Consider the following 144,179-nt stretch of genomic DNA (forward strand, 5'->3'; position numbering starts at 1 on the left):
TTTGTGAAAGAACCAAGGGTCATGATTCAAGAGAAACCTACAATCTTTTAAGGATTGAAAGGAGATCAAGAAAAAACCATGGTCTAACAAATCCACTGAAGGAGCTACCAAATACTCCAAGATTTTCAACACTGGGCCAATAAATCCTCCAATGAAGGGCGCTTCCCTAAATTAAAAAAAATGAGAGATTTGGAACCCACATCTTCTGATATTTCATTAATAGCTCTGTTAGAAATGTGTAGATATAAAGGGCCATATGCCATTGTAACCACACTATCTCCAATGGAAAAGGCACAAGAAGAAACTTGTCCTAAAATCAAAGTTGGTGGTTTGGGGGAAAGTGAGGTATTTGTCACATTCATAGTTGAGGAGAAAACCCAGATGTAGAGGAAACCCAACCCAACAATCCTTTAAAATAGGGTCATAGAGCAACATGTTCTTTTTGCAATATTCGTTGCATTGATGAAATGAGTTTGTAGAATTACAACAAGCTTTGGAAACCCCAGGTTCAAGGGAAACCACATATGAGGGCAAAGAAAAATCAAGAACTTGATACTTTGCATTCTTTTAGGATAGGGAATAGTGCATGAAAGCCTTCCCAAGTGGGTTGAAGGCTAAACCTCCATGCTCTAAAGCCTACTAACCCTTTACCTTGGCATCCAAACCACTTGCATTAGGCTGCAAAGAAAACCTTCTTGTCACACACCTAGCCTCCACGAAACCTACATAATATCTTCCAAATGGTCATTGCTTATGTGAATGTGAGACACTGGTCTAGTTTTTTGAGTGTGGAGGCTTGTATGCCTCCTACTCTATGCAAACAACAAGCCTCCCAGTGATGCCAAAACTCTCTGCCCTCACATTCTCCAATCCCTAGCCTACTCACCCTCCATCATTGCTAATAAAAACAAACTTTCATGATTATGCAATGTTGGTAAAATAAATGTAGGAACATTTCATTTGGGCTTAAAATAAACTTAAATTTTTATTTTTTATGTGTTTGGGTAGCCTTGTCCTATGTTGGGCAGCCTTGTGTTACCCAAAATTGGCCCAAGATTGCCCAATATTGGTTTTACTCTTTTTGGGTAGCCTTGTAATCAATGGGGTGACCCATACCTTATTTTGGTGACCCTATAACATATTGGGGAGGCCTTTTTGTAACTAGCAAAAGTTGAGTTATGGACACTTTGAATAGGTGACTTCATTAAAAAACAAGCAACCTTGCCTTGTGTTGGGGTGGTGATGTTCCCCATACAAAAACTAGAGAGTAAATCCTTCATATCTAAGGTAGTTGGGGGTATTTATACTTCATTGCTATGGCTAAATGATTTTTATACCTCTTAGTTTTCCCATAACCCCTATTTTTGTCATCTAATTGAGTAGTATTAGCTTAGACATGTTTCGTTGGTGTTAGTTTCTTATTGCAAGGTGTGTTTTGGGTGTGGATTGGAGGTTGATGATTTCATCATCCCATCCTTGTGTGGTCTTGTGAGACAACACAATCATTATTTTGTAATCTATTGTCTTTTGGATGTAGTTCCTCCTCTCTCATTGATTTGTCATGGTTGTTTTGTCCAACAATTGTTAATCTTTTGTTGTTGTTGTTGCCTTGCGTATGCAATTGTGAGGTTGATCTCATTACCTTGTCATCCATGTCATAATATTTCTTGCAATACTTATGTGCTCATTGTGGTGTGATAGCAACAGGTTGTTCTTGTATCTTCAATATTGTTGTCCATGGAACTTCAAAATAAAGAAGTTCCATTAGTTTTTGCCTTGGTCCTTCACAAGAGACATTACATCTTCCATAATCATTTACATGCATATCAAATGTTCTTAAGTACCATCGCACAATGCCATAAAATATTTGCTACGTTAAACAACCTCATAATAGTTATTGTCAATAAAAAATTATAAAAAGTTTGAATTTAGATGTAAAATCTTAAAATTCATTGAATATTTAGACATTTCTCAAAATTAACTAAGATCAATCTTGAATAATATAGAAATGATTCATAAAATTAAATTATGATCTTAAAATATCTCGTTAATTGGCTTTCTCAAGTAGATCTAGAATAGAAGTTGGGGAAAGGGGAAATAAGGGTAGGAGTTGTGTGACAAAAGCCAGAGAAAGGTTGGGTTACGGTGAACTTCGACGGGGTGTCAAGGGGTAAACTAGGGCCTTTTGGGGCTAGATTTGTTGCTCTGGATTGGAAAGGTGATATCCTGGCTATTGGGGCTAGGAGATTGGTGGATGACATGAACAAGGAAGCAGAGGTGTAGGTAGCATTGTGGGGGGTGAGGATGGCACAATGTCTATCAATTCCTTATTGCATTTGGAGGGTGACTCACAAATAATTGTCAATGCAATTATGAAAGGTGAGACAACTTCATTGAAAATCAACAAATACATCCAATTAATTAAAATAGAATTAGAAACCTTCCATTCCTGTCAAATCTATCATGTATTAAGAGAAGGCAATGATCTGGCTGATGCACTTTCCAAATCGGCTACATTATTGCATGAGGTGGGCAGGGAAGGCGTTTGGGAGGATTATTGAGGAGTGGAGTTGGGCGATGTGTGATTTGTATGCCACTGAGGGAGAAAGACTTAATGATCATTAAATGTGGATTTGATAAGGGGTGATGTGGTGCATTTTAAATGCAAGGGTGGGATACTGTTTTGTATTTCCCAGTTTGAGGTGTGCAGAGGAAGCAATTGAGATTGTGATGTGGGGGGGGGGTGACTAGGAGAGCAACAGTTAGCGATCATGGAGGCAATTTTTTTGCTTCATTCCATTAAACAACAATTTGCCTTTTTCGGCAAGATTTTTGAGAAAAGGCTCAAGGGTATGTTTAATTTTGATGACCCCATTTTCTTGCAGATTCTGGAGTTGTTGCTAGGTGAGGAGTACTTGAGGTTGGAGTTTCATTACAAAATGAATGCCGATATTATCTCCACAGTAGTTGTGTGGGGGCTAGTTTTTGGTTCAAAGGAGGAAGTGGTGTGGGTGGCACAAGCATGTGTCCTTGATCATTCTCTGTGTGGGATGACCTCTATCATGGTGAGAGCATGGGGGCTTTACTAACAAGGCAATATTATATCACGTGCATTCATATTGGGGGGTTTAATATCCAAAAAATGAGGGTACAATATATTGCGTATCGGTAAAAATAGGGTTTTAAAAAAATTTGGGCAATGAAAAAATACAATATTTGGCGAAAATAGGGGGGCTTTTAATTCAGGTTGTGTATTGGGAGGGGGTGACAAAAAAAGAGTTTAGGGCAATATTATTTGAAAATAGGGGGATTCTTTAGTATGCCATGAACGCATGTGCTATAACCCAGGTTCATGAAGTGAAGCCCCTGTGGGTGAGAGTGGAAGTGGGTAAAGGTCTGCGATGAAAGTTTGGAGAAGGCATAATACAAGATGGAAATGATGTGATGTTCAGGCCCTTCATCCTTTGGAATGATGGAGCTAATCGTGAGGCTCAGAAGGAGGAGACATATGTGGGTTGGGAGACTTTGAAGGACTTTGTCTGTGAGAAGGAAGTATAGCTACGGTTGGTGCGGGAGGCAAAGCGGAACGATGTAGAGAAGAAAACAAAATTTGCTCCAAACGATTTTTGGGTCAATGGACTAGGTAAAAAGAAGAAAAGATTGTAACTTTGTTTCAGTTTCCATTTTGTACTATGGTGGAAGGTCGTTGAGCCTATTTTTTGTTTAAATTTTGTACAATGTAATTGTGGCAGTAAAGCTACATTTTGGTGGTGGTTGGATAATGGTCTGTAGGTGGGCAAGGCATTAATTTCATGTGTAGGGTTATGGCTAGCGGTAAGGCGTATTGATTTGAGTGATATAGATGTTAGTAGTTTTTTCTTGATTAGAAATTGATACAAGAATTAATCCTTGATTTTGATATCTTTTATGTATTAAATTACTTTTATATTAATAAAAAATATTCACAATTACCGATAAAAAAATATAATCTCAAAATAGAAAATGAATATTTAAAAATAAATACAAATAAAATAAATAACTACAAATAAAAACTGAATTGTAAACCAAATTCAATTAAAAAATAATTTATTTACCAATATAATAATATATTAAGACGTTCTCAACATACAACACAAAACTAAACAGTAAATGGCACGGTGCTAATTCGACCATGACAAAATCATCACAAATAGGGACTCCGGTATTCATTACCAGGTTGCTATAAAGCTTTCGGAAATAAAATCATCTGTCGGATGCATTAGAAGCGGTGTTACGAAGAAATTTTGCTCCGAATTTGGTAACTTAGGTATTGAAATTTTGACGAAGAAGAACTTCAAACATGAATTTTCATTTTGTACCAATCGATCCGTAACTGCTTATTCAACAATGGAAACAAGCGGGGGACTGAGCTTAAGGGTGCTGACTAGGCCTTCGTCTTCATCCACACCCGTCGATTCCTCGCCTTCAATTCCTTCCACGCCACCACAATCGTCATTTTCATCACTACAATCCCCTCCACCTGTAAATGGTGTCGTTGTAGTGGGTGTGGTGGGAAGAAGCCAGGATGATGTTACCCACTTGCTCAACAGGCTTCTGGATGCCCACATATTCGGCTCTGGAAATAGAGACCGGGATCTGTTTGACCTTGATCAAGAAGCCGCGCCAGAAGAGGACGAGGATGAAAATGAAAAAGAAAATGGTATTAAGGATAAAAAATTCAGGTTTAAGGCTTCAGCCAGAAGGATCAGAGCAGCTTGGAGTAATAAGAAGAGAATCAGTTATTATTTGGATGAGGAGAAGGGGGTTGTTTATGTTCAATACGCATGGGGCACTCCTCATTTGGATTTGTTGATGGAGGATTTCAGTTCACAGGATTACCCATCTATTTTGGATAGGCACGAAGCAGATGATCTATGTGGACTTCTGGTCATGTTTTCTGTAAGTCTTTTAGTCTCTAGTTTGTCTCCGTTTTGGATACTTTATTTTTTGGTTCCCTTGGTAAAGTTGTCTTAACCTTATTTTTGAATGCTCATTGTTTACTTTGGGATTAAATTGTTTAATATTTCGAGCCTGGTAAAGTTTTCATGGAGATAGTGTTTTTACACTGTTAAATTGTGTGATGCTTAATCAGGATTCAACTGCATAGTTTTGACTCAATCTGTATAGTAGGCGGTGTGTTTGCTTGGTAAAGTTTTTTATATTTCAAGGTAGAGCTGCTCTTATGCTTATTAATGATGGGTAAAGCATGAGTTCTCCTTTTATGCTGTGTCTGGTAGGCTTGGATCAAGTCTTCTACGATATGATTGTTCGAACAAAACCTTGCCTTGTGTCTGCTATAATAATTGGATACCTTATTTTGGTGAAGACGATTTTAACCCCGGTCACACTCTTGGTGGTGCTTAATATCACTGCAGCACAATCCCTTGAGCAACTGTTAAGTCTGTCGCAAATTTCTTTGTAAACTGGGAAAACACTTACACCCACGTTGATACACTTTGAAGCTTTGAATGATGTTGATCTGGAATTAAATTCTGTTGCCAATTAGGTGAATGTTTTCATGGGTATTCTAATTAGATTTTAAAATTTTCGTAGAATTTGACACTTGTAATTAATGTTAGTAATAATCATAAGGCGAGGGGATCCAGTTAACACACATGCAACTTGAGCCTTTGTTAGGAGTGGGATGGGAGGAGGGGAATGGAGCATTTGTTAGCAGCTGGGAGGAAAAAAACATTTATTAGTAAGGGGGAGAAGCAGTGAACATATCTGCCAATTTGAGCTTTTCATCCTTTGCCACTTGCCTCATTGGTTGAGCTTTTGGAGCATGCAATGCCTTATATGTCACCTTTATCTAACAATTCTTGGCAAGTTGGGATTAGCCAATTACAATCCACTCATATGTTTATGTCAAGCTCTAATGGCAGAGTCGGCGAGTACTTGCTACTTTTTTTATGTAGTCAGTACTTGCCCTTTTTCTTGCAAGTTTTTGTCAAAAACTCCACGAGTCCATGGTAAAACTCATTGGATATGACAGGGATGTGGGACATGCCTGGGATGTGAAAAAATACTGAAAGTCTCTGGTTTTTTTGCTTATAATACCCAACACACTTCTCTCACTTCCTCACACAGCATTCCTGCATATATTTGAGCTAATTGCAAGGGTAGGTCAGTGAATTTTTTTTTTTTTTAAAAGAATTTAGGCTCATTTTAGCTGCTAAAATCTAGCATGTAGATTGTAAACAATTTATAATTTCATACTATACAATTTAACTTCCAAAATTTTTGATTTATGAGCATTTTATTGTTCATTTATACTGATTTTTTGAATGAAATAATTTTTTTGCTATATAGGAATTATTTTGCCGTTCTTTTTTTGAGAATAAAATCATTAGGTTATAGTGAATTTATGCTGATTTATGGTAATATACGTTGATTTTTTTAATTTAAAAATTAAATACGTTGTACTTTGTACTTTGTACTTGTATCTTAGATACAATTTTCAGATAGAGAACCCTTGGCCTTTGGATCAAGCTCCCACTCCCCTTGGATTAAGCTCAGCCCAGTCGATACCAGTTAATGGAACTTGTCCTCATGGAGCTATATTGGACATATGCTGTATAGGTCCCAACACATGGGACAATCATTTGCATAAGATGGTAGAACCTATATCATGGAGGCATCAGTTGCCTCGAACACCATCTTGCAAGGATTACTTATTGTGATGCCAAGCCTTGTGACAAAACCATGAAGAGATAAAATGAGAGATGAAAGCACACCTTGCATTGATGGAAAAGAAAAAACTATAGAGGGAGAAGACAAGAGCAGCCATAGCAACATCGATAGTTAGTGCTCACAGTTCTCAACTGCAAGCAGAAGTGGATGAGAATATAACATTCAAAGGCATGCTTTATTCTTGGTCCATGCATACGAAGCATATCGACATCTGCTTCATTTAGGACACCACATAGCTCTTTTGTATCTAGAAACATACTTGGAGCACAATTGTCATTGGAAGGTACAATTTGTAACAAGGATGGGTATTCAGAAGCCAATAAAACATGCACCAGTTTTTGGTATTTTGACATCGTTCCCTTCAATGTGGCGAACAACTCGTACTAGGAGAATTTGATATTTGCTTTGACATTTGTAGGAAAAGACAAGAAGGCACCCTCTTGAAAAGACTTAAGTGGGAAGTTGCTTATGGATGCAGTTGGAGATGCAAAGTTGGTTGTCGAAGAGCAAAGGAAGCAATGGCGTATGTATGGCTGCACTATTCTTGTAGATGGGTGGACAGATGGAAAGAATTGCACCCTTATCAATATTTTGAAGTTAGTTGATGCCTTTGACAAAGTAAAAAATGTAGAAACTTTGAGTCTCATGTTGATGGAAGTTGTCTTAGAGGTGGGCTTAGAGAATATAGTGCAAATTAGAATTGATAATATAGTAGCATATGTGGTAGCTGAGAGTTTGCTCCAAGATAGGCATCAGCCACTCTTTTGGATCCCTTGCACAACACATTGCCTTTGCTTTTTTTGGAGGACATAGGCAAAATTGACTGGATGAGATCAGTTGTAGAAGATGCAAGAAACATGACAAAATTTATCTATAATCACCCTTGGGTTCTTAGTTGGATGAGAGATCACACCAAAGGCAAAGAGCTGGTGCATTTAGGTGTCACAAGGTTTGCAATAATCTTCCTAATATTGCAAAGCATTATTGTTTTTTGACTTATTTGAAACAATTTTTGGCGAGTCAACCATGGGTAGACTCATCATATTCAAAGAAGCTTGAAGGAGAGAGGATCCCATGGGTAGTCTTTGATAATCTTTTTGCACAAAGAGAACCTCAAAATTTCAATTTAACATTTAAATTGAATCTTTGATGCTAAATTTTAAAAGTATTTACTTATATTATATGTTTATTATTGTAATTTGTTTGCATTTGAAGGTGTTAGGGCTCTTGGTTAGAGTTTAGCACTTGTTAGGATGGGATTAAAATCCAGTGGGGTACACGTTTATGAGGCCATGGATAAAGCCAAAGAGTCCATCCAAAAGTATTATAGGGGAGACAACTTAAATTCGATTTCATTTGGGATCATTGATTGGAGGTGGAACAATCAACTCCCATTTATGTAGCTAAGTACTTCTTCAACCTTGGTTTTTTCTGTTTGGGTAGCTTTGCAAATCCTAACGGAGGGTTTGTGGAGGTCGTCATGACATGCAGTGAGAGAATGACACGTATTGAGGAGAGAGACATCATTGTTTAGGAATTGTAGAATTACAAGAGTGGTAGGGGAGAAGCTCTTTTCTTCGACACTAGCTGTACAAGGAAGAACCACTTATTCACAAGATAACAAAAATTGGAGTCTTTACATGCATCTTACAAGTTATAAATTTCAAATTTACTATTGATAATATATGATTTGCTTACTAACTCATGAATATTTTATTTTGTAGGTTTTTGGTTGAGAGAATGGGGTTTAAATATTTTAAATCTTCAAAGATTAGCCCTCCGCATTTTGTTTTGACCTTGTAGTGCTTGTTCTTGTGAGTGTAACTGAAACTGATTTGAGGCTATTCACATGAAGAATTAGATTAAATTAACTTAAAAATGCTTTAATGACCTTGTCTTTTTACAATGCAATCTTTGACTTCACACAAGAAAGACATAGTACAAATCAAAGGCTATCATTGATTTGGATGACATGGATCATCATAGCCATTAAATAGGGCTAGTTGAGGAGACCTCCTTTTTTATTGTAGATGAGATTTTTTCTTTTGAGAGGCAGGCAATGAAGGATGTGGCTGCATTAGGAGGAGTTGTCGGCTTGTCATGGGATGACATTGATGAGCCATTGGAGGAGTCATTGCAATTTACCAGCAAGATGGAAATTGAGCTGAAGCCAAAAACACAACCTTCTATGTTGAGTGAGGAGCTGCATTAGAGTGCAAGGATTATAACTTCTCCCCAAGTCTTCATTAGATTAGGGAAGAGGAAGATGCATAGTGTTTTAATATGCAATTAATGAATAATGATGATTACAAATGGAATCATCATAGAGTCATAATAGTTGCCAGTTAATTATTGTATCAGGATTTTGCATGATGATGCAATTTTGCATTCAAATGAATCAAATTTAATAGAAACACTTTTGTACTCATTTACAAACTCATTGGTAACATTGTCATTGAATTTGCAAAAGATTTTTTTTTTTTTTTTTAAAGAAACTTAAGCAGTTTTTTAAATCGCTGAGCTTTTTGCCGAGTAGCGAATTTTGGGCGAATATTGGAGCCGTTGAAGTTTTGCCAAGTTAAGAGTTTGTCAACTATGATGTCAAATAGGTTAAGGCATTCATGTTATTCTAATTTTTGTGGTTTTTGGTTATCTCCAAGATGATCTCAATGATTAGTCATTACACTAATTACACACTTCTTCATTTATGTTGGTAATTATTAGTTCCTGCCATAGGTAGGAATGCCATCTAACTTTTTAATTAGTTCAAACAATCATTATATAGAATTAAAAATTTTGAGCAACAATTCTATAGTCTATAATTACTGTTTTCATTTAATAATTTAAAAAATGTCACTTATCTTTTTCTCTATTGGTTCATGTTGGGAATAGTCATTTCAAAAATCAAATTTTTTATATTATTAAAATTTTGTCAATTCAATTTAATGACTTGAATGACATATAAAATATATTATACATCATCATAAAAGTACAATGTTGACTTTAACATTATGTTGTCTCCTTGAATGACATTTGTGATGTCATTCATATCTATCCAATTAAATATACATTTAAAAAAAAATCTTAAACACTATGTAATTTATAAAATACCTGGCTATTTTAAGTATTGTCTATGCAACGGTTATCTTTTTACAATTGATCATATTTAATGTTTTGATTGTTTTTTAATACTTTGTTATTTTTCATGTATCTATTATTTGTCTAATATACAATACATTATTATTGTATAAAAATAAATAGATACAAATATTTTAAATATATGTATAATAACTCTAATTAATGACAACTTTTTTTTTTTGGATAGATAATGGGCCATTGGCCGAATAATTTTATTAATTAAAAGAAGAGTTACATAATTTACAACCTGATTTAGTGTGGGCATTGGGAGGAAAGAATCGAGTGAAGAAAACCTCCGATCTTGCCCAAGGAAATTTATTCTTGGATTTATACAAAACAATTACAAAAAGTGGCAAATTGCCAATAAGGAGCTATACATTTGAGAAATCGCTTTAATTACATCGTTTCTGCTTAGAGCAGGGTATAGAAGACTTTGCCAAGTCGGAGCCATAACATCCTAAGCCCGATTTAATCCAACTACTTGCAAATACGGATTTGCCTTCCAAACTATTGTTCTCATCACACGGTTAGCAAACCACTCCATAATAAATCAATTTCCAGTTCAATCCAAACTTAAGAGAATCTAAAGAACATGTCGGAAATATAGATCCATAACAAACATGTGAGTGCCTATCAAGAAATACCAAACCCTACCACTCGTCTGAGCCGGGCTTGTGATTTCCTATCTACCCGAGCATTGAAAACAGAACAAAAGAGTTCCTTGCCAACTTCATCATAGTCAATATCTACCATGAGTAGAAGAAAATGGAAAGAGACGCCCAAAATATAGCTAAACAAATCTAAGATTATATAGATCTCCTAACAACGATACAATTAGCATTGCAGGGCCGAGAAGAAAGAGAGGAAAAGTGGAATAGTTTCGTTAATCTACAGAGTAAAGACTGCTAGTTACGTAAATGCCGGAGATCAATATACCTTAACATGCAGCTTGAACGAAAGAAAATAGAAATGCTAATCTGTAGTAGAGGAAAGATATACATATCATTGAAAAAGGAAAGAACTACAAGCAGTATTAAAAGAGGCAATGGATAAACTAGATATGTATATGTGAATATTTTGGAAAACAGAGAATATAAAATATATATATATATCAATATATATATATTCAATAGGAACTAAATATATATATATTTATATACATATAAATGCATGAATATATATAAGATACATATAAAACAGAAGACAAAAGCTAGAAAAGTAAACAAAGCAAATATTCCCAAGAGAATATCTAATCCACCACTCCGTCAGGCAATATTTCTTTGCTTACCTACTCCAAAGGCTATTCTGCAGGAAACTAGGTCAGATTAGTATAACTATATCATATATATCATCCATTAAAATAGTAACATATCTTGTCCTAATCACAGAACAAAAGACACTATAATAGGTTTTAGCTTCAGTAGTCCGTCTGCTTAAGGGCTAATAAAACAAGTCTGTCCTATATATACCATCCTTTAAACACCAAAAAACGAAGAAAATTTGGCCCATTAGTTCAAATGTAGTTTCCTACATACATCAAACCTCCATATCTAGCCTCTAATCAAGAGGAAACACAAAAGACCTAACTCATGCCTTAGAATTCTGTGGAAGTGAGCTTCCCCTTCTTCCGAAGCTTGCCCTCCTCACTTTCTACATAAACGGAGGGTTCACCTTGGCTTAACGTGGAGGCATTTGGGATCTCCTCTTCCCCTAACTCAACTTCAATTCCTTCCTCCTTCAAGTAGATGGCGAACCATTTCTTGCAAACCGGCCGCTGAATGTCTAGAAGCCACATCAGAAAGTTGAGATTGCGTTGCATGACCGGCCTCCTTGTTGCAAATTCGCCCTCATCTTCAACCTCCAGGATTGGAAATCTCGGCAGTGGTTTGTTTTTCCACATAAACCTATCATAATGCTTTGGTTTTGGCACGGTAAGATCATTTGCCACATTAACTACACCCTATCCAATTCTCCCAAAAGGTCCTTCTTGAACACTTTACGACATACTTTTTTCACCACCTCTTTGTCATGCTTGAAATGCATAGTAACCGCTAGAAACATGGTTGCTATATCCAAGTTAGCCCTAGTCCTATCCTCATTATTGATATACTCTTCCCCTAGAGTTTCCCTAACTGCCCTAATAACCAGATCATGAGGAAAAACAAGGATGCCTTTCAGCCTATCGTCCTTAATTTCTCCTGAGAATGCCATTTGTCTTTTCAAACCTCTCAACCTCAATGGTGTATCCATACTGCAATTTTCTATGACAAACTCTTAACCAAGACTCAACTAAGGCTCAAGGAATTCACATTCCGCTAGAACTAAAGTATTTCTTACTCTTAAATAGAACAATTTGAGAAAAATTTGCTGCCTCTACAATCGTGCGAACTAAATTCGCAATAAAAAATCCTACCACTTCACAATAAAAGCCTGCGAAGTAAGCGTCCTTTCCCATCTAGTTTAATGCGAAGTGTCAAATGAATAGATGTGCGAGACAGATATACTTAGGTTAATAATGACGATATCTTCCTCCAAAATCATTCCTAGGTAAGCCGACGGCTCAAATTGTCACCAACTAAGCTCTACTAACCCCGGTACTAAAGGCAATCATTGAGAGGCTGCTAGAGAGGTGCACGTTTAACAATAACCGAGATCAATCAAAGCTTATTAAAGTTCATGGACATATATAAATATATTAAAACATTTATCCTAAGTAGAGTGAGCGAGTATAACTAACCGAAGGCAAAAACTTCATATCTTATCGAGCTGCTCGAAAAATTCATTAAGATAACAGCATAGGCTTAATGATATCACAAAATCATAGGCAAATGACTAATGTAACTAGGAAGAAAGGGCGGACAAAAACTAATGTATATAAGTATTTTAAGAGCTAGAGTAGGTTTTAAATAAGGATATATATAAAAGATACAAAAGAAGGATAAATATATATACTTATATAAATATACATTAAAAAGACAAATAAAAAAAGAACAAAGATGGGTAAATATACATATATGTATGTTTACCGATATATATACAAATACATATATATATACATATATACATATATATGTATATATCGATATATATACAAATACATATATATATACATACATATATATGTATATACATACATATATATGTATATACATACATATATACATATACATATATACATATATACATATACATGTACATATATACATATATATATATATATACATATACACATACACATGTATATATATATATATATATATATATATATATATATATATATACACATGTATACTCAAAAAAAAGGCAGGCATAAATGTTAGCTTCTGTTCTACCTCAAGATGAAATTTAATGGTGAAACCAAAATAGGGTAAAGCCTAAAAACTTAGATAGAAAGCTGTATAGGTATATATTATATCTTGAAAACACAAAATAAGAAGCAGCAAGCTAAAGAAAGAAGGAAGGGAAAGCTAGAACTAAGGACTAATATCTATACATGTATAAATAAGAATATACATATACATATACATATACATATACATATACATATACATATGAGAATCCATTATTTGAAAGATCGCTAAAAGAGAAGGGTGAGAAAAGAAATCTAACAATGCTACGCATGAATAAATTGACCTCAAGGACATTACATTTGAACCACTGTAGAAGATCCCTACAAACTAACAGACAGATTAACCAACACCTACTCTTTCCTCCCAAATAACATCAACTCCTTGATTAGCCAAGGAATCTGCTGTCAGATTGCCTTCCCTATAGATGTGGTTAACTATGGAATACTTAAAATGTTTTAAAAGCTCCGTGGCTCTTAAAACCAAGTTGTTCAATCTCCAATTTGGTGTCTTGCCTGATCTTAAAGCATTGATAGTTAATGTCGAGTCCCCTTCAATTTCCAATCTCTCGATACCTAAGTCTTTGCAGAGTAAAAGACCTTCGGTAAGTGACTCTAATTCTGCCTCATTATTCGTGGAGATCCCTATAGGTTTAGAAAATCTTGCTACAACCGATCCATCCCATAAATGAATCATACCCCCTATCCTTGCAATACTTGGGTTGCCTCTCGAGGCCCCATCAAAGTTGAGTTTAAACCACCCTTTGGCCGGAGGAGATCACTTGCAAATTTTCCTAAGATATGCAGTTTTGTTTCCACCAGAACCATGAAAGGGGGGGATGATGAGACCTAGCCAATTTTTCCTACTTTTCTCATCCCTTGGAGTAAATGGAAAGTTATTGAAGTTCCCACTATTTAATTTGCAATTAGCGACTTCGATTATAGAAGCCTCAACTTTGTTCCAAAGTTCTTCTGGTGGCATAGACATATCTTTAAAGATTCTCCTATTCCTCTCCTTCCGTATGTCCCATAAGAGGATCGATGGGGAGATGATCCATAGTAAACCATAAAGACTCGACCTAAGGTAGGTTGGCCAACCTAACAAGAGTTCTATCAGATGATTGGGGAGAGCTGTGAACCAATTTAGTTTGTTGATTAACCTCATCCAACATACATTAGTGAAATTGCAATTGAGTAACAAATGATCAACTGATTCTTCAGCACTGAGGCATAGGGGACACCTGCTAGGACCAGCATAGCCTAACTTCTAAAACCAATCCGTAGTCAAAATTCTTTTCTGCATTGCTGCCCATAAGAAAAGCCTCGCTTTTAGAAGGCATAGTTTGTCCCAGCATAAGGAAATAGGTAACTCTGTTTTGTTAGGGTAGAGTCTGTTACAAAGGAAATTATACCCATCCTTGACCTTGTATTCTCCAGAAGGGGACTTGGACCAAATGAGGGTATCATCTTTATTACCGAGCGTTATCTTTCTTTGGTCTAAAATTTCCTTGAGTTTATTATTTCCCTCTTTTTGTAATGCCAAATCAACTAGAGATTTCCACCTCCAACCTAGCATTGGATCCTCCGGATGACTGACAATGTAGTTAGCCACATATCTACCAACCTTTGTCTCCAATGTATCTTTTAAGTTCTGATCATTCAAAACCTTATGTATTGGTGGATAACCACCCCACGAATCTTCCCAAAATAAAGCTTGGTCACCTTTCCCAACCTTCCATGAAAGTTCTAGGGTAAAAACATCCCTGCAGCCGACTAGGAAATTCCAAATTCTCGAGCCTTTAGGCGAGTTTAGAGTTCTGAAAATGCTAGTAGGATCCTTGGAGTCCAGATATTTGCTTGACAAAATTCTCACCCATCTCCTATGGGGTTCCTTATACATTTTCCAAATTAATTTAGCCCCTAAAGCCTTATTTTGGAAAGCCTGATTTCTGAGCCCTAATCCCCCTTTCTCCTTAGGTCGACATAGCTTATCCCATGCTATTAACGTAAATTTCTTCTTATCAATCAACCCCTGCCAAAAAAAGGTTTTGAGTTTTTGATCAAGCTGTTTTTAACACCCGCCAAAAAAGGAAAACAAGTCATCTGATATTGGGGAAGGGCTCAGAGAACAGATCGTAACATGATAACTTACCTACCGTTGACAACCATTTACCTTTCCAATTTTGGAGTTTTTGATCTAGCTTGGATAAGATGTGTCCCCAAAGGTTGGTAGACTTTTGTCCCTTATCCATTGGAAGACCTAAATATTTGCAAGGTAAAGATCCTATTTGAAAACCTAACACTTTGGCAATGGCTTTCTCTGTTCTAGCAATTGTGTTAAAAGAGAGCAGGTTTGATTTCTCCTTATTGACCACTTGTCCGGATGCTCTAGAGAACCAATCTAGAATAAGCTTGAAGTTCTTGGCTTCTACCAGACTGCTTTCCCCAAATAGTAGGGTATTGTCAGCGAATTGCTGATGGGTAACATGAGGGAGATTGCTGGTGACTTTTATCCCCAAGATGTTACCCAACTCCTGAGCTTTTTGAATGGTCCTTCCTAAGGCCTCCGCCATGATGATAAAGAGGAAGGGAGATAATGGATCCCCTTGCCTCAGACCCCTCGAAATTTCAAAGAAACCTCAGGAGCTCCATTAACTAAAACTAAGATCTTCGGACTTGAGATACTATAAAAAATTAAATTGATCCAAGCTCTGCTAAAACCAAAAGCCTCTAAGCATTTACATAGGAATCTCCAGTTTACCATGTCATATGCTTTCCTAATATCTAATTTCTTGAGCATACAGGCCTGATGGTTGTGTTGGATGGAATGGATAGCCTCCTGAGCTATGATGACTCCATCAAAAATGGATCTACTCGGAACAAAACCAGTTTGCTCCTCCGATATGATAATTGAAAGCAAAGGTTTAAGTAGGTTGGCCAGTAGCTTAGAGAAGACCTTATAGATAGTGTTGCAGAGTGATATGGGTCTAAGATCACTCATACTGTCCACATTCTCCTTTTTGGGAATGAGAACTAAGAAGGTGTTATTTATTTCTTTAAGGAATCTGCTTGAGCATCTTGCCCCCTCTAAAGCTTCTACCAACTCATCACCTATGAAGTGCCAACAAGCTTGAAAGAAGCATGTAGGAAATCCATCTGTACCAAGGGCCTTATCCGGATGGAGCTGGAATAAGGCCTCTTCTATTTCCTGTTTGGTGAATTTCCGGTTTAAAAGGTTGTTTTGGTTGTCTTTAATAATTTTGGGGTTGTTATTAAGCAGGCTGGATTGAGCTGTCAGATCAGAGAACATCGCTTTACTAAGTAATCTTTGAAAGAAGGATACCGCTTCTGCTGCAATATCCCCTGGGTCATTTAGGATAACCCCGGATTCGCCCCTAATATGGGTGAGTTTGTTAATCCTATTTCTGAACTTTGCAGTAGCATCAATTTTTTTTGTATTTTGATCTCCTTCAGAAATCCATGTTGCTTTGGATTTCTGCCTCCAAAAGATTCCCTCCTTAGTCAAGATATCTTCATATTAATGGAGTAACTCCTTTTCTTTTAAGAAGCTATCTTGATCCATTCCTTAATGATTTTATCGTTCAGAAGGGCCAAGGTAGATTCTATATCCTTCTTAGAGGAAAAGATATCACCAAACTTGTCCTTGTTCCAATGAAGAAGTTTCCTCTTAATGTATTTAATTTTGGTTACAAAACAATAGAGTTTTGATCCCAAAATATCCACCTCTTTCCACCATTTTTCGACATTCTCCAAAAATGATTCGTTTTTCATCCACATTTTCTCAAATTTGAAAGGGCACCTCTTAGGTTTTAAGTCCTCTATAATGGTTAATTGCACCGGAAAATGGTCTGAGCCTGAAATGGGGAGGATGGAGGCCTTAAGAAGATAATGAAATTCCAGGATATTACCTTTGAAGAGGAACCTATCTAACCTTTCTGTAATATTGCTGAACCCTTCTATTATTCCAGGTGAAGGAGCCATTATCAGTATTGATGTCTATCATATTATGAAAATTTATCCAATTCCTAAAATCTATTAGAGCTTGGGGTTCTCTTTTTAGTGCCCCCGATTTTTCTGAGAGGTCAGCTATGGCATTGAAGTCCCCCCCTAAAAAACAATTCCACTCCGAATATGATGTTAACAACTGACCTATTTCATTCCATACTATTAACTTCTCATGTGTAGGTATAGGGCCATAAATATTGAAGAGGATAAAGTTCAGATTACAACTAAGATGTTTGACAAGGAAACACATCCAGAACTTATTGCTTGAGATATTATTAATAGAAATCCTTCTTGGATCCCAGATGATACCCAGACCCCCTGAGGCTCCCTCTGTAGGTATCTCTTCCCACTCTAGATAGCCTAACCTTCTTTGGAAATTTTCAATCTCAGTTTGATTAAGCGTGGTCTCCTGGACTAAAGTTAATTCTGCTTTTGAGGTGAGGATACAACGCATTAGAATGCGTTGCTTGTTAGGGGCATTCAAGCCCCTAACATTCCACGTAATGATCTTTATGGCTGAGTGGGAAGGTACTTCCCCTTCTCTGCATTCAGAATCGAGGTTATTTTAGCCTGTCCTACTGCTTCTCCATCCAGATTTCTAAGTTCAATTATAGATTTCCTTCCTCTCTTCTTCAAGGGCGAACCACAATCTGGTTTAGTCTTGCTTCCTAAACAATTACCTAACCCCAACTTACTTCCACCTATGGCTCCATCATCACCATCTAAAGGTTGATCTCCTTCTAGATCTGCCTCTCCAACATCCTCTTCCAAAGCCGTGATTTGTTCAAAGAGGCACTCAGCCCCTAAACCAAAATCCCCAATCTCATCCAGAACTGGGCAATTAACTACTTTCAGTTCTAGGGCTATATGTTGATCCAATAACTCCAGCTGCTCCTGCACATCCTCTTTGAATTCCTCCGCTCCTAACAACAGTTTTTGCAATTCTGATTTGCTGTTAGAGACCACTGGCCTCTTATCCTTGTTCTTAGAGGAGCTAATACTGCGGCTCGTGCTACAAAACCCCACAATGCTATTTACATGGCATTGATTTTCACCTACTGTGGGAGAAGTCACAATTGGTGATGAAATGGGATTGTCATTTGGGCGCATTGAGGAAGTCTTATTATTCTGGGGGCACATTGGACCCTTACTCTTCAGTTGAGACTTGCTACGACTCCGGATTGCCCTGTCTGCCATTGTGGGAGCCCTAGAGGACAACTGACATCCAATAGAATTCAAATTCGTTTTTCCCCTACTATCTGAACTAGAGGCAGAGTTGTTATTATCAGAGATTTGCTCACTACCATGGAGGTTACAAAGGAAGATATCAGAGGTGTTGACTTCACCCTCATAAAGTGAGGGAGATATACACCAACTACCCTTCTCAGTAATTAACTCAATAGGGTTCAAATTTGGGGATTCAAAATCAAATTGTATAAGGAGCTTTATATCTTTTGCCAAATCATTATACAAACCTTCTACTCCTAAAAAAACTCCTAATTGCGAACCTATAAAATCCATAATTTTAGGGCAATGGAATTCTATCGGCAAAGGACCTATATTTATCCATTTCACAACTTTCTTAGGTTGGAAAGTTTTGGGATTAAAATTCGGCATCCAATCAAAACATTGAAAGACATATTCTTCCATCAATTTTACTTTCCACTCCAGAATTTCCTTTTTAATGTTCAAATTAGCACAGGTAATGAGAAAACAGTTAAAACCTAGGTTAGTAATACTTACCTGGTTGGAGAATTCCTCCTTCCACCATTCTTTCATTTCATCAAAGATTTGATGTTGCCCGTTCTAGAAGGCAATAATACCCTTATTGTAAAAGAAATCACAGTAATCATGCAGGAGATTCGAATGTAAGTTAATGACCACCTTGTGTAGCTGTTGATCATATATTACAACTTGGCCAGAAATGGCTACCACCGGAGGCGAAGCTATTTTATCTTCTTTAAATGATTGATTAGGGAGAAAATTCCTGTGAGGGTTGTGCCTGCCAGTGAGATTTTGGCTGTGGTGGCGGAAAACCATATTGCAATGAATTTAACCATCTACCATTCAGAATCTTTCTATAATCACAAACTTTCCTCACTGAGCAATAGGCAATGCCGGATGAGTTGGGGAGAGATGACGGGAAACAAGCATATTTGGTGCCGCTCAAAAGAGGACCACCCTTATTATCTAAAATTGCAATATTTGCAGCCGAAGAGAGCATTTGAGATTTTCAGCACCTCTTGGCTTTCTTCCCCAGAACCACCTGCCACTCTCCTTCCTCATCGCTCTGCGTGGGAGCAGTTTTGATCACAGGGAATTTCGAAATTTGCATTTTCGCAGGATAATTTTTAGCTTTATTTTTTTTATTTAAAGATATTAATAACAACTTTTTAATAATTATACTTAATTTACTTTAATAATTATTTTTAATTTGAAGATGTTTCATATATGGAATGAACGATCTATTTATTGAGATACATGGTTGTGAATTGTAAAGAAGGATGCAAGATGCTACAAATAATCTTGACCACCTATACTTTTTAATTTTAATGTGACTACTTGCACGCAATTTTGAACCTAGTAAGCCATGTGACTAATATAAAGCATCAAAAAAGAGCAATTAGCTAGACTAATCTAACTACAATAATCAACTACTCTACCTAACAATGACTACTATAACACTTATAGGCAGGAACTTGATGCAATGCGTCTCTTGTTTTAAGGCCAGACTTAGCACACAAGTTTTTCTAAGTATTTTTTAGTTGGGAACGAATGATGAATATATTTATGGCTTTGGGCTTTTCACCCTATAGCCTCTTTCTCCATTGGCAAAGCTTTTGAAGCATATAATGACTTATATGTGACCCTTGTTCTTACAAATGGGGGATTGACTTTCTCTTTGTTTTCATCACAAAAGTCCACCTAGGAGTTGTAGGATAGCAAACAATTTTTACATTTTTGTACTTGAAATAAGTAGCTTAGTTAAGGGTCTGCAATCTTACTCTCCCTTGAGCCACCTCTATGAAATTTTGGTATGATTGATAGGGATGATTGTGGTGTATAAGCAGGCATATGAGTAATTGACGTAACTTGGGTGGGTATGTAAAGCACATGATTTCCCAATTTGTCCTATTAATCTTGCATGTACCAGAGGAATGCAGTGATCATTTTTGCAGCACATTAATCAATGGTTTAAGCCTCAAGGTGTCAATCAGGATGCATCTTTTGATATAAATGAATTCAATACTTGTTGAATGAATATTCTTACGTGTTTTGGGCAGTTGGCTAGCCAATTGGCTGTCCAGTGGTGGTCCAGATTCAGGAGTTTGAAGTCCTCGAACTAGAATGTTCTAGGTTTGCTGTGTTTGATATACTTTTTATAGATTTCAAGTTTCTTCTTCAAAAAGTTTGACAGGTAGATACACCTCAAATAGCAGAATGGTGACAATTACACATTTCTTGTCTGTAAAGTTCATAAACAATTGCTGTTATTTAGTGAGTTGTTGAAAATGTGCTCTTTGTTTTTGCATGCATAGCTTTTTTTGTCAATAGAAGAAAGTATTCCTTCGGGAGGAATAAGAAAACAGAGTTTGTATTTCTTGTTGTCTGGAATTTAGTGAATTGTGTCTAGCGATGAAACACATTTCTTGTCTTTGAAGTTCATAAACAGCTGCTGTTACTTATTGAGTTGTTGAAAATTGTGTTTTTTGTTTTGATGTGCATAAGTATTGTGGTCAATAGAAGAAAATATTCCCTTGAGAGGAATAAGAAAACAGAGTTTGTATTTCACATTGCTTGGAATTTAGTGAAACTGTGTCTTAGTGATTAGATGTGTTCTATGAAATTTTACATTTTAAGAACAGTATAGGACATTACCCCAAGAGGAAATTTGGTGCAACATCTTCATTTATCAGGTCATTTGTTAAAATTTTGTGGTTCTATGTTTGAGTTCCATTGACCTATTTTGGTCAACCATGGGCAGTATTTTAATTTCTCTCTTTATTTTTTTTTTCTGTTATTCAATTGATATTCATTATTTACCACCTGTATGAAGAGGTGCAGGTCTGCCATATCATTGTTTTCATTCATGAAGGAGTACATTTTGATACCCAGATATTAAAAACATTTCGTACGCTTCAAGCTGCAAAGCATGCTTTAGCTCCATTTGTAAAGATTCATGTCTTACCAGGATTGCTTCCTCCACCATCATCAGCCAGAACTCCAACCTCAAGAACGATTTCTACTTCAACCAGTAATTCTCCAGGAAGAGGTGGGATAATAGGACGACATACATCTACCATTAGTCTTATGTCAGGTTCATCCCCTACCTTACTTCCAGGGCAGTGTACTCCTGTCATGCTCTTTGTTTTCCTTGATGATTTCTTAGATGGATCAGCGAGTGGATCTCATGGGACTTCACACCAGGAGGACACTTTAGAGGCAACTACTTTGGGTCATTCTCAGGGAACTTCTGGTTTACAGTCATCTGGGATAGTCCATATTCCAAGATCAAATTTGCAGTCAAAAACTTCAAATCCTGTTGTTATGTTGGCACGCACAACAAACAAGTTGGAAGGCGGATTTCGTAAGAAATTACAGTCATCACTTGAAGCACAAATACGATTTTTGATAAAGAAATGCCGTACAATTGCTGGAGGTGGTGATGGGGGGCCTACAACAGGCTCTGGGATGGGTCCAAGAGGTCCAGGCAGTGTCAGTTCCATATCAGGAGCTGGAATTGGTGGAACCCTCTTTGCTCTTGATGCATCTAGGGCTGTGGCGCTTTTAGACAGATCAGCAAATCAGAAGGGTGAACCCTTAGATGCAGCTACTAGAATTCTTGAAGAGATTTTAAATGGCAAGGAAGCTTCAGAGAATTTGCTTTTGGAAAATCATAGTAATGGTGGCATTAGTGAAGATGTTCAATCCATAAAGGACTTCCTTTATCGACAGGCTGAACTTCTAAGAGGCAGGGGAGGGATAGCATCAAATTCTGCTGGTGGTTCACTTGGTGTTGGTATGGTTGCTGCTGCAGCTGCAGCTGCTGCGGCATCTGCTGCAGCTGGAGGCTCTGGAGGATCAGTCAAACCTCTCTCCAGTCCACCTGAACTTCCAAGTCTAGCAAACTGGTTGTTAGCATGCCTTCTACTTTTTGAAGCATTGTTTGACTGTAAGTCTAGGGATATACTTGACAAGGGAGCAACCCCTAGGTGCCTTGAAAAGTCCACAAGTTTTCAAAAGAAAGAATTTCAAGAAACTGCAAGTATGGGGAAGGTGGGAAGTCAGACGGGCCAAAGCACTTTAGAAACAGTGATTGCGTGTTTGGAGAGTGGAAAAGGATTGGATATGAAGTTTTCAGCAACATGGTGCAAAAGAGCACTTCCAGCTGCCAAGGAGGTGTATATGAAAGGTTTGCCACCTTGTTACCCAACAGCTGTTCACAAGGCACATTTAGAAAAGGCATTAAATGCTTTTCAAATGATGGTAAGAGGGCCAGCAGTGCATTATTTTCCACAGAAGCTGAAAGAGGATTGTGAGGCAATCTGGAAGTGTGGGAGACAACTTTGTGATGCTGTTAGCTTGACTGGAAAGCCATGTGTACACCAAAAACATGATGTGACCGAGACTTGCTCAAGTTCCTCCGAGTTAGAATCTGAGAAATCTCCAGTCAATTCACACTCAAGTGGTTTTGTTTTTCTTCATGCCTGTACATGTGGCCGATCAAGAAGATTGCGTGATGACCCTTTTGATTTTGAAAGTGCGAATGTGACATTTTTTCACTTTCCCAACTGCGAGGACCTTCTTCCATCATTTGCCATACCAAATTGTGAAAGTGGAAATCCTGTTGGGGGTTCAGCATGGAGCTTAGTTCGACTAGGAGGGGAAAAATACTATGATATATCTGCAGGTTTATTGCAAAGTGGATTTTGTACCAATGAAAACTTTCTGTTTGCATGGAAAATTCCATTCATGCAAGATACAGTGGAAAGTGTAGCAAAAGAAATTCAGCAGAAAGACTGTGTACATTCTAATCCAGTCATTCAGGATTTGAAAGTGCAAACAGTTAATGTTGAGGAACAGAAAAAGATATCTTCAATAACTGCTGATGCTACTCCTGAAATACGCACAGCAAGTAAAGGGCAGCAAAGGAAGTTTGGAGAGAAAATCCTGGGCGAGGATTTGAAATTGAACTCTGGCAGAGGATTTCCTGTGACAGAAATGAAAAAAGCATTTGCAGAGGTTGTTGCTAAGTCAAATTACAGTACAGATTCAGCTTTTCCTCCACTTCAATTGAAGCGGCAGACACCAGCAGGTCCAGAGAAGAGCGTGAAGCAAAAGGGTGCAAAGGAAAGAAAAGAACAGGTGATTCATGGCGTGAATGGAGATCTGGAGTCGATGGTCTTAAAATCTGACATGGCTTCAGAAAAGAATCTTAAAATTGCCGACTCTGGTGATCAAAGAGAAGATACATCTGTTTTGTTTGTGGGGGACAATGTGGTACCAACACCAATGAATAAAATTGAAAGACCCCAACTAAGCATTAGAAAAAAGTATGTTGTTGTCTATGTTGGATTTGAGCACGAGTGTCCCCATGGTCACCGGTTTCTTCTATCGCTTGACCATCTTGAAAAACTTGGTTCTCCATATACTGATTCCATGAGCTCCACTGGTCCCAAGAAGGTGACTGATCAGCATACATTAAAGCAAACGAAGCAAGTTCATAAGCATTTGCGCACACCAGATACGCAGAATGTCACTGAAAGCCTTAGAAAACAGGTCACTGGTACACGGGAGATGATGATCTTTAGTCATCAAGGTCAATCCGCTAGTCCTCCAAATTTTGCAAACACAGAATTGAAATGTGAAGGGGACCTCTTGTGCACAGTTCTTAATGAAGGGGAAGGTCCAGGATTTTCTCTTCTCAATATGAACTTGCCAATCTATATGAACTGTCCTCATTGCAAGACATCTTCTAGAAGTAAGAAGCAGCAGAGTCTGAAATTTGCAAGCACTATATCCCAACTTCAAAGAATTTTCCTGGTATTTTCATGGACCATTTATTAATCCTGTCTCTTGTTGAATAAGGGTTTCAAAATAACAAGTTTTTCTATTCTGAACTGTTAATTTATTTCTTACAAAATCCACTTCTGCTTGAATGCTTATTTTAAGGCAAACGATCTTCTCTCTTTGTATTCCATATTTTCTCTTTTCATGGAGTGCTGTAGTATCTTTGTATCATGTTCTTCCACATCCACTGTTTGTTTTTAGAACTGTTGAAAACTAATCTCGGCTCCTTCATCTTTTCTATGCATTTGGCTTATATAGATGTAATATACCAGACAAAATACTTGCAGAGTATAGACTATAAATCAAGTTATAACCTTATTTCCAAAGGAATTCCAATACAGGTTTCGGAGGACAGCACTTCATTTAGACTTATAGAAATTACAGTATATCACACAGTAGGCTCACTTGGGTCCTGTTAACCGAAATAAATGTTACAGTAGTCTATCTTTGTTCAAATTGATATATAACCTGACATACTGATTTTACAAATGACAATCTTGACAAAAGAAAGCTTAACAATCTGCCTTTATGCACCACGTCTCTACTGTCTATCCCTCAACGGTTATGGCAGTCTCAGTGCCGATTGCTGAATTGCTTTACTGAAGCCTTAATTGCTTTGCTGGTGTTGACTTAGATACACAACAAAGGAAGTAAACCCATTGTTAGAAGTCCACCCAGCTCTCTTGCTTGCATTGCTGCTCAGACCTGGGATGTAATGCGATTCAAATGGAGGGCTTAGGTGCAGTAAATGACGATGTGAAAACCGAGCAGAGAGAGTGGCAGGGATTTCGTCCTACCAATGATTGAGTCCCTCAGGTTTGCGTCTGAGTTCCTCCAGCATTCATTTAATGCAAGTAATATTAAAATTCTTGGATGCCTTAGCCTCAATCAGCACTTGTATATATATGCTAGTCCCTTCCAAAGTTGGCCTTAGAAGAGAAAAATACCACCACAAATAAGAGTCGGCCTAGGGGAAATAACCGCCACAAATTAAACAAGGTCGTCTCAAAGGGCCATTATAACAATTATTTAATAATTTCATTTATTAATAATTTATTTATTTTTTTAATTAAAATTCAAGCAGATAGGCTGGCTGACCCAGCTTCTAGAACATTACAGTCCGCCCATTCCAGATGTTGCTTGTCCGTCCACAAGCAACTTCAGAGTTGGATTCACACCTTCCCATGTTTCATCGTCTGTGTCCTCATCAGAGACTACCTCTTTATAGTGTATTTGTCCCTTTCTCAAAAACCTATGCCCTGGATGCATGGTTCTATGCATGTGAAGCATAGCTTTTTCCTTCACAGTTCGTATAAATTACCCCCTTAAGACTTAGCTGAATTGTTATTCTAGGGCTTGAAAAAGCTAGATTCCAAAAGGCGACATTACAATGTCTTTCCTCACATTCCTTGTCTTCATCTGATAACATTCTATGAATGTCATGTCTCTGTGTATGGCAACACTTGGGGCATTGTAGTCATCATGAAGCCTTATCATCTCATCTTCCTGGTTAGGTTGCTCTTCCTCACTGCTTGCTACTCCCTGGTTTCCAAAATTTTTGGCACTAAAAGTTTTCATATTTGCTGAAGCCTTCTCACCACCCAAGCTGATTCCTTCTACTACATTCTGTATAGGTCTTCCAGTATTTAGTTGCTGGTTGATTCTTCTTAAAAGTTGCATCATCTCCATCATGGTATCCCTCATACTGGTCTGGAACTCTTTGGTCTCTCTAATGAATTCTTGAGGATTTGCCTCTTCTCTATCGCCCATGGCAACCTCCTCCTTTCTTGCTGCTTGTATCTCTGATCCTTGTCACTCGTTAATCCACAGGCTGGCAGAATGCCAGGCTTTGATGCCACTATAATATGCCAGACAAAATACTTGCGGAGTCTAGACAATAAATCAAGTTATAACAGCATTTCCAAAGTAATTCCAAAATACGTTCCAGAAGACAGCACTTCAATCAGACTTATAGAAATCACAGTATATCACACAGTAGGCTCACTTTGGTCCCGATAACTGAAATAATTGTTACAGTAGTCTATCTTTGTTCAAATTAAAATATAACCAGACATACCGATTTTCAAATGACAATCTTGACAGCAGAAAGCTTAAGATTCTGCCTTGATGCACCATGTGTCTGTTGTTTATGCCTCCATGATTATGGTAGTCTCAGTACTGAGTGCCGATTGCTCCACTGAAGCCTTAACTGCTTTGTTGGGGTCGACTTAGACACATAGCAAAGGAAGTAAAGCCGTGGCCAGAAGTCCACCCAGCTTTCTTGCCTGCATCCATCTCTCAGACCTAGAATGTAATGCGATTTGAATGGAGGGCTTTGCTGCTGTAAATGAGAATATGAAAATTGAGTGGAGAGATTGGCAGAGATTTCGTTCTACCAATGATTGAGTGCCTCAGGTTTGTGTTTGAGTTCCTCCAGCATTCATTTAATGCAAGTAATAGTAAAATTCTTCGATTTCTTAGCTTCAATCAGCATGTGTATATATATTAGTCCCTTCCAAAATCAGCCTTACAAGGAAAAAAAAACTGCCACAAACAAGAGTATTGCCCAGTGGAAATAACTGCTGCAAATAAAATGAGGTTGGCTCAAAGTTGTTGCACATTTGAGTTTATGTTGTCATGGATGTCAAACTTGTTGGTGGTCCGGATGTTGGTCCAGAAATGATCTGGTTGAGTTTTGATACAGTGGTTGGATATGTATGAACTTACTAGGATATACATTTGAAGTTGATGATGGTTTCGGAGTTTTGGTAATTATTTCTAAAGTCCGGATGATCCAGATTTGGTGTAGGTGCATGAATGTCTTGCAGATTATATGCAGTATGCTAGTAAATATCTATGATGATGAAATAAGGTGTTTTCAGGAATATGTGGATATTCTGTCTTTGTCTGGAATGTGGAAGGTGTACGTCTTGTGGATATATTGGCTTGTGAAGCTACAAGGAGATGTCAGAAAGTTCTTTGATAACTATAGAGTTGTGTACAGATGGTGTAAATATGTGCAGATATTGAGCGGATGTATGGAAACTATTTGAAGGTGCTTTGGATGGCAAATATTGATAGTATGTTGTGTTTCCAAAAGATTGGTGACTTTCTGCTTGGTCTGGAAATTGTATAACTTCTTCAAGTGACTATTCCGGTGAACAATATATTTGCCTGATGGTGTTTGCTTGTACTGGACGTGTATCAGATAGATGTGTGGATTAGAGAGGAATGGTTATGAAGATCGATCTCTTCATATTCTAATTTTTAGATGGATAGATGTTCTACTGTAAGAAGTTATTTGTGTCTATGTTCAGGGATAATGCAGTTACAGGATTTTGTGGAGGAATGCATTGCATTCCTTGACTTGCTTGTACTAAAAAGGTGTTGTGGATTGTTGATCTTTGTTCCTTGGCACTATATGTTTCTTCTGTGATGGTCTACAAGTCTTATTTTTGGTTCGGATTAAAAGCTTGACTAAAATAGATTGGTATGAGTAAAATGATTTATCTTGTAAAGCTGACTTATGTGTTTTGGTCCGAGCGGTCATGTGTGGTGTGTAGACCCTTTTTGGAGATATTTGTGCCGACATGGTTTGAATCTTCACGTCTCTTTTGCCTTCCGCATGTGATGTATAGATCATTTTGGGACCAATAGTGCATATACACGTTACATCTTGTATAGGATATTGAAGATCTGGCTGATATATAAAGGACAAAATAATTGAGTAAAAAAAAGATGATGTGAGTTTAAGGCTATGTGTGATATGCGAAGCGAATGTGAAGTAATACAAAGGTCTGAATGTGGTACAATGCAGTAATGAAGGCTGGTTTAGATGAGTATTAAACTGTGAATAGTTATCCACATATTGGTAGATACTATTATCTTGCAATTCAATCTATTAACTTTATTGTATTCAGACAAATGTTTTGTATCTTGCCCAGAAGAAGTGATTTTTAGCTGTTCAAGTCTTTTGTATCTTGCCCTAAGGTTGTGCGTCTTATACTGCAAGTCCAAAGCAGTGAGCTTCCTGCCCTATGGCCTAAAACTTTGTAAGCAATTTTATACATATATTGTGAGTGTTATTCTCACCGTGGTTTTTCTCAGTTTGGGTTTTCTATGTAAATATCTTGGTGTTTTTGTGTGATTGTACTTGCTGTTTTAATTACTTTCATGTATGTGTAATGAATGATCACTGAAGACTTAATGGAATGTATGATTTAATTTGATGAAGTTTTATTATATGCTGATTCACCCCCCTCTCGGCATTTGGTAGTGTTCAACAATAAATGTTGGAAACTTGGAGAATGTTGTCATTGATGTCAAACTTGTATTGGGAGAATGTTTGGAGAATGTTGTCAGTTGTGTTGTCATTGATGTCAAAGTTGTTTCGGATGGAGTCTAGTCCGGATATGGTCTTGTACTGATGTAGGTTTCCCTGTCTAGTATCGCTGATGAGTTTGATGCAGGTTTCTCTGTTTGGTGTCACTATTGAGTTTTGATGCAAGTTTCTCTATTTGGTGTTGTTTTTGATGTCCTGCTATTGATTTTGATAATATGAATTGGTGATCAGAAGTGTACATTCAAATGTTTATATAGTGCTTGGTGAATATGTATGTAGTGTCTCAGGAAGGTTATAGGTGTGGCAAGTTCAATATGAAGGAAAGAGTACTTAATGCCCCAATGGTAGAATGCTTGGAATTCCTCCAGATTGTGAAGAGTATGATGTGCAGATTTGGATATAATGCTAATGTTTTGTGAGTGGTGGACTATCAAGTTTATAGGTCCTCTGTTTGCTCATATGATGGGATTAGTTGTTGTTGTCTTTTGACAGTAAGAGTGTCTGTCAGACTAGTTTGGAATTTGTTCGGTGGCCTCGGGATATGTGAATCAAGTGTTGTAGTTTTGAGGACATGTTTATTTGGTTCATACAGTTTTCTAGTTCAATTCTTTGGTGGTATTTTTGTTCTGCAAGTGAGTTATGTTGGTCCATGCTTGGTATACTTAGTTGTGTTTTGTTTTCAGTGTGTTCGGTTGGATTATCTTGTTTGGATCATACTTTTTGGTTCGGATATGCATTGGAGGTTGAGTTAGAATATTGTTATGGGTCTCACTGTGGTGTGTGGAGATCCATGTTAAGCAATTTGCAATTGGAAGATGTTTGGGCCAACTGGTTGCTAAGTTTTATTGTTTATCTACACATTACGTTTAGTGCCGACTTTGGATGATGTGTTAGCATGTGTGATTTTCTGGAATTGACTTAGAAGGATGTGTTGTGATGGATTTGGGTCTCTTCTATCTCTTGGAGTGGACTGCTTTGGGTGTTTTTGGTATGGGTGGCTTATTTTGTGTAATATTGTATACTTTGTCTTTGGCCGACCCTCAACTAGGTTTTTGATGATCTAAATTGTATTTAAGGAGTGCGGATGTATGAGTTGTGAATTGATGTGCAAGCAGATGTCCGAAAGTCAGTTTGTAAAGTGTTTTGATGATGATATATTTAATGACAATGCTCTAAGACAGTGGTTGATGTCAGATGTGTTTGCCATGATATTTTTCACTTGACACAGTGGTTCAAGGACAATTTCATGATCAAAAGATTCTTTTCATTTCAGTTCTCCTATTCTTTCAATTATTGGAAGATAGCGAGTCTCTTGGTAGCTCTTTGTATCTTGCCCTGAAGCAGTGAGATTCAACTATGCAAGTCATTGTATCTTGGCCTAAGGTTGTGCACCTTAGCCTTGCAAGTTCTTCAGGTACATATTGCTCCTTGGTAGTGAGCCTAAAACATTGTAATCAATTTTATTTATATTGTGAGTATGACTCTCATCGTGGTTTTTCCTCGATTGGGTTTTCCATGTAAATTTGGTATTCATGTGTTTGCTGTGTTTCATACATTCATGATTTGTTATTGCTGTGATTATATGTTTGTGATCTGAAGTTTGAAGATCAAAATTTATGCAATTGAATATCTGGACTGATTCACCCCCCACTCTCAGTCCTGCCGTGGGTTCAACACCATTATAACAATTGTTTAATAATTTATTTATTTATTTAAAATTCAAGCAGATAGGCTGGCTAACCCAGCTTCTAATCGTTAACATTGCAATAGATTCTATGCCCTTTCATTTTACAATGTTCTAATCAATTTGAAAGACAAGTTTGCATGTAAAGTTCTACATAAATCTTTTTCGCTAAAAATATTTTATTTGTAGATATAAAACAAAAAAGGATTATGTAATATCCTCTTTTGTAAATGCCCTAGTTTTTGCCCTAAAATCACAATTCCAAGTAAAGCAAGAATGGAAATAGAGTTAGAGATATCATTTACCCCTTAAATTGTTGAACAAGATAGATCCTGATTGAGACCTTACAATAATGTTAGATAATCATTGAAAGCATAATCTATAAAACAGATCTTTCCTACAAGGGTTAGGGACATTATCTTAATCATATTATATATCTAATTCATTAATAGAGTTCAACCATAAAGGGCTAGGATGATAGGGTGCCTAAAGTGATCCTCTACCCTTGGCCCAAGTTTGGATATACCATCTCTCTTGGCCTCATGTGGCCTTCCACCATCCATATGAAGTGGTGTACCTAGTGAGGTGTCTTGCAGCCATTCCCTCTTATCATACCACCTTTATTCACCTTCCTATGATCGGGACTCCTTAACCCAATAATCAACCATGTGGTGGCTTGTGGGGAAACTACAATAGGGTGTCCGGAACATCCTTCCCTTTTAAGCCCTTGGGCGGGGCACCTCTTGCACCCCCTTGGCCTCATGGGACTACCAGTCTTCCACCATGAGGCGGTATGCCTAGAAGAGGACCTCATAACTGTTTCCCCTCCTTGTATTCCCTCACTTCCCCTATTATGGTTGTTCGCAGAATTTAAACAAATAGATGGGGAATCCACATCATTGTCTATGTCCATATAAAAGAGTAATAAAAATTGTCATTATGTTGCATAAATATTAATGCTGATATCAATAAGTGAAGTATCATACATCAATTCTCAATTATTCTGCATAAAATATGCATACATATCAAACATATATGAGTAATTATATATAAAATCACTTCATGCAACATACCACAATAATTATTATTTCTGCTATATATATTGAATCTTAGACTTGATTGAAGTATAGGTTGGAGATGCTTGTCCTGATCTGTGTTGGCATTATTGTCACTGATGTCAACCAAGTGCTGTAGGGATGCCAAAATGATGTCAACAAGTGTTGCAGAGTGGATGCCAGAGAGGTTGCAAATTGGAGAGTGCAGAGAAACATGTGTTGCAAGTTGCAGATTGGAGAGTACAGAGAAACATGTGTTGCAGGTTGCAGAGTTATCATGCAGACTATCAAGTGTTGTGCAAGTGAAATATCATATCGGGATAGCAATACCGATCAAGTGTTGTGCAAGTTAATGGTATCCGGATAGCAATACTAATCACAATGTAAGAGCCACTTATCGGGTTAGCTGACAAAGGCAACATAATGAGTTTGTGTTATGCCGATAGTGTTAACTACTCCAACAATCACTGTGTCGGAATAGCTATGCTGACCAGGAGACCAAGTATACCTATCGGAGTAGCTTTTCAAGGCGAAATGACACTTTCTTACTATGCCGATAGTGTTAACTATTCCGACAGAAGAAAAAGTAGAGGTCTCCTTGGTAAGTTCATCGGAATAACATATGTCGATATGGAGGTCGTCTTTGGAGTTTGGTGTCAGAGTAACTATGTCGATGCTGGTTCATGTTGGGTCATCGGAATAGGGTTGTTTAACGGGATAGTGTCTATGTGCTAAGCCGATAGTGTTGGTTGTTCCGATGGAGGTTCTCATTGGAGTAACCTGTGTCGATGAAGTCTGTCACTGCGGATTTTGAGTAGCGGGATGTCCATGTGTTAAGCTGATAGTGTTGGCTGTTCTGATGGAGGTTCTCATCGGAGTAACCTGTGCCGATGAAGTCTGTCACTGCGGAATTTGAGTAGCGGGATGTCCATGTGCTAAGCTGATAGTGTTGGCTGTTCCGATGGAGGTTCTCATCGGAGTAACCTGTGCCGATGAAGTCTGTCACTGTAGAGTTTGAGTATCGGGATACCTATGCTGATAAAGGTGAGTTGATAGTATGATTATCGGAATGACCTATACTGTCGATCTAACATGATTTTCCTATACTGATAGTTATTCCTATTCCAATATGTGGTCGTTTGGCTTGGAGGTTCCCTGTTCGGGATAGCCTATGGCGACAAGTGAAATCAGAGGTGAATTTTTCATCGGAATAACTCATGACGATGAGAGGGATCAAAGACATCACATGGTTGTCGGGATAAATTTTGAAGGCGGAATAGAGGCTAGATGTTAACCCGATAGTTATAACTATAACGTTGGAGCTTTGAGAAGCTGACTTCGGGATTGCTATAGCTATGAACATGTTTGCAGACCGCATAACATGAAGGTTAGTCACAACATGGAAACTGACCGATCTGTGCAGCCCGATAGTCCATATGGATCTTGACCGACCTTGACCATCAAAACTGGACGAAGAATATGAGGACATTTGGCTCCTTGGTGGATAGATTAAATCAGATGTGCTATAGTTGATGACGGTGGATCTCATATAGTCGTCAAACCTGTCTGGGTAGATCGATAAGATGACAGTAATCTCATTAATGGCGACTGAGTTGCAGATGCTTGATGGGCTCGAGATGATTGATAGAGGTAGGATCAGATTTGCAGTACATATCAAGTTTGCTAAAAATAGCAACCCTGTGACAGAAAGAGAATCGAACATAACCCTAAAGGGCAGAAAACAAGGCAGTGTCATTCAATGCAGATGGACGATCAAAAGAGGGAAATCCAATCTACTGCAGACCGTATTCAAGAAGGGCAGATTCAGATTACTAAGTTTAGTATTCTTTGTACTGATCGACCTGAAGATAGATGAAACATATTTAATGTAGCCAGTCTGAAATCATTTTGTAGACAAAGAATAAGATCTTGTTGAAAAAGAGAGCTGACAGTAGGCAGAGAAATCTGATATGATTTGATGGGAGTAGATGAGAAAGAGATTTTTGTGAAACAAAAGATATCTCTTGAAGTTGATTGTGTGAGAGATGTTATGTGCAGAAGTGAAGTGCACTGTTGAATAGCATAAACATAAAGAGTTAGAGTGTAAGTAGTTGCAGAAATAGAGTAGTGAGGGTTGTTGTAGCAACAAAAGATTGAGGACAAAGAGTAGTTTGAGATAGGTAAAGCTGAGGCAAAGTAAAGAAGACAAAAGAGTATAGAACAGAGAAGAAGAACAAAGAACTGTTTGTAGAGAACTGATAGAGTGTAATCCTCAGAAACAGAGAGAGTCATTCTCAAGATATGAGATTTCTGTAGTGTTATAAAATTTATTTGTAACCTGGCTTTATCATTGTAAACCTGAATCTTATTGTATTTTCTTTGAGTGGGTGCTCAGAGCAAGAGTAGGCACTCCTTTGAGTAGGTGCTCCTTGAGTTGGTGCTTAGAATATCAGGGGTTGGTGCTCCTTGGGTTGGTGCCTTGAAACATATTGTAATCAGTGATTCCTTGTGAGGTTGGATTGGAGTAGTAGACTCCAACAACTATTCTCATCGAGGTTTTTCCCACATTGGGTTTTCCTCGTACATCTGGTGTTATGTGATGTGTGTTTATGTTTGCATTATATCCTTAGAATCTACACACTGAACTTAAAGTTTTAAAATACACTGATTCACCCCCTCTCAGTGTCCATTTGTGTTTTTCAGATCTGCTCTACTTAGATGAACTCCTCTGGTCTGATTCCCTTTCTGCTGTTCTTCCATGTTCTGTCCTTTTATATCTCCCTCTTATATCTCCTTGCCTCCAAGAAGAGAGGCATCCCTTTGTAAGGGTGATGTCCTTCCAAATAGATTTGATTCTTCTTAAGTAGTCATTTCTGACTCTTCAAACTAGATCCCTGCTTTATACTCATTAATAGCTGCCTTATATTATTTTCTGCTTCTTATCCTTTTTTCCCTCTGCAATCTGAATTTTTCCTCCTTCCTTTTATAACCCATTGTACCTCTTCAATAGCATCCCTTTCCCTTGGGAAGGGTTACACCTTTCCAAGGCTGAGCGCTGCCTTTACCAATTCTCAGTCAGCCTTAAAGGAATCCTTATCATTTGAATCTTGCTTATTTCTCTAACCTAGTCAGCCACTTAAAACTGTTGACATTTTTTTTTTCTTCCTAGCTGGGTTAGCCCTTTTTGAACAATCCACCAATAATTATTTGTTTTCCTGGGCCTAGTTGGCCCTAGTTGCTAATGCTCAGGTTTAGCTGTTATTTAATGCTTCTATTTGGGTTAACCCTAGGCAGGGCATGACAAATAATAAGGTAGGCTTTGTGGACAATTGACATCAATCTCAAGTCAAAACTGTTTAGATGTTGAAATCTTTTGTAAATGCTCTTTGTTCCTTACAAACTACAAAAAATTGTAACTGCATCTGTGGCTAGCTCTGTATGGTTATTTTCTTGCCATCCAATACGATTAAGTTTGTACAGAAATGAACTTCCTATATATATTCACTCACATGTGGACACGAGTGAACTAATACTTGCACAAGCATTTGGTAAAAGTTCAATACAGATTACCATAAACCACATTAACAAGTATCAGTACTCTCCCATGTTATGGTGATGTTGCTAATTTTGTGATTAATCATTGGTTTTGATTATTTGTAGTTTTTTCTATGTCAAAAGCCCTCTTGAAGGCTATAGAGGGTACTTCTTGCACACTAGAGGAACTAACTGGCGACTATGCCTCCTCCAGCCCTGGCCTTTTCTGCTGAGGTTCTTCCGACTGGGCTTCCTTTCTCTTCTTTGTTCGTGCCTTCTTAGGAACATTCTTCTCTTTACTTTGCTCGGCTCCTTCCTGTGGAATTTCTCTTTCTTCAGTTTAAGCTTGTGATGACCCCTCTATAGCTTCACTATGGGAATCCAAGATTCCCATCAATTGGTAACTCAGGTGAACATTTCCTGCCGTTAGCCTTGCGATGTGTTGATCAACCCAATGTCTAGTATATTTTAGGACTGGTCTAGTCAAAACATCTAGATCATCAATTTCTGGTTCCAACCAATTCGGAGCTTGAATCGACCTATCCTTCAAATTTTAAAATTCTGGTTGAACTAGATTCCCATCCTCCTTGACCTGATCCAACACCTAAATTATTTCACAAAATTTGATCATATCAAGGGACAACCTGGAGAACATCATCATTTTGAATTCAAGATCATCCCTGGTGTTAGCCCAGTAGTCCTCCAGGTGGAATTTGTGCTTGAACTTCAATCCGACAACCATCCTTATCTTGTTGTACGAATCAAAGTAGGATCTAGCCATATGGGACGTCAGGTGATAAAATGCCAATTCATCTACGAAATTCTCAGCTGTTGCCAATGATGGACACATTTCTATATAATCACCTACGACAATAGGAAATTCGATTGATAGCTTCTTCTTCTTTTGGATTTTGTCGTAGGTGGCCAACTGTCTGGTGAGCTCCAACAACACCATTTTGTCCGTCGGGTAACTCGGTAGCTTATGTGTCAAAAAAGAGAATCCTTGGACCCCAATATAGGTAAACTTTGGAAATTGAATATACCAGGCTCCGTACTTTTGTATCAGCGCTTTGGCTGCCCGCGACAACCTTGTATGCAGTTCACCTTGTAATAATCTGGTTAAATGCATGGTGAAGGTGTCGTTGACTAACTTGAACAATGTAGTGCTGTATAGATGTAATTGTGGATAGCATTCATGAATCTCCAATAGACCTGGTCCACGTGAGCTCGAACAACACCATTTTGTCCGTCGGGTAACTCGGTAACTTATGTGTCAGAAAAGAGAATCCTTGGACCCCAATATAGGTAAACTTTGGAAATTGAATATACCAGGCTCCGTACTTTTGTATCAACGCTTTGGCTGCCCGCGACAACCTTGTATGCAGTTCACCTTGTAATAATCTGGTTAAATGCATGGTGAAGGTGTCGCTGACTAACTTGAACAATGTAGTGCTGTATAGATGTAATTGTGGATAGCATTCATGAATCTCCAATAGACCTGGTCCACATCCCATGGGTCCCTTTCTTGGCAAGCCATCAAATTTTCTCTTTCTTGCTAGTGAATAGATAACATATGAACTCATGTAAAAAGATTGGGTACACTTCTCCTTCAAATTCGTTAGCTACTCATGCACATAATGGCCGATCAATCTTGCCCAATTTACTATTCCATTGCCTTCCATTACCTCGTTGATGAAGAAAAACATCCATGTTTTGAACATGAAGGCATGTGGACATCCCATAATCCTACTTAACATCATCACGAGGTCAGCATACTCCTGCTTGAAGTCAAAACTGGTGATTTGTTTGGGTATCTTGGAAATATGTGGCCTTGACTTCTGCATCTAGACTTTGTTAATTATATCTGCACATCTTTCAATGCCAACATCATATATCATCGCAACTCTATCCATGGTTCTGTAAGTCATGGATTGGTATGTTGGGATCCCAGATGTCTCTCCAATAGCTTTAGCCATTATGTTAGCCAAAAGCTTGCCATCTCATGTCAAAATCGCTATTCTTTCAAGATTATAATGCTTTGCGCACTCCAAAATCAGCTTTGGGCATTGAATGTTTGGAGGGAAATCGGTAGCTAAGACAATTTTGCTTTTTACAAATTTGATGGAAAGGGTTGATGGAGCACATCCCACAATTCCAAAAGTCCTATTTCGGAATGCTCCCAGTTGGAAAGTTCCTAAGTTGGTGTCACTGATTTCCTTCCACTTTGAAATAATCTTGGACTCTAGAAGGAATCCTTTTATCTTGTTCTTAATCTGTGCCTGCCGGGAAGTAGCCGCAGGATTCCGCCATTCCTACAAAACAAAACAAATTAACATTAAAATCAACATAAGGAATTTAATAAATTGATGGAGGAATTCCAGGATGTAAATTCCCAATTTCAAATAAAATAGAACCTTCGAACAAGAACTTCTTAGAAATAAATAAATTCTTTGTTTCTGACTTTTCTCTACCTCTCTCTAACTTCAAGTTTCTCCAAAAACCTACATGAGAAATGAATTCCAATCCATCGTTTAAATAGAATTTCCTTACCAAGTTGCTAAGTTGGTGAGAGGTTAAACTTAGCAATTGCATTGAAAATGCGTCACGGTTCCCTTGACAACTGGCTATGCAAACAAGTCCCGCTATCAAAGTTGAGTTCAAAATGGAAATTTCCATAAATTCGTAAGTTGTGTCATAAATATGGGATATTCCTTTGCATGTTGCCAACTCACTGATTGTGAAAATCTTTCCATTTCGGATTCAAAAAGGATATTTTGAAAGATTTTCCTTTTCTGAAGGAATTTTGTCGATTTTGTCCACTTGGAAAGAAATCCCGTCCATTTGGATTTTTGGAGAGAGAAAATTCTTGGAGGGAGAATTTTTTATCCTAGAAGTTTTTTTTTTAATGTTTTTGAGTTATTGTTTTTTGGAGATTTTTGATCAATCAATCACTTTTCCTATTTTTTAGGATTTTTTTCATTTCTGAGCTTTGAAAATCAGGAGAGAAAATTCTCTCACATGATCAATTTTTCTTGTGCCTTGGAACTTTTTCATCTTTGGCGAATTTCTTCTTCCTGAGGAAGGAATTTTGAAATCTTTAGTTTTTTTTTTTCCTTGCTTTGAATTCTTTTCAATTTCATCCTTGGGAAGAAATTTTTGAAACCTTGGAATTTTCTGGCGCCCATGCCTGGCCTTAGGGTGGAAATTTCATGTTGTGAAGGATTCTTGCTTAAGGAGAAATATTCCTCTTGAAGCTCATTTTGGCGCCCTATCCTTGATTTAGAGTGCATTTCCCCTGATGTGAAGGATTTTAACTTTGTCTTGGAAATTCCTCCTTCATACTTGTTTGGTGCCCATCCTCTGACTGGAGCGCATTTCTCACTAGGTGGAGGAATTCCAACCTTGGAGGAAAATTCCTCCATACCTCTCATCTGGTGCTCTACTTTCTTACTTGGGCACTGAATCCATGTGTTGCAAGAAAAGTATGTTTGGGATTAAATTCCTCCATCACCCCATTCTAGCGCTTTTCCTCAGGTCTTGAGCGCTATTTTGATGTTGTGCAGGACTCTTGGACTTGGAGGAAAATTCCTCCATCACTATGCTTTGGCACTCTCTCCATGGTCTTGGGCGCTAAAACCACCCCATGCAGGAAGTTTAACTTGGAAGGGCAATTCCTCCCTTGGGCCATTTTGGCGCCATGATTCCAACTTGGGCAGAATTCATACCAGGTGGAGGATTTTTGCATGGAGGAGAGAATTCCTCCACACCCTTGCACATGTTTGGGTGGGATTTTGCAGTCATGGAGAAAATTACGCTCAAGGAGGAAATTCCTCCTTGAGGTCTGTTTGGCGCCCCCCTTCTATACTTGAGCCCTTCTATACTTGAGTGCCATTTTTGGATGGTGAAGGATTCTTTAGATTTTCTTCAAAATTTTTCAATGCTTTCTCCACTTTAGAAAATAATTTCACTGTTAGCCATTTCTCTGATCAATTGTCTGCTTTTTCAACTTTCCGAATTTAGATAGATTAGTAGGAATGTTCTGTCTTTAGTGTCGAGACCACTACCTGTGATGGACCTGCCAAAAATAGACTTACTAAAAATAGTAAGTACTTCAAAATGTCAAAATTAGGGCAAACTGCGATAGGATGAAACCAAAAATAGAAACTTACTAAAAAAAGAAACTGCTAAAAATAGTAAGTTTGATTTTTGGCCAAATAAAGACAATTTGGGATGCAGTGAAACTTACTAAAAATAGTAAGTGCTTATAATTCGCTCAAATTTCATTGGTAGCTTCCTTGAAGGGCTTTGACTTCATTGCAACGTTCAAATTTTTCAAAACCCTAAGGAAAAGACCTCAAACCTAAGTCCGAAGGGCAAAACCCTAAAATAGGCAAAACAAGTTCTTGACTTAGCCAAATTCGCTCAAATGACTTGCATAATTGATCAAATTTCACAAAACACTTACAGATCGGGGAGACCGAAAGGATTGCTTTGAAAAGACCTAGAGAACCACAACCGAAAGACGAAGAGGACCAAAAGAATAGGGGGTCCCCATTTGCAATGGGGCGATGTGTGAAAACGTCACAACATCTGGCACCAATCCAAATAAACGTCCTTGAACATTTCAAAGATAAAAAACCCAATTCAAGCCCAAAATCATTGGAAAATTCCATCCAATCTATCAAATGACTAGAAAATATACATGAAAAGGAAGAAGAATCTTAGATTGGATCAAGTCACTCAATCTCGGATTACCCAAGTGTGTGCAACCCAAGTGTGTGCAATTGAATTCATTCTGACTCATAAGATCATCAAGATCCCTAGGATTGTCTATGACAAGCTAAAGGTATCTATACTTCAAAAGCATCCTGGACATGGCCTTGCTGCCAGTCAAGCGTCCATAGCTTCGACAAGGTTATCTCTGAAATTCCCACGAACATTGCTACACTGCTAGTCGAGCCTCCATAGCCTCGGTGGAGTTATCCACATAGTCCCAAAGCCATTGCTTAAATATTTTCATCTTTTCTTTTCTTTTGATATTGCATTTGCTGTTTCTGTCAAGTCCTTTGGGTCATAAGCAATGAAGCTTACTAAGGGTTTGGCAATTTTAGTGGCACTGAAGCAAGATGTAAGGTTTTCACTAGCCACAACTTCTCCCAGGAAATCTAAATGACTAAGAGCAATTGATTAGGTGTGTGAAGTATGACAATCTCAGGTTTCTTGCGTCAAGATACAACATTAGTGGAATACAACAAGACTTGTGCAAAGGGAAAACATCATCACCCTACTTGCAATCAGGGACTCCAAACATTTAGGCCACTCCAAAACCCTAAACCTAAGCAAAACCACTTCAGCGGACAAGCTCAAGGGAAACCAACACCAAAGGCTAAAAACCAAAAAAACCAAAACCAAAACCAAAACCATAACCCCAAAATGGGAAAGGGGAAGCAAAACAAACCAAAACCCAAAACCAACGGGAAAACAAACAACGCAAACAAAAGGGAAACCTAATCTAATATAGTACAATGCATGTCTCAAAATGAAACCTACGATTAGAAATAATGCTTGAGGAACTGTCCATTGACAGGCAATGGAACGTCCTCCCCTGTTAAAATCTTTAGCTTAAATGCATTATGCCCTAGGATTTCAGAAATCTGATAAGGACCCATCCATAGCTTGTCAATCTTCTCATGATCACCTCTTCATTGTTGGTCGTTATGCCAACATAAAACCAAGTCAGAAATCCTGAATGTCAATCTTTGCTTTCTTGTCAAACCAACGTTTGACCACTCCTTGATGGTTGGCAAAATTTTCCAAAGCTTGATCTCTTTTCTCTTCTAGGTGCCACAACTAGGAGAGACGTGATTGAACTTTGTCTTCATCACCCAAATATTCTTGTAGAAACTACAGAGTTGGGATTCTCAACTGAACCAGGAAAACTGGATCTTGCTCGTAAACCAGATGGTATGGAGATGTTCCCAAGGAATTTTTGTTCGTGTCTGATTTGCCCAGAAGGCAAATCTCAACTATGTATGCTAGTCCTTGGGATTTTTGTCGAACTTCTTGATTGCACTCAACAAGTTCTTGTTCTTTGATTTAGCCAGTCTGTTACCCTGTGGGTAATAGTTTGAAGAAAACTTCAACGTGATTCCATATTCGAATGCCCAGTTAGAAAAATTTAGAGAGGAGAATGCAGGGCCATTGTCTCACACCAATGCATGAGGACATCCAAACCTTGTATTGATATTCTCTTCCAGAAACTTGATTACTACATTTGTTGTGCAAAGTTTGAAGGTTTTTGCTTCTAACCATCTTGTGCAGTAATATGTGGCAATAAGGATGTATTTGTGTCGTGCTGCAGATGGTGGATTGATCATCCCAATAAAGTCTAGTCCCCTGTTAGCAAAAGGCCGAACTTTAATGACAGGTTGAAGTGGCATGGCAGGATTCTTGTCTCGGACAACAACCCCTTGACATGTGTGGCATGCCTTCACATGTTCATATGCATCTTTAAAAAGCATGGGCCAATAGTATTCCGCCCTTGCAATCTAGTGTGCAATTGCCAGACCACCTCCATGACTTGTTCTGAATTTACTGTGGAAGTGTTCCATGATTTGCTTGGCTTCTTCTTTCCTGACGCATCTCAGATAGATCCCTTCATGATTTTTCCTATTCAATACGGCCCCTTGAAGCATGTAGCTTTGACTTTTCATTCTCAAGGCTCTTTTTTGCACGAGGTTCAAATGGGGAGGACACCTGTGATGCAGCAAATAATAAACAGTGTCATCATACCACTCTCTTGGAGATACTTCATCTAAGACATAAGTCCGTTGCACTAGTTCGGGCCTTGTCGTGGCAATTGTTCGAGCTAAGGCTTGCCCACAAACTATTTTCATTGTTTGTATCTCTATGTCATATACTTGAATTGTGGCGACCCACTTGCCTCTTCTTTCGCCCAGCTCATTCTGCATCAATAAGGTCTTCATTGCTGCATCAAGAACTATAGCATACACTTTGCTTCGAAGGAGGTAATGTCTAAACTTCTTGTTAGCCTTGACCAAGGCATAGGCTTGCTTTTCAACATTTGGTACCTTAGCTCTGCATCCTTCAATGGTCTGCTCATAAATGCAATAGGATGCTCGTCCTTCTCATCTGTTCTTTGAGTGAGAACTGTTGCACAGGTATGCTCTGAAGCAAAGGAATATAAGAATAAGGGATTGGAATAATCTGGACTAACCAAAATAGGAGCGTCTACAATAGCTTGCTTGATTTCTTCAAATGTTGTTCTTACTATTGGTGTCCATTCGATCTTCTCTCCCTTCTTTAACATATCATTCAAAGGCTTCACAATTTCAGCAAATGCAGTAATAAACTTCCTTACGAAGTTAATCTTGCCTAAGAATGATTTCGGTTCCCTCTGACTAGCTGGTAGGCCGATTCTTGAGATAGCTTCAATGCATTTAGGGTCAATTGAAATTCCATTTTCTGAAATGAGGTGTCCTAAGAGTTTTCCTTTAGTGACACCAAACACACATTTCTTGGGATTAAGAGATATCCCGTATCTTTTGCATCTCTGAAAAACCTTCCTTAAATCATCAATGTGATCTTCTCTTCTCTTGGAAAACATAGTAAGATCATCCATGTATGTTGTTATGCATTTTCCAACCAAATCCCGGAAAGCAATATCCATCGCCCTTTGGAAGGTAGCTCCTGCATTAATGAGGCCGAATGACATTCTTCTGTAGAAAAATGTGCCCCACTTGGTGGTGAAAGCAGTTTCAGTCTATCTTCTTCTTCCACCATGACTTGATTGTACTTGGAATAGCCATCCAAAAATGACATCATCTGTGAACCATTAACAATTTGCAACGCTGCATCAAGTGATGGCAACAAGTAATTATCTTTCTCTGAAGCTCTATGTAAGTTTTGGAAGTCTACACACAACCTTATTTCTCTGTTCTTCTTCCTTATCGAAGCCAAGTTGGCAACCCACGTCGAGTGCCTAATTGGAAAGATGATCCTTGCCGAGAGCAATTTCTTCACTTCCTGATATATCAGCGGCTCTAGCAATGGATTAATATGGCCTCTGCCTTTGCTGGAAAGGCCTGCTTCCTGGCTTGAGTGGAATTGTTTGTGTGAAGAGAGAGGTGTCATATGTCTTTAGATCCTCATATCCCCATGCAACGACATCAGAGAATTCTTTCAAGTTCTTCAAGATTCCTTCCCTCTCTTCTGGGGTACAAACTTTTCCAATGAACACATTCTTAACTTGTTCGTTTATCCCCAAATTTACTGCTTCACACTTGCTTCCTTTGGTAATTTGATTTTTGCTCAATTTGTCAGGATCAAAGATTCTCTCCAGCTCTATCATTCCTCAGGGAATGGTGTTCATTTTCAGGTTCATGATCCCTTCAGCATCAAACTCTGCTTCTTCTAGTTCCTCTTCATCTATGACTTGAGTGGCAAACTCATCTGAATTCGTGAGGAAATCCAGAATATGCTTGTCTTCCTCAAATAATTGGAAATTTGTGATATTATCAAGTACAGAGGGAACTGAAGTCAATTCCATAGTTAATTTCTTTAAACCTTCCATGGCAAGGGGTTCTAGTGAACTAGCCGCTTGTGCTAATGCATTCGTTGTCAGGTTGCTTGATTTGTATACTGGCTCAATGTTCAATGCATCAAAGCTCTCAATGAGATCCCACACTTTGTTGCGGTAGCAACATAACCTTTTATCATGACAAGCATATACTTTCCTTATTTGCCAGACAACAATTTCAGAATCCCCAAATACATGCAAGATCTTTGCACCTTTCTAGATAGCGAGCAGTAACCCATGGACTAATGATTCATATTCAGCAACGTTGTTTGTGCAAGGTAATTACAGTCTGTGCTTGGTATATTATTTTTCCTTGAAGAGCTTTTGGCTTTTGGTTCAAGAAATCTTAGCACGAAAACCCTTGGAATTTCTCGGTGGATTGGACGAAAACCCAGTTCATCTTTGGGGTTGGATTCATGTTAGGATTTACCAATCACGCTACATTGTTCAAAATGTTGGAGGTTTCAGTTTAGAATCTCATAGGTGGGCTATAAAAAATTTCTCTAGTCTCATTTTGAAATGAGACAAATTTGTAGAACATGATTCAAGTATTCATCTGTAAGGATTATTCTGGATGTCGTTGAGAGTTGAATATATTTGCAAATTATAAGGTAAAGAATTGGTTACCCTTTTGCTAATATTGGCTATTGAATAGTCACTTTGATTTAATTATTGGAGGAGTCGATCAAGTACTGTTGAGTATTAAAATTAAGATTTTTAATGTTGGGTGATAAAGCATTGTGAGAAATATTGAAAGTTTTAAGAGAGAGTCGGGCTCTTCTCGTGGCCATTTATTTGAAGCCATTTACATTGCTCAATTTAAAGGTAATTCTTTGGTGCTTTATATTCAACTGTTTTTAAAGATTTTTGGGTAATTATTTTATTAGGACTATGGAATAATATAAGTCATTGGGTCAAAGATTTCCTTAGCATAATTTTGTTGGGCACAAATGTCCCTTGGTGCAAAGAGAAATAAGGTTTTATTTATATTGCTGGTCACTGAGATTATTCTTCAAACAAGCTGTGAGGAAAAGAGGAAAATAAATAATATTTTGTTTGGTTGTGTGATGATTTGTATGCTGGAATCGTCTTGTGTCTGGATTCAACGCGATGTGTGAAGGGTGTGATTTCATTAGTTTCCTAGTGTAGAACCATTCTTTTGGATAAGTATATTATTGTTAGGTGATTCTGAAGGGTCGATTGGAGTTTGTGGGCAACTTCAAATAGTTGCACTCATGTTTGTGGGCGCTAGGTTAAGATAGTAAGCCATGGATATTCAATCACTCTTGCTAGAGTTGATTGATCTCGTGCTTAATGTTATTGTTGGTCTGTAATATATTCTATGCTGGATGCTTGAGATGGAATGAAACTATGTGTATGTGTGAGGGAATTAGAGTGTTGTTGCTGCTGCTAGTGAACTGTGAGCTTGGAAATTCATATCGATTGTTATGTATTTGCAGTGTTTGCATCAGTATTTAATGTGAGCCACTTCAGACCCATGCCAATAATATACTCCATTCAAGACCTGCTTCAGCAATTCCTAGCATGGATTTAGGTAGAGACATGTGCCCATCTACTTGTGGTTCTCTGGCCTCAAATATTAGAGATGGTTCTACAAGGCATCTACTCTTTGTTAGGATTGTTTAGCCTAACCCCCTTAGCTCTAGACTCCTTTGCAAGCATTCTCATACCTTGCATTGGTACTCTTACAACGATTGATGACATTTTTCATTGGCTCCTTGAATGCATCTTGGAACATTGACACTTGAGAATTTTGGTCCTTCGATTGGATGGCCTTCTTTAGTTTAATACCTAATGGGGTCCTTCCCACCCTTCCCTTCCCCCTTTCTCCCCCCTTTTTTATTATTATACGTGTTTGGGATTATGCTTTTTTAAGGGTAACCTCTCCATGTATGTGCTTTATTTCTAAGACTTCTTTTTTGCCTCTAGCCCTTTGTTATTGTTCTTTGTGTATGCTTTGGTTTTTGTATTGTTTGGGGTGATCAATAGCTTTAGTCATGATTCTAGCTGGCTCGTTCATATTGAAATTGAGAAACAAAGAGTTGAACACACAATTATTAAATTACAATGGCTTTATAAAGCCTTTCTTCCTTCTTGCTATCCAAACTACTAAGTACCAACATATAACTAATATCTAACCGCAAACTAACATGTAATAAATTAGTACTAACTAATAATTAACTAAAACCTAACATGTTGATTTATTATTTATTACATTATTCTTTGTCATACACTAATAATTTCTAACACCCACTTTTACTGTTGACATAGGGACTTTATTTTGGTGCTGCAATATTGACAATTGGTTTGTCTCATATTTGCCCCTGGATGTCAGTTTCAATTGATAATGGATCCAATTACAATGTGCAAATGCAAAATCTATTACACCTCTATGGCTCTAAAATCCTTATTTCTCCTCTTTTGAGAAATACAAAATAAAAAAGATAAATTAAATTGGCAATCAGTATTCATAACCATACAAATTCCTCTATCTTCTACATCAGATTGTGAATTAAATATCTTATATCATTCTCAAATGGTTTTTGGGTTTTGTTCTCTTCATCGACATTCTAGAGCATTTTGAATTTCTAAATTTTGGCATGAAATGAGGAAGATATCAAAGTTTTAGTGAGACCAGGTTAAATTGCTATTTTAAAACCATAGTACATAATGTACCAACAATAGAATGGCACCTAATGAGAACATGATTCTTTCTCTGCACAACCTAAGTATCCACTAAAGAGCAAAATAATATATCCATGCTAATCTTGAAACAAATAAAACCCTATAACTTAAAGATGGAAATCTTCTTCCCAACCACCTTAGCCCCTTGCACTTTTCTGCAACACCTTATATATATATGTATGTATGTGTTGTGCCTTGCACACACTACTTGTCTCCGACAGGGACCCCCTCCCTTTGATCGCCTCGTTGAGGTCATGCAGTAATTTTTGTCCTTCTGGGAGAGATAGCTTAGAGCAGAAGCATGATGAGAACAAGATGAAGGCATGCCCATAGATCCGAGTCTGAAGATCAAACTTCACCATGAGTAAAGGAGAAGAAGGGCCTTCAGAGGCCAAGCTTGGACTGGAGTCTAAAATGCTAAAGATCCCCCAAATTCAGTATTGTCACCTCAAGTAGGAATAAGGTATAGCTCTGAAAAGCATTCCTATTGCCTAAGTTTTGCACAAACTGGTAAGACACTATGAACTTAGCCTTTAACCAAATCTTTTCAATGGACTCTAAAAGTTCGGTGTTTACATACTAGACTAGAATAAGCTTATTCCAATATCTATTTCTAGGTCCAAAGTTTTTGCTTAAATTTTCCAGTTTTTGGAAAAGTCAAGTGTTGAACAAAAAAAGAGAAGAAATATACAAACTTTGGTGTTTGCAAATCAAGGTGGAATAGCATATGTTTTAAAAGATTTTCCTTTCATCGAACTGGTAAGACACTATGAACTTAGCCTTTAACCAAATCTTTTCAATGGACTCTAAAAGTTCGGTGTTTGCATACTAGACTAGCATAAGCTTATTCCAATATCTATTTCTAGGTCGGAAGTTTTTGCTTAAATTTTCCAGTTTTTGGAAAAGTCAAGTGTTGAACAAAAAAAGAGAAGAAATATACAAACTTTGGTGTTTGCAAATCAAGGTGGAATAGCATATGTTCTAAAAGATTTTCCTTTCATCGAAATTTTCATTATACTTTGTAAGGCTAAAGGATAGGTTCGTAAGAAAGAGTCTTAGTGAGGTCTAAAGTGCACATGGTGCATAAAGAGGAATAAGATGTGTATTGCCATTGACCTTCCTAAAGCTGAAGAAGATGCCAAAATTTTCTTAGCGAAGTTTTAAATAGCATTTTAAAACATAAATTTCCAAATTCAGCCTTTGCACATAAGAATAACTTAAGGCTTGTTCCCAATTCTATTCCAAGCATCGAAGGTAATACCGAATTTCACCTTTAAAGCATTAAAAGTCAAAGTTTAAAACGATGTGACTCCAAAATTTGGTGTGTTGGCAACAAAATAATGAAACACTTATTACCTTCGACTTTCCTCCTACCAAAACTTCCTCTTTAAAGCATTAAAACGTTAAAGTTTAAAACGCCAAGCAAAGTTCGGTCTTAGCAAATGAAAACGGCTTAAGATGTTACTCTCAAAACTCTTCCAAGTGCTGATAAAAAACACAGAACATCATCACGAGCTCAGTTTTAATCGCATAATGCTACAAAGTTTGGTGTTTTTGTTTAAAACGAAGTAAGCTCATTCCCAAGAGCATTCTTTCTATCGAATTCTATGCTGAAGTTTATCTTTGAATCTCCTTTTAAATGAATGAGGATCGAATAAAGTCATAGTTAATCCCAATCGAACCAAGGGAGCTCATGAGAAAATTGCTCAGAAGGAGATAATGATCCGAAGAGAAGAAACATCGCACCAGAAAGAAAGCGTTGCAAGGAATATCACGCGGGAGGAAGAAGCATATTGTGCCAGCCAAAAAACGTTGCAGAACAATCAAATCATTGAGGAAGAGGCAAATCGTTCCGAAGAACGATTCAAAAAAAATGTTGCCAGAAATAGCATTGTAGAGCCACGCACTAGGAAGAAAGGGCATTGTAGAGAGAATCGTGGAGAGAAAATAGTTGCTAAGGAGAAGTAGATTGTGCCATTCAATTGGCTTTGCAAAAGAGAATTGATTAACAATCAAATCGTTGAAGGACAAAATCTTTGTAGACAAGCAAAGCACATCAAAGTATTTTCCCCATGGTTCTTTTTTCTTTCCAATGGCCATTTTAACAAGTGATAAAAAATCTGTATGATTTTGACGACAAATATCTCTATTCAAACCCTAGGTTAAAAAACCTACATATGTGGTTTAGTTCTTTTGAAAGTTTTATTCAAAGTGTCACCCAGGCTAAACCCTAGGTTAAATACAAACACAACCCGAGCTGAAAAGAAAACAAAAATTTACCTTGCCATGTCAAATTTGGGATTTGCATAGAAAATCGGAATTAGGGTTTGTTCACAAAAACTTTCTAAAGTCGAAACTTTTCCCTAGGTTTTTATAAAATTCAATTTTTGCACTATAAAGTGAATTAAACTCTATTCCAGAAAGTTTCCTAATGTCGAACTTTACCACGTTCTTCTGGAACTTTACTACTTGTACAAGGAGAGGAGGCCTCACCACACCAAGATACCCAAAAGGATCTATAGAAGTGAGTTTAATAAGGAATATAGGGATATGGTCACCCTTCTTAGCCAGGTCATGGGATTACCACACTTGAACATGTTCGAGGAATGGATGTTTTACTATGCAAAAGAAGTCTTTGGAGGCAAGCTCATGATAGACTGGGCACTGATCATAAGTGATAACATCCATGAGTAGTTGGTGCACTTAGCGCACAATAAGATATTCACCATGTCCTCCTATGTGGTGTACATGTTGGCTCGAAATTCTAGGCTTATGGGGCTCATCTGCCTTGGCGAGTTTGGAAATGGGAAAAGACAAATGAAGGTCCATGAGTGCTACCCCTAGCTGCACTATCAAAACATTGGCCAAAGGGAGAGGAATAACGCAACTTATGAAATAGGACAGTACGAGAGGGTGAATGATGCGTTCACCATGCGAATTGTCTGAATAATGTAGGAAGGATTGCAACAAAGGTTGTCCAAGCAGGCAATAACACTAGTGAAGCAATATTGAGCCTGGTTTATATAGTTCCCCAGATTCTCTCACTTGATAATTTCTGGATTTGAGGGCTCTTCATATAGACTCCCCAAGTACCCTACATAGAAATTGGTCCTCCTAGAGGTAACTAGATAGGCAAGCGCAACAGGAAAGATACTAAGAGAGAAGAAGGTCATAGGGGTATCATTTCCGATGGCAATTGGGGATAAAGACGTTTATGCACAAATTATTGCCTAAGTAGATAAATCAGCAGAGGAACTGGCATCATACGGTCTACAGGAGCACACTAGTAGGAAAAGCTTTGATCCTATTGGACTAGGATGAAAAGCCTATGGGAGGCATTATAGGCACAAGGCAAACATAGAAGATTATTGGGCCTGTCGTAGTGATGACTTTGAGGTCCAAGGAAGGGAATGTTCTCAATTGAGCCTGAACCAAATAAGGATATATGAGTATGCTTGAGTGCTTGATTAGATGGACGATGATGGAGATTGCCTGCAACATTGTATATATGATTCTGTCAAGGACCAACCACCGGCCTTAATTAATTGGTTGCATGATCCAATCATCAGTTTGGAGTTGATGATGAGGGAGCCGAAAGGATACACCGATTCCTGGATACATTAGCAAACTAAAGAACTAATACGTGAAGGTGTGAAGTTTACATATAACCTGATGGGTGGCCTTGAATCACAATCCTCTGAGAGTGAAGAGGAAGCACAGGTTGCAGCTCAAGGGGATGAAGAAAATGAAGATGGCAAAGAAGAGGTTTGAAGGAAAAAGGAAAAGCCCAACAAAGAGCCAAAGGCGTTTAGGAAGACTAGAAGGAAGAAGAACTTATCACCCGAGGCTCCTACTTGCAAGAAGCTAAAAATAAGGCGACCGTCAACTACAATCACCTCTTAAGAGGATTCCACTGTTGCAAGAGATGTGACTGATATAGAGCGCCTGCCCACTCCTCCTATGCTGCAAATGGAAGCAATTTTTGTAGAGACAAAAAATCTAGAGGAGCCGTATTTCCAACAGTAGGAAATATTGGTCATTGACTTAGAAGACCCTACAATTGAGACTTTGGAAGGGGAAATCTCGCCTATGGGGCTGGATGATAAAGAGGAGGAGATAGACAAAGGGATAGAGCAACAAGAAACAAAAGTGTATCAACAACCATTGAGTGAAATTGGAGAGAGCTCGATTGGAGGGAAAGAGCAAGATATTGCTGAGGACCAAGCTCTTTCAATGGACAAGCATGAGAACACAAACATTGTTGAGTCAATTGCAGCATCTGAAGAGTAGGGGAAAGAGATCATAGTCACCTCCAGTCAACCCACACCTCCCATATGGTTATAGACTAGAATAGAAAAGAAGACATTAGCAAGAGCATCTCTAAGCCTTAATGACTTGTTCGCTAGAGTAGGACATCCTAAAACCAAGGAAAGAAAGAAGCCTAGGCCTACTCACGAATAACCAGAGATGTAGTGCAAAACAGGGTTGTGCATGTTGCTGTTCCACCATTGGATAAATCTGCTGAAGAAGTGATCCCTGCTGATTACAGAATTTTATTAGTGGACATGGGAAAAGCGACAAAGGAGCAAGAATTTGAAGAGTTTTGGGACTCTTCCAAGGCAAAATTCAGAAGGCTGAAGAAAGAAACCAAAGAGAAAGAAATTTATAAGGCCCGGGCTGAAAGACAAAAAGGTACATTGACCATTTGCTTAGACCATTGCAGCAAGTAGAGGAATCTTATACCCCTCTCGCAGCAGTTGCACAAAAGACAACAGCTGAGTTGAAGAAATGAAGGCCAGTACTAGAATAACAAGGGAATGGTTTGAGGAGTTAACTGAAAGAGGAAACAATGTACTTAAGGAGTTGATGACCCTTCAGCAGGGATGGGATCGGAATATACAATCCATAGAGAGCCTCAGGGATCAATTTGATAAGTTCTACAAATCATCCCGTGCTACACTTCCCCTTTTGACTTCTTTAGTGTAGACCTTTGCTAAGATTCCCACCACTCATCTTATTGTAGGGCCACAAGACTTCCAAACCATCAAGGGTTGGTATCAGGCTTTAACATTCAAATGAGATACTATGGTCACTATTGATAGAGAATGGGAAGATTGTGAAGATACCATTCAGTCAACAGAGAAAACTGTGTTGACCTCTTGCAACATATGATCAACAATAGGAATCCTGAAGTGAACATCGACGCACTAAGGACTCTCTGGAAAATTCAGCTGAGGAATGACAGGGAAAATTGCTAGCAGACTATGTGCTGTTATGCACACATACGACATCAAGAGAGAGGCTTGGGACTGACAGATAAGAATTATAGATGATCAGATTGAGATCAAGAGATAAGGTCAGTCATCGTGAAATTCCAGGATTATGTGCGGGCAGAGCGAGCGGCAGGCAGAGATATATGGAAAAGATATGGATGATGAAAAAGAGTCATATTGTAAAAGAAATATCTATTTTGGGCTGAAATAAAGATAAAACACAATGTCCAAAGTTAGTTATTTCTACAACTAGAAAGTCACCTTTTTGTGTCTTGAGCCCCGTGCAATTTTACTTTTTGAGGAAATTAATTGCTAGAAGTTGCATTTGAGTTGGGATGTGATATGTATCCTTAGATGGGTATGGTGCATATTTTTGGGGATGAATCTGGGCCATTGAATGAATTAAACCCTGGCCATTCATCTAATTCTTGGAATCTATAAAATGGAGCTAGCTCTCTCCCATTTTTGTAAGAAGTTTCAGAACTGTTGCAGAAACTCTGTTGGAATTAATACAAAAAATGTTTGCAGAATGATCTATGATTTCATGAGAGAAACTAAATGAAGGAACAAGGTGGAGAAAGAAGATAAACCAAATGTAGATGGATGATGAAGTTAACAAATTTGGATGTGGTTTGCAGTGTGCCTTTGCTGACAAAATACAATGAAGTGCATATAGATGATAAAGCCGATAGATTTGCACATAGCATTCAGTCCTCCTTTGTTGACAAAATGCAAGAATGGTGGATAGATAGCAATGACTTTTGCACGTGGTCCTCATTGCATCATCTTGAGCGTCACATTGGAGAAGGAAAGACAAGTGAATGGAAGGCAAATCGAGAGGTCCAAAAAACATGCTTTGATAGCATATTGGAAAATGGGAAAAAACAAAGAGCATAAAGCTACAACAAAAATTTAGTCCTTAATCTTCAACACTATTACGTTACTATGAATTTATAGATCTTTTCTCCCTTTTAACTATGCAAACTACTAACTAATAATTAGCTAAAATTTAACATCTAATATATTAATATTGACATGTTAATTTATTATTTATCGCATTATTCTATGTCATACACTAATAATTTCTAATAGTATAGTCGTTTAATTCACATTATTTTGTGATTTTTTACACATGACATGACTTATTGAAGTTACATTTTTATGCATAAATATAAATTTTAATTACGATAGGTATAGTTTCCTCAATCCTCCATTGAAGTCTCTGGGTGAGTTTGGTTGAAGTCAAAGTTTTATGTTCATAAATTTAACAAGTGTGCTAATTGGACATGTAACTTATTTGTGATTTTATCGAATTTGCAAATTATAGCCCCATTTTTGGGTATGAGTTATGAGTTGTATTGGAATTTACAGATCAGAATCATTAGTGAAATTTGGTAGGGTTAGTATTTTTTGGGTGGAAATTTTTGGAAATGGCATATGACACACTTGGATGCTTTCAACGACAAGGTGGTGATTCTACTTCAAATATAGGTCAATTACAGTGTTGGTGGATTTTAAAAATGCTTTTCTTTTAAAATTTAAGAGATGAAACCATAAACGCCAATCCCAAATGCTAAAGAACCACATTATTTCTCATTTGTGAAGTAAAAACACTTAGGGCAAACACATCTAAATATGCAAAGGGACATTTCGAATGGTCAGAGATTCACATAGGCAGATTAAGTTGAATGCACTTGGGAATGGGCCAACCCATTGGGGAAAGAGGGAGTCGCATGGTGAAGAGGGCATATGATGTTTAATTCCTTCGAAACGTCTTTCTTAGAGTTTGTGATGAAGGGCATTACGATGATATATGAGGGAGATAGACAACTCATGATTAGTGTGTGTAAATGTAGCCCTAGGCTAGTTGTGTCAATCACCTTGAGCCTCTCTCATAAGCCTTAGTAGATGGACGACTAGTCTAATACAAATTTAATTATTTAAAATTCAAATATTGTTTGTTAATCCTTATATATTGTTTTTAGTACTTATATTTTTTTAATTATTAATAATTTAATATTATACTTTTTTTTTAATATTAATATACTGCTTTGTAATATTTATATACAAAATAAAAGTCTAATATAAATTTATATGATTGGATACTGACAAATCTACGAATTATATACATCTAAAAGCACAAAATTATTGTTGTCTACCAGAAACTGCGTGTACCTCAAATTTCTATGGATGATGATAATCATAACCACTGTTACCAGATCTGTCTCGATCTGTTTTTTTTTGACTGGTTGTATTTGTCTTATTCTATCTATATTTTTCAATTCCAAAAGAAATTTTACCTATCTTGTTTCACTCCCAAAATTAATTGAATTTTTCGAATCTTGGTAACATGCATTTATATCTTAAATGAGGAAATATGTTTTGTTTCTACACAAGAAATTCATATTTCATGAAGGTGAAAATGATTTTTGATCTTTTCTGAAAATTCATATCTCGTTACTAGTTTTAAGATGCAATTAGTACAAGTATATGGGATTGATCTGGTATAACTGAATTTGAAAATTTTATTTTGTTCATTTGTAGCAATTTTTTTTCTTGGGTCAGCAAATTCTCTTTGCTTTATAAATACACCCAATAATAGATTTATGAATCTGCAGGTGACACCTCCATTTCCCACTACACTGGCTACCTGCCCAGCCATACAATTTGAGGTATGATTTTTAAGTAATTGATATTTTGTGGTGGTGGTGTTTTATTTAATTTTTTTCCAAAATACAATGCTAGATCTAAATAGGAAAAATTAATTCCCTCCATGTGTATGCTATTGTTTGCTACAGTTCGCTACCGGTTAGTTATTTTCATTTGCTGAGTATTGCATAACTAATTATTGGGGTCACCAACAAAGAAGTTCATGAGAAACTAGAAGTAACTAGGCCAAGTTAAGTGTTAGTATGATACTCGATGTGGTGAATAACACAGATTTCACGGTTTTCAAACTGCAGGAATCATGCGTTCCAGATTCAATTAAGCCCAGTCAACAGTATTTGAATTTCAGTTTTGGAAGCAGAGTGGTCTTGCCTCCGGAAAGTTTTCTCACTCTAAAACTACCATTTGTTTATGGTGCATGGCGTAATGATGGTTCAGCAATTCCGTTTTTGCCACGTGCGCATAGGCCAGAGCTAACTGCTTGGCTTGTAAAGGGCACAACACTTCAGATTTTATTGAAGGAGCAAGATAATGAGAGTGTATTTTCTCTTTAAATATGACAATGTGTGAATGACTTGTGAGTTTGCTACCGGGAGTTGGTATGTTAAGGAAATTTCCCAGAAAACAAGATCTTATCTGGATAAGCATGGTCTTTCCGCTAGTCAAAGCTACATAATGGACCTTGATTTTGATTTTCGGTGAATGTAAGTACTATATGTTTCTTTAAACTTTTTCTTAGGGGTTAATAATGTCTCATATTTCATTATTTGTCGAAATAACATTGATAAGTTTGACATTGTTGATCTGAGCACTACTATTTTTCCAGATATGGAATTGATTGCCAAAAGTCTTCCTGTTTATGTATTTCCTAATTTCTATGTTCCACAGCATTATGGGGACAATGGGGATGGGAGGGGATGGATTTCGTGGACGGCAGTCCATATATATATATGCATGTATGTATGTATGTATATATATATGTATGTATGTATATGTATGTGTATATATGTATGTATGTATATATATATATATATATATATATATATATATATTTGGCAAATTGCTATCATGGGGGTAGCACCCTTTTTCATTAACACAAAGAAATAAGATTACAAAAAACATCAGCAGAGAGAGAAATCCTGGACTCTAATGGCCGCAATGACCTCCTGGGATCTCTCCAGCTGTTTGGGAGTGAACAACTTTTCATTTACACTGATCATGTATTCTTAGGTCTCCATATTGTTCCTCCTCAGGCCATCCCTCATCACTGTAATGGTATCTTTCATGTTCCTGTCCTTGATGGCATCCTCATTGCTGATAGCATCTACAACCAAACCTGTAGAACACAAGTCTTACTACTGAGAGGGGGTTGGGGGTTGGTGAATCAGTAGTAAACCAAAATTTAGATCCTTAATCAATTAAATATTTTGATGAACTTAATAAATTTTTTTTTTTTAAACTGAAATCTGAAATGGAATCAACTTGAAACTGAAATCTGAAAAATGCACCAGACAATGAGACCAATGCACAAAGAAATACATGGAAACCCAAAATGGGAAAAAACACGGTGAGAAATGCTGCTAGGATCGACCATCCTAATACAGCCTCACAATGAATCTTGATTACAATATTTTAAGGGCACTGTTGGTGTACGTTTCATCATTCACCGAACATTAGAATAAAATGTCAAGGACAATCTACCCTCTCTTGAACAAAATCACTACGTGTGCCAAGATTGCAAAGAAAGACCACACACCGACTCCAAGGTTTATATGTGTGAACGGGCGACTTTATGTTAGGTAGCTTCCTTGGTTATGTATGTTGAAATACAAGGGGAACTCACTCTTGGCTTGTTCAATTCACTATGAAGGTCTAGACAATGAAGCTCTATTGTTTAGGTCTTGGATTGTGGACTTCAAGAAAACTGAAAAAGAGATAAAGGTTTAGAAGTTATAATCTACTCTTAAGAATTCAAGAGACGGTATTGACTACGTGAAACCAATAACCACGCTTTGCTTTGCCATGCTAGGACATCTACACAAAGTGGGTGCAATCTTCAAGGGGGTTTGCTTTATGATTTTCACGTCATGAATAACTACCATCAAATCAAACAATATTCATCCAGATAGAAGTTAAGCATCAACAAAGTAGGCTCAGACTAACTTTACACAATGAACAAAAATCATCTATTCATCAATACTTATCAGATCTTGCATTCGTCTAACATACATGAAATAAAATCTAAACTATGATGAGGGATAAGAACCATGCAAACTCCAAAATACGAGAAGTAATCACCATCAATTTGAACAATGCATTACTTATTACTTTGGCAGTCATAACAACAATTTGCTTATCTCAACATGTTTTGCAACGTGCTCCCATGCTTTACAAATGAGGGGCAAGCTCAATTTATAGGCTCTTCAATTACAATTCAATGGCTAGGATTGATTTCAAATCGACGATTGAGATTACAAAATAAAAACCTAATTAGGGTTTGTTACAACTAACTACCTCTTGACCAATGAGGAAATTACATTTGGGGACACTTGTCCTTCTGCTAAATATAAATCAATAATAAAATAGAAAGTTGTTGCATTGTGGAGTGTGCCTTCTAGAAGCCTTTGTGGATAAGTCAGGTTTATTGAACCTGGACATGTTGACTTGGAACAATCCGATTGGTTGGAAGATGACGAGGCGCCACCTCAGCGTGTTGGTCACTTTGTTCTTCCTTGGTCACTTTGTTCTTCCTCCACGTACTTGCTTTAGAATATCTTTCCTCATTGACGACTCTGTCCTTTGCGCTTCCTTCTTCCTATCTTTGATCTTAGATTCCTTTCAAGATTTTGTTCTCTTCTTCTCACTTGCATTTGCATCTTTGAGGTCCGAAAGCCTTCCCTTGGAGCAGATGTCTGGACTTGAAGTTATGAAAATTTTCTTTATAGATTGCTTTGAAATTCCTCCTGCTTGAACTGGATTGTTGTTATTCCTTTGGATTTCCTCTTTGAATTCTCCAATTTGTGTCAAGAAATTGCTTAGGTATGGAAATTTGATTGGAATACTCTTCTTGTCACTTGATTTTGATTGGGAGCTTGTCTTCAATTCCTTAGGAGATGAAATCCTTCAAGAAGTTGCTCTGATTGCTTCAACATTTCTGGGATTGTAGATGAAATCCTCCAAGAAGTCTGAAATTTTTTCTATATTTTCACCAATTTTGAGGACTTTCTTTCTTGATGCCTTGAAATTCTTTCAAGTGCCCTGAATTTGGAGAAGAACTCCCCTATGCTTTCGCCACAATGGAGGAAATTGGAACTTTCTCTGTGAAGTATTTCCCATACTTAGTCAAATTTTGGCTATTCAATTCGGACCTTTCAACTTTAGCCAAGACTTTGGCCATCTGTATGCTCAGACGAACTTTGCCTGTGGATTTGCCTTCAATTCTGAATTTGGCTTGTGCTAAGTAAGGTAGACTCCATCCTTTGGACAAGGATTTTATTCATTTCCTCTTTACTTTTCCTCTTTATTCTTCTTCATTCTTCTTGTTTGCTTTCCAACACTTGGTCAAAATTTGACTCTTTTGTTGTTGAAAACTCCACACTCAGCCATTTTTTAATTTAATTTTTTGTTCCTTGTTTCCCCTTGGCAAATTCCAACACTTGGGTCGACGACTCTAGAAATTCCCTTTCCTTCCTTGAACTTGGAGAGAGAGACCTTTCAACTTTCAAACTTGAGAAAGAAAATGGCAAGTTGAAATTGATATAAGTTTGAGAAGTTAGATCCTTTTTAGCATCTTTACATTTTTGGGTGATTTATCGAACCTAGTCTCTTCTCATCTTCCTTGAAATGGCAACTTAATCCTCTCAAAAGAATTTCAAAGAAAGTTTCTAATTCTGCTTTTGGCGCCACTTCACACTTAGCCAACTTGTCTTCAACTTGGTCTTGTGTAGGCAAGGAATTTCTTAAAAATTCATATGTTCAAAATTTTTCCGAGTGTTGAATTTCTCAAAAATTCTTCTAAGTGTTAAATTTTTCAAAAACTTGTCTAAGTGTTGGATTTTGAAAGTTTTCTTCCAAAACTGGTCATCTTCCAATTATGGCGAACTTATCCATGTGTTAAGATACTTTCTCATGTTCTTGGCGGACTTGGCACGACTTGGCACATCATTATGCCAATTTGATCTAGGCGAACCTCATAATTTCCAAGCCATTTGTCATTTGTTCAACTTCTTGCCAAGGGTGCATTTTACCTTTCTCAATCCATTTGCCAACTTGGCATGGCAGAGTTCAAGATTGTTAAGCCATTTTGTGGCAGACTTGAGCATTGTTTTTTCATCTTCTCCTTTGGCATGGCAGATTTGGAGTGTTCTTTGCCATCCTTGGGCAGATTTGGCAGCTGACTTGCATTGATCTTGGGCAGACTTTGAGGTTTGCTTGCGTAGTGTGCTGGCCATGGCGGACTTGATGGATGTTGTGCCATGCTCTTCATATGCTAGGGCGGAGTTTGAGCTTTGCAAGCCAAGTGTGGGTGGACTTTGCACTTCATTTGCCATCTCCCCTTGCTTCCTCTTTGGGCGGACTTTACCCTTGACTTGCATCTAACTTTGGCGGACTTTGATAGTGTGCCGACCATCTTTCTTTCTAGCTGGGCGGACTTTGCATTCTTTATGCCATGTTTGTGCTAGGTCGGACTTTGGCAATATCATGCCAAAGCATGGCGGACTTTGTACTTCCCTTTCCATCTCCCCTCTTCCTTTCCTTGACGGACTTGACTTCATGTTGGACATTCTTCACCGAGGGTCTAGGCGGAGTTGGCACTTGTTTTGCTACTTCTTGGCGAAGTTTACTCTTCATTTGCCATCCCTTTTGGGTGGACTTCAGCATCAGCATGCCAAAAGATGGGCAGACTCCATGGTTTTCAAGCCAAGGTTGGGCAGACTTTGCACTTGGCTTGCCATCTCCTTCATTGCTAGGGCGGACTTTGCAGCTTGCTTAGGGAATTTCCTTGACGCTTACCAAATTTTGAAATTTTATTCTCCAAGGTATCAACACTTAGCCCATTTTCCGAATTTTTTCTCTCCAAGGTATCAACACTTAGCCAATTTTCTGAAATTTTTCCATGGCGGACTTTGAGGTTGTCCAAGATGTTGCCATCTCCATGATGGGAGGAGTTTACCATATCTTGGACGTTGGAAACTCCTACCTTGAGTGAACTTCATGATGGCTTGGACATGGGCAACTCCATTGATTTGCACATTTTGAACCAGCCTGAGACATGGCCTTCTCAATTTTTTGCCATGAACACTTGGATGAATTTTTCATGTTTATCTGGAACATTTGGATCAACACCCCAGTCTGGAGATTTTCCCTTGCTTTTTGCAGTTGGAGATGCAAATTTTTGATTTCGAAGATAGGAATCCTGTTGCCATGACCTGAGCGACGCAATCCTAGGTCAACTTTCAAAAAAGCTGAAAAAAGGAAAAAAACAAAAAGCAAAAAAGTAGGTGAAAAAGATACTTCCTGAAATGGTCCCAAAGTGCCAAAAATTAAAAAGGTAAAAAAGAAAAAAAAGAAAATCCCACAAAAATAGGAAGGTGTTAGAATTGACCCTAAGCAATTGCGTTTTTCGTCCTTCGGGCTTTCTGAGCACTTTGATGGTGTCCAGACACCGTTCGGAGCATGATATCCCTATTTGGCTCAGATGATTCCCGAAAAACTCTTAACTCCTCATTGCAAAAGTACTAGTGACTAGCAGTTGCAATGCCAAGGCAAAACCCTAAAAAGCAAAAACAGGGGGTCCCCATTTGCAATGAGGCGATGTGTGAAAAGGTCACAACAGGCACCAACCCCTATAATAAGAGCACCAACTCTTCTAGCTATGAGCACCTACTCAACAGCTTGAGAACCAACCCAACACACATGAAGCATCAATTACAATGACAAACTGAAAATGACTTCTATCTCAGAAGTTTTACTCTTTTACAGTATTAAAGATATGCAAATCATTACAATCTGAAGATATGCAGTCCTTGAATGTTCTGCAAGTAAATATCTGAAAAGTTAACGTGATCAACTTTAATAAGAATCTGTTACAATCTGAATATGTCCAATCTTTAAATGTTCTGCATGTAAACTTCTGAAAATTGAATATGATTAACTGTAATGGTAATCTGCAAATAATATAACTGAATGTTGCCAACTAATCATGCCAGTAGACAATTCGCAGATGAAGATAGAACATGTTTATTATCAGTACTCTTCAAGTTCTTTTCTTCACAATCTCAGAATAGACTTAAGGAAAACATAAAACATGATTATACCTGATCTGAGAAAGAGCGGTACAGCACTTTCAATGCAAAAAGCTGCTTCTTTATTACAACACCACACCTTCAACTCTCAGTATTATCTTCTTTATAACTCACGTTTTTTCTCTCAAAACATCTTATACATATCTTTTAGATGATGTCTCCTTTCACTTCGAAATATAACTCCTTCACTAACACAACACATTCAAATCTTCATCAAACCTTAGCATGATTTAAATAGAACCTCTCTTAAGTCCCATGCAGTTTGAAGACAGTTTGTTAACATTTGTAGAACCACCAAGACAGTTGTAACTGTCAATCGAACTCAGAAATCGACTTTTACTTTCTTACGTTAGAGATAATAGGTGCTCAATTTCATTTATGATAATATGAAGTCAGTTTTCAACAAGATTCCAGTTACACCCGCGTGGCAGAAGTTAGTTGTAACTAAGTTACAACTCATCTTTCAGTTATAACCGAACCCCAAATACATAACCTGAAAATGCAAGTCAAACCAGATACTCCTTTATTCATGATTGAGCCCAATAATAATATGGTTTGAAAGCCCTGCACTCAATATTTCTCCACAAGTCCGAACTTGATGATTCACATAGTTTAACATGAGCATAAAGTTTATATCAAACTATGTATGCAGTCCAATCTGAACTGAATAAAAAATCTCCTTCAAATGTTCCCCCACAGATTTCTCCGAGCATCTGCATTCACACTCGGGGATGGAGATGTATTCCATCTCCTCTACACTGGTTACAGAAGACTCTGCCATTTCGTTGCAAAAGAATGATAAGTTTTACCAGGTTAACTTTTAAATAAATATATATGGGATACTCGAACTTTCACCAGGTTAACTTTTAAATAAATTTAAAAACATTCAAAATTAAATTATGTTAATATCAGCAATAATTAAAAAGATTATAATTATTAATAAAATTTTTATTTTAAAAGCTAAAACCTAAAAACATAATAATATAAAAAAATTTATACATGAAGATTTTCTTAAATAAAACTAGTATTTAGTATTCATTTGAAACATGGGATTTTTGGTGGTTTTTTGTTCACTTCGTTTGCACCTCAAGAGTCAATGAAAAAGAGGAGCTAATGGTTTTGGGACAAATAGTGGTTAGGCTCTGACATATTTCATGTGGTCTTTAAGTGAATGAAACTCAAGCTTTCAAAACCTGCCCAACGAAACTATCAATTCCTCTTTGCAGCTTGGACATAGACCTACAAATAAACCCTCAAATTGTTAAATACTATGAACAAGCCTTAACAAGTCGTTCATTGAACCAAAATTTGACTTGAAAAATTTTCACTGGAATTTTTTATGTCAAGGATGCCTATACACATCCTAGGGATGTTTGGTCATTTAAAAAAATATTGGCAATGGTGTTGTCCTACCATCTCCAATATGCTGTTGGGGATGTGGATGGGGGTTTGGCATTGTTAATCTCAGCAATACTATTTTTTCAAGTATGGAATTGGTTGCCAAAAGTCTTCCCATTTACATATCTCCTAATATCTCTGTTCTATTGCATTATGGGGACAGCGGGATGGCAAGGGACACATTTTGTTAATGGTAGTCCAAAGGCTGTTTTTTCTCTGGGACTCGGGGATACTCAAACTTTTACAAGATATACAAATGTAAATTTAAAATCCAACTTAATTTTACCAAATATTAGCAATAATTTAAAAAGTTATAATTATTAATAAACATTTTTGATTCAAAAGCTATAACCTATGATTATAATTAATACGCTTTTCTTTTGATCAGTAAAAGTGGCACTATGGGGCCACGCTCAATATATTGATATTAGAATTTTTTTAAAGATTTCATCATCCCACAGGGTCTGCAAGATCTGGAACTTCTTAATTACAGGGCATGCCTATTATAGACTAGGTAGGAGCCTTATATCAAAAGGGCTCATATCACATTGCTATTGATTCTTTTTGCTCAGCATTACAATACATTAAACACTATACTTGTATAGGGGTTGATATACAAAATTGACCCAAAAACTCACTGTAAAGTCTTTGAGATCATAAAATAACAAAGGAGCCAATGACACAAATTCACCAACCTCAGTGGCCATCATCCTTGATCTCTTCATCATCCTAGTTAGGAACCCAAACAAAGGACTAGTCCACCTCGCTAGAACACGTAACCTGACAGTTGCCTTCAAGAAGCCAATGCCCCACTTAGCATTTGTTTGCTAGGCCATATCATCCGCACTAGAGGCATGGATGATGATTGGGATCCAAGGTGTAATGTCCGTTTTTATAAATGCCTTAGTTTCTGCCCCAAAATCACAATTCCAAGTAATTTTCCTGCTAGGGTTAGGAACATAAACTTCATCATAAAATATCTCTAATTTATCGGGGAAATTCAATCATAGGGAAGCTAGGATAAGATAACTTGATAAGGTGCCTTAGAGATCCTCTACCCTAGGCCCAAGAGCAGATATATCATTCCTCTTGGCCTCATGTGGCCTGTGCTATCCATATGAGGTGGTGTACCTAGTTAGGTGTCCTATAACCATTTCCCTTCATCTTTCCATCCATTTCCTACTTCCTATGATTGGACTTCTGGGTATATTAATTCGCCATGAGAGGGATGAGGAGTATTCACAATAGGGTGCCCCGGTAGTCCATCCCTTCTAAAGCCCAAATGCAGTACCCCTTGGCCTCATGGGACCCTTTGGTCACCACCATGAGATGGCGTACCTAGAAGAGTACCCCATCACCGTTCCCCTCCTTGTAATCCCTCACTACCCCTACCATGGTTGAAAAAAAGAATATATATAGAACATCCTATATTGTGTCACGTATTCTATACATCTATATATTAAACAGTCATAAGCGATATCATAATATTAATCAGCAATGAACAGGTAGAAATAATATTCATTATGCTATATTAAGCAGTCATAAACAATACATCATTAATCAGCAAGTATTCATTAAACTATGCATAGGGAACTCGTACCACAGACCACCATATATGTTTGAGTATACTGTACACTCAATTAATTATTAATTCCCAAATCTGATCTCCTTCCCTGATCCCCTTGGAGTCCCAATATATACACCTCCCCATCGTGGATGAGGAGTCTTGTCTCTTCGTAAAGCCACAACCTTCCTTTGTGAGAGGTGCCCCTTCATCGTTTGCCCTTTCACACTTGTTGGAGTCTTGTATGTTATTGCACTTTATGGAGTCTTGTATAAAGGAAACTGTGAGAAGGTTTATGACAACTTTGTAATCAGAATTTTGCCAAGGATTGAAATCAGTTTTTGTGGCAGATTTAAGGACAAATTGTAGCAGAATTGAAGGAGGATTTATTGCAGATTCAGAAGAGGGTTATAACTTTTGTGACTACATTTTTGAATGAGGGGTTGGTGCCTCTAGCAGGAAAGTTCTTACAAACTGAATGAGAAGTTGGTACCTCTAGTGGACAAGTGTTCACAATTTGAATGAGGGGATGGTGACTCTAAATTTGTAAAGGAATAATTATATAAAGCAAGTAAGTTGCTGTGGTTTTCTCCCATAAGCATTTCCATGTAAATATTGTGGTATAGTGTTCTTTGCATGTGTATGATTGTTGTAATTGTGGTTAATAAAGTTTAAATTGATAAAAGTGATTATTATACTGATTCATCCCCCCTCTCAGTATAATTGTGTGCTCAACAAAGCCTGCCTAACGAAAACACTGATTCCTCTTTGCAGCTTGGACAAGATCTACAAATAGACCCCCAAATTGTTAAACACAGTGAACAAGCTCTAAACAAGTAGTTGTTGAACCAAGAAATGACTTGAAAAATGTTCACAGGAACGTTTTATGTCAGGGATGCTTATACACATCCCAGGGATGTTTCGCCTTTTAGATAAAAATTGGCAATGGCCAGGGGGGCACCCCTTGTCGTGCCATCTCCAAAATCCCCTTGGGGATGAGGCTGGGGGTTTGACATTGTTGATCTCAGCACTACAACTTTTCCAGTTATGGAATTGGTTGCCAAAAGTCTTCCCATTTACGTATATCCTAATTTCTATGTTTCACAGCAGTATAGGGACAACATGATGGCAGGTGACTCATTTCATGTATGGCAGTCTAAAGGTTGTTTTTTGGAGATAGATATTAGGGATACCCAAACTTTTGATTTATTTGTAATTCTATGGTCTTGATAGAGGGAGGCTCTAATCATTTCCCAACTTCTTAGACCATCGACCCTGATAACTTCACCAAACATTCTCCTTTTAGATTTGAGAAAATATGGTTCACTCATTTTTGGTTTGACCAGATGATTTCTTCCTTTTGGAGAAGTCAAAATTATCTGAATCAAATAGGAATCTATGTTTTCAATGAAACACTAAAAGCCCTTGAGTTCAAGCTAAAGGAATGGAACAAACACGAGCTCAAAAATTTATCCAAAGAAAAGGCATCCCTAAAGAAGAAAATAACGAAATTCTAGTTTTCTCTTTTGGATAACAATAGTTTGGAATCTATCACGAAAGAAGAAAAGGAAATCTCCTCTAAACTTGATGATATCTTTAAACATGAAAAGATCTTTTAAAGCAAATATCAAGGATCAGATGACTTCAAGAGGGAGATAAGAACCCGAAGTTCTTTCATCTAGCTTGTAAAATCCATTGACAAGGGAATCACAATTCCAAGCTTGAATTAAAGGATGGAAATCTCAATGAGGACCCTCATATCCTAAAAACTTCCTTGATGATTCTCTCTAAGGAAAATGAGTATTGTACGAACATGCAAGGGCCATTTATTGACCAAATACCCTCTTTGATTAGTCAAAAAGGGAATGAGATGCTCATGCAAACTATATTTATAGTGGAAGTTAAGACAGCCCTCTTTTGCATGGTAGGGAATATACCTCCAAGCTTAAATGATTTTTCGAACCTTTTATTTAACATTTCTAGGATCTTTCAGGGCATGAGCTATGGGAAGTCATCCAAGAATTTCAAGTCTCGATGTTCATGTTGTAATCCCTCAACTCCGCCGCCTTAGCTCTTATTCCTAAGGAAGAAATCAAGATTGTTTCCAAAGTTATAGCCAATAGATTAAAAATTCTCCTCCTTGCCATTATCCATGAGGAGCAAGGAGGTTACTTGCAAGGGAAACAAATTGTTAGTGGTACTGTTATGGTACATGAGTTCATTCACTCCTTGCTAGCCAGTAAGAGGAAACGACTATTTCTCAAATAAGATATTTGTAAGGCCTATGATAGATTGAAGTAGAACTTTCGGAACCATGTGTAGGTTAATTTCAGACTTAGTATTGGCCGGATCTTGGTCCAAAAGCTGTTACTCTTTAGCTAGTTTTGCAATTCTAGTCAATGGCTCAGCCAAAGGCTTCCCGGCTTCTCAATGTTTAAGGAAATGTGATAAACTAGCTTAATATCTTTTTATTTTTATGGTGGCTACTCTGGGCAAGTATGTTGAGTTGTCATTGATGTCCTAATCAGGATTGATGAGCACTATTATGACAGAGATTAATTGTCCCATCTATGATGTTGAAGGGAATTGTAGATGACATTTCCACAATACATAAAGCACAGTTAGTATACTAGATTCACAGACTTATAAGAGATCTGAACCTGTTCCTGAAAGAGCAGAATGAGCCAATACTATTACTGCTTTTAGACAGTGATTACATAGAACAGTGAATATGACAAAAATTAGAATGAGACAAATAAGACAGCTATTAGAATTAATTAAATATCTCTTTAAATAGCAGCGATGGATTATAAGAGAGAAGAAGTGATTAAGAGACTCTTAACAAGAAGTCTTAATTTATCCAAGGGGTGCGATTTATTTAAGAGGACAATTGTTTCACTAGAAGACAAATTCTTTTGTCTTATTCAAAAAGGTAATGTCTTTTGTCTTATTCACATAACAAAAAGGTGCGATTTTAAAGTGGTGCAGTTTTAAAAGGTCTCACGGTCTTGTTATCAAACAAGACTTAACAAAAGCGATTAATAATCATTCTCCAAGGGTTGCGATTGAGTGTGGAGTAGAATAATTTGTTTATTAAAACAAACATAACAAAAAGACATGCCAATTCAATAAGACATGACTCTTAAAATAAAACATATATATGGAGATTGGAATGGAAATTGAGCAAGGATGTTGGGATATATACTAAGAGGAAACTCTTTTGGTCTGATTTATATCAGACTTGAAGGTGATAAAGAAGACTCCAATACAGTGATTGAAGAGGAGCGTATTGTGAAGAACCTTTGAGATTATTATCCTTGTTTTGGACAGATTTAAGTAAGGAATTAAGGCAGATTTGTGTTTAATGGCCCCTTTTTTAAAATGACCTAGTATTTGCCCTAAAATCACAAATTCAGAATGAAACAAGGGCAAACATAGTTAGGGATATAATCTTCATTTAAGAACAAGATGAGATAAGCCAATTTTTTTTGAAACTTGCAATGAGCTTAGGCAACAATGTAGATATAACTCGTGAAATATACCCAATTCTAGTGTTGGGATATTTATAAACCAATATCAACAATTACATGGAAACTCAACCATAAGGGTTGAGTTGGAAGACATGATGAGGTACCCCAAGTATCCTTTACCCTAGGCCCAACAGCAAGACCTTGACCCTCATCTAGTCAGCATACCAATACCTTAATTATTTTACTTCTTGTATTTGTGAGCCATGGTGGAGAAGAGGGGAGAGATTTCAGAGAGTGCCCCAGAAACCATCTTTTCCCCCAAAGACCGTACCCTTTGTACTCCTTTGGCCTCTATGGGCTCATCTTGTCCCACTTTGAGCTGGTGTAGCTAGAAGAATGCTCATACACTGTACTCCTCTTGTAATCCTCTCACACCTTCCTTCATCATGACTTTGATATATCATAAGTGATGAAGCACTAATATATGTAAATTAAAACAGTAATTAGTTACTATTGAACTCATCATATTTTGTTAATATTATTGCACTATCTTGGCAATATTATATCAGATTTTATTCTCAGCACTTGCCTCAGATTATATTAATAACATTATGTTACATTACACCATTATGCTTTATTATATTAACAATATTTAACATTCCCCTCTTATGTCATATTAATCATATTGAATTAACAATATCATATTATATTATCAGCATCCTATTGTATTAACAATATTATATTAGATTTACAGCATCCTATTATATTAGTAATATTATATTACATTAACATTATGTTATGTTGTTTCACTATATTAGCAGTATTATTATGTTAATGTTTTCCTCATATATGATATTAACAGTATTAATTTGCACTCACAGCATTATAATATATATTATTAGTAGTCGTCTTATATCTACACCCATAGGTAATTCCCAAACGATATAATTACTGCTGATGACTTTTTGTCTTTCCCTTATTCTCTTCCTTTTTCCCCTAAGTTCCCTCCCAACATGATCTGCTGGGCCTTCTTATACACGTAGATGCTGATGTGAAGGGCTGTGTAGAGGGATGTGTCTCCCTGGGTTTTTTTAATTTAAGTTTGTGTAATGGTACACTGCCTTAATAAGTATCGTCCTTAACACAATGGACCGCTGCCTTTGTCTTGTAAATAATATATTATTCAATAATCGTTAGATGCTTAGTCATTATTTGATAAATGGCTATTCATTATTTAATAATTTATTATTGATAGAACTAAATGGTTATTCATTATTTAATAATATATCGCCGATAGAAATAAATGGATGATTAATCAGTACTAAATAAGTGTATTGATATTTAATTATATTTTAATTTAATTTTTTATTTTTATTCTTTTGTATTTTAATTTTATTATTATTATTATTTATTTTTAAATTATATTTCAAAGTGGAGACATTACATTGTGATCATACCTGTAGAAGACTTGAAGGCAGATTTATGATCAGACCTGTAGCAGACTTGAAGACAGATTGGTGATCAGAACTTTGGCAGATTTCTTTGAAAAGTATATGAGATTGATAAGGGAGTTATTGACTCTTGACTACAATTTTGAATGAGGGGTTGGAGCATCTAGTGATTTGGTGCTCACAAAATTGAATGAGGAGTTAGTGCCTCTACAGGTTGTAAAAACTATTGTTCATATAAAACAATTTTATTACCGTGGTTTTCTCCCTATTTAGGGTTTCCACGTATATGTTGTGTACTTGTTTTCTTTGCATTTAAATTCCTGCATTATTTGATTATTAAAATTTAAATTTGAAAAAGTGAGTGTTATATTGATTCACCCCCTCACCCCTCCCTCTTAGTATAACTGTGGGCCTAACAAAGTATATTTGATCTTTCAAAGTTGGGATCCTATTCATGTGTTTTTTAGACACATAATAAAATACCAAAGTATTTTACCCCCTCTTGAACAAAATCACCTCGGATGCTAAATATATGATCAACCAAGACGACTCCAAAGTTCCTAATGTCAGTTCTTGACATGTGGGTAACTCAATGGTGAATGTGATTTGCTGTATGCACAAAGGGACTTACGCAATTGTTTTCAAGACTTCTTATGAATAGAGGTAGCTTTGCCACATATTCAAATGACTTATGATGTAATGTTCCCTACTTAGTAACCTGGAAAGAATACAAATGGTTGGTGAACTACGACAAGACAAATTAACTTTTTACTTAATACCAAGGCTACCAGGAGATGAGGGTACTTGGAGACTCCGGAGATTGGTACTTTTACTGGTACGACTAATTTTCAAAAACAGGAGACGGGGGTACTTGGAGACTCCAATTTTTTTAATAAATAATATTTAATAATTTCCAAAACATATCATGACATAGAACTTTGAAAACAAGAACAGTGGTAAAGTTTAACATTCTTTAAAATTTAACAAAAATTGAAATTAAAATTGCTTAGTGAAAGTAAGGTAATATAGATGTTGAGCACACTCAATATTGTTCTCTAAATAGTAAAGGCAATTTCTCTTTAGACTATTACAATGATAAGAAATCAGTCCTCTCAAAAAGTCTACACTGTCAATAGTTCCAATCACTATAACTTTGCATGGATTTTTGTCTTCCTGTGAAACAGTTTCCTTATTAGTCATTTCCCTATGACTTTGCTTTGTTGCAACCTTAGCTTATTTGTTTGCTTTATTTTTTTTGCCTTTTTACTTTATTTTGCCCCAAGTTTTCTAGGAGGAGACATCAATTTTTGGTCAGGAGACTTCGGAGACGGCAGGGAAAAGCACCTTATGCGTCAAGAGGTTTGCAGAGAAGTATCTGGTACCAGAGATGCGTCTTCGGTATGTCTTTGGTATCGGTACGGGTCTCTAGGGGTAGGAGACGGGTCTCCTGGTAACTATGCTTAATATGCTCTATAAACTCTCTATAAAATACCTTGCAGAAAACATTAAGATTATTATATTTATTTGGCATATTGAATTTGAATTGTTATAGTTGTTTTCATTATAAATATTTTTTGTTGCAGATTAATGTTTTGGTCATGATGTCATGATTGGGTTGCCCAGCCAACCCATGCTAAGCCCTCCGGGTCTTACTAGCATGTTGTGGGTCTTATCCCCCTGATCATACTCTGTTTGGTAATGAAGTCATGATCGGGTTGCCCAGCCAACCTAGGCTAGGCCCTCCGGGTCTTACTAACATGGTGTGGGTCTTATCTCCCTGATCATACTTTGTACCCTTATCATTTCACTAAAGTTGATCAGATATTAATTAATTAATACCTTATTTATATTGTCATTCATTGATTATCTATTCTGATCTTCATTATGTTATTCAACACCATTGCTTGTTTTACAGATTGTATTAAATATATGCCCATAGTATTGTCATCTTACTGTGCCTTCATCAGATTCAGTTCACATTATCATTATAGATAATTTTATGATTATTATATCAGGGGAACAGAATATGAATCCATTAGACTTATATACTGTGTTATAATGTGTTTCATTCTATTATGATTACATATATCAAATCATCGACATTAGATATGCTGTGAATTTTCTGTAGCTTTATTAGCAGATTATTAGCAGATTTCCAGACAAGTGAAAGCAGTCTGTATTTATCTCATATTATAACTGTTTGACAACGACTGATACAGTTTATTAATCTCCATATATTATTAGGCACACTAAATTATTCTATTACCATTACTTATTATGCAGAATGCAAATCCATTAATGTTATTTAATGTAATATAATATGATTCTTTGCTTTATGAATTTGAATGCATCCACAGATTACTACAGATTTCTGAAGGTTTATTACAGATTAATTTCAGCTACTAAATTATTATAAATCTGTTTATGTATATTATATATTCAAACTGCTTTGAAATTTTAATGATCATATCAGCATTTAAATTTATTATCTATCATACGAACTAGATATTCACATTGTTCAGTTCCTAAGGAGACTTACCTGGATCGGCTCTCCTCTGACTTTTTCCTGATCGCCTTTCCTTGGGACTTTTCTTCCTTCCTTACTCGATATTATCCCTCTTCTCATACGGTACTATTTTATGTCCCCGTGTAGGATGACACAACGCTTTATTAATACCACAAGAAATTGTGGCTTATAGGATGACGTCTCTTTAGAGGAGACGTGACTTGCTTAGAGTCACGTCTTCCCACAAGACTAACCATCGCACTACTAAATCTAATAATTAATCATTAAATTAGTAACTATCAATAGTTCTCATTAATTAGAGTTTTTAATGTCGGTTTCTGTTATAACCAAATCATTACAGTAACAATTGGAATTATTATTCATCATTAGAAAATTAAGAAACAAACTGATCAAACTAAGATCTAAATTCTGATCAAAATTTTTAATTACATGAATATATGAACATTGAATATTGGTACATTTGATATTAGGACATGACATATGATTTTGCAAGATGAGCACTTGATCTATCTCTAACAACGATTTTAAAATAAAATGTAAAAGGAAAGGGTTTAGGGAGTTCTATTCTAATCCTATCTTAATCCTAGAATGCAAAATATAGTGAAAGGCTCGATGAAATTCAACTGGGCTTAGTCTTGTCATACAATGAACAACTCCACACAAGCTTAGTGCAATCTTCTAAGGTCATCAATTGATATTCAGATTCATACTCACAACACTAACACCATCCATTTGATCAATATCAATGTACAATAGAAATCGAAGTTAAGCTTAGATTAAATTCCAGTTGACCACACAAGGCAAATTCACAATCAAAAAATAGCTAGTGGTATGGATAAACGAATTTCATATAGATTCATTCAACAATTTCTTCATTCAACTAAAATACTTAAAGCAAATTCTAAACTAAATTCAAGGTTTAAAGAACCACACAATACTCCAAGATCTCATAAAAATCACCCAAGTTCAATGATTCAATTCAATTTTGGTAGCATCTAAGTGACAATTCTCAAAATCTCTCCTTTACAAATGAAAGGAGAAGGGGTTAATATAGTCTCAAAATGAAATGAAGGACCAAGGTTCATTTAGAATCAAGGGCCGAGATCATGCCAACACATTCCTAATTAGGGTTTACATCAAAAAGTGGAATCTTATCCATATCACAAAACTCGAGGAATGGGGTCCAATGAGACGACTCCTAGTCATCAAGCAAGCTGTCTTCTAGAAGATTCTTTCCTCCATCCCTCTCTCTAGCTGCATATTCAATGAATCTAAACATGATTAAATTGAGCTCCTCCATTGTGACACTTGGCAAACCATCTAACTGCAATTTGATCACATCCAAGGCATCTGAGCAAGTATCAAAAATGTTTTTCCAATCTGGTGTAAGATTTTGCAAGTTGTTGATGTGGATCATGAGCAAAGCCAAATCATTCAATTGATTCTTCTTGATAGACTCCAACTCTTTGAAGTAAACAAACTTCATCTTTATATTCAATCCTTCTACATTCAAAGTGCTGGAAGTGTGGACATCTTGTCCCAATTATTTCTTCAATTGATGCGAGGATCTTCGATTGTATCCCTTGGATCAATCCCTCAATCTCTATGCACTCATCCTTCTTATGATCAAATACTGACTTCATAGCTAAAGAACAATTCCATTCATGGAAGTCGTATACATTTCCCTCCTGCATAACTCCCTTCTGGATCAATGTAGATGTAGGAATCTGCTTCAACACCTTGAAGCGAGGAATATTCTTGTCTTGCATTGTCTGGAACTCTTCCCATACTCCCTCCAAGATTGTATCCCTCTTATGAGCAGTGTTGTTCTATCATAGGCTTGGGCGAATTGGACTAGGAAGTCATTTGCTTGCTTCAAAATATCCTCTTATCCATTTTCCAACCTCCTAGTATGTACTCCTCATTGCCTTATGATCATTAGGTGATCCAGGAGCAATAGCAATAGGTGAAACAAATTTAGGATCTTCATGCCTTAGGGGATTCAACCCTTCAATGTATTCCTTGAGTCTCCTGTTTTATTTCTAGCATTTCTTTCTTCTCTTCAACTCTATTCAATTGTGTCTTGATAGACCTAACAGAATCATTCCGTTCTTGAAACTCTTGTTGCTTGTGAATGGTCCTATATCAATTGTTGTAACTTGATAGTCCATGGGAGTGACCTCGTCTCTAGGCTTATCAACAGTTGGGATAGCCACTTGCACAATGCGTACTCCTGAATCATCTCTAGAACTCTTGGAGAACTTCTTTGCCGCCTTCTTTTCTTTAGCCTTACCAATCAGGGCTAAGAAGTCATCTCAAGGCTATCTGCGCCTCTATAACTTTCTTCTTTCCATAGTATTCATCAACCAATTAGGAACTGTTGAAAATTCCATCCCATCTTCGAGTTGATGATGATCATCAAGTCCTCTCAAGGTTGAAATCACCCCATCCTCTTCTCTCTTCTTACTTAAATTTACCACATCATCACCTAAATGGACCTCAAGATGAATGGTAGATCCTGGTTGCTGTTCTTCGTCTTCATGTGGCACTAATTTTGCTGATGCATGTTCATCTTGATCATTCTTTGGTAGGATCTCCATATCAGAACCTTGCTTGGATTCATTGCCCTCTCCTGGCATATCATTCTCCTTAATGGACGAAGAGCTCTGGGTAGATTGAGGAGTGTTATACTTGTGCTTCTTGTGTCTTTATTCTTGACTAGCAATCTCCTTACCTTTTGCATGCATTCGTCCAGGCATACCTTTTCCTCTTTTAGGAGCTTGACTCTCCTCATCATTGTTTGCTCTTACATTGCTTATAGTTCTTTCATCATCATTGAGAGAGTACTCCTCACTCTTCATTCTTTCATAAGTCAAGGTGGTATTTTAGCTCCTTAGCTTGTTTATTTGTTTGTCCACCCATTCCCTGGAGCAATCATTTACTTCTCATTAAAATATTCAAATCTACCATTGCAGGCTTACACCAATTAGGTGATGTAATTGGCTTGTCCTTTTCCTTCACACATTGAGGATGAATATGATTCCCATCATCCTTCACTTGATCAGGAATCAAGAAGAAGTAACACTTTCTCATTAATCCACTGACATTCGAGACCACATCTTTCTCCTAACTCCTAGCTCATTTGTAAGATTCGCCCAATAGTCCTCGATGTCAATCTTATGTGTAAAATTTTCTCCTTTATTTGTTGAAATTCTCTGAATTGGATCAAAACGGTTCCTTGCCTTGTATATCCCAAGATGAAAGAACTCTAGCTCTTCATTAACTGTCTCTGTTGCTACTGTGGTGGGGCATATCTCCATCTTCCCAAGCGTGATAGGAAAATGTAATGTCCCCATTTTAGCTAGTATTCAGATGATGTGTCGTTAGCCTGTTTTGCATTGGTCTCGAGGGCTAACTAGGATCTTACAGGGATCAGGGAGGGATTTGGCCTAGGCAATTTCAGTTTCAAGGCAATGGGAGGTGTTTTGACAGGGTTTCCAGATACTTCTATTTATAGTAAGTCAGCAGTGGCTCAGTGGCCAGAAATATTTGATGCATTTTTAATGCCAATATTTTGGTGCATTTAATTCTTCATAAGGTTTGCCATTTTAATGAGCCATTAATTAATTGGGCAATTAAATTAAAGTTCCTAAAGTTAAATTTAAATGTTTAACTTCAGTGATTAATAGATGTTGGGACTAATGTTTAAAGGGAAAAATTTAAAAGTTCCCTTTCAATGTGGAGACATAAGGGGATATTATTAGTTTATTGTAACAATCTTTTATCCCACATTTATGGTGTATTGGGAATTGTGCCAATTGGAGTTATAAATAAGAGCTTGAAGTGCTGATTGTGATATCTTGGAAATTGTGTATTCTTGGAATTGGAGTTTTTGGAATAATCTGGAGATTTCTTGGCTTTTGAGGACGAAATCTCTCATGAGCAACACTTCCTACGCTACTGAAAGATATAGTCTGGGAAGTTCAGAGTGTTTCCATACAAGCGACACCATTGAGCTTAAGTTTGTGGTACAGATGTGGAGATTATTGTTAATACATTATCTGGAGTCTGAAAAAAGCGATTTGGAAAGATTTATTCTGATTTTATCCAATATTCATGCTTGCTGGACCATACTGCAGTATCATTTGAGTCATGCCTTGCTGTTGGAGCCGTGCCAATGAGCAAAATTCATCACTTGTCTGGGCGATGGAGTTTGGGAAGGAGGCGACTGGGTTTTAGAGGGCCAATCAATGCATATTAGCTGCTCCTTGTGACTGGGTTGTAATTGTTGTCCAATGTCCAATGCTGGCCGCACTATATGAAGGTATCATTCATTATATTGAGGCCGAACACATTGCATATCACAACGGGTATCTTTGGGAGGAGATTCATGCATCAAAGTAAGACATTTAGGACTGGAATAATACGTTGCTGCGCCTCTTTCATAATCTGAGTACTGAGATTGTATTTTTGCCATCATTTGGAGGAGCTTTCTGCGTTGGACATGCTTGTGAGTACTAATTTGTAACCTCCAGATTTTCTAGGTATCATTGGTCTAGATAATAGACTTGATTTTCTGAACTGGGCTGTCAAAATATTGTATTAAATCTGAATATATTGGCTGTGGGAAAAATCTGGAATTTTCATTGGAAAAAACTTTGTATTTTGCCCATAGTTCCAGGTTTCGCTAGGAATTGGGGAAAAACCATTGTATTTTGCCCATAGTTCTAGGGCTTGCTAGGACTCGTCGAGTCTTGGCAAGTCCCGAGCCGAGTGACCCTAGCCAGGTCTCACGGATTTGAGACTCTTTAGGAACTCGCTCTAGGTGAGACTCACTAGAAATTGGTTTTTTGTTGAGACTTGCCGAGTTTTTGCCGAGTCATGCTGAGTCTTGCCGATTTTTTGTTGAGTCCTGATTCGAGTCAGCCTTGTCGAGTCCGCGCAGAGTTCGAGTTTCGTTTCTATGATTTTGCTAGCTATTCCAATCTATAGAATTCTCTTTTTTCAGTCTTCGTTGAAAGTTCTTTTTCATTTGGTAATTCACGAGCATTGCAAAATTAAGCACATTGTCAAACTATCATTCAAACCGTGCAGACAAACTCAAAATTATATAAGGGTGGACATACTTTGGTATCGGAGCATGCGTGCAAACTATTCGACAAAATTCCATTGAATGTAAAGTCAAAGAATTAGACTACAATAGGGGGTGCCATTACAAAAAAGTAATACCTTGCCTATGCTTCCCTTTTGGAATGTAATCAAACTTTGATAGTTGCCTCACTATCTCAAGCAACGCCATCTTGTTGGTTGGATACCTAGGAAGCTTGTATTGTTTAGAAGTGAATCCTTGCATCCTTAGGTATGTGAAGGTAGGGAATTAAATGAACCATGATATGTACTTCTCTACAAATGACATTGCCTCCTTGGACAACCTTTTATGTACTCCACCTTGTAGAAACCGTATGATGTACATGGTAGATGTATCATTCACCCTTCTATATTGTTCTTTCTCATGTAGGTGGAGTTGTGGATAACAATCATACACCTTGTATTGTCCAGGCCTATTTCCAACTTCGCCCTTGCACACTAGTTCCTTGTATATGATATGCCTTGCTAGCATGTAGACTAGGTAGGAAGTCATTTAGAAGGACTTTGTTCTCTCCAAACTCCTCACCTGGATGTCTAGGTTGTCACTTATAATCTTAGCCCAATTGATCATCACTGTTCTAGTTGGCATCTCCTTAATGAAATAAAACATCCATGTTTTGAATAAAGTTCCTTGAGGTGCCCCCATGATCTTGTTGACTAGAAATATTAGGTCGCTATACTCCTCTTTGAAATTTGAGCATAAGAGTCACTTAGGTAACTTGGAGTGGTGACGCCTTGTCTCAAGGACCCACTCATTATTGATGAGCGTCATACATGCTTAGATCCTTTCTCAAACATAGCTTGGGCATCCTCCTTAGTTTTTACTTGTATGTCCTGGTGGCTAGGAATTCCAAACGCCTCCTATATTGACTCCTCGGCGAGGTATGCAAGCACCAATCCCTTAGGTGTTCAGATTGTTCTGAATTGTGGATCGTAGTGCCTTGCACACTTAACCATAAGTTCATTATATTGTATTGATGGTTGGAAGCCAGCTGCGTGGTAGGTTCTACTCTTCATTATGTTGACAGCCAAGTCAGAGGGTAACTGGTTCTTCGTTCCATACATTCTCCGCTTCATCCTCTTCCTATCCAGGTACTCCATGTGAGTGTCTCCAACTTTCTTCCATTTGGAAGATATCTGCGACTCCAGATAGTATCCTTCAAGAGCATTCTTCAACTGAGTCTTCCTTGCAGCTATCCTCGCCTTTGACACGGTACTTGTACAAAGCTAGAAGTCAATAACCTTGCAGCATAACTTTAATAATTGATTTTCAGAATCGATTTAAGTTTTTATTTTTAAGTGATTTTCATATTAAGGACTTTCTAAAATTAGAAATTCAACATTATGTAACATAATTCTGAAAAATACATGTGAAAAATTTGCCCTTAAGAAACCTGATTTTCAGACTTAGGATAGGTCTGATTTTGATGCTTAAGTCTGAATATACCCTTAAAAAACTCAGAAAATGAGTGATATTGCTATCAAATGCGCTATTCTGGGTCTGATTTCCGAGTGTAGGTGTCTGAAAATGTCTCTGAAAATCGTGTTTCAATGGCTTGAAAGTATCTTATATATGGCGCAATACATATGTCTGAAGTGATCTTCCCTTGCCTGGCTAGAAATGACACGTTTTTGGCATAAACAATAGCTGGGAATAACGTCTCAGGTCTGATAATAGCATCTTCAGCCAACAATGGCGCCCCCTATGACATTACAAACACCTCCAATGGTGGCACACTCATGCCTTGGGCGCAAAGTCACACCCTCCCAGCTAGGTGAGCCTCAATCCTCCTTTTTCCAGTTAACTTGGAGCTAAATCAGTCACTTAATGATATAATAATGATCGCTGTCCTGGGCTTTTTATTCAACTTTTCACCTTTAACTTTCACCACACAATGAATGTGGGATAAAAAATACATTGACCAGCTAGGTGGAAAATCGCACTTCATTGACATTTAAATTTAACTTGATTTCCTCTTCATTTCATCCACCAAATGCATTGGTGGAAAATCTTACCTCATTTGGACTCATTTGTCATTAAAAATTGCATGTTCACTTTGCCTCAAAATAATCATTTGATCATGCAAGGGAAAATCGATGCACATCAGGACACTTTATTTTCATCTTTAGTTTACTTTCCTTCGCATATTTTCCCTAAGTGGAAATTCGCCTTGCATCAAAACTAATTATCCTTGAAAGATCCTCACAAAATTTAGTCAAATATCTCCTAGTGGAAAATTGATAGCCATCTGAACATTTAAATTCATTCAAATCTTGCAAACCAACCCCACCCAAGTGAAAAATCGACCTTCATGAAGACTCATAAATTTGGCTGTTTTTGCATTACTTAGTCACTTTCCCCTTCAAGTGGGACATCGAACCTCATCAGGACACTTAAATTTCACCTTACCTTGGTCATTTTACCATCAAGTGGAAAAACATGGGTCATTGGGACTCCGTTTCCTTATGCATTTTCGTTCTTGTAAGCCTGGTGCATTTTCATTCTTGTTTTGTCTTGAGTGGAAATTCTCTAGTCATCAGGACTTTCCACAATATCCCTTGCAAACTTTGTCCTTGAGTGGAAATTTGACCTCCATCAAGACTTTCATAGTCCTTAACAATAAATTGGTACCTTAATGCTCAAAATGGAGTGGAAAAACGACCTCCATCAGGACTTTGTCCATTTTCATCTTCATTGCTAAGTGGAAAAACGCCTCCCATTGGGACTTTGTGTTTTATGACTTAATTGCTTGTGGAAAAACGTTTTCCATCGAGACTAAGTTGATTTTCACACTTTAAAAGTCCATACTTATCCAATTGCATCAATTTATGCAATGGAATTTCTATTTTTATTGGGACTTTTAACATCTTCTCAAGATTTGAAGGGTGAAAAATAGAAGTCCATCAAGGCTTTGTGCATGACTTATTTCACCTGCTATGAGTGGAAAAATGACTCCTATAGGGACTTTTAACACTTTCACACAAAATTCACACCAATTTGCAACATTTTCATTATTTTTCGTTCATAGTTTAAGGCAAGTTGCAACTTCAACCTTGGAAAAATAAACTGACATTTAGGATCATCTATACATTTTAACATCTTTTCAACACCTTGATCCTAATGACCTCAAAACTCAAAGATTTAACATTGTTTGCATCTCGAAGACTTGGAAACATGACCATGTCCAAGGGTCAGACTTGGACATTTAAAGCTCAAAATTGTCACTTGACTGCCAAAACTCTAAACTAACAAAACTTGAAAGCAGGAAAGAGGGGATCTGTTGATGTGTTTTTTAGGCACCTCAAACATAGAATAAAATACCAAGGTATCTTATCCTCTCTTGAACAAAATCTTCCCAAATGCTAAACTACACGATCAATTGGAAGACTTCAAGGTTTCTACTGTTGGGTCTCAACGTGTGGATAAGCTCAATAGTTTGATGTGATTTGCTGGATATACACAACGGGACTTACGTTGAATACTTGAGTGTTGCTGGAACTTGATCATCCGATATTGCAATCTTGTGATGCTCTCTCTCCTAAACTAACTTGAATTGAAAAAAAGGACAAAAGGAGAAGGGTTTAGGAAGCTAGTCTAATCCTAGGAATGTAAGAAGTAGTGGCGTGGTGAAACTCTACTAGACTTTGTTTTGACATCAATGAACAACTCCACAAAGCTAGTTCAATCTTCCAAGGTAAATATATGATGTTTAAATTACTACCAATAACATAGACACCATCAAGGCAATGCATATGAATGTGTGAATAGCAATTGAAGTTAAGATTGAATAAGGATTCTAGTTGACCACACAAGGCAAGTTTACAATCAGCAAATTGCTAGTGGTATGGATATGTGAATTTCACCATTAACCATCCACAAGATCTTTCATTCAATTAACCAACATTAAAACAAATGAGAAGTGGAAACCATGCAACTTGTTGAGACAACACATTTCACCATATCTTCAATGGAAAGAGTATATTCATTTGAAAGTCTTAGCAGCAATTTCTTCTTCTCCTATTCTACTCTAACTTTAATTCCTAATTGCCTTAGCAACTATTCTTCTACTCTTCTAACATTAGCCTTTACAAATGAGAGAGTTGAGCCTTATTTAGAGGTCTCATTACAATGAATGGCTAAGATTGATATATATCAATGGCCAAGATCGAAAGATAGAAACCCTAATTAGGATTTGTACAACCACCATTACATTGGTGAATAAGAGACGAGGATAGGTAAGATAAATAATATTTTCTGTAGCGCCACATGTCACTTATTCCATCCTTGAATGAATGCTGACTTGGAACTCCCTTGATTGGATGGATGGTGATTGGGATGCCACCTTAGCTTGCATTGTAGACTTAATCAATTTGCCTCGAACATTCCTCATGATGTTTGGAATTCCTTTTGATATTTTGCATTTCATCCTTATGTTAGGAAATTCCTTGAACTAATTCCTCCTTAACGTTCTTTGACTTTGAGATCCCTTGATGTAGTCCGTACTTCATAATGTGGAATCCCAAACACTCTTGTCTTGGATTTGCCTTTCCTTCATTTGTTCACCATCATGGTGAAGTTTTCTTCATGTTTGAACTAGTCCTCATCTTTGCTTTTGGAAATCCCTATCTTGAAATCCTCTTCACATCCTTGAAATGTTGATATTTCCCATTCGCATTTGTGATGCTTGTAGAGTCTTTTCTCCAAATCGTACCTTTATCTTTTCTTGAATTTGAACCTTGATTTCTCCTCATAGCACTGTTTGAGTTTCTTCATTCTTGCATTGCACTTGCTTGCCCCCTTGGAGTAGATCCTTCATCATTTGTTGCTTTGAAATGTTGAGTCCTTGGTGGGAAATTGATCCTTGTAGGGACTAATTCAGTCCTTGAAAATTATCAGTCTTCACGATCATTTTCTAATGACGGAAATTTGAAGGTCATAGGGACTCCTCGCTCTTAGCAAATTTTACTTCATTTTGATGCCTTACCTTTGGAGTGGAGAATCGATCTCCATATGGACTCTTCATTCTGTATGACTTATGCTCTTCCTTTGTAATTTTGCTCTCAAGTGGAAATCCGACCCTCATTGGGACTCATTGTCCTTGAAAATTTTGTTTGATTTGATCACCATTTGATGGAGTGGAAATTCGAACCCCATCAAGACACTTCAATGTTCCTTACTTTGTCTTCATTCCCTATGTGTAAGTTGATTGTTATTCCTGAGTGGAAAATCGAACCTCATAGGGACTTTTCTTCCCAACTTTTGCCCCACCTTGTGATAGGTAATTTGAACTATTAATTTTCCAGAATTAACTTAGGCTCTGATTTCAAATGATTTTCAGACTTATGAGCTTTATAAAATCAGAAATTCGAAGTTATGAAACATAATTCTGGAAAATACAAGTGTTTGGATCAAAATCTGGAAAATTTGCCTTGAATAAACCTGATTTTCAGATTTAGGATAGGTTTGATTTCAATCTGTAAGTCTGAAAATGCCCTTCCAAACTCAGAAAATGAATGATATTGCAACACAGATCACTGTTTCAGGTCTGATTTCTGAGTATAAAGGTCTGAAACATCTCTGAAAATCGTGTTCCATCCACTGGAAATCATCCCCCTCCATGGCGCAATTCATGTAGTTGATACGACTTGCATTCACTTGGCTAGAAATGATGTGTTTTCAGTCTGAGATCATGGCTAGTAATGGTGTTCTCAGCCAACAATGGCGCCTTTGATTATGTTGTAAATACCTCCAATGGTGTCACTATCAATGCCTTAGGCAAAAATCGTACCCCCCTCCTTAGGTGATTCCAATCCTTACTTCCTTCCAGCTCGCTTGGAGTCAAATAAGTGATTTAACGATATACTATTGCTTGCTGGTCTGTACTTTTTTGATAGGTTCTTGCTGGTCTGTACTTTTATTCAGCTTTTCACCTTTCATTTTCACCACACAACAAATGTGGGATAAAAAAAATGTGTTAACCCAGCAAGGTGGAAAATCGCTACGTATTGGGATATTTAATTTTGACTTTATTTTTCCCTTGTTTCATCCACCAAATGGAATGGTGGAAAATCTCTTTTCATGGGGACTGTTTTTCCGTTAAAATCATATTCACTTTGCCTTTAAAAATTCATTTGATCATGCAAGGGCAAAATCGATGTCCATTAGGACATTTGATTTCCATCATTAATTCACTTTCCTTCACATATTTTCCCCAAGTGAAAATTCGCCTTGCATCGGGATTGATTTTCCTTGAAAAATCCTCACAAAACTTAGTCAAATACCTCTTGGTGAAAAATCAATAGTCATGTGGACGCTTAAACTTGTTCATATTCTTGCAAATCAACCTCATGTGGAGATTTGATCTCCAAAGGGACACTTCAGTCCTTATAAAAAAATTGTTTGACTCGAGTGGAAAATCCAAGGTCATCAGGACTAATGGATTTTTATTACCTTTTCTCATTCACCCTCTTGTAGCCATATTCACTTTCATCCCACTTTGTTCTACTCCACAATGAATGTGGGATAAATACTATAAAATACCTGCTTGGTGGAAAAGCATGGTTCATTGGGACTAATGTATTTTTGACTTGTAAACTTTCTTCCCTGAGTGGAAATTCTCTAGTCATCGAGACTTCCCACAATATCGCTTGCAAACTTAGTCTTGGAGTGGAAATTTGACCTCCATCAAGACTTTTATAATCCTTAACATTAAATTAACACTTTCATGCTCAAAATGGAGTGAAAAATCATGCTCCATCGAGAGTTTAACTAGTGGAAAAATGCCTCCCATTGAGACTTTTGATTTTTTGTGTTAATTGTTTGGTGGAAAAACGTTTTCCATTGGGACTAAGTTGATTTTCACACTTTAAAAGTCCAAACTTATCCAATTTCATCATTTTATGCCAGTGGAAATTCTATTTCCATTGGGACTTCTAACATTTTCTCAAGTTTTGAAGGGTGTAAAATAGAAGTCCATCAGTTGTTTGTGCATTTTTGACTTATTTCACCTCCCAGGAGTGGAAAAATGACTCCTATGGGGACTTTTAATACTTTAACACAAAATTCACACCAATTTGCAACATTTTAAACATTTTTTGCTCACAATTTAAGGCAAGTTGCAACTCCAACACTTAGAAAAATAAACTGGCACTTAGGATCATTTAAACATTTAAACATTTAAACATTTGTTCAACACTTTGATCCTATTGACCTCAAAACTCAAAGATTTAACGTTGTTTGCATCTCAAAGACCTGGGAACATGACCATATCGAAGGACGAGACTCGGGCATTAAAAGCTCAAAGTTGTCCCTTGATTGCCAAAACCCTAACTAACAAAACAGAAAGCAAGAAAGAGGGGGTCCCTGTTTGCAATGGGGCGATGTGTGAAAAGGTCACAACAGATCCCCAAGCCTCCTCCATGGGTTAAGAATTTACACATCAACAATTTGTTGATGCTACTATGCTCTTGCCTTCTTCTAGCAGGGAATGTAGGATGATCAAAGACCTCCTTAGAGATTATGAAAATGTTTTAGCTTAGAACGATAAAAGAGAAAAATATATAAAATATAGCTTTAATAGCAACAATCAAGAATAGGGAGGATGACCCCACAACGCAACGGTTAGCTGTGAGCCTCCTACATGCGAGGTCTTGGGTTCAAGTCTACTCGACTGGTTCTTAGCTCTAGGGAAAAGCTAAAAAATACCGCTTCGGTTGTGACTTATCAAAAAATAAAAAATAAAAAATAAAAAATTAAGAATAGGATTTTCTATGTAGATACTTGTTTTTCAAGAGAGGGTGCCTTTTGGATTCCTATTTGGGCTTCCTTGTGTTCTCTAAAAGAAATAAAAGGAGCTTTGGGCTCCAATTTTGAACAAATTGAGTCAAATTCTAGATGTTTGGAAGGGGAAAAGGCTATCCTCTGTTACCATGGTTGTTCTTCTAAAAACAATTTTCCAAGCTAGCTCTATCTATAGATTCTCCTTTATGATGGCTCCCAATAGCATTATATAAACTGCAAAAAATTCTTTGTAGGGGTACTTTTGTTCAATTTAGATATCCTTTAGTTTTATGGAGAGACATTTGTAAAGATAAGGATAAAGGTGGTCCTTGCCTAAAAGATACTAATCTATTCAATTAAGCTCTTCTAGCAAAGTTAGTTTGTAGATTCATTTCAAGAAAAAGAGCTTCCTATACCAATATTCTCAAACACAATTATATGTCAGATGACAACCCTTTTTGCTATCTTCGTAGTAAAGATTTTCCTAAAGGATCGATTATTTTGAAAGGTATGAAGGAGGTCAAGAATGTCATAAGTCAGTTTCATATCAAAATGGAAAAGGGTACTCCTTTTGGGATGATATGTGGTTCTCAAGTAGCTATAGGATCTACACTCTCTAATGTATATCCTTAGACACTCCTAGTGTACTAAGGTCAATGACTATTGGGAGGAGGCATTGGATGTTAATGGTCTATCTAGGAAATGGAAATCTATTCCTTCATTTCTTAACATTCAAGATACTTCTAAGAGACATCTTCAAGCTTTCCTTCAAAGTTTCAGGCCTTTTGGGAGAAAAGATAGTTACCTTTTTGGTTGGAATTAAGAAGAGATAGGACACTAGTTTATCAAGGATGGATACTATAAGCTTCTCCATGCTAAAATCCTTTTTTTGGGGGGATAAGTGTTGATGTTTATAGCGTCGGTCAGATTCTTCCCTAAACCAACTGTGCAAATCCAAATGTCTAATTGGCCTTCCGGCCTTAGACATTTTGTGGATCAATTTATAGGTGCATCGTTTTATATCCTTGTCGATGTTTGTGTTTATAAATATGATTAAGTGTAATTCGCCACCCCTTGGATTATAAGATGTGTTTATTAAGTCATGATCTATGTCAAACTAAAAACGTGTTGGTTAAAATATAACCGATCTCCAATGAAGTGACATGATGGTTTAATAAGAAGCTGACCTTTGGAGGAGACGTATTGTTTGGCATCATCCATGCATGAGTATATAGTTCGGTCCCCTCTCGCTTCCAAGGCATCAAATCTACATACAAGTGAATCCTATTCCTTGATCAGCATATTAATATTCTTCTACAGTTTGTGATCTTCTACAGTAGATCGGTATATCGCATACATCTAGATTGTGTTCTATCTACAGCAGTTATATCATTCACTCAGCAGTTCGCTGATATTTATCTACAGCGGTTTGTGAATCAGTAAGGAAGACAAATTTCCATAGCAGATCGTATATTCTAGTTATTGCCATTCATATAGCTTCGCGTGTGAAGCAAATTCATTGTAAAGACATCTTGTACATCAATATATATAAAGGAACTTCTTTGCTGGGTTTTTCACCTTCAAGAGGAATGTTTTCCCTGGATATATCTGTGCATTTGTGTTTGATTTATTGCCTATCTAATCTGATCGTTAAAACTTAACAACAAGATCTATAACTTTAATACCTAGCCAAAAGCAAACTTCTTTCTTTGGTTTTACTACCATTCTCAGGTCCTCACCTAGGACCATCTCGAAAGGGGTTTTTCTAGTCCTAGTAGATGTTCTCTATGCTTTAGCTATGAGAGATGAACCGCTTAACCATGCATTGTGATTTTGTAAGGATAGTTGGCATAGATTCCTTGACAATATTAAGCTCAAGCAGGTGTTCAAAAACATCTTTAAGGGCAACATGGAAGCCTGGAGGTGACCAATCTCTCTTAATTTCCTTCAAATATCATGGGACATGACTCCTAGCTTCATAGTTTGAAAAGTATGACCAAAATGAAATAAGAAGACTTTAAACATCGAGGAGAAGACTCTAAGACAAGATTTGATTAGAAATAGTGGGGGCACGTTCTCAAATCATTGCTTCACTTCACCCCTCTAAATCTAAAGAAGTTAACCACTCCAAGATATCCATTTTGAGGATTTGGCCAAAATTATAAACTGTTTTTTATATTTTCTAGGTCTAAAGTATAAAAAAGAGATCGCATTGCACATTGGAGTCCTTTTATAGTTGGGTAGTTTAAAATGAATTTTGATGAGGCTCCCAAGAGGAATATGAGATTATCTAGGGCTAGTGCTCTAATAAAAAATCATGAAGTTACAACTACACAATAGTCGCTTTGAGCCTCTTGTACAATGGGAAGAGAAGATTAGTTTTTTAGATGTTTCCTCAAATGTAATATGCATCCCTGTAGAAGTTTGTTTGTGTTAAAATATTCATTGTTATTAAATGATAGAGCGAGAGCTGTATATAAAGAATTTACAAGAAACTATGTGTTTCTAAAAGAAACAATCGTAAAGTGAAGCTGAAAATAGAAACTAACTAAAGATGACTAAGATGACAAAGATGACCATTAAAGAAACATTACAATATTCTAATACCCTTCCTTAATGGTCATCGTTCTAACATCCCAAAGAAAAACAAAGAAGGCTGCCCCCATCTTCTCAGAATGTTTTGCGACATGAGCCTACCATTGACCCTCCTAGAATTTGGAGAACTTCTGGATAACACAAATCGTCCACAAACTTTTGCAAATGAGCATGATGCCCCAAAATAGACTGCTAGAAGCTACAATTTTTGAAGAAAATATTGCCAAACCCAGAAACTGAAGTTTGCAAAGCATTGTTTTTTATTTGTTTGGAAAAAATGATAAAAGCCCTAAGACAAGAACACTTGTACCCATGATTTTTGAGGATAAAATCAGGCAAAACCCAACACGATCTTTGAGGCAAAAATCGAAAAAAAACCTTACATTAATTTTTGAGGAGAAAATTATAAACCTTACTGAATAATTTCTAAGGTAAAAAATAATAAACCAAACAGATTAATTTTTTTAGGATAATAATTATAAAAACCCTCCCAAAATTTTTTAAGGGAAAAAATTATTAAAACCCATCAAAATCTTTTTAAGGGAAAAAATATTAATAAAACCCATCAAAACATCTCCAGGTGACCAAACAAAGAGGCAAATTGCGTGATGAAGACATCAAACAAGGCCCGACTCTACGAAGCCCTAGATTGCAGGTATAGAGGATTTGAAACCCTAGGTCACAGGATGCAGAATACAAATGCGTCTTGTAGATCTAAAACACCACAATCGCGAATAGAAACTAGAAATCCATGGGCATGAAAAAAACAGCAGAAAAAAAGCAGCACCAAACTGCCCACGAACCCACAAAAATTTCAAATTATAGCTCGAAAAGAGCCCACGAAATTTTGCAAAGATTTCAACAAAACCTCCAACGATTTATAAAAAATCGGAAAAACAAATATCTGGAAAAAACATTCCAGATAAGAAGAGGTTACAAATTTTTTTTTCAAAAAAATTGCCAAATTTTATGAAATCCCATTGGTTCACTCTGATACTATGTTATGGAATGCAATAATTTTATTAAAAGAATAGAAATGTACATATAACATTTACAAGAGATTATGTTTCTAAAAGAAACAATCGTAAACTGAAGCTGAAAATAGAAACTAACTAAAGACGACTAAGATGACTAGATTACTAAGATGATCATTAAAGAAACATTACAATATTCTAATAGTATGGTGGTGTCTTTAATTTTCTTTTTGGTAAGCTCATTTAGATGCCATACAATAGTGTGCCAAACTTGTACAGTGGGATAGTTAATATTTTATTTATTTATAATTTTTTCTCGTTTCTTCCCCTTGTGAAGCATTATTTTTTCTCTTCTTGTCAGTCCAGTTATTATTTTCTTCTTCGACTTAAATATTTTTTTGTTTTGCACACTGTATGATACTTTACCCTTTTTGTAATTTCTTTGTGACACTTGCTTTGAGTTTTTCAATGTTATTGTGAGGTAAACACAAGTAGGGTCATTTATAACTTTGTTAGATCAACAATTATTTATAGACTCCAAATCAAATATTTTTTTAATATTATTATTTTGGGGTGTTCATTATTTTTTAAATTTTCAATAAAGTTAGGTGCCTTTACTAGAACCAAAATCACCAACTTTTGTGAACCTTGTATTGTGTCCTACACATAAATTGTCGAACATTTAAAAAACATTTGGTTGCTTGTCATCTTATAATCCTTGTGCTACTTTATTGATATTTTTTGTAGCTTCAATAAAATTGTAAGTTGATGAAAACTTCATAGCCCTCTATTTGCTAGTGGAACATGGCTCAAAGGGAATTTGTTTCATTTTTTTTTAACATGACTACAATTCCAAAATTCCTTCAGCTTTTTTCTATCCATTCTTCTTCAAAATTTGAATTTGAGAAATCTGATGAATTTGAGGAAACTACTTCCTCATTGCTTGGTTTTTCGAATTGATTATATACTTCTTGCCCTTGTTTTCAATGTAGAGTGTTCTTTTTCAAGTTGCGGTTAGCTTTGGTTGCTGACACCAACCCCAACCCAACAGTGCATGGTATGCTTTTTGTAATGAGATGACCACAAAACTTGGTAGAAATGTTTGAGTTCTGATTAGTATCTTTTGGGTCATTAAAAATCTCAATAGCTTGATTTCTTGCTGGTTTGCAATTACCAGTTGAAAATTTGGGGGCCAGATGGTCAGCTTTCCTGAACTTCAAAGTGTCTTTTGGGAGTATGTTCACACTAGACCCACCATCAACTATTGTATTAGTGAGATTCCTTCTAAGGATGTCCATGTGCATCACAACTGGTATCTTTGACATGTTAACTGCAAGTAATATGGAACGAGTCACTTGGTCTCCCAGCAATGGAGGTTCAATTATGGGATTTTCATTCTATGGAGATTCTAAACTAGCAATAGCATGCATCATCTTATCCCTCTTAGGAATACTTCATAATAAATCCACTACTTTAATTGGTATGATTGTATGAAGTACTTGTGTTGCAATAATTTTATTGGATTGTAGTTGTTACCGTACTTACATTTGGATTTCAATGGCAGTGCTTTTTATCCATAGCATGCTTGACTTCAGTTCTTGCTTCATGAAGTCTTTCTTTTTTTGTATGTGGGTTCAGGTATATAGCCCTTCTTTGCTTAGGGTCAAGTGACAACCAATTCTTTGTTATGCCTCTCTACATTCATGATGTTGATGTTTACCTTTTTCTTTGAACATCCAATGTCTTCATGGTCTCAAGGTATTTGTTTTCATTTCTATGGTAGTCTCTTGTGAGAATTCAACATTCATCACATTGTATAATGTGACAACCTTCCAAGTTGTACTATTTCCAACTCCAACCTCCCCTTCTTTGATTTTGATAGCCACCCCAAGATACATTTATGCTATTTTGTGGCTTTGGTGGAGTGGATTGCCCTCATATGAATAGAACTTGTGTGCTTCTACTCTTTAGATTGTATGGGCACTCTTTTATTGAATGGCCTAAAACTTGACGAGTGTCACAAAACAATCTCTTGGGACACTTGGTTTTTACGTGACCTTCACTTTTGTAGTCAGCGCACTAGAGTTCTTTGGTTTGTTTCTCTACTTTCAATTCTTTCATCATCTAAAGTATATCCAATCTTGGTGCTTGCATTTTTCTTGAATCAATATTACTACTCCTGTTCAAATTGTCATTTTTATCTATTTTTCTTTTGGCTCTTTTTGATTCTTCATCGAATTTCCCTGACTCTTTATTTGATGTCACCATTTCTTTTCTTCGACACTTGTGGCTTGGCTCCCAAGATTTCTTACACAATAACTAAAGATTTTCTCTTCTACGTTTGTTTCAATTGTCATCAATCTTTCTCACAATAGAAGAAATCTTCTTTTGTTGATTCGAATGGGATTGGGTCCAAGGCATTGAGTGCTCTAATCCTGCAACCTGTTTGATGACTTCTTGGGGTTTTGGTTCTAAGTGTTTCTTTTTATTTTGATCCACTAATTCTTTATTGAAAGTTTGGAAATCCTTGTGAGGTCTAGGCTTAGGTCTTGGTTCACCTCTGGTTCTCTTCATATTCATGAGGTTTGTGAAAGACATTGGCCTTTGGATCTTTGTAGGATGATTTTTGTACTCTGCATAACAAGTGGTAATATCTTCTTGTATTGAACTTTGTACTTTCTCCACATGAACTTCTTCCGTATGAATGAAAGTAGGACAAAGAGGTCCATCAATAGACCCAACCATGGTTATTATTGCATAAGTTTTCTATTTAGTATTTTAATTATTATTGGCTCCTTAAGAACATGCCTCACTATATTGATTTTTGGAATTTCTTCCATTGATTTGTATTTTTAAGTTGTTATGCATCATATGCAACACCTTACCATCATATCTAATATAAGATCAAATTTCATATCCAACTTATTTAGAAAATTCTACAATTTTCTTACGTCTTTCTATATTTGGTTCTTCTGCTTCAAACTCCTGAGCAGGTTTGTTTTTTTGTTTTTAGGAAATTGATGTTTGTTGTCCTCATTTTTGTTTTAAAAAATGATGGACCATTACATAAATTTTTTGTCAAAAAATGAAAATTTTACTCTATGGCATGCTTCCCAAGGCAGAATTTCGCCTTACCCTTGGATTGGATTAATCCTCAGTCCATCTGCAAACCACGTTTCAAATTTCATCGCATTCTGGTTTCGTTTGCTATGTTTTTCTTTCAATTTCGGGTTTTTTCTCCCTGCTGCAGGTGGGAAATTTTCCTTAAGTTGCAAGTTTTATGTTTTCCTTTGTTTTAGTCTTTGTAGGGAAATCTTGAGTTAGTTTCAAGTTCACTTTATGTAAAAAGAACTTGTAACTTGCCTTTTATTTCCCCCTTGATGCTTTTTGTCTTTTTAAGTCATAATAGGAACTTTTTGGATATTATTACAAGTTAATTTAAAAATTTTTAAGTTAAATGAATTGCTAATTCTTTTATAAAGTTCCTATTTAAGTGATTTTAGTTGTAATAGGGATTTTATTTCCCTATTACATGTTTATTGTTTTTTCTAAGTCACTTGTAAAGGGAATTTTTTTTCCCATTACAAGTTCTTTTTGAAGTTAAGGTTATTAAAACTTGTCAAGGGGATTTTATTTTCCCCCTACAAGTTATTGTGACTTGTTCTCTCTCATAAACCCGATTTGCCTTAGGAATGAAAGTGAGGCATTTTAAACTTGTTAAAGGGTTTTTAAAACCCGATTACATGTGATTGAATGCATTTTTGAACTTGTTATTCCTTGCTAAGAACCCGACCAAACATTTTTCCTCTCCTAAACCGATTTTGCCACAAATTTTTCCCAATTTTTGTGTAGAGACTCATGGATTAAGGAGGCGATATGGTTTCATGGCGGATTTTGTGAGTTTGTGAACACGTTGCAACTGATTTGGTAGTCGTTTCATACTTCATTGACTGCGTTTTACCTCTTCAAAGCCGTTTTTCACGTGCCACATTTTGGAGGTTTTGATGCCACGATTTCACTACATCTTTGGGTGTTTGGCTTTGGGTCTCTCCTATGTGGTATCTTCATAAAGATTTGACCCTTTCTTCTTTCATTTCGTAACACGTTTTTGCTATTATTCTTCAAATCTGAGTTTGCAAAAAACGTGGCAAGGGTTTGTTGTCATTTTCTATTTAAGAGGTTGATTCTTCCTTTCAAAAATTGTTTCATCTCTTGAAGAGGCATCTTGGTCAAGCAAGGTAAGAATTTCTTTTGATTTTGCTTTCTTGCATTGTTTATTTTCTTTTCTTGTTTGATCTTTCTAGTTGTGTAAGTGTTATTTTTGATAGTTCTTGCTTAAAAATGGTTTTGTGAGAGAGATTTTCCTCTTAGCAAAGAAATTTGTGAATCGCATTGTTCTTCCCCATTTTCCCTCTTTACTTGCATTCGGGATTTTAAATCCCGATTGCAAGTAAGATGAAAATAATTGATCTACCCCTTTGGCTGGAAAATTTTAACCATCTTTTGGTGAAATTCCAAATTTCTAAGTTGGAAAATACTCATCCTTTCAAAATCGGGTTTTTAAAACCGGATTACAAGTTGAAAGGTTTTTCCCATTTCGTTGAAAGTGATCTTCCCAAAATCCTTCCATTTTCGTTCATACTCATTGCCTTTATCCGTACATACCATTCACGCCATTTCCCACATGTCAAAATCTCATTTTTCACCCACTTCTTCATTTTCCTTTTGCGCAAGTATACTTGCATTTGGGTTTCAAAAGTCCGATTGCACATTGTTCTTCCCCACTTGTATGCTTGTAAAACATTCCCCAAGATCCGAAATTGGTCAAAAGCCAAGTTTCAAGCATCCCCATTTATTTCCCATCTTCCTCTCACAAAATTGTGAAGTGCAAGGGTTAGAGTTTTTCCCATTTGAAGAAAGAAAGATGATAGTTGCAACTGATCTTGATGTTGCTTTGACACTTTTAAGTCTTCATTGCAGCATACCAGGTTGTTCTTCAATGTCAAATTTGCTGTCATCTTCTGTTCCAAAGAAGATGAAATATAAATATGACAAATACCAGAATGAGGTTTCTCCTACGCAAGTTTCCTCTCCTACGGATCATATCAAGGATACAAAAATTGGGCATGTTGACATGTCAGAGTTCATCAAAAGGGTGGAGGACCGCAGGATTGTAATATGCAGCGTTTGTTGGACAGCCACTTTCATCATGCATCTTCTTTTCCGGTGGCTGCCCTAGAACTTGATTTTGTTTGTGCGCGCTCACCATTTCAACAAGGAGACAAGAACCATTAGAAATGATGATAAGAAGGCAATAATCTGCCTTGATGCAGATACTATTGAGAAAGTCTTCAGAATACCGTCAACACTTGTGTATATGGAGATTTCCAAGGATAGTGCAGTTGAGTACTATGTTAAGAGGGAAAAGGACTGCAAACGTCACATTAACAGATGGATCCACGAGCCATGAGCCGCTTTCACAAGGTGGGCTAAGTTATACTGTTGTGACTTCAAGTGGGAAATCGGAGACATCATTACTCTCCTCAGCGGAATGTTAGGTCTCGAGCATTCTAATGTTTTTGAGCCTTGGATGTATCAGTTTATCATGTTCATAAGGCAGTCCCACCCCATTTCATGCGGAGAGATTATTAGTGATGCTTTGTGTGAACAACTTGCAGCAGTCCCTACCACTATGACATTTTACATGAACTCATACTTAGTGTATTTGGCAGCGTCACTTAAACATTTCCTTGGTCTTTCTACCAAGGGTGATCGCTCGGCTATACCAGTGTGGGAGTACTATGATCAGCTGCCCTTGAGACCCAACAGGTTACATTTTAGAAGGGTTCAGGATGCATTCTTTGGTTATTTCATGTGTTAGTTTGACAAGACTCTAAAGAATAGAAGAATATTAGATGAGGCATGGGAAAGAGTGAATGAGTACGGCTGCTTGTTCCTTCAATTCCCGACTTTCACTTATATGAGAGTTGGATGTTACAGTGGGCAGCCATACATGCTCCCTAGATACTCAACTCATAAGATAATTCTCATGGAGTTGGGAAGACAAATCATGGCGGTTCATGCACATCAATCTGTCAAGCATAAGGTTGGAATGGGGATTTCTACAACTAACCCATTGAAGATTGGCCAGTACTCCCTCATCACATCCACCAAAGCCAAAGCTATGGAGATCGAGATGCAGGAGATAAAACTCAAAAGGTTTAAGTCAAGGGCAGATTTTGACTACCGAGGTATGAAGGAGAGAATCAAAAAGTCCTTCATACATGTGCATCGCATAAAAGATATTGGGTGGATCTTCGTACAGAAAAGGAGGTTCTTAAGATGGATTATTGCAGGCTCACCCTTGAGCAAGTTATTGATTTGAACTTGGTGGACATTCCGCAAGGGATGATTGATGATGGGAATGTGCTTGATCCAGAGTATGTCTCACAGAGGGTTGATGAAGCCCCACTTCCTTTAATCCTGTGGTCACACAAAGAATGCACTTCCATTCTTGAAAGATTTCAGCCCATATTAGCTAACACCAACACTTGGATCAAAGGTAACGGTGTTAGGCTCATCAAGATCAAGATTGGAAAAGAAGATGATTCTATGGGGCCTCTTGGACGTAAGTCTGATATTCAGATCGACAACAAGGAAGGTGCATCATCTTCAGGCACGAGGATCAAATTGCGGGTTAGTCAGGCAATGGTGCTTCCTCCTGAGGAGGCGACAATTCATGGGAAAGAAAAGTCCCAGATTCACATTCATGTGATTGATCCTGATGATCCAGAGGAAGGACAACAATCAGATGATGCTCCTAAGTCATTGGCTTTAGAGTCACCTCGTAAGATTCCCTCCTCAGTTTCCATGGAGCTGCCTCTATCTCCTCCTGACACAATAGCAGATGAATCCCCTCAGAATGTCATTCCCATTTCGACAGTTGAGCCACCTCTTGATCATCAACAAGAGTGTCTGCTGGAAATCTTCGAGGATACTCTGCATGTATTCATTTGTTAGAGATTGATACCTCTACTTCTAGTTTTGAGGAGTTAATGAAACAATCTTCATGCCCTTTTGTTACCGAACAAGCCATGGTTGCCATCCAGACAGATACTTCCCCCAGGATGACCACGACTGTTTAAACATAAATTGCTTCTCCTTTGCTTTTAGCTACTACTGAAGGAGAACTAATGGTTTTACCTCCATGGCTTAGTTCTTTCACTTCCAAGAGGAAGAAGTAGGAAATTTCTCCTGATGTCTTTGATTATCAGCAACTTAAGCAATCTATGCCCAAGGTTGCTAAAAGAGCCAAGACGATCTCAAGGGTAACAGTTGACAACAACAAGATGAAGTGGCAGAAATTGTTGAGCCCCTTGTAGATAATCCACATGAGGAAATGCAAGTTGCTGATTACAGGGTCACAAGGATAGAATTGGGTAAGCAAACGTATGAAGTGGTCAAGCCGGATGCCCAACAATTCGTAGCTTCACTGGTACAGCGATATGATGAACTTCTAGCGAAGAAAGACAAGCTAGAAGATGAGAATAGGCAACTTATTGCAGCTGTTCATAAAATCACAAAATCTGCCGGTGAAGGGAGTAATCCTTCAAGTTCTTTCGATTCACAAGAGTCAATTCGAGGAGTTGAAAGAGCTGTTCAGAAGGTACAAGCGTTGGACTCTTGGGTGGATCAACTTCATGATCTGTGTGCGCAAGTGCTGAAAGACATTCCAAATGATGGTTAAGTTGGAGTCCATTGAAAAAAAATTGAATCATAACTCCGAGACTTTCAAACAAAACTTGGAAAGGGTTGGAGGCAGCTCGACAGTTTGGTGCAAGATGCCTCAACAACAGTTGAGTGTTCATCATGAGCATGACATTATTCCTTCCACGGTCATGTATCTAGAATTTGAAGAGCTCCTAGAGAACAAAGCCCTCGTTCTCAAATCCCTCATTGAAGATATTGATGATGCAATGAGATTGCGAGTTGAAGTATCCCAAGGTGTTGTTTTTCGCTGTGAGAAGGCCAATTGCAATATCATGGTTTAGAATGGGGAGTTGATACCAGAAGAAGTTCTCGTAGATCTACAAATGAAGATTCATAATGAGTGGAGGAGTGAGCAATTTTCAGCTGCCTCAATTCAAGTTTTGATGAAACATCAAATCTTCTTGCAGGAAATCCAGTCCACTTTGGAGAAGAACAACTCTATGCTTCTTCAATGCCATGATACTATTGTGAACACCATGATTGTTGCCAAGAACACCCACGAGCCGAATCCTGTTGAGCTACGAACGATCATCTAGAAGTTCGAAGGATTCATGTCTTCACATGCTGCAACCTAAGTGTTTTTCAACACTTAGTTGCATTTTTCAGAATTGTAATCTCTTAGTTGTAGTTTTTCTTTTGACATGTTTACTTGTAAAAACATTTTGTAAATTGCAAGTCAAGTCATCACTTGCACTTTTGTAATTACAAGTAGACGAGTAATAGGTGAATTTAGAATAGGACTTGTAACTTTGAATAAGTCATAGTTATTGAATAAGTCTTGGTGGTTGAGAGAATTTCTCAAGTTAGTTAGGATCCTCCCACCTTTTTCTCATGACTCTAAATACTGGAGGGGGTCTATTGTAATCTTTATCTTTTGGAAAGCAATCAAAAACTCCAAATTTGCAACCAAGAAGACTTTGAGCTTTTATGTGTAAATTGAAGAATTGAAAGGAATAGAAGAAAATTACTCAAGTGTTGAGACTTTGTGCTACATTCTTGAGTTTGTGTTCAATATTATCTTTCTTGCGAGTGTTTCTTAAAGGGCTTAATCAAATTTGATTTGCAGACTTTGTGCTTCAAGTATTGGAGATTAATTTAGTTAAAATAGAAGTTCTATTGAGAAAAACTGTAAGACTTTGTGCTTACACTAGTTCTTGAGAGAGGTTAGAAGTAGATTTTATAATAGGAAATAGCTGTGAAACTTTGGGCTCACACCAGTTCTTGCTGTCTTGTGTAGAAAGAAATAAGTTATTTCAGACTTTGTGCTGTCATAATTTGTTCTTGACATCATTAGAATAGAAAAGGGTAGATAGGACTTCACATAGTCAAGACTTTGAACTTGATATTACCGTCCTGTCTCGAAGGAAGTGACGGAAGTCTTTGAACTTTCAGGAAACTTCATTTTCTTTCTGTCATTTCATTTCAGAAAGTTGTTATTGCTGTTTTATGTTAAATTGCTAGCACTTTTCTGTGAGAGAAAAGGATATTGGCTTTCTTGAAAAAAGAAGAAAGACTGCTGTTCCATCCTATTTTAGTTTTAGTATTAGATAGATAGGGGGAGCCTTCCTTTAATTAGGAGAGTTTTACTCACACACTGTGGTTGAAGCCACAATTTTGTATATTTCCCCAAGTGTACAAACTTTTCAACCAACAATGTTGAGTCATCTAAGTTCTCTTTGATGATACTTGTTGGCTCTATCACTTGATTATAGAAAATCTCACAAGCTAAGCAAGATCCAATTGTGATACCATTGTAATATCGTAAAGGGAATATTTTATTATATTTGATTAATATTAAATTCCTTTACAATTTCAATGGTTAGTATCTCTAACAAATGAATATTATTATTTGTTATAAAATTGCCACTCTTCAAATTATAAGAATCATGTAAAGGCAGTTAATCAATGGGATGAATAGTGACTAAAATGAATTGTCTCTATTCACAAATCAAATTTTGCTTCAACCACTCAACAATCTCAAGAAGTTTTGCTTCAACCACTCAACAATCTCAAGAAGTTCCTTATTTTTTTTTTCAATTTCCTTAATTATTCTCAGATGTGTATGAGTAGTAATTACTGTTTTTACTTAAGTTTCTAGTTTAATTATATATTGAAATCCTCTATTAGGTGGCAATCTCAGAGTAATGTCATTGAAGACCATGCTATGGTTGTCCAAGAGTATTTATATATCAGTATATCCACATGATAAGCTTTCTTATTTGTAGTAGTTGTAGAGCTTACTAAACATTGTGCTGCCCACGCTACTTGTCCATTCCTAAAACACCTCTACATTCTTTTTGTTGATACAACTCTAGGGGCTCCATTAGTAATGCCTCGTAGCTCTAGTTTTTTGCCTTCTGATTTGAACCTTTGCTCCATAATCTGATAAATTTTGATTAAACTCTTCTATTAGTGTAGCCATTGCACTGCTAAAACCACATCTGTTTTCCCCCCACCATATAGAATTCATCTTGCATCTTGCGTTTGCCTAGAGCAATCTCCAATTGTTGAATTCTCTTGGTGCATGGAACGATAGAACTATCAGCCTCTATGACACTGAAAATTTCTGTTTGCAATCTTCATCTGGCAACCAACTCTTCATCAATGAAGTTGTGTGTTGCTCCATTGTCAATTAGAATTGTAACTTTGTGTCCTTGCAAACTTCCTCATACTTTAAAAGGATGATATTTAGGAGCACCCAACAAGGTTGCGAGTGCACCCCTTGGATGGTTATTTTCCTCTTTTAATTCTTAGTTTCACATTTCAATTTTTGGCTTTGGTTCTTCTTTGAATCCTCCTCATCAATTACTTCTATGTAATGCAGTGCATCTTATCCCAAGCATTGGGTCTAGGTTCCGATGGTTTTGTACAAGAAAAACATAAGTTGTATCAGTGGAACTCAATTTTAGTACTTCAACAAAACTGCTATTTGTTGGTAATGTCTTTTGTTGAGAAAACCCATTTTGAAGGGGTTCTTATTTTGTCATATAGGTGTTTTCTAATAAAACTTATTCTTAGCCACTGAAATTTCTAAAATCAAAGGTCCTTTAATAGCCTTCAGAAGGTTCAATGGATCAAATGCCTTAATCAAATCCCTAAGAGGTTTGGTTAACCCTTTGATAAAAAGGACAAAGAATCTTCTCTTTGTAACATTAGGGATCATTCCCGATAATTTTTGGAATTGCTGTATATATTTCACCATTATTCCTTCTTGCTTCAATTGGTCCAACTCTCTAAAATGAACCTCATGATCTTTTCTATAAAACCTTTCAGTCAACCTATTGAAAAATATATCATGTGTCAACCAAACCATGACTTTGGGTAACCAAACCTTGGTACCACTATTCATGTGTTGTGCCTTCCATGCGTAAGGTGGTGAATTTACACACACACGAGTAGTTAACTTATTAGAACCATCAAATGTAGATAGTGTTAACTTCCCTAAAACTTGTTGATGGTCATATAGTCTTGTTTGAGATCTAGGTATAATCAAATATGGGTGCAAGATCAGGATGTGCATAGAACTACTTTTCAATGTCATTTGAGATTTTAAGTTTTTAGTTATGCCCTTTGGTTTAATAAATGCTCTTGCTACCTTCCAATCATGTATGAACCATGAGTTCAGAAATCAAATAAGGAATTTTGTCTTAGTATAATGGAAGGAAGATCTACAACATTTGGATGAAGTTCTAGGAATTTTGGAGCAATGGTCCATTTTTGCTAAGGAGTCTAAATGTGAGTTTGGATTGACAAGGATTCTTTATTTAGGACATGTTATTAGTGCTCAAGGAGTGCAAGTTGATTAGAAAAAGTTACAACCTATTTTAGATTGGCTGTTGAGAGGGTTTTCTTTAGGCTGTGTAGCTAAGGTTTATCAAAGAATTCTCATAATTAGCCATTCCATTGTCAAATTTGACCAAGAAGGGAGTATACCTGGCTAGAGACAACTCAACAGACTTTGATAAAGTCAAAAAAGTAGTAAGTTCATGTCCTGTACAAGGAATTGGAGTAGTGCTAATACAAAAAGGACATCTAATAGCATTTGAAAGCAGAGAGCTAAAAGACATTGAAAGAGCTATATTATCTATGATAAATAAATGCTAGCCATAATGCACACTCTTGACAAGTTTAGGCACTATCTAATCTTTGGAAGGTTTGTGGCCAAAAAAGATCACAATGATTTGAAGTTTTTTCTTATACACACAGATCTGAACAACAAACAACAAAACTGGGTAAGCTTGCTTCAAGCCTATGACATTGGACTTGTAGTGCAACTGCTTCACAAAGACAATATTAAGATGCATCTGCCTCCCAATGATAGAGTTTCTAAGTGTATATGTAGATCTTGATAATGTACAGAAAGCAAAGATTGATTTCTGGTATAATGGCTCACACAAATCTTTTTGTGTAGATAGACCTTCAACCTTTAATGTAAAGTTGTACTAAGCACCAGGACTTCTCAATCAGGTAAATCATTAGATTATCTAATAAGCTAACTTGAACTGGAAATGATATGCAAACGAAAGCAAACTATATAGCACAATAAATATATTGATTGAAATAAATAAAAAGACCAATATCAGTTATCTTCCTCCAACCAATGCCTAAAAGGATTTAAACAACCATAATGGCATGCCTATGGCTAAACACTATGAGTTCTTTCAATCGCGATGGCCAGTCATCATTTATAAGTTTGGCAAGATCTTGCCATTTATTAACGTGCTTACTCTCTACAGATAAGATAATAGAAAATCTATACCTTTTGTTGGCCAAAAAATATACTACCTTGTTCTGCTCCGAATAGCAACAGACTACTGTAACCTTCTCAAAATTATTTTTCCAGATTAGAATTTCCTCCAGCATGGCTTGGAGTTTCCATTTAGGGCAGAATGCTTTATTCAAAGCATTGATTACAATTAGTGAATCTCCCTCTACAACTATATTCTGACATCTTTCAGCATGACAGCTTCCTGCAAGTAGTGCCTCCCATTCCACTTCTTCAATTTATGGCATAAGTGCTTAGCACTTCGTAGCACAAAATCACCCTTAAATTAAATCCTCTTATCTAAACATGCAGGGTTAAGAAACAGAAAATTGTCCTCCTAGATTCTAATTTGACCTAAAATAAAATAAAATCTGGGAATCTATTTTAAAAATCTGTATAAACACTCACAAATACATGTGCAATATGAGGTTAAGCATCCACCTTCTGAGTTGGTGATAGATACCATTCCATTTGCATGATTTGCAGTTCATCACTTTTGGTTTCTGTAATGTCCCCTCTCGAATGATTAGACTTGAAAATGAAATTTCCTAGCCTTTTCATTCCCGGGGGTTAGGAGAAATTTAAGAAATAAAGGGAATAATTGATTAATTAAGATGAGCCCAAAAAGCTTAAGTCTTAAGCAAATATATTCTAATTGTTCATTATGACTTAAGTTGGGGCCACCTTTAAGTCACAATGTTATTACTAGATGAATGCACATGGTGGGGAAGTTAATGAATATTTATTGTAACTACTATTTCACATGCCTAAGTCGCCTATGGTAAGAAATCTAGAGGCTTCGATGGCTTTTTTTTGGAAGAAGATGAAAGAGGTATCATGAGGTGTTGGGGATTATTCTACTATTGCCTCTTTCTTAGATTTATGAGTCTCTGCAAGTTTGAATCTGCTACAGGATGAAACCCCTGTAAATGCTGTTTGGACATAGCCCCGGCCAGCAATCAGCAGTCTCAGTTTCATTTAATCAGTGGAAAATAAAGGAAACCTTGGGTCCAGCTGGTAAAAGACAAATCAGTTTGGTGAATACAACAAAAAGAAAACATAACAAGGAACCGCAGTAGGGAAGAGTCTGGAAAAGGACAAAGAAATATTATGTCTCATATGGTCGTTCGATCTTACTTATTAGACTTTGGAAGGACTTAAAATTGCTGCCTAGGGAGACAATTCTGACATGCGTCAGTCTTGGTCCGCCACAAATTCTTTCTTTTATTTTGGTGAAGATTGGTAGGAAAATTAATGTTTACATTATATTTGTGGTGTTAGTAATTATGTAAATGTAGAAAGGTAATTACTGTTGTTAGTTGTATATATTGTTGAAATAACAAATATCACAATAGTTAGTGGTTAATGTGTTATGACCGTGAATGGTAATTCGGGATATTTGTTATAACACCTCCCTGTTAAATAGGAGGTTGTTTGGCTATGTAAGTGGCTATATATTAGCCATGTATTGTGTGTTTAAATAAATGAAAGCACGATTATCCTACTCTTTGTCCATATTTCTTATATAGTATCAGAGCAAAAGAGATTCTGTGCCTACTTTCAGTGCGGGTATCCAAGCTTGAAGGAGCCTCATTTTATGCAGTTCGCAGGAGAGATAAATATGATGGATTTTTTGGTGGTGCTATTTGCTCTGGGGCTCGTGATTAACAGTGAAGCTGTCGTCCATACACTTGGTGGGCATGTTAAACCAGAACTTCCACAATAGAAAAACTCGGGTCATAACTGTCGAGGGTGAAGGTTGAGTGAAATTATTTCCATCTACGAGTATCTAGTGTGCATGAAATTGTCTCCCTGATGCCCACGATGCCCCTGCCATAGGCTATCGATCTCGTGCTTGCTTGCTTCGAGAAATCCATGTGGAGATTTGTATAGGGCAATCTAAGGTATAACAGTGTGGAGCCTTACAATGCTTCACTATCTGTGCACCAGTTGGTGGAGAATGTCGATGAGTATGTGGTCCTAGTCAATGAGGCACTCTATGAAATTATCTTCAGGTACGAAATTAACTATGAGCCTCACTGTCATTCCTTGCAGTGATCTAGCCAGAGTGTAGAAGGCCATCAAAATCAGTTCTCTCTCTATAGTTACTTATAAGTTCTTTTTATCATTTTGATGTTGTCCAACTAGTTTGTGATTCATTCGATTCACAAAGATTGAGGTTAATGCCAAGGTGCAGTTGTCAAAGGCTGCTGTTAGACTTGCCACGATTCTCACAAATTTAGATGATACTAATGATGAGCTTGTGGCTGATGAGCATCTCATGCCTAGCATGATAGTTTCAGCGAAGGGAAAGATTCTCCTGCACAAAATTCATCATTAGAAAAGGCTAAATAGTATATCGTTATCATTCATGTTGTGCTCAAGTATGATAAGGAAGAGTGCACATATTTTAGGATCGACAGTTAGGTGTATTGGCCAATTCATTTGGCACACTAGTGAAGAGGGAGATTTCTTCATTATATATTGATACGGCCAAGGGTTTCTCTCCCTTGTGCATTAAAGATGTTTTATGTCAAAGTCAAGTCATGTTATTTTTAGAATAGGGTCTATTTTTAAGAGTTGATTGTTAATGTTATCAAAATTTAAAAATATCAGAAAAAAACTAAAAATAAAAAATTGTAATTGGGTGCATTATCGCTTGTATGCGACATCCATCTTGTGGAGAAAAATATGTTCTTTTCTTCACGATTAACCAAATAAGTCTCAGAGCCAAATTTACTAAGTAGCAAATTAATTGGAGGTTGGAGGCACAGGAGGCTGGAGGAATTTTGGTGACCTCTCGTCAGTCACCAACGACGGGGCCGCTTATCAGCTTTGGTGGCACTTTTATTTTCTAATATGTAGCATGATATGTTTTGTTTTTTAGTGTTTTGGTTGTGTGAATAAGTGGAATTTGACATTGTGGTGGGAATATAACCAATGTTCCATTCCCATCTATGATATGTATGGTGATATCTATGTAACTTCCTTGATTTGCAAGCATAGTGGCAAACAAAAGCACCAGAGTAAGTCAGTTCATGGATCTTGAAAGGGTTTGTGGGAGGATCCAGAAAACCACATGAAGTGAACAGATGAGTGGATGTTCCTGTTCATGTCAAGGTTTGCAGTAAGCCTGTTTAAAACCATGGGAGGAGAGAGCCTTTCTTTTGGATCAAGGTCATGAGTCACATAGCTGGACATGCCACAAGGGTGAGCATACTGCAGAAGAGTGTGAATGTTTTTCTACCATGTAAACATTAAGGGGGGGGAATGTTAGGAAAATTAATGTTTTCATTATATTTGTGGTGTTAGTAATTATGTAAATGTAGAAAGGTAATTACTGTTGTTGTTGTATATATTGTTGAAATAACAATATATCACAATAGTTAGTGGTTAGTGTGTTATACCCGTGAATGGTATTTCGGAATATTTGTTATAACACCTACCTACTAAATAGGAGGTTGTTTGGCTATGTAAGTGGTGGCTATATATTAGCCATGTATTGAGTGTTGAAATAAATGAAAGCACGATTATCCTACTCTTTGTCCATATTTGTTATAAAGATTAATACTTGGTCTAGCAAAAAGAAGAATTGTGGGTGGCACAAACAGGGTGAAAGGCAGTTTATTATATTTAAATTGCAGGGTTTCAGACCTTTATCAGCTTTGGCAAATTCCAGAATGGAATCGCTGCTATCCTAGCCTGCCAAATCCACTCCCAACGTAGCCAGCACCTGAACATGAGCTCTGACAATCACAATTTCCAGCAATCTGTCATGTAGTGATTGACAGAGGTTTGCTGTCAATAAGGAGTGATAATTTGGTATGAAAATTGCACAAGTTTATCCTTGAAGGCTTATTTGTAATAAAATACTTAGAGCGTTAGCTGGGTGATTGTTGTTTAGTGTAGCATTTGCATTGAAAAATCAATACTTATTGATTATCTGCAATTAAACTTTTGACTGCTTATACCAGAAGATATCAAATTAATGAAAAGAGCTGCTGCATTGGTTTACATGTGATTAATTTGGTAATTTTTTTTTGCAAGAATATTTCAAATTCTTAGCCTACTTCTGGACATCTTGGTGAGAATTTTGGGCAATTTTGATATCCTAAATGTTCTATAGGTTTGAGAGTGACCATGCTTTTCTAGATCTGTGTGATTATTGTGTTGTTGAGTTGGTAAGCCTGGGTGTTGAACATCATGCAACATCCTGAGCTATAGATCTTATCATCAATGGGATTTAATTAGGGTCAAATAATGACCACCATGGGCATCCTCACTGTAGTTAAAGCCATACTAACTGCAAACATAAATTTGCACTACCAAAAGGTATGCCAGATTAGTTATGCATTGATCACCTGGGATACTTGTTTAAACTTGTTTTGTAGACGTATGAATTCGCGGTGCTATAGAATATGTACTTTGTAAAGTATATGAATTGTTAATGGCTGGTTTATGGTGTTCTTTTTACATCAAGAAATTCATTGTTTGACACTCCATCTGGTTGGCTTATAGAAATGACAATACAGTTAGCATTCCTAGTTTATTGCCTTATTTCTTGGCCATTTTCTGTCATCAAATATTTCCATAGGTCGGGGGCTAAAATAAAAAAGATTTAAAAAATAATAAGAAAAGAAAAAATGATAGATTTTTTTGTAGGATAAAGTGTTCCAATAGGAGTCTGCATATGATTACGATGATGAAGATTTAGTGAACAACTGGTATTGTCACAGTCCCATAGTGCTCAAGTAGGTTTGCATCAATTCTAACAGTACAACCGTGTAAGCTAATAATTAAAATACTGGCTATTCTCTAGTTCTCTAGGTGCAGGAATTCTCAAACTTACTGCTTGAGACAATATTAGAAATATTTTTTCATTTCATAAAATGATTTCTTAGAGGAATTGTAAAGGAACTCTGATATTAGATGTGGTTATCTTCCACACACAAACACATACACATGATTACAATGAAAAATGTTTGTAACTGATACTTTTGCACCACCCTAGAGCTTGAGTAGGTTTCCATCCATTCTAACAATATTAGATAATAATTAAATATTGGTTATTCTATGTTTCTTGAGGTGCTGTCAGCTGTTCACAATTCTCTTTAAGAAAACAATAGAAGATGAATTTCAAAACATCAGAAATGTTTTTCTGAGTCAATACATTAAGGAAGACTAGTTTTAAATGAGGTTGGTCATCTTCCTTGAATCAACTTTATGCCATAATTTCAGTTGTATATGATATCTGTAATTTTCTATATTTTTCATATGTAAAATGTTGTTGCTCAATCTAAATGCTTGTCTTAACCCATATTTCTCCCGATTTGTTAAACCTGGCAAATATACCTTTGGGACTCCTGGCAGCTAAACTTTTGGACCTTGGTTGACATGTAATCATAAATTTTTATTGTGTCAGCTGACGTGCAATCATAAAATGCAGAGGCATGAATTCGTGCTTGGATGCTAATATGCTTCCTAGATGCCTTTGGATTCTTATTAGCTTTGTTTTAATGTAATAAGTTTGGTCTGGGTACATGGTCTATTGAAAATACCATTTTCTTTCTTGTTTTTTGTGAATTTTACTATTGTATTCGATAATATTAGTGAAATATTAGAAAATTTATGTGGAGCATCTTGCTTTGTTTAGCTGCCAATATTTGCAGCAGGTCTGCCCCAGAAAATAATATGCTTATTTTGTTATCAGATTTTTTTCCAGTGATAACTAAAGTTAGTTGAACAATGCTGTAACCCTAGAATATCTTTTGCAGGCCTCAAGAGTCATTCTGTACGCCCTCTGTTCATTTTGGATGGTCATGGTCGTGGGACAAGTCAGACACCAACTTCAATGTTTGTCCATCTCCCAGGACTTTCAAATCCAGTGTCTCGTAAAATGGTTTTGATCTTTACCATCTTCTTCGATCAAAAGAGCTTATTTGAGAGCTTTATATTTAAGAATTTCTTTGTCCAAATCAGATTTTTATTGAAAGGTAATGCTTGAAAATATGCATATCTGTAATTTAATATAACTTAAAACATAACATGTATATTGAGGGATCTTTTTGGTATTTCCATTAATGTGTATTCTGGCGTTCAGTAGTTTATCTTACTAAAGAATAATAACTGCCGCCTATGTATAATTCCAGTGAGGAATCTAACCAGTCATAGATCTGCTCCTCACTCGGCAGGGATGAAGTGGCTGTAATGCTTAAAACAAGTCAAATGCCATGAATCTTGATTGGGCAGCAGCCAATTCATGTTTTTGAAAATTCTCTGATTGATAAATCGTATGAATTATCTGTAATCTGAAGCAGATATAATCGGTGAATTGCCATTTTCTTTCAAGAAGGCATTAAATTTATAAGCTTCAGTAATTGACACAGCTATCTACGTTTGGGCTACTTTATTATGGAATCATCAAAATTATGTTTTGATATGGTTCTTTTTTGTTTCTTCCTGTATTAGTTTGCAACCATTAATAAATATATGGACAAAAGCTTCAATACAGGTTATCTATAACAGCCTCAGAAAATGGTCTTATTTCATTTCAAATATACGTACTTTTGCGCACAGGTACTTATGGTTATTGGTGGATTCTAGAAGTGCTTCTGAATATTCCTTAAATATAAAAGCCATGTGTGTTAAATTATCAAACAAACTACATCAACATAGTCATTGCTGTGGGAAGTGCTCCAACTTATACTGGAAAGCAAATTTGTGGACACAAGTTCTTTAGCTTTATATACAGCAACATGTAAGCAAGCGTTTTAAACTGTTACAATTGAAGGTCCCTTTATACAAACTACATATTTTCTGATCTTAGCTTGATGGTATTGCAAGCATTATATATCATGATTCTTTTTTGATGATTTCCTTGACACTGTCGTGACCAATTGCATTATTCTATTTCGTCTGTTGAAGGTGAACTTGATGCAAATGTTGGGTGTGTTTTTTTGTCAAACTTATGATCAGCCATGAGGAAGTTTTAACGACTAGTGCAAATTGTAGTGACTATGATGTCCATACCTTGTATTGGATTTTGAGTGATGGTCTCTTTTGGGTTTAACTTGTTAAGATGTATGAGTAATGTTGCAGTTGCATAAGTTTGGTTTACTGTTATGGTAGACAGTAAATTTTCTCTGTTTGCTTTTTGTGTTCTAGCATACATTTTTAGTATACATGAATAATCTTTGATAGCTTTTATATGCTGTCTTCTAAGACTGAAACTGCGATAGAGTAGTTTGCCTAATGTAGCTTGTTAGGCTTTTGGGAAGATTGGTTGAGAAGGGGTATACAAGGAGAAACACCTAGGCTCAAGCTTCATGAGCTTAGGTCTCAATAATGCTTACAAGAGGAGGATCTTAACCTCACAATAGAACAACTTAGGTCTCATAGGCTATCAGGGTTTTGTCTTGATTTGATCTTGTAATTTGAATAAAATTTTGATGCAATTAAATTGTAAGCAGCCTTCAATATTGATTAAAGATCTAACAAAGACAATCGTTCTTGGGCATGCTTATGCACCTTGTTTTTGTGATGGTTTTTTCTCATGGTATGTATTATAACAGAACTCATGATTTCTCTTTATGCCATAAACTTTGATGGAAGCTTATTCATAGATTTCGCACAAATTCAACAAGTTGCATATAGTGCAACACTGTTTTTAACTATGGAGGTGATGCTGTTTAAATCCGTAAATTTTGGATCCTTCGTTGACATGTTATGATGAGGAGCGATCATTGTTTTTTTTAAAAGATATTACTGCGTCAAGGGGAGTTAACAATACTTGAACGCAACATAGAATTTGCAAATTGATTTTTGATTCAGACTTGTTAAGAAACCTTGACAGAAGCTTGATATAGTGTCGATAATTAAAAAAAAAAGATGATTTATACGGATATATATTTAGGAACTTACATATTTTTCTGTGCATTTTTATAAATAAATTTTAAGACAATTAATCAATTATATGCTACTTTGCTTACATACACAAGTGCAAGTTCTTGTGCTTGTGTACAAAATTGGAGTTGAGTTAAAGAAACAAGATTTTTTAAATAATTAAATATTCACAATTGTTTTTTGGTTTTTGGTGACAATAAAAAATATGAATTAATACATTATTCACAATAAAATCCGAAAGAAAAAAATCTGTCATTGATTAAGCTTGAGAAAAGCTTAAATCATCTAGTTCAATATCGATAGCTACATAATTGGTCCTATATGCTCGTGTCTCATGTAGGTCTTCAATGTTGTTGTAGTTATGATACCTACATATGTTTCAAGAACACCCATGGGATCTACTTGTGATCTCTTTTGAGCCATTATTATTGCTTAATCTCAAGTTCTGAGCCATTTCTATTGCTTAATCTCAAGTTCACCCTGGTCACCCTTGTTTGGCAGTTTATAAACATGAGACCCTCAACGTTCGTGATCCTATCTGATATTACGTACACCTCTCTGATAAATAAGAGCCCTTCGTTTAATAATGGACACTTGATGTGAACATAGATAACATTTTAGTCATTATATTCCAAGAATGGAATATGTGTGTTTAAGCACACTCTGATTGTGTTTATTGCAAGGTGATAAAAAACATACAATATTTTTTTTAAGGTTTAATTTTATATCAAATCTGTCCCACCATGCTTTTGAAGCAAGAAAAATAATATTGAAATTTGATTTAATAATAAAAAAGTGTAAAACAATTTAAGCACAATATTTAATATTAACTTTACACAACTTGTTTTCAATGCTGCCTGATTTGCCTCGCTTATATCTTGAACAAATAAGTCTTCCTGGACAAGTTTGGAGATGTGGTTGTCTGATTTGCCTTGCACGTATCTTGAACGAGTAAGTCTTTTTGGACAAATTTGGAGATGTTACTTTTAGAGATAATTTTATATATTCCATTAGAATCTACAATTTTCTTTACAAGCATGTGAACTTTTGCTCAAAACCTCTTCAATCTATTTTTTTGAATGTGAGTACAATTAGACCGTTGGATTCAAGGAATACCTAACAACATGTAACATCTTGTGAAGCAAATGGTGCCATAATTGATCAATAATTTCCATAAGTGGTGATTTGTCACCAAAACCACTATTGATGAGCCCTATTTATACCGTTGTACATCGATGCCTTTCTTCAATTATTATTATGGAGGAGGTTTGATAAAGGCTTTGTGATATGTTAAGAACACATTGATAAGTATTCAATTCAAGAACATAAATAAATAGATCTTAGAAATCAAACTTTTTTTCATTATTATGGAGGAGGTTTGATAAAGGCTTTGTGATATGTTAAGAACACATTTATAAGTATTCGATTCAAGAACATAAATAAATAGATCTTAGAAATCAAACTTTTTTTCATTAAAGAACTAATCCACATGATCATTTCCTTTAGTGATCCTCAAATATGAAGATTAGAACCACTTGTTGCTAAAAATAGAACAATAAGTCCAAAAAGGAGATGAGCATCTCTTTGGAAGTCTATTTGCAACAATATAATTTGTTACATTGCAATTTTTTTTTACAACATTGGCCTCATCTAGTTTGGTTTCTTTTACCTCTAAGATCCACCATATAAATTCTTAATAATCACCATTTGAAATGAATTGATCTAATTGGTTGGCCATTTGAAATGAATTGAACAAGGGAAAAAAATAAATCTTAAACTATTATCTTTGTTGTTTCATGTTAACTTGTTCTCTCAAGCAACAGTGAGAAGTATGGTATAATTTAGAAATCCTATCCTGATTTCATGAACTTAAAAAAAATACTAATGCTCAAACTCAAAATGTAGGAAGTTTTGAAGTAGACATGCCTACTTGGTCCATACTTGCCATCTTTTCTTTTTTCCTCTATCTAAGGTTCCTTATTTTCCTCAAATTTTATTCACCAAGTATATATTTTACTCTCATTTTTTTGCGGGGGAGTAGGTGTAATGCCCCTCCCTTGATCAGATTCTCTTAAACTCAGTTTGACTCTGGTTGACCTCTTTTGTTGTTTATGTGATTGGATGATACTCTAATGAAATGACTTTTATCATGATATGATGTTGGTTATGCATTTTATCTCTATGGATGTTTAGATGTTAGATTATATGCTTATGTATTGATCTTGGATTGACATATCTACTTCAAGTATGAGTTATATCTTGTGTTCGTTTTCTTGTATAGGTACAAGTATGTATGGGGTGCAAGGGGATGATCTTCCATCACCCACTTTGGAGGCACACAGAATATCATGACTCTCCTCCATTGGTGTGCCTGTAAATGTTGGAGAAATGTATGTGTGTTTTCGCGGTGATGTAGCTGCAGGTACTGAGCATCGTCTCCATTTGAATTTTCAGGTCTGAGCGTGCTCTATGACCTAGTGGATATGTTGAAATTTGGAGTTATTAGTCAGACCCTTGATGTAACCCTCGTTCCTATGAGAACGAGATACTAGTCAGGTGTCCTTATGTTTGTTACCCGGTCATGTTACTTGTTCGTCTTGTTGGGCCTTTGTGTTATGCTAGTTCGTAGTTCGTCGTTTTCGAGTTCAATTTAATGTTTATTTAATTTTTTTGTTGTAGGGAAACTAATACTAATACATAAGAATGAATTAATTTTGTTGTTGTAGGGAAATTATATATATTTTGACAATGTTAATATGACTAATATAAGTTATATTGGGTGTATTGAGGTATCAAAGAATCTTCAAAGATTAAGTAATGTGTTTTATTAATAGTTCAAAATTTGAGAATTAGTTTGTATGAATAACATGAAAACTTCCTTATACCTTTTGTGTGATGCGATGATTGATTATCATAGTTGGGGTTACAAGAATGTGGTTTACTGTATTTTGATATCCAGAGACTAAGAGGATTGTTTTAGTTCTTTACTGCATGTAGTTAATTCTTCGTCTCTTAATGTTTTGTGTTTTGTGACTTGTATGTCCGTTTTGCGAGTTAGCCTTTTCTTGCCGCATTGTACCTTCTTCTTTGTAGTCTTGTAGGGGTCTTGCCATCTTGTGTATTCGAGTGTCATAGACCTTGTGGTGTATTATGGATTTCCTAGGTGCAAGTCAAGGGAGTGGCTCTCATTGGGGGCCGAGACCCAAAGTGGTCGTCAGGGCAACTCAATAAGGGTTTGTAATCGTGGAAATATAAATAATGAACTTGGGTGGGTAGTTAGTTCACTTTAAAAAGATTAATTTTTGCCTCTCTTACTCTTGGATGCTTGTTTAGGTTTGGGGTAAGTAGAGAAGGCCTGGAATGGCATCCACCAATCTTGTCCCTTTGAAAGGTTGGTGTGGACCACTAGTGTTTGTATGGGGGTCAGGGGTCGGTAGAGGTCACCAAGGTAACCTAGGAAGGGGTCCAGAACCTAGTGAAGACTCACCAGGGTAACCCATGACAACCGAGTGATGACACCCTTCCCTATTGCATACCTAGTGGTCCCTTATGGTTACTTTTCTTTCCTCGATTTGCGTGGGGCCTCTGGAATTGGTTGGTCTACTTGTGAGACTCTTGTGATGGTAGTCTTGTGAGTCCTGTATGATTCTTTGTTTATCCTTTTAATCTCACCTCCATCTTTTGGGTCTGGATGATACCTCCTAGCACAGGGGGTGGACCTGATGGTACCACATGGTTGGGTGGAATTCTTTTCGCACCCATTGGGTTTTTCTTGTACCGCGACATGATCGTGATGACCCAGTTGCAGATTAAAGAACTCCATCTTGTTCTAGATTTATGTAATTGGAAATTATATCCTTATGGATACATTGTAATGTAATTGATGATCATATGTATATCGTCATGGCATTGCATTGTGTTCAATGAATATATGTAATAATAGACATTGCATCATTTTATGATCCTTTTTGGTTATGTATGATGAATTTATTTTGTAATGTGGTATAACAACGTTGTGGGGCCTTGAGGACTTTAGCTAGCTTTGATTTGTTCATCTTATTCTCTTATCATGTGTATCATGCAACTTTAAGAATATGTATGGTTTATTATTCTTTAAAAAAAAAATTATTCGCATTTTCACTAGATTGTTTGGTTAAGTCCTTTGGGCCTTATAGCAAGGGTGTTACACTTGGTATCAGAGCCCATGTTCAAACACTGGAATTTCTGGATAAGGCTGTGACCTTAGTCTACTTGGTGTATATAGTCTTTCCATTGTATGCTTGTCCTCTCTGGAGTACGCTTGGAATTGATGTATAGGACCTTGTAAGTCTTGGGTGTTTTGTGCTCTGTGTATCCTGCCTATTCCTCTTGAATATCCTAATTGAGTAGCTATATGAGTGCATGTGCTTTTGATTCCTTTTAAGATCCATGATTACTCTTATTATAGAGGGAATTATATGTCTTCCTATCTGATGTGGTATTCTATAAACTAGCTTACTGCATTGGATAATGTATTGCTCTAATCTTGAAAGGTGTGACAATGTGCTTGTGTTAAAATTGGAATCTGACTCAGTACCAAAATCATGAATGAATTGGATGTATTTCTCTCTTTCGCCTTCTCTCTAGAAATTAAAACTACCACATCTTGTGTACTTGTGGATGTGTATGTCTTCTTGTTGTGAGTGAATGTTTGTGATTTCATGAAACCCTTGTGTGTGCCTTGAAGATTCTAGTGTGTACTTGAATGCTGGGAGAGGTTTTGGGTGTATAAATGATCATGGGGTAGGTGGGAATTGCAAGTATTTCCTTTATCAATTCCATCATGTGTTTCTTGGATGACTAACTTAATAAATGCCTTTCTTATGGATAGCACTATAATGTTCTTGCATTTGACGAATTTAATGAACTTTGTATAAATAGGATGTGTAAAGGAAGAACATGCTGATGTGTATTCATATTTATGTAACAGTTAACTAATAGATCTCTCTCTTCCATCTTTTCCTCGTAGCTTGATACTCAATGAAAGATGATAGTTAAAGATGTAATTGTATTAATGAGAAGTAGCGAGTGTGTATGCAAGAGGTTTGTCTATAAGAAAAGATTGTTTGTGTTGATTTCATCTTGGAAATTAGGACATTTAGCTACATCTATAATTTTATGAAATGTCACGATAGACTAATTTGCATGCCTCTAAGTAGGCAAATAAATGAAGTGTAGTACAATAAAGTCGTTATGAATAGGGAAAAACTTAATCATCTTTGTATGACCTTGTTTATTTACTTGCATATGTATGAATTGTTTGACTATTAACTTCTCTTCCTCTTTCCTTCATCTAGGTATAAGAATTCCTAGGAATGCTACTAAATGATGTATTTGAAATTAAAGAAGAAATGTTTAATTGTATAGTAATGAGTATTGTATGGCTTGCATTAAGGAGTGTTTGATTAATCTCTGTAGGAAAGACCTAAACGGTTGTATTGCACTTAGGATATCATGTGAAGTGAGTAAGTAGGTAAAACACCCCTTGCATATATATACTATAGGTAGCTCATGTGATGTAGTCGTTAGATAGATCACATTAGGGAATAGTATTAATTAAGATAAAGTTATGCATTGTATGTAGTATGGATATAAAGAATAGGAAAAATAGTCTTTGTGGTTTTGTTTTATGTTAGAAGATAGAGGTCTTAAGTCTTGTAGAGGAATTCACATGGTTAGAAAGGTGAATATGAATGCTGAGTTTGATTAGTGATTGATTTAGAAATGATGCTACTTCCTTGTCTTGTTTGAATTGTAAAGGATGTGTATTTAATGAAAATACTAATAGAATGGATAGATGGTGATAGGACTAGTGCATCCATTTGTTGGTAATTCTAATTATGGTTCTTGTAATCATTAAGTGGTTAGAAGTTTATATTTAAGAGCCGCTTGAAGATGGTACTCTTAGGAATGAGGTTACTCTGTAATTGCGATATCGTAAGGAATGACATGTATGCATTGATTATTTCCCCTATATGTGTGAAATACTGTATTTTTCCCTTTCTTGCATATGTCTTCTTACATAAAGGATAATTACATGAACTTTCATGTGTACAAAAGGATTTCATTGTATTTAAAGATATGTAGTTAACTTAATAGCCTAAGGTGTCTATTATACATTCTCTAACGCACTCACAACATGTGATCTTGGGTGTTGTGTAGCGGTTACTCCCTACAGTGTGGCCGAAATTGGCCACCTCGCTTGAGATTTCTTTTGTTGGGCAGTGATTGCTTTGGCTTACTTATGAATTGTGTTTAGTGATAGTGGGGCTAGCATTGTTCTTTTGCAGTTTCTTATGAAAGGAATGACCACTAAATTCCCTTCCCTTTTCATTTAATTTATGATACTTGTCGTGTTTTTGGTGTTGTTGGTTGTCGAAATCGCTAACACTTTTCATTATTTAATGTCGATCTTGACAGTTTTGTTTCTTGGATTATTTTCTTTTTTAAATTTTTGGTGGTCATTCTGAACATTTGTTATAACTAGCCCTAGTTATGTGTTAGTGTTATTTCTATCATGTTCACTCGAACCTTTGATAGTGTGTTAAGGGAGAACACTACGAAGATTGGATCTAGGAATGTTGGGTAATCAAATAGTATTACTAGTAATTTAAGAAAATAAAAGTGTAATCTCTATGATACAACTCTTTGTAACCATTAGGATCATAAGATATAATACGAAGAAGTGTGAATTGGAGCAAGTAGATTGGGTTATATGCTTGAGATAAATTTAACGATCTACAGATTGTTTGCTTGACAAGTGTTTGTGGATGTCTACTTGGACTTAACTTGAGTTAAGTTAGTAGTAGGTGGATGTTGTATGTAGGGATATTCACCTTCTCTTTTTGATTGAGATTATATTGTGCTTTATGGTTGGTGTTTTGGAGTTAACATTGATATGATCTTTGTCCAACGTGTAAGGATTATGGATCTTAGATGATAAATGATACATTAGTTATGTTTGAATTTGAGAGCTTAATTAGAGAGTATGTTATTTTTGCCCTGGTGTGTAGGAAGAAGTGTATGTGTGGGATGTTGAATTAGATGTATATCTATCATTTTAGTGGTGCATATAGATAAAAAGGAAGTGTTCTCATCTTTGAAAAGTGTAAGTTTTGATGTTTGTACATTATGATATGCCTAATTTTGGATAAGGAATTCAGTAGAGAATTTATGTATTGCAAGAATATTTGTGGAATGATGGTTTTGGAATTATTTAATATAAGTGTCATGACAAACATGTTTTTGTTGTTCCTATCTTAGCCTTGCAAATTCCAAGAGTAAGTTGAACCCTAGGAGGGGAGGATGTAATGCCCCTCCCTTGATTAAATTCTCTTTAACCTAGTTTAACTCTGGTTGACCTCTTATGTTGTTTATGTGACTAGATGATACTCTCTAATGAAATGACTTTTATCATGATATGATGTTGGTTATGCATTTTATCTCTATGGATGTTTAGATGTTAGATTATATGCTTATGTGCTGATTTTGGACTGATATATCTACTTCAAGTATGAGTTATATCTTGTGTTTGTTTTCTTGTATGGGTACGAGTCTGCATGGGGTGCGAGGTGATGATCTTGTCACCCACTTAAGAGGGACACGAAATGTCATGACTCTCCTCCACTAGTGTGCCTATAAATGTTGGAGAAATGTATGTGTGTTTTCTCGGTGATGTAGCTGTAGGTACTGAGGATCATCTCCACCTGAATTTTCAGGTCTGAGTGTGCTCTATGACCCAATGGATATGTTGAAATTAGGAGTTATCAGTCAGACCCTTGATGTAACCATCGTTCCTACGGGAACGATATGCTACTCAGGTGTCCTTATGTTTGTTGCTCGACCATGTTAGTTGTTTGTCTTGTTGGTCCTTCGCGTTCTGCTAGTTCATAGTTCGTTATTTTCGAGTTCAATTTAATGTTTATTTAATTTTGTTGTTGTAGGGAAATTAATACTAATACATAAGAATGAATTAATGTTTTAATGTTAATTATTATTGAGTTGTGCTACAACACCGTTAAATTAAATTAATTTCATTCACTAAAAGGTTTGATGATTTTAATCCCTTTTAAAAATATAAATGAGGGTAAATTTGATATTATTAATTAAATATTCAATTTAATGTGATCAGGAAAATTAATAAGAAGATTAGCTTCAATCAATTAAGAATCATTTAAAATAATTTTAAAATTAATAGTAGAGAGGAAGTTATAAAAAGGATGGCTATTTTGGGGGTGGGGGAGTTTTGGAATAATAGTTATTTTTGGAGTTAGTGGGAAAAAGCGTGCATGCAGATTTGCATGGAGGGAGTTACTTTTCGAAAGGGGTTATATTCTGATTTTTTCGAAATAGTAGGCAGGAAGAAATTTTGGGTTCCCATGAAGAATTTTCCGATGAACTTTTTTTGGTATGGGTTTTTGGGGAAATTCTAATTGTGATTTCTCTTGGGGGTTTCTAAATCTTGGATCCAGTGCTGTTAGAAAGGTGGAAGGGACTCTGGGATCTGGTTTTCCTATAGAAACCTATGGATCCCTTGCGGTGCTAGGAACAACTTCATCAGGTGTTGGATTCTAGGTTGGAGATGCTCTTCTCTTTGTCTAATTTCCGTAATTTAATATGTTAATGCTTAATTTTGAAACCGAGTCTCTGTTTTTTGTTCTTTGTAATTGTTTATTTTCCCCAAATCCTTTGTCTTTGCTGGGTTGAAAATGTTTATATGCATATGCGTTTAATTTATGTTGTTTTGATTTCCGTCTGGATCTTGTCTAATTTCTCATTAGATTTTCTGATTATTTTTAATTAGTAAAGCAACGTTAACTAGGGCGCTAAACCTTAACATAGTAAAAAACTATCAACATACAACAAGCAACATCAAGAGAGACGACGTTGGCAAAAAAAACAATAGGCCACAGGCAGTTAGAAACAAACACAGTCAGACAAGCAAGGAATCCTATCCAACTAGAGAACAAAAAAGACCCCACTCAAGGCGGGGGGGGGGAGCCACCCAAACCCCAACGAGGGGGGGTTTGGGGTAGGGGAGAAGACTTCCCCTTCTTTCTGTGAGCAACCACAGTCTAGGCAATGCTGTCATTATGTTCATAAAAAGGGAGATCAACCGGAAGGGACCCCGTAGAGTTACAAATAATGGTGTCAACAAAGTGCTGCAACAGAATAACATGAGGCGGCTATAGAGTAGCAACAGGTTGTGGCAAAACAACAATAGTAGAAGTAGATCCAATAACAGGGGATCTTGGCTGCATAATAGGAGAAGCAAAAGTGGGGACATTAGGAGATGAGGCCACAAAAGGAGCAACAGGAGCATCCATAGTCGGGAGGGGCACAACATCGACATCATCCTCATGAGAGGAGCCAATAGATGCAGAGTTAAGAGCATTGATTGTTAAGTGATCAGCAGTAGCATTCTTCCACCAGGTAGAAACACCTTTGTGGCGTGAAATAGATTAGTCTGAAGCAAGATGACTCGCAGAGAAGCATCTCCTGCAGCAGAAGGGGAGGCCTTTAAAATCTAGTAGTTGTGACCAAAGCCTATCCCCCACCATAAGAACCACATCTCCCGGGAGAGGAGAGGAGATGTCAATGTCTACAAGAATGCGGGCAAAGGTAGTGTGGTCCATTGAGGACATAGCTTCATCGACCTTAAGGAAATGACCAATAGAGTTACCGATAGCCTCATAACAAGTGTGCTCCCAAAAATGAAGAGGGAGATTGATGAGTCGGACCCAATTTGGACGCAAATTAAGTGGTTTAGTGAGAGGGGTAAAAGAAGTTGTTCAAGGCTTAACAGAGAGGGAGTGTACTCTCCAAGCCCACAACATGCCCAAAACCAAATCCCGATCAACAAAAGATGTGAAGGAAGCGACAAAAAAGCCTTTAGCACAGGGGAAAAGCTCAATATTGTGAGAAACCAAAGGCCACCAAGAGTCACTTACCCAGCGATGAAGCTTTGGTAGAGAAGGCCAGAGCCTAGAGAATCTGCACACAAGAGAACAACGTTGGTAGAACCCAATGTTGTCCACAACATCCTGCCCACAAACCACCATAGGGGAGGATTTAACACAGGGAAGAGGACAGACCCCCTTCGAGGGTTGGGCGGAAGATCTGGCCACACAAGCAAAGCGACACTTGCCAACAGGTTTGGGAAAAGAACCAACAACATCAACAGCAGTCAGCAAAGCCACATCCTCAGAAGCCAAAGAGTTGACAACAACAGAACCCACAACTAGAGAACCAGGGGGCATGGGTGTTGCACCAGGCAAATCCCCATGGGGAACATGGGGAGCCGCAATAACAACCACCTGAAGAGCATTAGACCAAACAACAACAACATCATCGAACAGACCGTGAATCACAGGAGCAGAAGCTCTCACATGAGGAGGAAGCGGGGGAAGTCAGAAGACGAGGGAACATCACAGACATCCGCAACAGATAACACCGTAGAAGCAGAAACCATCATCGAACTAGAGGCACCGACAACAGTGTTCAAATGGAGAGAGGCAGGAGAGCCATTGGGGAGAAGCGGGAGAGCCATTTTTTCAAGGGGGGGAAAGCATAAACCTCTCATTATTTTCTGATTGTTAATAATCGGTAGACTTCACCTTATAATCCGATTGGAGCTTTGTATGAGCGGTATAGCTTACTGCTTAATCGATATGTATTTTCAGTTTCCATTCTTTTTGTTTACCGTTTAGTACCGGGTTTCTATCCTTAGAGACCGTTGATGTACTCTGTTTTAGGCTCTCCTGTACGTTCTTCATATTGTGTTTGTTTGCCTCAAGTCCAAAACAAATCGGTTCTTGGCTTCCTTACAGTATTCTACAAAGTGTGCACCTTATTGGTTATTTGAATATCGAAAGATTGTCTTTCTTTTTCGTTTCTCCCCTCTGTAATCATTTGTTGTTAGTATTCTTTTGCATTTGATTAGTAAACCGGTGGGTCTCTTCCTTTTCAACCGATTATTATCGGATTGAACCTCGCTTGACTGATTGATATATATTCGGTAGATATGCATTTCCAAATACTTCTCTTTATGATTCTATTTGAATGTGATATCCTCTATACCTATCGTGGTCATCTGCCTGTTATTGGTTGTTAAAACCGTAAGCATCGATATACCTCATCCTTTTTTTTAACTGATTACTCAAATCGGAGCGCAAAGTGCAATCACCGAATAATCGATCAATATGCTTATTATTTTGTTTGAAATGCTATTTTTCTTTTATGATCTTTGCATTCTTATCTGATAACCGATTTAATTCGGTATTCTGTTCCTCCTTAACCGTTTGGTGTTTAGTCAAACTTTTTGCCCTTTTTAGATCGTCTCGATATGCATTAAGGAGGCGTCGACCTCTGTTTGGTTTGCACAGTGTTCAGATTCTTTCTTGACTGCGTCGAATTCTTGGGTCATGTGAATTTAAGATTTTATGAATTTCATTTTGAGTTTGTGTGTGTATATATAAGCACCTCTTTTTGATAAGATCTTTTGTATTCTTGTAACATTTGAACCCCGGATTTGATATATGAATTATATATATTCTCACAATGTTAATGTGACTAATATAATTTATATTCCGTGTATTGAGGTATCAAATAATCTTCAAAGATTAAGTATTGTGTTTTATTAATAGTTCAAAATTTGAGAATTAGTTTGTATGAATGACGTGAAGACTTCCTTGTACCTTTTGTGCGATGCGATGATTGATTATCATAGTTGGGGTTACGGGAATGTGGTTTAATGTATTTTGATCTCTAGAGACTAAGGGGATTGTTTGAGTTCTTTACTGTGTGTGGTTAATTCTTCATCTCTTAATGTTTTGTGTTTTGTGACTTGTGTGTCCATTTTGCGAGTTAGCCTTTTCTTGCCGCATTATACCTTCTTGTTTGTAGTCTTGTAGGGGCCTTGCCATCTTGTGGATTCGAGTGTCATAGACCTTGTGGTGTATTATGGATTTCCTAGGTGCAAGTCAAGGGCGAATGACTCTCATTGGGGGTTGGGACCCAAAGTGGTCACTAGGGTAACTCAATGAGGGTTTGTAATCAAGTGGAAATATAAATAATGAACTTGGGTGGGTAGTTAGTTCACTTTAAAAAGACTAATTGTTGCCTCTCTTACTCTCAGATGCTTGTTTATGTTTGGGGTAAATAGAGAAGGCCTGGAATGACATCCACCAATCTTGTCCCTTCGAAAGGTTGGTATGGACCACTAGTATTTGTATGGGGGCCGAGTGTCGGTAGAGGTCACTAGGGTAACCTAGGAAGAGAGCCAGGACCTAGTGAAGACTCACCAGGGTAACCTATAACAATCGAGTGATGACACTCTTCCCTATTGCATACCTAGTGGTCCCTTATGGTTACTTTTCTTTCCTCGATTTGTGTGGGTCCTCTGGAATTGGTTGGTCTGCTTGTGCGACTCTTGTGATGGTAGTCTTGTGAGTTTTGTGTGAGTCTTTGTCTATCCTTTTATGCTCACCTCTGACTTTTGGGTTTGGATGATACCTCCTAGCATGGGGGGTGGACCTGATGGTACCACATGGTTGGGTGGAGTGCTTTTCACATCCATTGGGTTTTGCTCGTACCGTGACATGATTGTGATAGCCTAGTTGCAGATTATAGACCTCCACCTATTTTCTTATTGAACCCTTGGAGATTATATCCTTATGGATACATTGTAATGTATGTAATTGATGATCATATGTATATCCTCATGGCATCTTATTGTGTTTAATGAATATATGTAATAATAGATGTTGCATCATTTTATGATCCTTTTTGGTTATGTATGATGGGTTTATTTTGTAATGTGGTATAACGATGTTGTGGGGCTTTGAGGACTTTAGCTAGCTTTGATTTGTTCATCTTATTCTCTTACCATGTGTATCATGTAACTGCAAGCATATGTATGGTTTATTATTCTTTTAATTTTTTTTTTCGCATTTTCACTAGATTGTTTGGCTAAGTCCTCTTGGCCTCATAGCGGGGGCGTTACAGTAGGGAGATGGAATGAAGGGGATGGGGTAGAGTGCAAGGGGGTTAATGCAAAAAGAGGTGGTATGCTTTTATACATAAGGAGTTTCAATTAAAGATACATGCCTATTGGGATTTTACAAGATTAATGACTTCACTAAGTTTGGTTTTACTATAAGCTTAAACCAGTTTCTTTTTCTTACCACCTAGGGTGAATCATTTTATGAAGGACCTTGTTTTATTGGTGTTAAGATTATGATGACTACAAATGGATAATAAGAAAAATTAAAGAGATGATAAAAGGGAAAATAATGGAATACTGTAAAAAAACGAGACCGAGTTCTCTTCATTTTCTTCTTTATCTTGTTGAATAACAAAAGGAGAAGAGAACATAAAATTAAATAGTTATTGGAAAAATAGACAAACATTTTCAAATTTGTCAATCTAGATTCATTGTTTGCCACTTCGATACATTAGGAGTTCTTTCAAATTGACCTTGGAACATTTAAAATTGGAAACAAACCATTTACTAATTGAAAATAATTATTATTGCATGTTGTTTTGTGTTTGTTGGTATAGACTTTATATTTGGCGTTTTTGCTTTGTGTGAGACATGTCCATTTCTTAGGTATTAGATTTTAAGGGTATATTTTCTTTTGTTTTTAATTAAAATTTCATTTATATTTAACATTTTCATGAGAAGGAAAGTCATACTAATGAGCATCATAATTTTCCTAGACCATTTTTGTTTTTGAGCAAGTGAACCTCATCTAACTTATCTTAGCTAGTTATTTATTGACTCATCAATTTTCTAATAAATTTAGTAAAATTAATTTGAATAACTAAATATAGAGCCATCAAATCTTTTGAAAATTTACAATAAAACCTATTTACAACATTGTATAACAAAAAAGAATCATTGAATATTAATAACCAATTCCACTAGCCATATAAGGGCCAATTGATTCAATATATATATTTTAATTGTAAAAGAATTGATCTTGACTTTGATGATTTTCTACCTATCATGCTAGGTTTTATTCCACATTTCAAAAGGGCTTCAGTTGACAGCTTTGTGAAAAGCTCCCTAACTGCCCTACGAAACTCACCAGGCTCAACTGTGACCTTTTCTCCATTGTAGGCGGTCTGTGTGTTGGTATCCAGCATTTTGATGAAGTCGTAATTCTCGTAGCGTATGAAGCACTTGGAGTTGGGCAGCCAAGCTCTAGCGCCTATGGCATTTCCACAATCTTGGGGAACACTGGTTCTTGCTAACTTGGAACAGTTAATATATTTTGATATATGGTATTAGATTTTCTCTGTGTTTTTTTTTTTTTTTCAAACTAATGTTTCACCATAGTGTCTACAATTGAGCATGTGGTTTAGATTTATTTGTAGTTATTTCAATGTAAGTTTAATATATGTATATAGTTTGATAAATAGTACGAAATTGCGTGAAGTTAGATTTATTTTTCTATTTTATATGTATGTATCTTTATATATCTAATTTATCTTATTTTATTGATAGATTTATATAAAACTTTCACTCAAAGAACATAAGATTCTTCAAGATTAAAGGTTCTTATATGTTGAGAATTACTTTACAAGGAGTGAGTAATATTTACAAGGTTATTTAAGTTTTTTTATAATCAAATAGATTCTTTTCATGACTCAATTCTATTGATCACCTTGTAATATTTATCATGAAAGTATTGTTTGAATGAATAATCAATTTAAGATCAAAATGGATGTGTGTGTACCCTAAACACTAAGACCAATTATACATCAACTATTTTTTTTTTCTCCATTTTGTTTGTTTGCAACTTTTCATTTACATTCCAATCATAAGTCAATCTTTGAAGATATTATTACAATTCACTATAATTGTATATCTTATTTCATGTTAGAGATATATGTTAAAGACTATATCTTAACACAAAATAATAGATTTATATATATTAAATATTCTTTCTTCCTTATCATCTTTACTTATACATAGTGATTTATCATTTACCAACAGTCTTCTTAAAAAAATAATAGTTATTCTTTGAGTTGTGCCTTCGTGTGCAGATTCTCCGAGCTTTAGCCTTCACTACCAGACCTTCATCGTTGGGTGAGTGACTCCTGGAAGTCTTTGGTTGTGTATAATATTGAGCTTTTTCCTTGTGCTAAAGGCTTCTTCATTGCTTCCTTCAATTCTTCGTCTAATCGTGACCTCATTTTGGGCAAGGTGTGAGCTTGGGGAGTTCACCCCCTCTCTGTTAAGCCCTAAACAACTTCCTTTAAGCACCTCATGGAATCACTCAATGTGCGACCGATTTGAGTTCATCTTCCAAACCTTCCTTTGCATTTATGGGAGTAGTCTTGCTATGAGGCCATCAATAACTCCATTGGTCGATTCTTGAAGGTTGATGACACCATGATTTCAATGGGTCATTCCACATTCACCCACATCTTTGTTGATATTGACATCTCCTCACCTCTCCCGGGGGATGTGGTTCTTATGGTTGGCGACAGTCCTTGGTCTCAACCTTTGGACTTTGAGGGCCTCCCCTTTTGCTACTGAAAAATGCTTCTCTATGGGCCATTTAGCTTTAGATTGCTTCCTTCGTGACACAACGGTGCTCCTACGTGGTGGAAGGATGCTACTATGGATCACTTGATGATTCATGCTGGTGACTCCTCCTCCCAAAAGGATGAGCCTCCTTATGATGATATTGTGCATCTTACTGCCGTTGAGACTGTTGTTGATGCCTCTGTGGACCCAATTCCTGTTGCTCCCGTTGCTCCTGTTGTTGTTCCTCCGCAACAGTCTACTCCTGTTTTGCAGCCTGCTATTCCACAACAACATGCTGCTTGTGATACTAATTGTAGCCTTGATGGGCCCATCCAGATCTCTCTCTCTCTCTCTGTGACCCTAATGACAATATCACCTGGAATGTTGTTCATCGCAGGCAGAAGGGGAAGTCTTCCCCCCTCCCTCAAACCCCTCTCCACCATGGTTTGAGAGCCTCTGCCCCCCTTGAGTTGGGTTTGGGTTGCTGGTTAGACAAGTTTTTTTCTTTCCGACTGTCTGATTGTTTGTTAGTTTTGTGGAAGTGCCTTTATGGCTTATCTTTGTTTTGGTCCCCATAGCTTGTGATTAATATGCCATTAATATGTGGCTACAGGTTTTTGTATTTTGGGGACAACACCCTTGTTTTCCTGCATTTAATATAAAAAACAAAATAATAGTTATTTAGAAAAAAAGATCGTGCTTCTTCTCTTAGTACCCTCTAAATGGTCTTTATAAACCATCAATTTGCTTAGTTGCTTTCCTATATTTATAAAAATTCATTTAAAATAGAAAATAAATGCTTAGGTTATATCACTATACATTACTTGAATTCGATTTTACTTGTTTGATGCAATTATGAATGTTTCTAAAGTCGTGTGTGTGTGTGTGTGTGTGTGTGTGCGCGCACACACACACATATGTGTATGTGCGTGCGTGCGAGCGCACACACACATATGTGTATGTGCGTGCATGCGAGCGCACACACACATATGTGTATGTGTGTGTATATGTGTACACACACATGTGCATGTGTGTGTATACGCTTACACACACATATGTGTATGTGTGTGTATATGTGTACACACACATATGTGTATGAGTGTGTATATGTGTACACACACACACACACACACACACACACACACACACACACACACACACACACACATGCACCACAAAGTTCATGTATTTGTTGTTGCTTTTATATTTTTCACCTATTTTCCATGACATTGTCGAAAGGTTATTACTAATAAATTTAAAAATTGACTTTAGATATGTCTTGTATATATATTTAATTTATTCTTAAACACTTCAATAAATCTTTTTTAGTGTAAACTTTGCTATATCATGACATTCCATTTCAAAACTAAGAAGAGGAAGTAATAGGTGATGGATGTTTCTTTGTGATATTGAATATTTTACAAATATATCATATAGGTTTTATAAGAAATTTTAATATTTACATTTTGAACATGCATATGAAAAACTTTTATATCTACTCTATGCTTCTTGCTAATGTGCATGCAATCTTCACATATCTGTGTGTGTGTGTGTGTGTGTGTGTGTGTATTGCAGGAGTAGAAGAATTAAGAGCATGACCATTATTCATAATTTCATTTATTGTATATATGTCAATTTCTTGCTTTCACTTTTTCCTATTATTCCGAACCTTTAAGATGCAGAAGAAAACAAACATTTCATAACTTTGCATAGCTACACACCAAGTTCTTCTATATTTGAATTTAATGGCGACATTTTTATTTAAATACAATTTTTTTCATATTTTCACGCAAATTCTATTTTTTTCAATTTGGAACATGGAGATTTGTACGCAATAATATGCAACATTTTTATTTTAGTTTTAAATATTTAAATTATAATTTTTTTAATTAATTTGATATTTATTAAATTGCAATTCTATAAACTTAAAAAATCACAATAGATTTATGAAAAACAAAAACTTATCTATTATAATATCTTGATATTTTATGACTTATGAACACATAAACCAACTTTTAAATTTTTTCAATCATTCTATGTGAGAAACTTTAAAATATATTATGAATGTAAATTAAATATTATAACTCTACATCCTCATTTTTAGACTATTTAATTAATCACATAATTAAAATTTGACAACTCTCTATATACATAAACTTAAAATTATCTAATACAATATATTTGAAATTCAAAAGGATCCCATAAAACCCATTAACAAACATAATAAAATTTAACTAACACAAAAATCAAAATAACATAGTCTATATTTTTTTATAGTCATAAATACATTAAACTTATTGCAAAAAGAGAGCTCAACCTTAAAAGATACATGAGAATACTCATACAAATTATATAATTTAAATATTCTAACATATATGTATTAGAGTTTGTGATCTTTTGACATAAAAAATGCCTTCCAACAATAATTAAATTTCTTGTATTATAGACACTAGCATTAGTATTAATCCACATTAGTTGGAATTCAATATAAATCTCAAGGTATTATGTTTTTTAAGTCTAGAAATATGTAATTATGAACCTTCTAGAATGAATGAGATAATAATATGCATTGCATCTTAGATTGTAGAGGAGGTTCTTAAATTCGTATGAGATGCTAATGCACCAATTAGGACCATTAGTGTAGACACTAACACATGGAACAAATATTATTATAGTAATATAGATCTTAGACCATACTTATAGCTACCATTACTGATTATCAAATCCTCAATATCATAGAGTCCAAATATATAAAAAAACCATAACCCGATTCTAGCATTCCAACACCACCCCTCATCTTAATTATATTTGATAATTGAGAATAGGATTAGCCATTGAAAATAATTATAGTTTCTTCTATTCATTTAATTTTACCATATTTCTATTTGCATCTCATTCTTATCCTCTTCTCTACACTCTTTAAATTAGTGCTTGGAAACAAGTCTTTCTATTTGGATTCGAAAGAAAACAAAAGTTAAGTAGTAAAATAGAGGCAATTGAGTTCTACTTTTATATTTAATGTTAGTAAACTCTTGATCTAGCTAATATGGAATATTTATTCCTAAAACTAAAAAATAAAAATCAATAGACTATACATCATCACTATGGGGTAGACTAATTGACCATGCTAAGGTTTGAGAAACCACTATAAATTTCGTAAATATTTCCTTAAGATGACAATATTAATGGTCTATGTTTGGGAAGTAGCTATCTAACCCCTAGAATGTACCAATACATAAGTTATATAGTGTAGAAGGGCAAGTTATGTATTGGTGTAGACTAGGGATTGCATAGTAATTTCATTGTATTTGAAGGTGCATAGAAGCAACTAGTTTCTTTTACATGTAGACATATTGATAATAGTTGTTGAGTTGATATGTTGAGTGGGATTTAAATTCAATGATATTTTTTACCTATAATAGTGAGCCACCCCCTCCTTAGTGGTCAATGCAAGATTTTCATAGGTTTCCGTAGGGGTGAAGTAGAACACAAGGTGATAGTTGAAATATGATATAAGTCAACTTCTATACAAAGTGAAGATATCCTACTTGAATAATTATTGATTCCTTCAAGTCAGCATTGAGTTTCACTTCAATGCCAATTTATTTTGAGAGACAAGTGTAGACGTATAAAAATGACCATATTCCTAAATGAATATTTAATGTTCATTTTACTCCCATTCCTCTATTTAGTTAAATCTAATTTAATTAAATCATCCACATTCTTCTATTTAATTAAATACATTATTCAATTTATTTAGTTAAATTCACTAAAGCCCTTTACATCATTAAATTGAATAAATCATTTTATTTAATTAAATCCCTTCTTCTTACTTTTAATTAAATTTACATTTAATTAATAGTTTACCCCAAATTGAATAAATCTAATTTATTTAATTTCCCAATTTGCAACCAAATTAAAATAAAGCAATTTATTTTAATTAATCCTATTATCCCTCATCCACTTGCATTTTCCTACATCTCCCACTTGCATCCTAACCCTATTCCTAATTTCTTCTAGAACCCATCTAATCCTAATCAATTAACCTAAATCCATTCATTATCCCTTTTCCCTAAACTTGAGGAGGTCACTTCTCAAATTTGGAGTAAAGTCTTCAAAAGGCATTAAAGTCTTTATGCCTTCAACAAGCTAAGTTGTTGAATACCTCCAAATTTGGAAGGACTCTTACAAATTTGTCTGCAAAGTATTCAAACCATTAATGGTTAACTAACCCTTAGTGGTATGGTTAGAGACTTTTTGACTAACTTAACCCTCATCTAACCCAAGGGTCTCATCAAGCATTCATTGCTTTGACCATGGTTATCCCTTTAACCTTTGCACAAGAATTTATCCCTTGGTTAAAGACTTTATCCATTGGATAACCCTAACCTAACCTTAACCCTTACCTTCTAAGGTAACCATGAGGTCTTCTCAAGCATTTAATGCTTCTTTCATCTCCTCTCAAGCAGTCCTATGTTGACAATTGTCACCATTCCATTGGTGAAAATTGTAAACATGGATTGATAACTTTCAATCTTGACCCTTGATTAACTCCTTCAATCTTGACCATCCATTGCCCTATTTTCACTATAAACATAGCTCTCATTCCTCCATTTTAAGGATCAATGCAAGCTTTTAGTATCTCCTTTATGCTCAAAATTTATCAATACATCTAGCTTCTCTTTGCAATAGGAATTAATCTAATAAGCATTTTATAGTATTTCCTTTATCATTAGCTTAGATCATTAACTAGTATATCATGTTAGGATAGTATTGCTACTAACCTTGTCATCTTATAATCTAGTTTATTGCATTTATAGAATCATGCATAGATAGGATGCATTTCATATTTAAATCAATCAAAAGCATTCCTCGTTCTTGCATTCGTCATCCCTAAGCCACTTTGCTCAATGATCTGAGAGCAAAGGCATTGGCTTGAGGGACCTTGTGAGATAGAGAACCATGGAACCAACCTTGAGATGTTGAGTCATTCTTCATGACTCCATAACTTGCACCAAGAAGTCCTGTGGGTGTGTGAACAAGCCTCTTTGAGACCACATTTTCTCATTTTAAGTTTCATTGACCTGCTTTTCTCACACACATTTCTGGCCCCCAACATGGGGCTCTACCCCCATTAATCAAATCAGTTTTTAAAAATAACCACTTTTGTAGGTACGCGAGAAACAGGAACCAGCGCGTAGGGAACATCCCTAAGTACATCTGGTTAATCTTCCAGTGCATCCGGCTCACTGTTTAGCGCGTGGGACTCATTCCCCATCGCGTGCAGACCATATCTTAGTGCATCATCTTTCTAACATTTTCCTATAGGTCTCAGCGTGGGAGAATAACAGGGCAACGCATTCGAAAAATAGTTCAGCGCATCGGGTTTTTCCGATAGCGCATCCCGATTATCTTGTAGCACGTACAATCTGTTCTGTAGCGCATCACAGACAGAGGCAAAATTAAAAAAATTGTAACCGAATTTGAAACTAGACTTGTTTAAGTCCACAAAATCCACAAATTTTTCTAACTGTTTTACTTGGTATTTTGCAGGTTTTTTGACAGTTTATTGCAGATGGGAGCTTAGTTTTATTTCTAGAATCCTAAAAAGTTTAAATTTTTACTAACTTATTTAAGTTAGTTTGAATTTAGAGTTTTAAAAAAAAATTCTTATTGGATAAAATTGAACTCACTTTGTTTGGGTTTTAAAAAGAACAAAAATCAATTTTTCAAGTTTTGTAATCAAAAGGGCTTAAAAAGAACTACAACATCCTTTGGTGCATAAAAGGATCCATTTTTAGTTTTTGCAAAGTAAAGAATCACACAAGTCCAAAAGTCATTTGCAACTAAAGAGGGAAGATCTTCCCCTTTCAAATCGATTTCTTTTGTTGACCAAACATCGCATTTATTTTGTTGACCAGGTGCCTTTTCAATAGATTAGAAAATCATTGCCTTGAAAGGATAAAATAAACACCATGTTTTCATGGAGAAACATCTCCATATAGAGTTAGCAAATCACTGCTTTGAAAGGCTAAAAAGGATTTGTGTGCTTTGTCTCGAAAGTGGAAGGTATATGCTCTCCCCTTAACTGGGTGATCAAAAAGCCAGACCACTCTTACGCTTTCAGTCATACAACATTTAAATCCTTTAGCAGACTTGCCTTCCCGAGGGGTTGAAAAACTCTTAAAGCTATTTTTGGCCGGTGTGAAGGGAACGACTTAAGTGGGAAACGACTTTGAAGCCAAGTGTTCCAACCCACTATAATCAAAAGTAGAAAGTGAGGAAAGTCCTTTTCAACGGTTGCGCGCAACGATTAGCCTTCCCCCAGTATCCTTGAGATATGTAAAGCCTTTGTTCTAAAGGTTGGGAAGCCTCTTGAGGGAGTTTATCACTGACGACCGAATGGGAAGCTTGATTATGAACCTTAGCATAGAAACTTTGAGCCGAGTCAGTATCCAGACATTTGCAATGTCATAGTGCAAGGGTGGAGAAGAATCCGCCCCCAAGATCACTCACCATATATCTCCCAAGATAACTACTCAATTGTGAAGCAATTCACTTTGAGTTAATTTCTGGCAAAAGGCAAAAAAATGGGCGCCCCCTAGGGGGTGACACGACTGTTTGAGTTGACGGAGTATCAAGACTAGTGGGCTATGATATTACTTATGACCCTTGAATAAAGAGTCTGACTGAAGTGCATGTTGTATCTAAACCTATCAAAACATTGAGGATTTGAACACATCATCGCAGAACATACACTTATTGTTTAGATTAAACAAAATGGTTGTCTCTTTGGTGTTGTGTCTTCATTTGTTACTTCAGAAAATCATCTATCATCGCTGAAAACTCAAAGCAAAATTCCAAAAATCACAAAAAAAACAACCAAGTCAAACTATCACGATAGTTTAGCGCGTAAGAGCAACCTCTTAGCGTGTAGAAACCATCTTTTAGCGCATTAGACCTTCACCTTAGTGCATTATGTGTAAACGTTAGCGCTTCATCAGAATCCAAAACTAGCAGTTTCAAGTAGTGCATTTTGAAAACAGTTTAGCGCATTGAAGCATCAGCTTAGCGCATGGAAACCAAACTTTAGCACGTAGAGATCACAAGTTAGTGCATCAATGACCCATATTAGCGCATGACCTTTTGAACCAAGACAAAATCAAAATCATCCAGTTAGCGCGTCACAGGGGGCAGCACAACGCGTGGGGTCTTTTCTCTAGCACATTAAGGACTTTTTGTAGCGCATTGCGTCTCTATTTTAGCACATAGTCAAAACCAGAAAAATAGGGGGCAAATTAGAGGTCATTTTTGAAAATTTTGAAAACAATTTTAGAAGCTTTCCTTCCTCAGCCTAAACTTCATCAAACAGAAAACCAAAAATAGAGTATCAAAAACTTTTTCCAAAGCAAGTTTTCCATCAAACAAAGTTGTCCCAAATCTGAAGACTAGTTGCAAGATATCATATCTCTCCTATCAAAATCAGGAAATATCATCAAAAGTATCAAATAGGTCCTTCAATCAAACGTATTTCTATCCCAAAACACAATTGTTTTAAAACTCCAAGTTGTCAAATCGAGTTTCCATAATGGGAAAGCTCGTATTCCATATCATTTGACACACTTTGTCATGAGGGGGCATCTAAACCTCCATTTTGATAAAGTAAAAACCTGAGTTTCCAAAACAAGCTAAACTAAATCCAAAACAAATCAAAGGAAACCATTGATCGCTTGAGCATGACTAATCCTCATATTCTGAGAAGAAAGAATATTTATCATAACACTACGTTGAAGAAACAACAACCCAGTTCTTTGAAACTTGCCAAACGGAATAAATTTTTATACATCAATCGCCAACTCTTCAAATCTCATCGAATATTCCTTCGTCATATGTGCTTGTATCTTCAAGAAAAATCAAACAAATTTGACAAAGAACCATTGAGGAGTAGAGCATTCTGTCAAAAGTCAGCATTCAGTCAACGCTTGAATCAAGGAGGGAAGATCAATCCGACCTTCTTTCCCGAAGAGAGCATCACTTACAACATACCCCGATTTGAACCACCAACCCCTGAACAAAACATCAAAGAAGAGTTCGTTCCTTTTATCATAGAAAGCTTTTATTAGATGCCTATTGTTACTCGCTCTCAATGAAACAAACAAAGAGAAATGCAACTGGAATCCAGCATGACTCGAAGATTATCAAATCCTTTTGAGGGTCCGCATCTAGAGGACATTGAAATTTTTGAGGAACTCCTCCAAGAGTGTCAAGAAAGTGCTTCATTTCAAAAGCTTGTGGAAAGACTCATGGAAAATGACAAAGAAAAATATCTGCTCCTGCTCACAAGCAAAGGAGTTAAACTTCCTGAAGATTTGGACACTGACATTTTTAGAACAAGATCTCGACATTATGAATATCAAGAGTGACAAAGAGAGGAAGAAGCTCGTGACCCTGAACAAAACATGCATGAGTGAAATCTACCAGAACAAAACTTGCCTGAGCAAGATATCCCTGAGCAAAACATCCCCAAACCAAACATATCATTCCACACACCATTTCAGCTGAGAACTAATACAAGGGAAGAACCCTTCCCTTGGCAAAATAATGTACCTTTGATTTCTCTCACTCAACAAATGCAAATGTTACAAAGACAAATGCAAGACATGCAACAAGGGACAAGAATACGATACTCCTTAACTAAAATTTTTCCTTATCCTTTTGACAGATGATTGAACATGGTGCCTTTTCCCCCAAACTCAGACGTTCCCAAATTTGACAAATATGATGGAAAAAGTGATCCTCGTGATCATGTTCGAGAATTCTATACAATGAGTCTTGAATTCTCCCATGATGATACCTATTTGATGAGGCTATTCCCAAGAAGCGGGAGGACAAACAATGGAATGGTTATCCAAAATCACATTTCCTGTTAGATCATTCGATGAATTAGTCAACAAATTCAGAACTCAATATTCCTATAACATTCAACACACTATCACCATGTTAGATGTCTGTAACACCAAACAGAAAAACAATGAAACATTCATGGTATTTCTTCAACATTGGCAGCGTATGGTTTCGAGATATCCTCGAGATTTGCCTGAAAAGGAAAAGATGGAGATTTTCATTGACAACTTGAATAGGGAGATGAGTTTCATACTCAAACTTCAATGCATACCATCTTTTGCCAAGTTGATTGAGAATGGCATCCAAGTGGAAGAGGCATGTGTCAAGAAAGGAACATTAAAATTCTTCTAAGAAGGAACAAGTTCATCCAATTACAACAACCAAAACAACAACAACTTAGACAAATCTAGATTCTGGACCAGAAACGAAAACACTGTGAATGAAGGAGGCAATGAATCAAATGATCCAAAATCCAAGCAACTCGTGCTCGCATTATCAGGTAATCCTCAAGCTACAAAGAATCCCAAAGGTGCTAACCAAGGCACTAACACTTATGCACCAAATACCAATCAAGATCAACTCAACACAAACAACACCAACAATGTCCAAAACAATAATACCAATCGAGGACCTAATCCAAACTCACGGGGTAATGCAAACAACTTTCCAAAACGCATTTACACACCATTAGGGCAATCATTGGAGTCAGCATTCAGAGAACTCCTGGCAAACAAAATTATCTCCTTACCAGCGATCAACAACTTTGAACCACAAATCAAACCACCCTGGTGGGATGACTCACACTTTTGTGATTTTCATCGCAACAAAGGTCATCAAACAAATAATTGCATGAGGCTGAAAAACATTGTTCAAGACATGATTGATAGAGGCGATTTGACAGTTGATGGTCTCAAAATAAATGGTGACCATGGAGCCTTTAAGAATCCTCTTCCAAACTACAACAAGGATGGAGCTTCAACCTCAAATGATGCATGTGGAGCTTGATGAATACTAGGGGGGGGGGGGTGTGAAGTAGTATGCCAAAAATATTTGTACTTAAACACTTTGCTAGACTAACAGTAAACCGGTAAAATAGTTTAGCAGACAAACCGGTTAACACACATGCAAACCAAATAGAAAATAATGCATTCACCCACAGAAGTACAAGCACCATAACACAAGAGATTTTGATGTGGAAACCCAAATGGGAAAAACCACGGTGAGATGGAACTCACAAGTAACTATCTGCAGAATAGGAACCAGATCGGTTAAGGTCATACAATGTTCTTTACCAGAACAAATCCTGTTAGGAATCTCAATCTCTGTTAGGAGATAAGTCTGAATAAAGACTACCTTGCTAGAGGATTTTAGATCCACAGATGTGAACCACCTTGTTAGAGGATTTACAAAAGGCTTTTAGGCCTACCCGGTTAAGGGCTTCAGACTTGTCGAAGATGTGAGTAATCAACAAGTGAGTGATCTAGCTAATAGCACAGATTGCGTGGTTAGATCCTTGATAGCACGTTCCTAATGCATTCCAACATTACTTCAATCTTCTACACACTCATACTCTCTCTAACTCATCAACCACCTTAAACCCTCGCAACAACATCAACAACCTAAAACCTTAGACATTATGTCCTTATAAAGGAATTTGATTTCATGTCGGTCCAATAGGATTACAATACAATTTCCTAGGTTTAATACATCTAGACATATTCTGTAACACGACACAAAAAGCATCGTTGAAGTGTCGACACCGTCAAACAATCGGTGGGTGGTAACTCATCACAAAATGCTGGTTGGTAACTCATCACAGAGTATTACCGGTTCATACAGAATACTAGTTTAAGCAAAATACCGGTTGCCGGTTTGACAAAATGAAGACTGGGAAATATGTGTTTCGCTGCTTTGATCCTTTGTACCGCTTGAGATCCTTGAACTGCTTGGGGTCAACATACCGCTTCAGATCGGTAATCACTTTCTACAAAAGACCAATAGTCTAAGGACTATAATGCATCATACCGGTTGGAACAGGTATCGGTTGAGCTTTAACTTATACATACAAAAATGATCTCAACGCAAGTGTGTGTCCATCAATGACAATCACAACATAATCATCAAAAATGCTAACACTCTCCCCCTTTGGCATTGATGGCAACACTTAGGAAATTTTGACATCTAAGTGTTTTACAACAAAAATATGCCAGAATCAAAATTACTCCCCCTAAGCATATACAATATCCCTTTTGTAGAAAATACAATGTATACTACTTCCTTAACAGAAATAACATGAAAGTATAAATCAAAACATTCAAAATTTATACTTCTCCCCCTTTGCCAACAATGACAGCAAAATATTACAGACTAACCCCTGTTTCATTAGTATTAAAAGAATAAGAGTTTATGACAATAAGGAATAAAACTTGTCAAAAACTGATTTGAAGTCTTGCAAAAATTGTTTCATAGATAAGGACCAGGACTCAAGTAGGGAAGTAGCCACTTCCTTCTCTGTCTGCATCTGGGAGACCTGTTCTTCCATGGCATCTAGTGTGCTCATCCCCTGAGTCCCTGTTAAAGCATCCAAATTGAGATAACTTTTCTAAAGGATCTGCAGGCATGGGAGTAGAACCAGTTGGAGTTCCTACAAATCTCGAGTCCGGTTGCTTATTTCCAACTCTATTTTGGCAGACTGGATATGAAACCGGTGAACGGTTTGCCCATAAGCTGTAAAAGAGTCATATGACAGCTTGAAGGTACTCATATATAACTGCAAGTCAGTTTGAAGCTTTTGCTTCTGTACAAGCACATCATCATAGAAGAGATGGGGTTGGCAAATCTTACTCAGTAGTAGATTCCCCTCATCCAGAGCATTCCTTATATCTTTTTGTTCTTTTTGCAGTTCGGACCGGAGCTCATTAAGTTTCTTCACCAGGGCAATGTTGAGAGCCTTTTGATGCTCTTTCTTGGCATTTGCCTCTGCTACCTCTTCTAGGCTCTGCACCTGATCATCCACTACTGTGCATAGGAGCTTCAATTGTGCCAATGATGAGTCAGTACTGGGGAGGTTTGTGCCGGGTAACAAACCAGTAAGAGTGTCCACCACAGCTTGGATCACATCTTCCTCCTTCTTCCTCCTTAGCACTTCAAGGCATTCTCGAGCAACCTTAATGCTCTATAGCAGCTCCATTTTGTTTGCAGACTGGAGGTCAATAGGACTGGTGAGGTCAGCTGGTTTGGCTTGACTGCTGGTTGCCTTTGGAGTCTCCATCTGCGTGCTCTTTGCCGCTTCTCCTTCCTTGTCCTCCTCTGCCTTCTTCTTCTCTGCTTCTTTTCTCTTTTCCTCTTCCTTATCCTCCTTTGCCTTCTTCTTCTCAGCTTCCTTCCTCTTCTCCGCTTCCTTTCTCTTCTCCTCTTCCTTTCTTTTTTGTTCATCCTCTTTTCTCTTTTCTTCCTGTTTCTGTTTCTCCTCATCTTCTTCCTTCTTCTTCTTGTCCTCTTCCTTCTTCTTCTTGTCCTCTTCATCCTTCTTCTTCTTGTCCTCTTCCTTCTTCTTTTTCTCCTCTTCATCCTTCTTCTTTTCCTCTTCTGCTTTCTTCTTCTCCGCTTGCTTCTTTACTTCCTCCTTTTTGTCCTCAGTTTCCTTTTGCTTTTCTACCTGTTCTACCTGCTTCTCCTGTCCCGTTGCTTCCGATGGTGTACCCTGAGCAACATCTTCTACATCCAGAGCATCGACATCAATAGTGTCTGTTGGTTCAACAACCAGGTTTCCTTCAGTATCAAATACTTCATCTGGTTTAGTTATTACCGGTTCTTGCTCAACCTTCCTGTTGGCTTTAGCCACTTGATGCATCTTAAGAGCTTCTAGAGCAAGAGTGTGTGTATTATTGAGCAGTTCTTGACCCTTTCCTTCCAGTAACAGGAGTCTTCTTCTTCTCATAAAGAAGAGGCCTTTGTATTTATTCATAACTTCAAACAGTTCTGAATTTGATACGTCAGGAAAATGTTCAGCAAAAACTTTCTCTCTCATTTCCTATTCCTTCTCTATGGCAATGAGCCATTTATTGTCTAAGGAATTATACAAAGAATCCGATGTCTCAGATCTAATTTCTGAAGGTGACCGGTCATTAACACATAAATACTTAATGATTTCTTTTTCATCTGCTTTTTTTTCATCATCATTGAAATCATCAAAACAATCAATCAAATCATTCGACACTTTTCTCCTAATATTTTTGATAGTTCTTTGACAATGTGTCAAAGTTTTGTAGGAGGAGATGTCAATATTTACTGGTGCTGATTATGTTGGTTCGTTCTTTGTCTTTTTCTTTGCTTGTGTTGTCTTCTTAGGTTTTTCCTCAGACACAGTTTCTTCTGAGTCCAGTGAGTTATTCCTTGTCTTCCTCTTTCTCTCGAAGAATTTTGCAGGTACCGCTACCGGTTTCTTCTTTGCAGGTGACCGCTTGGTCACTTTGGGACTGGCTGCAGTTACTGGTGCCGATGCCGAAGACACTACCTTTCCTTTCTTTTCAGGAGGATCTTCAACTGATGCAACCCTTTCCAGATAGGTGCCGGTTCTTTTTGCCTTAGGATCAAGAGGTGAGGTGATTAGGGTAGAAGCATACCCGTCTAGCATATCATACATCACCTCATAGCCCATAGGCTCTACTTCTTCTTGTCTTGGGTCAACAACCTCCATTATGCATTCATCAACTTTGATGATAAAGTAGATATCCTCTTCATATTTCTTGACAATATCACTGGATATCCTCATCCTTAGGCTCATCTTTCTTCTGAACTCATCAAAGTACTTATTCAGAACATTAGGGTAACCAGTTCCAATTGCTTGCAGGCTTTCTTTGATCTGCTTGGTAACCGGTTGGTCCACAGACCACTGAATATATCCCACTCCAGGGAAGTAACCTTGGAAGTAGAAAAATAGTCCTACTAGAAGTTGTCCAAACTTGAATTTTAATGCATTAACCTTTTTGATTGATATAAGATTCAACAGGAGTTGCCTTTGCATACCGATGCAGAGGTCAAATGATGCATCTTCCTTGATCATCTGGTAAGCGACATTTACCACTGCAGCAGATACAAAGTTAATTCTGCTAGCAGAGAACGTCCGGTATCCAATCACCATGCATGCATATCTCATGAGGTCATCCTTGATGGAATTAACAGTCATTCCTCGTGAGTCGCTCACTAAACCGGTGAGCTTGGACATTTCCATCTTGCTGACCTTCCTTAGGGATGACACTTCACCGACGTTGTAGAAACCGGTGACGACATGAACAACTTGTGGAGTGATATCATGCATTCTCTCTAGGTACATCTTGTCACCATGAACTCTGCTTAGAATGATTCTAATTTGGTCATTTGTGAAATCCTCTAGGAAGTAAACCGCATTGTGAAGTTTCTTCTTTTCCAAAATGCTATACTTTGGTTTGATCTTTTTATCCTTCCCACAGAATAGACCTAGCTACAAATGGATCACAAGAGACCCTAGGTCTTTGATTTTGCAGTCTATATAATCTGAAATCCCTTCTTCTACTATAACCCCAGCCGGTACTTGTGACAGAGCATTATATTTTGATTTCCTTTGAATGAAATCCATAGAATTGACAGTTGCACTAGAACTATCATGAGATGCGAAAGCCATGACAAAACATAAAACTAGAGAAATACCTTTTGGAAATCGAGAATTTAGGGCTTTGCAAATTCCACTTCGCCTTCCACTTCATCGGTCGCTGAATCACCAGTTTGAGTTCTTCTCTTGACCGTTTGATATTTGCTTCTGAATCTTCTTCAGGGTTTTGAGATTTCCTTGAACCGCAACTCAAATCACTTTTTCTTCGCTCTGCACTTGAAAAACTTCTTCGCTCAAAAAATGATAGTGAGAAATGATTTGAAAATTCCTTTTAAACATATTCCTCACCAACCGTAATTAATGCTCCACCATTAGGGTGTAAACCCTAATTTGCCTTTTACCATTTCCGGTCTTCCGCCAAATGACAGGTATCGCATACCGGTTAAGGTCTTTTACTGGTGTAAATCAGGGGTTCGAAACATTTCGCTGTTTTCTCCCCCTAAGCTTTTCTGATACTTAGTTTTTTGGTTCCGTCATTTCCACACTAGGTGCAGAAACTGGTTCTTCTTGTAACACCGCTAGTTTCTTCTTCCAGGTTTTGTTCATATCCGCTTGAACAGTGTCAATATCAATCTTTCCTTCTAGTGTGACCGGTATGTCATCCGATATGTTATTTCTTGATCTGCAGAATCTGGCAATGTGACTCAGTTTGTTGCAATGATAGCAGACCATTCCAGGTGCTCTCCAAGGTCCATTATTCATTTTGCCGTTCTTTCTCCTGCATGTTGCAACAGTGTGACCATGATTATGACAGATCAAACAGTTTTCTCTCCATCCAGTTGCTGCTTGATAGCCACCACTTCTTGACTGATGATTGAAGGCATTAAACCGGTTGTGATTCCGGTTCACAAAAGGTTCCGGACCTACTCCTTGAGTCCTCTGAGGATATCTTCTAGTGTTGTTCATAACTGACCTGCATTCAGATGCTCTATGCCCAAACTTGTTGCATGCATAACAGTTACCATTGAATTTATAGGATCTAGGCTTATCATTTAAAAAATAAGGAAAATTATTGTAAGCCTTACTCCTACACACATTGGCAGTATGTCCTTCTTTAAGACAGTTAAAGCAAATAGGTTTAAACTTTTGCTTACCTTTATCCTTTGATGTCGGTTGATTCTTTGATGCTCCAGCATTTGTACCAGAGGTCTCACCTTCCTCATGACCGGAATAACCAAGTCCATCAGTATTCTTGATGAGTTTGGCAGATTCAAGCTTTTTCTCTAGCTTGACAGTACTCTTGTTGAACTTAGCAAGTATTTCCTTTGACTCGGAGAATTCTTTGGAAATAACATCATTTGTTTCCATCAGGTTTCATTCTCATAGATGGCATTGTTCAGTTCTCCTTGCATGTCTTCCTTTTCCACTTTGCTTGCATGGAGTTGAGTAGTTAGGGCATTGATCTCTTGCTTCATCTTGGAGTTTTCATGATCTTTGTCTTTGACCAGATCTTTAGCTTTTCTCCGGTTCTCAAGCTCTTGGCACATTCGGATGGTCAGTCCTTCCAATTCTTTTCTCAGGTTGGAATTGGATTCATTCAGCTTCTCTACTTCTTGAATCAGGGCTTCCATGTCCGCTTCATCAGAAGAACTATTTTCAGATAGCTCCATCAACTTTTCAACATGTTCTCTCCTCTTAGCTTGAGATGCCTTATATTTGACCATAAGATCATCATAGGCTTGTTCAGACTGAGTGAGCCGATGAGTAAGTTCCCTCAATGTGTATTCCCCCATATCTCTTTCCAAGTGGTTAAACTTATAGAAATGTTGGCTCTGATACCAATTGATGAATACTAAGGGGGGGGGGGGTGAATTAGTATGCCAAAAATCTTTGTACTTAAACACTTTGCTAGACTAATAGTAAACTGGTAAAATAGTTTAGTAGACAAACCGGTTAGCACACATGCAAACCAAATAGCAAATAATGCATTCACCCACAGAAGCACAAAAACCATAACACAAGAGATTTTGATGTGGAAACCCAAATGGGAAAAACCACGGTGAGATGAAACTCACAAGTAACTATTTGCAGAATAGGAACCAGACCGGTTAAGGTCATACAATGTTCTTTACTAGAACAGATCCTGTTAGGAATCTCAATCTCTGTTAGGAGATAAGTCCGATTAAATACTACCTTGCTACAGGATTTTAGATCCAAAGATGTGAACCACCTTGTTAGAGGATTTACAAAAGGCTTTTAGGCCTACCCAGTTAAGGGCTTCAGACTTGTCGAAGATGTGAGTAATCAACAAGTGAGTGATCTAGCTAATAGCATAGATTGCTTGGTTAGATCCTTGATAGAACATTCCTAACGCATTCCAACATTACTTTAGTCTTCTACATATTCATACTCTCTCTAACTCATCAACCACCTTAAACCCTCGTAACAACATCAGCAACCTAAAACCCTAGACATGATGTCCTTATAAAGGAATTTGATTTCATGTCGGTCCAATAGGATTACAATACAATTTCCTAGGTTCAATGCATCTAGACATATTCTGTAACACGACACAAAAAGCACCATTGAAGTGTCGGTACCGTCAAACAATCAGTGGATGGTAATTCATCACAAAATGTCAGTTGGTAACTCATCACAGAGTATTACCGGTTCATACAGAATACCGGTTTAAGCAAAATACCGGTTGCTGGTTTGACAAAATGAAGACTAGGAAATATGTGTTCCGTCGCTTTGATCCTTCGTACCGCTTGAGATCCTTGAACCGCTTGGGGTCAACATACCGCTTCAGATCGGTAATCACTTTCTACAAAACACCAATAGTCTAAGGACTATAATGCATCATACCGGTTGGAATAGGTACCGGTTGAGCTTTAACTTATACATACAAAAATGATCTCAACACAAGTGTGTGTCCATCAATGACAATCACAACATAATCATCAAAAATGCCAACAGAGATCGTATCAATCACATATACAATAATACCATCAATCATATATCAGCTAGGGACAATCAAGTAAACGTCATCACAATCAGAGATAAGCATGGACATGAATCTATCAATGTAACAACCAGAGCTAAAAAATATGTCTTGAAGGGGCATATGTCAACAACAAACACCGTACCCAAAATTCAATATGATCTAGTTAGTTAATTGCGCAAAACTCCTGCTCAAATATCCATACTGGAGTTGCTAAAACTTTCACCAAAACACAAAGACATCTTGGAACAAGCATTATTGGAAACAAATGTACCTCAAGATCTGGATGTTGACAAATTCTAATCCATGGTAGCTCATATGATAGGGCCTCATAACCTTTCTTTTTCTAAGCATGATAATATCTCATTGAGCCATCCACACAATACTCCACTCCACATTGAAGTCTTGCTCTACAAGCATCGAGTCAAAAGAGTATTAATAGATGGAGGAGCTAGACTCAATATTTGTACCTTCAAACTTATCCATGCATTAGGTTTCTCTGAGCAATCTATTGATCCACACAAAAAGATCACTATCAAAGCCTATTATGATGAAGAGAGATCATTCAAAGGAACATTATTGTTGCCAATTCAAGTAGGACCAATACAAAAGGACACTATGTGCCAAGTCTTAGATATAGACCTCACATACAATATCTTATTGGGTCGACCTTGGATACATGAAATGCAAGCAGTACCTTCTACTTATCATCAGTGTGTTAAGTTCCCCTACAATGGGCAAGAGATTTCTATATCAGGAGATCATAATCCTTTTCAATATTGTAATGCTATGGGGGTAGCCCAAGACAACTTGGTTCTACATAATAGAGAAAAACAAAGTTGCTCAACACCAGATCCTCAACAAGAAAAGTCTACATCACTATCTATGGATTTCAAGCAGAAAATCAAAATCAAAGAGCAAGGCATGGGAGAGTACTCTTTGGAACCCATGTGTTTGGCCAACTTACCAACATCACCTAAATCTCATGGGCTACCTTCAACATCAACACATCAAACAACATAGCCCATCGCCAAGTTTGATGGCACATTTATCCAACTAGGCACTCTAGCACATGAATCAAAGGAAAAGGACATCCTTAGTTGGTTGTACAAGGATAAAGAAGAAGACAGAGTAGCTACTGTAGAGGTAGCTATACCAACACACCTATATGGAAAAGACTACTTAATCATGCAACAAATGGGATACAAGGGTAAAGGACCTATTGGAAAACGCCAGGAAGGCATCACAAAACCATTAGATCCTCCTTCACAATTCAGTAAAGACAAAAAAGGATTGGGCTATGAACTCACTCTACTATCAAAGAAGACACCACACAAATATCAAAAACCTCAGTGGAAAGCAAAGAAAAAATACAAGGAAGACTCCTGGCAGGAGGCACTATTTGAGTCAGGTGAGACAATATGTAAAGAACGTGAAAATCAAGAACAAAAGCAATATCAAAGATAGCCTATCAATAAAAAGAAGGAAGCATCTATTGCAGAAGCACATCATATTCAAGAACCAATATCCAACAAAGAAGAATCACCTCCTGATAACATCATTCCTCCCTGAGGAGAGACAGTATATGAACAAATGCAAAGAGTGGAAATAGGATCTGATAGAATCAGAGAAAACTATTAAACTTGTATCAATCATCAAAGACCTGTTCTCACCCTACAACATACCAGTCCACAACACTGCCAGAATCTGGGATAATACCACTGAGACTGATTCCAATGAATATGAATGGGGCAACTGTTCTAATGTTACTAAAGATATTTGTGCAAATGACAGTAATACACCCATCTCTCAAGAAGAATGCGACACCGAATCTAGACCACTTGAATTTGGTCCACAAAATATCTATGACACTAAGGAAAACAAGCAGCGACATTATGAGAAAGTCTATACAGAAAATGATACCATCGAAGACCTCAATGAAATCCTTAACTTATTTAACACCCAGGCCAATCACGAGGATACCTCCGTCCTGACACTTACAACAGTAGAACTTGATCCACCTAACGACTCCTTACCACTTGTCTTTCCTGACCTCATAGATTGGGATGAACCTAAAACTCATGATATACCAATTTTCCCAAATGATGAATCCATTATCCATTACTTGTGTACTGTTAACCCAAAAACAGACTCTATCAATGAACAAAGTAATGACATCTGCCATCAGGGGAGTGCCAAGTCTCTCAGTCGCAAAAATGAACAAAATAAAAGATATATTGCTGAAAACCAGTCAATGGCAGCAATAGATCACAAAAAAGTAAAAATAAAGGACGCATCTGAGGGTGAAAACCTTTGTAAGGCACCTAAAGATGGGAGAATTGACACACTTCTTGAGCATTATCATGAGCGATCACCCATATTGATTGATCCCACTCAATCAATCAACATTGGTACTACAGAAGCAGCCAAAAATATACACCTTGCAAAATATTTGACAGAGGAAGAAAGATAAGAGTTTATCAATTTTTTTAAAGAAAAGCAAATCAACTTTGCTTGGTCATATGAAGATATGCCTAGGATTGATCCACAATTAATCATGCATCACTTATCCATTACTCTAGAAGCTAAGGCAATCAAGCAAAAACTGTGAAAGATGAATCCACATGTGGCACTCATGGTTAAAGCTGAGCTAAAGAAACTATTAGATGTTGGATTAATTCGACCTATCGACTATGCTGAATGGATTTCCAACATTGTACCAGTATCAAAACCAGATGGCAGTATCAGAATATGCACTAATTTTAGAGATTTCAACAAAGCCTATCCCAAGGATGACTTTCCTTTACCCAGTATCGACATAATTGTAGACCTCACAGCAGGCCATGCAATGCTATCACTAATGGATGGTTTTTTCAGGCCATAATCAAATCAAGATAGCCCTAGAGGATCAAGATAGAATGACATTTACTTGTCGCTGGGGAACATACTGTTGGAATGTCATGCCTTTTGGCTTAAAGAATGTAGGAGCAACTTATCAACAAGCAATGACAACAATCTTTCATGACATGATGCATACCTTCATGGAGGACTATGTGGATGATTTACTAGCTAAATCATTCACCAGAGAAGATCATTTAAGCATCTTAGAAAATATTTTTGACAGATTGGAGAAATTCCAAGTCAGGCTCAACCCTAAGAAGTGTGTCTTCGGGGTTACATCAGGCAAGTTACTAGGCTACATAGTTTCAACTAAGGGTATTGAAGTGGATCCAACAAAGGTACAAGCTATCATGGAGATGCCACCACCAAAGAACATCAATCATC

General features: G+C 36.8%; 1 protein-coding gene across 6 annotated transcripts; it reads left to right on the top strand.

Annotated features, from left to right (window-relative positions):
- The first annotated feature begins 4,151 nt into the window (after positions 1 to 4,151).
- LOC131075755 (uncharacterized) lies at positions 4,152 to 106,728 on the top strand. Of its 6 annotated transcripts, none has more exons than XM_059217105.1 (6): positions 4,152 to 4,938; positions 21,308 to 24,286; positions 54,125 to 54,178; positions 54,470 to 54,877; positions 63,791 to 64,011; positions 105,695 to 106,728. In XM_059217105.1, the coding sequence occupies exons 1-4, from the start codon at positions 4,387 to 4,389 to the stop codon at positions 54,725 to 54,727; spliced, it is 3,843 nt and encodes a 1,280-aa protein (XP_059073088.1). In that variant the 5' UTR covers positions 4,152 to 4,386; the 3' UTR covers positions 54,728 to 54,877; positions 63,791 to 64,011; positions 105,695 to 106,728. The 6 variants fall into 6 exon arrangements, with proteins under 6 accessions (XP_059073088.1, XP_057868623.2, XP_057868624.2 ...); XM_058012640.2 differs by lacking the exon at positions 63,791 to 64,011 and having other exon boundaries at positions 105,695 to 105,913; positions 106,070 to 106,728; XM_058012641.2 differs by lacking the exon at positions 63,791 to 64,011 and having other exon boundaries at positions 105,695 to 105,913; positions 106,112 to 106,728.
- Positions 106,729 to 144,179: the final 37,451 nt, after the last annotated feature.

This window comes from Cryptomeria japonica, chromosome 1 (assembly GCF_030272615.1).
Source record: "Cryptomeria japonica chromosome 1, Sugi_1.0, whole genome shotgun sequence".
NCBI classification, from domain to species: domain Eukaryota; kingdom Viridiplantae; phylum Streptophyta; class Pinopsida; order Cupressales; family Cupressaceae; genus Cryptomeria; species Cryptomeria japonica.

Bases quoted from the DNA above. Each gene is read 5' to 3' on its own strand.
- LOC131075755 (XM_059217105.1), top strand. From the start codon at position 4,387: ATGGAAACAAGCGGGGGACTGAGCTTAAGGGTGCTGACTAGGCCTTCG. The intron at 4,939-21,307 runs GTAAGTCTTTTA...GAAGAGGTGCAG, and splicing joins GACTTCTGGTCATGTTTTCT to GTCTGCCATATCATTGTTTT. The intron at 24,287-54,124 runs GTATTTTCATGG...ATGAATCTGCAG, and splicing joins AACTTCAAAGAATTTTCCTG to GTGACACCTCCATTTCCCAC.